The sequence below is a fragment of the Oncorhynchus gorbuscha genome, linkage group LG07 (genome assembly GCF_021184085.1).
Source record: "Oncorhynchus gorbuscha isolate QuinsamMale2020 ecotype Even-year linkage group LG07, OgorEven_v1.0, whole genome shotgun sequence".
NCBI classification, from domain to species: Eukaryota; Metazoa; Chordata; class Actinopteri; order Salmoniformes; family Salmonidae; genus Oncorhynchus; species Oncorhynchus gorbuscha.
The window spans coordinates 76,565,056-76,692,315 of NC_060179.1; the positions used below are offsets into that span (position 1 = coordinate 76,565,056).

The 127,260-nt window shown below is 42.0% G+C and overlaps 4 protein-coding genes across 11 annotated transcripts; 3 read left to right on the top strand and 1 right to left on the bottom strand.

Moving 5' to 3' along the window:
* Nucleotides 1-604: 604 nt before the first annotated feature.
* On the top strand, nucleotides 605-9,102 carry LOC124040373 (ATP-dependent RNA helicase SUPV3L1, mitochondrial-like). 5 transcript variants are annotated; one of them, XM_046357513.1, is made up of 15 exons: nucleotides 605-1,044; nucleotides 2,367-2,444; nucleotides 2,575-2,682; nucleotides 3,733-3,847; nucleotides 4,178-4,346; nucleotides 4,510-4,621; nucleotides 4,799-4,876; nucleotides 5,007-5,098; nucleotides 5,277-5,457; nucleotides 5,675-5,768; nucleotides 6,200-6,419; nucleotides 6,543-6,623; nucleotides 6,749-6,925; nucleotides 8,162-8,310; nucleotides 8,501-9,102. In XM_046357513.1, the coding sequence occupies exons 1-15, from the start codon at nucleotides 759-761 to the stop codon at nucleotides 8,907-8,909; spliced, it is 2,349 nt and encodes a 782-aa protein (XP_046213469.1). In that variant the 5' UTR covers nucleotides 605-758; the 3' UTR covers nucleotides 8,910-9,102. The 5 variants fall into 5 exon arrangements, with proteins under 5 accessions (XP_046213469.1, XP_046213470.1, XP_046213471.1 ...); XM_046357514.1 differs by having other exon boundaries at nucleotides 605-921; XM_046357515.1 differs by lacking the exon at nucleotides 605-1,044 and adding an exon at nucleotides 1,061-2,162.
* Nucleotides 9,103-20,699: 11,597 nt separating this feature from the next.
* On the top strand, nucleotides 20,700-56,325 carry LOC124040370 (hexokinase-1-like). 4 transcript variants are annotated; one of them, XM_046357507.1, is made up of 19 exons: nucleotides 26,781-26,956; nucleotides 28,573-28,668; nucleotides 34,579-34,741; nucleotides 43,952-44,100; nucleotides 45,049-45,168; nucleotides 45,398-45,493; nucleotides 45,620-45,719; nucleotides 46,598-46,781; nucleotides 46,936-47,091; nucleotides 47,231-47,464; nucleotides 48,291-48,595; nucleotides 50,099-50,247; nucleotides 50,480-50,599; nucleotides 52,127-52,222; nucleotides 52,548-52,647; nucleotides 53,904-54,087; nucleotides 54,182-54,337; nucleotides 54,442-54,675; nucleotides 54,963-56,325. In XM_046357507.1, the coding sequence occupies exons 1-19, from the start codon at nucleotides 26,897-26,899 to the stop codon at nucleotides 55,108-55,110; spliced, it is 2,850 nt and encodes a 949-aa protein (XP_046213463.1). In that variant the 5' UTR covers nucleotides 26,781-26,896; the 3' UTR covers nucleotides 55,111-56,325. The 4 variants fall into 4 exon arrangements, with proteins under 4 accessions (XP_046213466.1, XP_046213463.1, XP_046213465.1 ...); XM_046357510.1 differs by lacking the exons at nucleotides 26,781-26,956; nucleotides 28,573-28,668 and adding an exon at nucleotides 20,700-20,957; XM_046357509.1 differs by lacking the exon at nucleotides 28,573-28,668 and having other exon boundaries at nucleotides 26,783-26,956.
* A 1,640-nt stretch (nucleotides 56,326-57,965) lies between these two features.
* On the bottom strand, nucleotides 57,966-64,888 carry LOC124039365 (neuromedin-K receptor-like). Its single transcript, XM_046355328.1, has 5 exons — nucleotides 64,408-64,888; nucleotides 61,782-61,976; nucleotides 60,457-60,607; nucleotides 59,468-59,664; nucleotides 57,966-58,757 (listed from the first exon to the last, which is right to left on the bottom strand). The coding sequence occupies exons 1-5, from the start codon at nucleotides 64,806-64,808 to the stop codon at nucleotides 58,598-58,600; spliced, it is 1,104 nt and encodes a 367-aa protein (XP_046211284.1). The 5' UTR covers nucleotides 64,809-64,888; the 3' UTR covers nucleotides 57,966-58,597.
* Nucleotides 64,889-68,200: 3,312 nt separating this feature from the next.
* LOC124040379 (tetraspanin-15-like) lies at nucleotides 68,201-102,579 on the top strand. Its single transcript, XM_046357522.1, has 8 exons — nucleotides 68,201-68,386; nucleotides 75,394-75,579; nucleotides 77,243-77,317; nucleotides 80,216-80,311; nucleotides 82,983-83,099; nucleotides 92,834-92,884; nucleotides 95,749-95,865; nucleotides 102,163-102,579. The coding sequence occupies exons 1-8, from the start codon at nucleotides 68,303-68,305 to the stop codon at nucleotides 102,334-102,336; spliced, it is 900 nt and encodes a 299-aa protein (XP_046213478.1). The 5' UTR covers nucleotides 68,201-68,302; the 3' UTR covers nucleotides 102,337-102,579.
* The last annotated feature ends 24,681 nt before the right edge of the window (nucleotides 102,580-127,260 follow it).

A 127,260-nucleotide genomic window follows, 5' to 3' on the forward strand; every position in this document is an offset into this window, starting at 1 on the left:
TATGCATTAAAAGGTTACCTATCACAATAATATTGTGGTCCATTGATCTCACTCAAATGCTGAGTTATAGTAGACATTTTAATTTCGTGCATGAAGTTAACGTTTGCATTTGTGTATAACTAGAGCTGCTAACTCTCACGCATTCACCATGAGACACATGCAATTGACATCGATCACGCAAACTCACGCTACACCTCTTATATCACGCTGAATCCCAGAAATGTTTTTTTTTTGTGCTTTATTTCCATGAATTGTGTTCAGGTATGAATATGAAGGCAGCACCTCCCCAAACGCGATCATAATTTATAACTAACATTTGTTTTTAGCGATGCGCACTTTAACCTTTGATCCAGCTTTGACCTTTTCAAGGACCTTTTGATTTGTGAAATGTAGGCACCACAGACATGCCAGAGTATTATCAGTATATGTGTGCTCATATAGTACATATATCATTTGAACGTATAATCACGGTATTTTTATAGAAACAATTATATGTTTTCTAATTAAATCAACGCATTTCCTGAATTACTATGATATATATTTTTTTACATATTGCTACAGGCATATTTTTGGACTCCAATGCAAACAAGGGTCCTCCTGCACGTTGTATCACAGAATGAAGCCCATGTAGACAGTCCTCTGCAAAAACGTACCAACAAAAGATTATGACACATTGCATAAAATGGGACATTGAAAAGTGTTAATTGACACACACCAGACAAGGCAACATAATCGCGGACTGTATCTAGCAACCAAGGATGTCAGTAAACCGTTGTATGTTGTTGTTCTCAAGAGTACAGCCCAGAATATGCGCCATATCTGTACGAAACAAAAACGCTCTGGTGGACAGTCGTTGTGGAAACTTTGGATCGACAACGTTATTGAAAGACCCCTGGTCTGGTCCTCTGACCTCCAGACGAGGTGTTTATTCGAACAGTTCGTCACGATCACCAGACACCTCACTATTTGTGCCTCTCAACATCAAGAGTGATGTCGACGATGGTTGTGCTGTGGGAGCGGAGCTCACGCAACCTTTGGACAGGAGTACTGTATTTTTAACATCTATATCGTTGCGCTATGTTAATGTTGAATGCCAATTAGACAGAAGAGTTAGTATAGCTGAAATTGACATATTTGTAATTTAGTGCCAAGATGGCTGCGAGGTGGCTTCAATACAGCACCCCCTGTCTGTCTTCCAGGGTTATACACAATATTGGAAGATCATGTTCCATTATGCTTGTTTACAATAAGCTGCACTGAAGTCACAACGCAATCACGTTTACATGAAGACACCATGGAGCTGGCAGGAGATATGGGTGGGAAAACGTACCTCAATGAAGTGATGTAATAGGCCATTGTACCTTTATCCACACTGATCAAGAAGATTGAAATACTGCTAGTTTCCCAGAAACAACCCTTTTTGCCCTCATGCTAGCTAGCAGTAGCCACCGGGGCATTTTGGAATGGCCGTGTCAGCCAACCAACCCCTTTGTTCAATGCAACGTGCCATTCCATAATGGCTGCTGCTAACTAGTATGAGGATGAAATTGGCAGTTGTCCAGGAAAACTAGCAGTACTTCAATCTTCTTGATGGAGCAGTGTGGATAAAGGTACAATTTGGAATTATGTGGCACATGCCTGCATTGAGGTAGGTTTCCCAACCTATATCTAGCACTGGCTCCACACTCTTACTGAAGATCTGATAAAGGATATTCTTTAAAAAATCTAATAGGGAGGGCCAACTAAAGGTGTTAACCCTCCAAATCGCTCAAGCTAACTGGAGCACTGAACCAGGGGCTCTTAAATATCCTCAGTGACAGCAAAAGTGAAACGCCTTCTGACTAAGGAGGATGACAAGTCAGCACAGGTGTAACACATACTGACTAACGAGGTGCCACCAATTGGTACACCTAACGTGGTAACGTCCAACCTCGAAATCTAAATGGGAAAACCAAAACCTGTAACAATGTAATATGAAAGTAGAGGGATTTATGTTTCTAGAACCGTGCTGCAATTGAGAATGGTTTTATGTTTGGATGCCAAATTTTTTTTAGCTTCCAGAGCCAATTTGCTTTTAAGCAGACCATGTAAAGGCCTTTGGCTAAGAGTAATGGTATACTGGGGCAGCCATGGCCCTGAGACATGGGGGCTGTATTCTAACGGTATACTATGGAGTCTTATAGCCATGTCTCAGTAACAGCTCGCTATGAGTCTGAGACTTGTGAACATTTGCTCACATTCCCTGTCAATATATATTTTGTAAAAGCTGTTTGCTGGGACTCTCTTCCTATAATGTTTATAGCTTCAAGAGTAGGCCTGCTACATGGCTGTTTTATCAGTCATTACTATGTGGTTTCTCCTAACAGGTGAACTTCTAAAAATACTGAATAAGTTCTACAAGAGGAAAGAGATGCAGAAAATCGCTGCGGATCAAGGTCTCGATGGTGAGAACAACAACCATTTTCAACTAGTTGGCCTACTGGTATGGTACCCTCATCAAATATATGTGTAGTGATCATACTCTTCCAACCAAGCCTCATGGGCATACCAAAACATGAATCTCTGTGTTGTTAGCTCGTCTCTTTCACCAAGCCTTCATCAGTTTTCGGAAGTATGTGCTGGAAATCTCTACACTCAGTGCAGACCTTCATATCATCCTCAATGATATATGCTGTGGAGCAGGTGAGTACAAATCAAATCAAATCAAATCAAATTTATTTATATAGCCCTTCGTACATCAGCTGATATCTCAAAGTGCTGTACAGAAACCCAGCCTAAAACCCCAAACAGCAAACAATGCAGGTGTAAAAGCACGGTGGCTAGGAAAAACTCCCTAGAAAGGCCAAAACCTAGGAAGAAACCTAGAGAGGAACCGGGCTATGTGGGGTGGCCAGTCCTCTTCTGGCTGTGCCGGGTAGAGATTATAACAGAAAATGACCAAGATGTTCAAATGTTCATAAATGACCAGCATGGTCAAATAATAATAAGGCAGAACAGTTGAAACTGGAGCAGCAGCACAGTCAGGTGGACTGGGGACAGCAAGGAGCCATCATGTCAGGTAGTCCTGGGGCACGGTCCTAGGGCTCAGGTCCTCCGAGAGAGAGAAAGAAAGAGAGAATTAGAGAGAGCATATGTGGGGTGGCCAGTCCTCTTCTGGCTGTGCCGGGTGGAGATTATAACAGAACGTGGCAAGATGTTCAAATGTTCATAAATGACCAGCATGGTTGAATAATAGTAAGGCAGAACAGTTGAAACTGGAGCAGGAGCATGGCCAGGTGGACTGGGGACAGCAAGGAGTCCTCATGTCAGGTAGTCCTGGGACATGGTCCTAGGGCCCAGGCCAGTTGAAACTGGAGCAGCAGCATGGCCAGGTGGACTGGGGACAGCAAGGAGTCATCATGTCAGGTAGTCCTGGGGCATGGTTCTAGGGCTCAGGTCCTCCGAGAGAGAGAAAGAAGGAGAGAAGGAGAGAATTAGAGAACGCACACTTAGATTTACACAGGACACCGAATAGGACAGGAGAAGTACTCCAGATAAACAAACTGACCCTAGCCCCCCGACACATAAACTACTGCAGCATAAATACTGGAGGCTGAGACAGGAGGGGTCAGGAGACAACACTCTTGTTATGACGTAATGAATCAGGTGATTGAAAGCAACTGTGAGTTGGAACTGAATTCCAACCCCATCACACCCTCTCAACTGATGAGTGTGTTTGATTGTGTTCACCAGGCCACATAGATGACCTCTATCCTTACTTCATGAGACATGCAAAGCAGATTTTCCCCATGCTGGACTGCATGGAGGATCTACGAAAAATCAGTGATCTGCGTGTACCAGCTAATTGGTAAGTATCACCTCATTCATGATCTCAACATTAAACACATTATACAATAGTTTTTGTGGTTTTATTGTCACATACATGGGGATAGGTGCAGTGAAATGTGTTGTTTTTAAAAGGGTCAGCCATAGTAATGTGGTGCTCCAAGGGCAAATTAGGATTTAAGTGCCTTGTTCAAGTGCACATCGACAGATTTTTCACCTTGTCAGCTCATGTATTCGAACCAGCGACCTTTCGGTTACTCGCCCAACGCTCAAGATATCTATACATACAGCGCTGTGTTCACACAATATTCCACACAAGTGTCTTTCAGCCATGCACCTGAATGTTTCCCAGGTACCCTGAGGCTAGAGCCATCCAGAGGAAGGTGATATTCCATGCTGGTCCGACCAACAGTGGAAAGACCCATCATGCAATTCAGAGATACCTGGCTGCCAAGTCTGGTGTCTACTGTGGACCGCTGAAGCTGTTGGCCCATGAGATCTTTGAAAAGAGCAACACTGCTGTTAGTATGACCCCTCTTTCACCAGTAAACCTCCATAGAGAAGACATTAAGAAAGCTTTTTGTGTAGCTAATACCTTGAAACAATTGAAGCAAAAATGTTTAATTTAATTCTCAGAGCACTATGTCAAAGGAGGACGTTAAATCAAAGTTTCTTTCTCCCCAGGGCGTGCCATGTGATTTGGTGACAGGAGAAGAGAGAACATTTGTGGATGCGGAGGGGGGACAAGCTGAGCATGTGGCCTGTACTATCGAGATGTGCAGTGTCACAACTCCATGTCAGTGTCTTATCTTACCTCTCAACTTAACCTCATGTACATGAAATATGTTTATTTTATCACTTCCATGTAAGAATTGGGTTCATGTTCTGCTAGAGCTAGATATTTGTTGACTTTGGTTATCAATGGCTGTGTTCACTAACATGTGAAACGTGTCGTCCTCTGTGTTCTGTCCAGATGAAGTAGCGGTTATTGATGAGATCCAGATGATTAGGGACATATCGAGGGGATGGGCTTGGACCAGGGCTCTTCTCGGTCAGTAACTTCACTGTATTGTTATTGTATAGAAATTACCAGCTATTTACTAGGTCAATAACACTAAGGTAAAATGATAATTTCACAGTAGTAACTAATGGATTATTTGTTTTTCTCTGTCTGGGAATAGGTTTGTGTGCTGAGGAGATCCATGTGTGTGGAGAGCCTGCTGTGATTAACTTTGTCACAGAGCTCATGTACACAACTGGTGAAGAGGTGGAGGTGAGTCTTGCCAGTCTGCTGAACATTAGTGTGTTCGGCTTCTAATGAGACTGTCAGTCATTCGGGGTAGAGGCCTGCTTGTCATTTACATGATTCTGCTGAATATCAATTAAAAACTCTGACTTCTAGTGTTTAAAAAAAAGCCAAGTGTCTTACAGTTGACATATTCTACTGGCAGGTTCGTAACTACAAGAGGCTCAGTCCGTGCTCAATTCTGGACCGTGCTGTGGAGTCTCTGGATAACCTGAGACCAGGCGACTGTGTTGTCTGCTTCAGCAAAAACGATATTTACTCCATCAGTAGGCAGATCGAGAGCCGAGGCCTGGAGTGTGCCGTCATCTACGGAAGCCTTCCACCCGGTAAGGCTTTCCTCTGTTCTTATATGTCCACAGAGCACAGTGATTTGAGGTGATGGAGATTTAGAATGGAGTGAAAAATGTCAAATATGGACATTCAACTTGTTCGGGTGCTGGACAGAAAAACAAAATGGCTGATGTACTCCCGCCGTGACATCACACAATCCTTGAGGTGTAATAGTGTGTATCATTAAAGCACTGTCAATCGTCCGCTAAACAGGGACCAAGCTATCTCAAGCAAAGAAGTTCAATGACCCAGAGGACCCATGTAAGATCCTGGTTGCAACGGATGCCATCGGGATGGGACTAAACCTGTGAGTTGAGCGTTGAAGCTGATCTTGTTAGCTTAATGTTTTAATTGACCTCTGACAATCCATATTATGTTTGAAGTACATTGTTCTACACATTGTCATAAAACTACTAAAACAGAAGAAAAGAAACACATTTCTTGCATGATTAATTAGTTGATTTCAGTTTGCTGCAGCGTTGTAGTTGTTGCAATGCACAAAATGTACAACTTGTAATTGAAATGTACGACATTTGTAATTTTTACTTTGAATTTTCATTTATTTCTCCTTTACCAAAAAAATCTATCAACCCCTACAAAAATGTCCATTAATTATAGTCCACGTAATAATTCACATTTCCTCTTGCTGCAGGATTATTTTGCTGCTGTAGCACACTGGCTCAAATTTAAGATCCTACAGCTGTATAAGCTCTGTCTACCATGCCCCTCCCACATTAGGAGTATCAAGAGAATCATCTTCAACTCCTTGGTGAAACCCAACATCAATGAGAAGGGTGAGAAGGAGCTAAACACCATCTCCACGTCTCAGGCTCTCCAGATCGCCGGGCGGGCCGGACGCTTCAGCTCCATCTTTAAAGAGGGCGAGGTCACCACCATGCACCGCGACGACCTGCCTATCCTCAAGGAGATACTCAGCAGGACCGTCCACGCCATCGAGGTGAGGAATATGGACCGTTTCTGACCTTTGATCTCCTGTGTGTGGTATATCTGACTATTTAATATCCTTTATTTAATTTAATGACAATGAAGTACGACATTATGTTAATTTTCCGAATGCTAGATAGCTGGGCTGCACCCTACAGCAGAGCAGATTGAAATGTTTGCCTACCACTTACCCGATGCCACCTTGTCCAATCTGATAGTAAGTAACTTTACTTCACTACAAATGACTCTGTAATGAAAATGAAGATTTACTGTTGAATTCATAGACTAGTATAGAATTATTTGTGTTAATTTAAAAGTAACCCTTTTTCTTTCTATCCCCAGGATATATTTGTGAGCCTCTCACAAGTTGATGGTATGTACTTTGTGTGCAACATTGATGACTTCAAGTTTCTGGCTGACATGATCCAGCACATTCCCCTCAACCTGCGCTCTCGATATGTGTTCTGCACTGCGCCCATCAACAAGAAGCAACCCTTCGTGTGCACCTCCTTCCTGAAGGTAGGAGCAGAGACATCTTTACAGCAGAATCATCTCCATTCCATTAGCAACACTGGTTAAAACATCTGGGCCCACATTCACAATGTAGGAGTGGTCATATACGGTATCACCTTTTTAGGCCATTATCAACCCTTTACACTCGTACCCGTATACAGGTTGAACATGGCAAATTTGGACACTGATAAGTGCCCTAAATTGGAATGCATTGGCTGTACAGTAACATGCTATGTATAATGGAATATTTCTGGATTGCCTAAATAACAACAGTAATTGTGTAAAGGTGGGGATGCAGGGCTGTGTTCCAAACAAACAACTACAAATGGGTTTTCTTCAGTTCCTCAATTGGCAAAGCTAGGAGAGATCAAAAAAGCACCTTATAGTTGAAGGCTCTTTCCTTGAGCCATAAAAGTACATTTAAATTCCGTATGAACTGTGCCCAGTCTGGAGAGGTGTGTCCACTTGGAGACACCAGTTAAACATCACACTCAAACTCTTGTAATTATTTTGTCTTATGTTGCACCTACCCCAAAATTGTCATGGATATTGTTATTATGTAACTCCATGTCCAGCATATTTTCAGATTTAATTATAAAATGTGGCAAAATCAACATTATAATGTTTGGATTCAATCTTGTCAGGTGAACTGTTGTCCTCAACTTTTAAAATAATTTTCCCATGATCTCTGAACTGTTAATGTTTTACTTCTGCCGTGTATATGCATATTCTTTTCCATATTTATTCTGTAAGAAACATTTCAAATGTAGCCCTACAGGCCAATTCCCAAGAGTGTAAAGAGTTAACAAGATTGTATGGACAGGGGGAACCTGACTCTAGATCAGCACTCCTCCTCTGAGACGCTTTGTGAATAAGGGCTCTAACCTCTGAATGTTCCTGTCATTCAGTGATGGGTCTACCGTTTGGAATATAGAATTTGTCATGGGAGGCACACGTCCTTGCATGAGTCACTCCATATTCTGGCATGATCAGTATGTTGCCAGTTTGCCTCTGATGTGAGCTGTCTTCTGGTCGTACAGTAACTATTGCACCATTGATAAGCTTTTGTTAGTTGTGCTTTAAGGAACATGACATCAGTGTTGTTACGGCAGCAGTATTGATAAGATCTATTGTGGGTTGGGTGAAACATTACGGTGACTACGGTCTAAAGGTAATCCTATGGTAATTGGGTCTGGATGATGAGGCACTGAGTGTCTGAGGTGACGCTCTCTCCGTCTCCAGTTTGCCAGACAGTTCAGCAGAGATGAGCCTCTGACCTTTGACTGGGTGTGTCGGCTCGTCAGCTGGCCCTTGGTCCCACCCAAGAACATCAAGGACCTGGTGCACCTGGAGGCTGTCCATGATGTGCTAGACCTCTACCTCTGGCTCAGGTGATCCCATCTCTCACCACTCTACCTGACCATAACCATTCAACAATCAAAATGACCACTTGCTCTTGTTGTGCTAAAGGTCATCACCGAATTTAGTAACACAATGTGCCTAATGAGGTCATTGATTGTCTTTATTGCAATTATTCTCAATCAGATATTAATAACACTCTCTTTATGACTTTGTTTCCAGCTACCGCTTCATGGACATGTTTCCGGATGCCAATCATGTCCGGGAGATCCAGCAGGAGCTGGACGGCATCATTCAGTTGGGCGTGCGCAACATCACACGACTTATCCGAGCAACGGAGACCAGCGCCACTCCTGGGATAGACCCCCTCTCCAGCCAGAGGAGGCCGGGGCCCAGCCCAGTAACCCCAAGGAGGGTTCGAGGAGCTCCCAAGGCCCAGGACAGTGGAGTAGAGGCTGGGCAGCTGGACAAGTCCCTAGGCTCCCGCCTAGTGCAGGAGGGCTTACTGACTCCCGACCTCCTAAGGCAATTGCAGAAGGAGTGGTCCAAGGAGCACCGTCAAGAGGAAGTAGGAGTCAAACTGGTTGCGGAAACTTTGAATAATAAAATGAAAGGGAGGAAGAAAAAGTGACCGCTCCAGTCTCTGACTTAGTTGTTGTGAAAAACAGGATCTGTTTCCTGTTATGTTGACGGGACTTCATTCCAGGCTGCATTATGCAGCTGTTGACCAATTGGACTGTGTGTGTCCCAGCTCCTGTCTATAACTGCTCAAAAACCGTCATTTTGTGAGCCAAAGGGTAAATAAATATGTTATTACAAAGCCATTTTTGTAGTCTTATTTTATTTTTAGCACTTGAAAAGTAAAATGGTTGACTGCATCACGTAGATAGTCCGTCTCATGCAGCAAGCAATGACTCATTTTTACACTGAGGCAACATTCCTTGAGCAATTTGTGCCCATCCTATGCTTGGGCTAGACCACTGGAACATTGAATTGGACACAGTAAAATGTCCCATGGTTCCAAAGGAAATTGATAAAATAAAAGCTTTTTTTTTGAACCTTTGTATGTATTTTGTGTGAGACGTGAGGTGACAAATCTCTAATTCTTTATTTTACTCATAACGACAATGCATTGCTAGGAGTAGTGAGATTTTATAAAGAGAAAGACTAGAGCTAGGCTACTCATTACTGAGCCAAAACGGAGGGGCCATGGATTAGGAAAACAACTAGTTGAGGAAGAAAAACACTCTGAATTGTTAGAAATTAAAACAGTGATCACTCTTATACTGTGATGGAGATGATCCTGGATCCTCCAACCAAGGTCCTCCTAGGAAAACACACAGTAAAATGTCCCATGGTTCCAAAGGAAAGTGCTCTTTGGAACCCGAGCCAAGGCATTGCTAGGAGTAGTGAGAGAGAAAGACTAGAGCTAGGCTACTCATTACTGAGCCAACGGAGGGGCCATGGATTAGGAAAACAACTAGTTGAGGAAGAAAAACACTCATACAACACTCACATTGTAGTGGAGGGGACACAGAGCCACAAGCTCAAGGACTGAAACAGTTTCCTCTCAAAGTTTGAGATTGTTCTGATTAAGGTTGTATTGTTTTGAGTAGACACATTTGTAGTTGCAGGATAGAATTTACAGGTACCAGAAGTGAACATGTTTGCTGTGCACTTGCTCTCTTTCCATTCTTCCAAGCCTCAGGAGGACCAAATAAAGAATGTGACACATTTCTGATGTGTGAAGGATTGTATTTGATAAGAAACTTTTTTTGTTGGTTATGTGTACATACTGTAAGTAGCCTAGTTGCTATAGAAATACAGATGTTGGCTAATTGATCATTAGAAAATCCTTATGCTATTGTTAGCACAGCTGAAAACTGTTGTTCTAATTAAAGAAACAAAACTAGCCTTCTTTAGACGAGTTGAGTATCTGGAGCATCAGCATTTGTATGTTCAATTACAGGCTCAAAATGGTCAGAAACAAAGAACGTTCTTCTGAAACTGTCAGTCTATTCTTGTTCTGAGAAATGAAGGCTATTCCATGTGAGAAACTGAAGATCTCGGACAACGTTCTGTACTACTCCCTTCACAGAACAACGCAAACTGGCTCTAACCAGAATAGAAAGAGAGGGAGGCCCGGTGCACAACTGAGCAAGGGGTCAAGTACATTAGTGTCTAGCATGAGAAACAGATCCCTTTCAAGTCCTCAACTGGCAGATTCATTAAATAGTACCCGCAAAACACCAGTCTCAATGTCAACAGTGAAGGGGCGACTCCGGGATGCTGGCCTCCTTCTGGCCATTTTGAGCCTGTAATCGAACCCACAAATGCAGATGCTCCAGATACTCAACTAATCTAAAGAAGAACAGTTTTATTGCTTCTTTAATCATCAACAGTTTTCAGCTGTGTAAACATAATTGCAAAAGGGGTTTCTAATGATCAATTAGCCTTTTAAAATTATAAACTTGGATTAGCTAACACAACGTGCCATTGGAACACAAGAGTGATGGTTGCTGATAATAGGCCTCTGTACGTCTATGTAGATATTCCATTTTAAAAAATCATCCATTTCCAGCTACAATAGTAATTTAAACATTAACAATGTCTACACTATTTCGGATCAATTTGATGTTAATTTAATGGACAAAAATGTGCTTTTCTTTCAAAAACAAGGACATTTCTAAGTGACCCCAAACTTTTGAACGGTGGTGTACATTAACGACAGTATGTTGTAATTTCAAATATTCAGCTGTGTGGTTGTCATCAGGGGTTGAATTATTATTTGGTTCTGAAACTATCCCCATAATTGATTACTTTTACATAATTTTCAACATAAATACTGTAGTCAAGAGGACAGTTTTGGGCTTCACCTTCTCTTTCACTTGTGGACAGTCCAAAGTAGCTGAGGTATTTAGTCTGAAGTATTTAGCAATGCAGCCTAGGTTCATGATTCAATCTATGTTTACTCTAGACACCTTAAATGGGAGTCTTTTCTTAATGAGTTTTATCATTCCAAAAACATCAGACAGTCTCCAATGAATTATCAATAGAACTAGCTACCTGCAAAGCCACTTACATGTGACTTAACAGTAGGTGTGAACTGCACTGACAAACATGGTCATCATGTGACTATATATTCAGAGTGTAAGGTTTCTGCTCAGAGTGGCAGTTTTCCTCTTTGCCTGTGAACAATGATAGTTAAATCTCCCTAGTTCTTTCTCTCTTTCTCCCCCCCTCTCTCTCACTCACTCACTCTCTCCGCCATCCTCCCAGGTACACTTAGAAAGAGGCCTTAGGATTCCCACAGCATGGCCTACGTTAAAATGCTGCTCTCCTTCATGTACAGGACAACTGATGGGACAGGTGAGAGGACTGGCTACAGATTGAAGGTTTACCTTGTTATTCATAATGCGGAACATGATCATGTTATTACCATGCTAATATCCTTTATCACACTTTATTCTGAACAGTCACTGAAACAGTTTATGAGACGTTGCGGTTTAAAATCATATAATTAGATTCAAGTTGTTTCATTCAAATTCGAGTGATTACACGTTTATTATTGCAGAGCAAGGAAAGTACTTGGTTTTGGACCTGGGAGGAACTAACTTCCGGGTCCTGGTGGTGAAGATCCGGAGTGGAATAAGCAAGTCTGTCCGCATGTACAACAAGATCTACGCCATCCCTCTGGAGACCATGCAGGGCACAGGAGAGGAGGTGAGGCTGCCACCGCCCCACTGAGGGGTGTACTGGAGGATCAATGAGTTATCCAGCTAACTTTGATAAACAACCCAAAATAACTATTGATTTTCTGCTTCATTAAGAAATCAAAACGTAGACATGTGTTTTGATTGTTGAGTCGATCAGCTCATGCCCATTTCGAGCTTATCTTTCTAAAAAAGTGTTATTTCAGAATATTTAGGCAAGTTAGCTGGCTAACTCATTTATCCTGCTTTGCAGGATACCCCTGTGGTGCCTAACCTTAACCTGACCTGATTCTCTGTTTCCAGGTGTTCGCCCACGATTTCCAGTGCATCTCAGATTTTCTGGACAACATGGAGGTGAAGAATACTCGCCTCCCGCTTGGTTTCACTTTCTCCTTCCCCTGCAGACAGACAGGAATCGATAAGGTAAAAGTAGAATCATCATGATAAAGATCAGCAACCTTAATGCCAAAGAATGGCAGTTATTTCAATGTCCTGTCTCCTTAATCAGGGTAAGACATTCCATTATTTTTTGAGTACGTAACCGCTCTCCATTGTAATACTTCCTTCCTTAGGGAAGTTTGGTTAGCTGGACCAAAAGGATTCAAAGCCACAGACTGTGAAGGAAGTGATGTGGTGGAAATGCTGCGAGAAGCTTATAAGAACAAGGAATGTGAGTGAAATGGAACAAGCCCTACTGTGCTCTGTAATAGCTAGTCTGGGTGGAAATAACTATACTATCGCCAATTATAAAAGTAGCCATAGGCCAAATGTAATATTTTGTTTCCTGCAGCAATTTGATCTCAATATTCTTGCTGTGGTGAATGACACAGCGTACACAATGATGTGTTCATATGAAGACCCCAAGTGTGAGATAGGACTCATTGCTGGTATGTAGGTTCCAGCTATTCTCAGCCCTGGTGATTTTATACTGCACTACACTAACAAAACAGTGAGATGTGTATGAGCTCAGAGTGAAATGCTGCCCCCTAGGGACGAGGAGTAACGTGTGTTACATGGAGGAATTGAGAAACATGGAGATGGTGGAGTGGGACAAGGGATGGACGTGTGTAAACACAGAGTGGGTCGGTTTAGGGGGAGAATGACTCCCTAGAGGACATCTGGACCAAGTTTGACAGAGAAGTAGATGAGGGGTCATTGAACAACGGCAAACAAAGGCAAGTTGTTAATATCCAGATCAGACTGACCAGGGTTTCTAAAACTATGTGGGCATGTGAGAGGTGGGTCGCGAGTTACTCTTCAGTTGGGTTGTTGGAGGACGATTTAGGTCACGGGACGAAGGTGAATTTCTCATTTGGGTCTCGCGCTGAAAAGGTTTAATAACCTCTGATGTAGAGGACACCCTGGTACCAGATCTGACTGAACACTTCATGCACAAAAATTATTTTAGAATAATAATTTTATAACAACAACAATAATAATAATATATAATAACTTACTGTGCTATTAGAGGACACCCTGCTGCCAGGGATTGTCATTCAATTAGTTTCTTATCCATAGTTCAGTCTAAATCTAATACAAATGAATTATTCAACCATGTTAAAGAGAGATACATTATGCTTCATTATGCTTATGGGAATTTTCCCTGACCCATAATCATTTAAAAAGGCTTGATTCAAATTATGCATGACAATGTCCCCATATTAGTAAATAAAAAGGGCTAGACTATTGCCCTGGCAATACAGTGAAATATTGAACAATTTAAGCTTTTTTTGCATGTTGTCTAATTCATGTCATATCCTGTTCCCCGAGGCTTGAGAAGTTGACCAGCGGTAATGTACTTCAGGGAGATAGTGAGACAGATTCTCATCGACCAACCAGGAGAGGTCTTCTGTTCCGGTGCCACATCACAGAGCCTCTGAAGAGAGACCAAGTAGTACAGCTACTAAGGTCTGTAGTAATAGTAGACAGATCCAACGTAAATCCACATGGGAAATATAAGATTACTAAAATGAATATGTGCTTTTAATGCTGGTTAGGGTTACTTACAGTAAGTGTTTACACTTGCATAAGTGAAGTAGGCTTTGATACCAGGGTTCTCTCCATTGTGATATCATCACTTCCAACTAGAGTTTCTATTGGACAAATTCAGGTATGCCCCTCCCGGCAGTGTTGCCAACTTAGCGACTTTGTCGCTATATTTAGCGAGTATTCAGACCCCTCTAGCGACTTTTTCTGGTATTATTGGAGACTTTTGGAGACTCTGACGTGAAAGCACATAACTTTCTTACATGCTGACCAGACCGGACACGTCACATGCGCGAGCGTCGCAAAATACATTTAGAAATCCATGTTATTCAATTATTGCACCCACACTTCTCACAAGCATCTGTGATGCCAAGGGCCAAAATAGAAATCATTTCTATTTCTGATGCAGATCGTGCTGCAAGTCCTGCCTCTCCAATCTCCTCATTGGTTTATAGAAGCAGGTGCCAACGTGCCATCTCCTCATTGGTTATACCCATGTGGGTGATTGAAAGATGAAATGTTTTGCCGGTTGTCGTGGTAATACTATGAAAGTGTAGATACCGATCACCATATAAGTTCAAAGATGAAAAAGCCTGGGAGGAGAGATGACTAGAAACGATTCGGTTGGCCTTTTTATGTGTGGATTAATTGTCGGAGTAGAGGACCTTGTGCATTTCAGATAAAATAACAACTCAATGTTTATATCCCATGACAAATTAGCTAGCAACAGCAAGCTAGCTAAATAGGACAAATTAGCTAGCAAGTGCAAGCTAACTAGCTAAATTGCCATACATGTTTAATGCTTTTCAACCTGTCCCCAAATGAATGTCATTGGTTCAGAGTTTGTTTTGATATTTTAACCTGCGTGTCGTGATCGCGTTTGGTGAGGGGGGAAGCCGCCGCTGCTGATCCCACCCTGGCTTACATTCAGGATGGGATGTAAATGTAAAAAACTAAACTAAAAAACTAAAAAATTTGATAAAATAAAAAACAAAGTAACTCCGCCAGAGTGTCTCTTTTGGGTCACTTTTGCCGGTCCCAAGCCCGGGTAAAGGAGAAGGGTTGGAATTGTGACATAAAGAAACAAACAAGAATCGACAGATGAAAGTTCATTTGTAGTTCTAAACATATTTAGGGTGTTTTTTACTCACTTTTTGTCTCTGCCACGACATTATTCCTCTCTCCTACAGCATCTATTACAACTACAATTACATGGTCAATTATGCAAATTGGGTGGTGACGTCATTTCGCTACTTCTAGTGACTTTTAGGACAGCCAATAGCTACTTTCCTTACTGAGGAGTTGGCAACACTGCCTCCCCATTTTGTTCTGTTTGTTGCTTCTGTATGCTTCTGTTTGGTTACTTTGGTTGAGTCTTCCAAAAATTTCTAAAAAACCTACCTATTCACAAAGTGTCTTGATGAATCCCACAACACACCCTCACCCCTACCCCCTGCGTTTCTTCATTAACATATTTACTAACGACCTGCCACGGGCTCTGAATAAAGCCTGTGGATGACTCAACACTATGCATGTCTGCTACTACAGCAAGTGAAATTAATGCAACACTTAACAAAGAGCTGCAGTCAGTTTCAGAATAGGTTGCAATAAATAAGTTAGTCCTAAATATATCCAAAACTAAAAGCATTGTATTTGAGACAAATCATTCACTTAACAATAAACTTGTAATTAATAATGTGGAAATTTAGCAAGTTGAGGTGACTAAACTGTATTTTCTTACTGGTATAGACTTTGCTGCTTTGTTGAGGAAAGATGGCTCACTATGACTGTGATTTGTGGTTGTCCCACAGAGCTACCTTAAAATGAATGCATTAACTGTAAGTCGCTTTGGATACAGTTAACAATTCATGACATTTAATCCTCGTAAACATTCCCTCTCTTAGGTCAGTTAGGATCACCGTTTATTTAAAGGATGTGAAATGTCAGAATAATAGTAGAGAGGGTGATTTATTTCAGCTTTTATTTCTTTCATCACATTCCCAGTGGGTCAGAAGTTTACATACACTCAATTAGTATTTGGTAGCATTGCTTTTAAATTGTTTAACTTGGGTCAAAACTTTCAGGTTGCCTTCCACTAGCTTCTCACAATAAGTTGGGTGAATTTTGGTCCATTTCTCCTGACAGAGCTGGTGTAACTGAGTCAGGTTTGTAGGCCTCCTTGCTCGAACACACTTTTTCAGTTCTGCCCAAACATTTTCTATAAGATTGAGGTCAGTGCTTTGTGATGGCCACTCCAATACCTTGACTTTGTTGTCCTTAAGCCATTTTGCCACAACTTTGGAAGTATGCTTGGAGTCATTGTCCATTTTGAAGACCCATTTGCGACCAAGCTTTAACTTCCTGACTGATGTCTTGAGATTTTGCTTCAATATATCCACAAAATTTTCCCCTCCTCATGATGCCATCTATTTTTTGAAGGGCACCAGTCCCTCCAGCATCTTCACAAGGTCATTTGCTGTTGTTCTGGGATTGATTTGCACTTTTTGCACCAAAGTACGTTCATCTCGAGGAGATAAAATGTGTCGCCTTCCTGAGCGGTATGACGCTGCGTGGTCCCATGGTGTTTGTACAGATGAACGTGGTACCTTCAGGCGTTTGGAAATTGCTCCCAAGGATGAACCAGACTTGTGGAGGTCTACCATTTTTTTTCTGAGGTCTTGGCTGATTTCTTTTGATTTCCTGTCAGGACCCGGTTACGAACCCGGGTCTCCGGAGTGAGAAACAGTCACTAAACCAACTGAGCCACGAATAGTCAGGAGAAGCCAGAAGATGAGGCAGACACAGCAGTACTTGAGACGGTGTATTTAATGAAGTAAAAAGTGAAGTTCTTCAGGAAAACATGTAACTCCACAACCTCAAAAGGAATTCCACAAGAACAAAGTTAATCCTCCAAGACAAAAAGGCAAATCCACAAGGTGGAAGGTATAGCACAAAAAGCCTCAAAAGATACTCAAAAACAAACAAACAAGAACAAAAAAACAGAATTCCACAAGAGAGTCCACCGGGATCTACAAGAGTTCACAGAGTACTAGGGCTGGGTGCTAACATACAAACACAGAGCAAAGAACTGAGTAAAACAAAGGGTTTAAATACATTCAGGGGAAACGAGGCACAGGTGCAAATAATAATGGGGATCAAGGGAAAACAAAAGGTCAAGAGGCACAATGGGGGCATCTAGTGACCAAAAACCGGAACAACCCTGGCCAAATCCTGACAATTTTCCATTGTCGTCAAGCAAAGAGACACTGAGTTTGAAGGTAGGCCTTGAAATGCATCCACGGGTACACCTCCAAATGACTCAAATTATGTCAATTAGCCTATCAGAAGCTTCTAAAGCCATGACATCATTTACTGGAATTTCCCAAGCTGTTTAAAGGCACAGTCAACTTAGTGTATGTAAACTTCTGACCCACTGGAATTGTGATACAGTGAATTATAAGTTAAATAATCTGTCTGTAAACAATTGTTGGTAAAATTACTTGTGTCATGCACATAGTAGATGTTCTAACCGACTTGCCAAAACTATAGTTTGTTAACAAGAAATTTGTGGAGTGGTTGAAAAACGAGTTTTAATGACTCCAACCTAAGTTTTTGTAAACTTCCGACTTCAACTGTAAGTTCTTCTTTCACTGGAATACCATAATATGAAGGTTTCACACAATATTTGACAGCTACGAGTTCACATTTATTAATGTTAAGATATAGACCAGACGCTTTGGAAAAGGATTGAGTCACATTGGTCAATATGGGAATTTGGTTAGTATCTTTCAGAAAAAATGTAGTTTTCCTCAGCCAGCTGGCTTATAACTTCTTTACCAGCTATGGAAATACCTTGTACAGGACTATTATTTAAATAATTTGTGAGAAGTTGGGTGATTAATAAAAACAGATACAGAGATAGGACAACCAAGCCCAATTCCTCTCTTTAACTCAAATCTAGATGAGGTGCCATATTTCAAGTTGATGGAGCTGTTACCATTTTGTATAGAGTCTTAATAGCCGTACAGAAAAAAATCCCCAAAGCTAAATTTCTTAATTAAGGGAGTGGAAGAGGAACTGATGCTCTACTGTGTCAAATGCTTTATAAAAAAAACTACAAATAATATGAAGCTATCCTCAGTTATTAGGTCTGAGTAGTCAAGTAGGTCTAATACTAATCTGATGTTGTTATAAATATGTATGTTCCTCATAAAGCCAGACTGTATTTCATCAATGATTGCATCCAGGACTTCTTTAATTATTTTTGCATGTAGTAAGGTTAATATCTTATAGTCATTATTAAGAAGACAAATTGGACGCCAGTTATCGATTCTTTTTTAGGTTTAGGTATCAGTGTTATTAACCCCTGACTCATTGTAGGAGGGAGAACATTGTTTTTAATACTCTCTAAAAAAGACTTCAAATAGGAAGGGAGCTACTTGTTCAGAAAATCATTTGTAATTCCATCAACATCTGGTGATTTATTGTTCTTTAGATGTTTGATAGACTCTATAAATCTCTTCAACATTGATGGGTTCATCACACTGTTTAGATTCTTTATCACTGATAGAGAGAACATTATTTAGTGAGTCAAAAAAACATATCTGTGGATTCCTGATAGTAAGTAGATCTATACAATTTCCTGTAAAAATTGCTACAATATTTAGCGATTCATTTTTGGTCATGTGTAATAACACCATCAATGTTTTTTTAGGCTGGGTTTCTGTACAGCACTTTGAGATATCAGCTGATGTACGAAGGGCTATATAAATAAATTTGATTTGATTTGATTTGTTTAACTTGTGGATAGTGTTACTTGTAGAGTGAAATTGCTCAAGTCTAAAGAAATAGGATGAATTCTGTTCTCCCTCCTCAATCCATTTTTTCCTAGATGTAATAATGTCTCCTGCTTTTAATCTCTATATATTATCCAGTTTATCTATATATTATCAATTTTATTTCATCTCTATATATTATCCAGTTTATTTAATCTATATATATTATCCAGTTTATTTTGCAACTCAAATCAGTTTCATCTTCTCCTCCCAGAGAGGTCGGCTGGGGACCTCTGAGAAAGGGAAGTGTGTGTGGTACATTGTCTCCGCCTGGTGGCCACCGTTGTCGACACAATCCGATAGAACCGTGGGCCGAACCAAATGGACATCACTGTGGGGGTGAACGGAACGCGCTACAAGTTGCATCCACAGTGTGTAATCTCCAGGGGCAAGGGAATGTTCGATTTCACAGGATTATAAATTATACTTGTGTCGTTTAATTGGTATAAAGAAAGAAGAGGATATATTTCTGGTCAGATGAGACACAGCAAGGAAAGACTAATCAAACCTCCAGGGGCAGCATGTGGTCAGGAGTCAAACTAACACAAAGGTTGCAGTAAAACACTTAAAAAAGACACACCCGATCCCCTCAGCCCTCAAATTAAGTGGAGACTTCTGATGACGTATCATGACGTCTGCAAGGCAAGGGGCGAGGAAGAATTGATTCGGTCATTATTTTACATTCACCATTGTTGCATTGCTAACGTGGCTAGTAGAGCTTAGTGAGATAACCAACAACTCACATAAAAAAAATTGGTTTGCAATTCCCGAACAATCATCAACATGCCTAAAAGAAAGAGTGCTACCAAGGGAGATGAGCCTGCAAGACGTTCAGCACGTTTGTCATCTAGTCCTGCGCCCAAACCCCAAAAAAGTGCCGCACCCAAAAAGCCAGTCAAAGGAAAGAAGGCAGCTGAGGACGGTGATGCCAAGGCTTAAGCGAAGGTTGAAGCCGCGGGAGACGCCAAATGAAGAACTGTTTGAAGTTGTGATCATTCTGTGTACTTGGTGACTGTACAGTTGAAAAATAAGTATTTTTTACCAAGTTGTTTTTGTAATATTAAAAGATATAATTTATAGTTCATTGTGGGCTTACATTTGACGTAAATGAAGCTATTCCAAGGGGTTGCCACGTTCATATCCATTTTATGCCTTGGTTAAATGAATACCGTCCATATCCAGTCAGTTTTAAAAACCAACAACAAAAAACTTCTAAAAAAAACGTCTTTAAAAAAAAAATACTGCTGAATGTTATTTTCCTACATAAATCCAAACATTAAAGGCAGCTAAAGTGTGTTTCTAAAATGTTTAAGAGGAATAGGGTTTTTGCCACTCCTTTTAGTTTTTTATTGTACAAGTAATATTAATTAATTACATACCAAATGTTTTGAATCAACATCAGATCTTCTCATTCAGGAGACAAAAGACACCGTTTGAAAGTAATCACTAACTTGTATTAGGTCAACACACAAAATTAAAAATGTGAACTTAATCATTTGTTCTATTGTTTATTTTCTTAAATTGTTCTGTAAAAAGTGTGGAAAGAGCTATTGTGACGCCTATGAAATGTGAAGGAAATAATTATTTTTAAAAGGTCCACCATTGGCCGGAAATTCGTCACTCGTTCATCCCGCGATGATTGTTTTCAGTGTGGATGCTTTATATGCACTACTGTCAATTATGAGTGCATGTCTACTTATGTCTACTTATACTACATATATAATTATTAATATACGGCTACTGTATGATAGCTAGCAAATTAATTAACTATCTGACGTTAGCCTGCCTAGCTGGAACTTCTGAAGAAGGAATATGTTTTATTTCTACAATTTCCGAAAGAAACGAGACGTGTTTGTGCCGTTATGTGCACTATTAGCACAATTTCTAATGTATTTGCATTCGTTTTTACTTACACTTGTATGTCGACTTCTCCATTGATGTTGTTTTTAAGTATTCGCAGACTTTTTTCTTAGCGTATGTACAATCGTCGCGAATTGAATTATGGGGAGTTTCAGACCCCGGAGTGAAGATGATTGTAAACTCGACTGTAAACGAGGGCTGAGGGCTTACGTTTCAAACTTCCCTTGCATGGCTAATCATTTGGACCGCCCTCCAAGATGACGTGGATCCCACCTAGGGCATAAGGTGAGGGTGTGTATTTTATGAGTTTGAACTGCAGGCCTAGTCCAGATTTTGACAACTTGTAGTCATGAGTCAAACCAAGACCTAGTCCATAATATATATTTATTATGGATCCACCTTAAGTTGCCAAGGCAGCAACTGCTCTTCCTGGGGTCCAGCAACATCAGAGCAGTTACAGTGCCTTGCGAAAGTATTCGGCCCCCTTGAACTTTGCGACCTTTTGCCACATTTCAGGCTTCAAACATAAAGATATAAAACTGTATTTTTTTGTGAAGAATCAACAACAAGTGGGACACAATTATGAAGTGGAACGACATTTATTGGATATTTCAAACTTTTTGAACATATCAAAAACTGAAAAACTGGGCGTGCAAAATTATTCAGCCCCCTTAAGTTAATACTTTGTAGCGCCACCTTTTGCTGCGATTACAGCTGTAAGTCGCTTGGGGTATGTCTCTATCAGTTTTGCACATTGAGAGACTGAATTTTTTCCCCATTCCTCCTTGCAAAACAGCTCGAGCTCAGTGAGGTTGGATGGAGAGCATTTGTGAACAGCAGTTTTCAGTTCTTTCCACAGATTCTCGATTGGATTCAGGTCTGGACTTTGACTTGGCCATTCTAACACCTGGATATGTTTATTTTTTAACCATTCCATTGTAGATTTTGCTTTATGTTTTGGATCATTGTCTTGTTGGAAGACAAATCTCTGTCCCAGTCTCAGGTCTTTTGCAGACTCCATCAGGTTTTCTTCCAGAATGGTCCTGTATTTGGCTCCATCCATCTTCCCATCAATTTTAACCATCTTCCCTGTCCCTGCTGAAGAAAAGCAGGCCCAAACCATGATGCTGCCACCACCATGTTTGACAGTGGGGATGATATGTTCAGGGTGATGAGCTGTGTTGCTTTTACGCCAAACATAACGTTTTGCATTGTTGCCAAAAAGTTCAGTTTTGGTTTCTTCTGACCAGAGCACCTTCTTCCACATGTTTGGTGTGTCTCCCAGGTGGCTTGTGGCAAACATCATCTCCAGGGGTGAGATCAAGATGGACCAAGAGAAGGTTCGGGATTGGGCCCGGCCCGGTACGAGATTGCAGCTCCAGAGATTCCTGGGATTTGCGAACTTCTATCGGAGGTTTATCCGTGATTACAGCCGGGTGGCCGCCCCTTTAACTGCTCTGACGTCTTGCACCAGAATTTTCTGTTGGACTCCTGAGGCAGACCGAGCATTTCTGAACTTGAAGAGCCGATTCACCAACGAGCCGATTCTCTCTCAACCAGACACTTCCCGTCAGTTTGTTGTTGAGGTGGACGCGTCTGATGTGGGGGTGGGCGCCATCCTGTCCCAGCGTAGCTCCACTGACGGTAAACTCCATCCCTGCGCCTTCTACTCTGGTTGTCTTTCACCAGTTGAGAGAAACTACGATGTGGGTAACCAGGAGCTTCTCGCTGTGAAGCTTGCCTTGGAGGAGTGGCGTCACTGGTTGGAGGGAGCGGAGCAACCGTTTGTGGTCTGGACTGACCACAAGAATCTGGCTTACATGCAATCGGCTAAACGTATCAACTCCCGTCAGGCCAGGTGGGCTTTGTTTTCTGGACGCTTCAATTTTTCCCTGACGTTCCGACCTGGGTCGAAGAACGACAAAGCGGACACCTTGTCCCGGATGTTCTCCAAGACGGATGAGAGTGGGGCCAAGACTGAGACGATTCTTCCCCAGAACATTGTCGTGGGAGCCGTTCCATGGAAGATTGAGGAGGATGTGATGGCGGCCCTTCGGACGCAGCCTGGCCCCGGTAACGGTCCACCCGGTCGGTTGTTCGTGCCTGAGTCGGTCCGTTCTGCTGTTCTTCAGTGGTCCCATGCCAGCAAGATAGCTTGTCACCCTGGCGTTTCTCGGACTATGGCGCTACTGCGCAGACGATTTTGGTGGCCTGCCATGGGAGAAGATACCCGGAGGTTTGTTGCCGCATGTCCTGTTTGTGCTCAGAACAAAAGTACCAATCGGCCCAGCTCTGGGCTTCTTCACCCCCTACCTATTCTTCGGCGACCTTGGTCGCATCTGGCCCTGGATTTTGTCACGGGATTGCCCCCTTCTGTTGGGAACACGGTCATTCTGACCATTGTGGACAGATTCAGCAAGCTTGCTAATTTTGTCCCTCTCTCCAAGCTTCCATCTGCCACGGAGACGTCCGAGATCCTGGTTAGGGAAGTTTTCAGGGTCCACGGATTGCCCAGTGACATTGTTTCTGACCGTGGTCCTCAGTTTACTTCTGCTGTCTGGAGATCCTTCTGTTTGGCCATTGGAGCTACAGTCAGTCTCACTTCTGGATTTCACCCACAATCTAATGGTCAGGCGGAGAGAGCCAACCAGAAGATGGAGTCCACGTTTCGTTGTCTTGTCTCCTCTGATCCCACCTCTTGGTCATCTCAATTACCCTGGGTCGAGTATGCCCATAATACCCTTCCTTCATCTGCCACTGGGATGTCCCCCTTTCAATGCCTGTACGGATACCTTGTCCTGGTCTGCTTTTGCGTTCGATTTTGAAAGAACGTGACACTATATGGAACCTTTTTTTGAGGTTCTGTAAAGAACCATGCTCATAAGGTTCTAAATGGAACCTGTATTGCGCTATAAATAACCCTTACCTAAGGTTCTATAAAGAACCATAAAGGTTCTAATCTATATAGCACCAAAAAAGTCTTTATGGAAAATGGTTCTATAAATAACCTTTCTCAATCTAAAAAGTTTTTAAGAACAATACAAGCTTTTTTATTCTGGATTAATAGCCTTATTACATTGTTAAAATTCCATAGGTTTTATTATTGTGTTTATTATCAAGTTTAGTCAGTTGTGCTAGCTCCGGAACAGAGATACTTGTGAACTATTGAATTAGATTTACAGTAGTTAACCATTTTCAAGTGACACAAGGCCATTTGTGAGTCTTTCACAAGACACCATTACTGGCCATTGTCTTTTATCTAACATGTAATAATTGCATAACACAACAGAATTGATAAACTGGAATGACACGCTCACTCTTGGTTGCACAAAACGAGCAGTGCTCAAACCATACCCCAAAACATTCCAATGAGCCGCCACCCCTACATTTGAAATACCACTAAAAGAGCAAAGAACATTTTTTTTGAACTGCAAGGAACCATTCAAGTACTCAAAGGGTTCTTTGTGGAACCACACTGACCCATCACCCTTCCCAAAGAACCTCTGAGGAAACCTAATTTCTTAGTATTTAGCATGTGTTGAGTAAGACATATTGACACTTACCAATGGTTTACAAATCTATATTCAATTTTCACCTCCTGTAGGATTAAATTACACAGGTAAAGTGATTCATTTGTATTCATATCCTGTGTTACAACATTGGAATGTCCCCTATTACAGTTGAAGTCGGAAGTTTACATACACTTAGGTTGGAGTCATTAAAACTAGTTTTTCAACCACTCATTTCTTGTTAACAAACTATAGTTTTGGCAAGTCAGTTAGGACATCTACTTTGTGCATGACACAAGTAATTTTACCAACAATTGTTTACAGTCAGATTATTTCACTTATAATTCACTGTATCACAATTCCAGTGGGTCGGAAGTTTACATACACTAAGTAGACTGTGCCTTTAAACAGCTTGGAAAATTCCAGAAAATTATGTCATGACTTTAGAAGCTTCTGATAGGCTAATTGACATCATTTGAGTCAATTAGAGGTGTACCTGTGGATGTATTTCAAGGCGTACCTACAAACCCAGTGCCTCTTTGCTTGACATCATGGGAAAATCAAAAGAAATTAACCAAGACCTCAGGAAAAAAATGGTAGACCTCCACAAGTCTGGTTCATCCTTGGGAGCAATTTCCAAACGCCTGAAGGTACCACGTTCATCTGTACAAACAACAGTACGCAAGTATAAACACCATGGCACCACACAGCCGTCATAACGCTCTAGTCTTCTAGAGATGAACGTATTTTGGTGTGAAAAGTGCAATTCAATCCCAGAACAACAGCAAAGAGCCTTGTGCAGATACTGGAGGAAACAGGTACAAAAATATCTATATCCACAGTAAAATGAGTTCTATATTGACAACCTGAAAGTCCGCTCAGCAAGGAAGAAGCAACTGCTCCAAAACCGCCATAAGCCAGACTACGGTTTGCAACTGCACATGGGGACAATGATTGTACTTTTTGGAGAAATGTCCTCTGGTCTGATGAAACAAAAATAGAACTGTTTGGCCATAATGACCATTGTTATGTTTGGAGGAAAAAGGGGGAGGCTTCCAAGCCGAAGAACACCATCCCAACAGTGAAGCATGGGGGTGGCAGAATCATGTTGTGGGAATTCTTTGCTGCAGGAGGGCCTGGTGCACTTCACAAAATAGATGGCATCATGAGGTAGGAAAATGATGTGCATACAGTGCCTTGCGAATTTCTGGAGAGAGTTTGCTACACTGAAAGTAAAGGGGCTGAATAATTTTGCACGCCCAATTTTTCAGTTTTTGATTTGTTAAAAAAGTTTGAAATATCCAATAAATGTCATTCCACTTCATGATTGTGTCCCACTTGTTGTTGATTCGTCACAAAAAAATACAGTTTTATATCTTCATGTTTGAAGCCTGAAATGTGGCAAAAGGTAGCAAAGTTCAAGGGGGCCGAATACTTTCGCAAGGCACTGTATATTGAAGCAACATCTCAAGACATCCATCAGGAAGTTAAAGCTTGGTCGCAAATGGGTCTTCCAAATGGACAATGACCCCAAGTATACTTCCAACTTTGTGGCAAAATGACAACAAAAAATCAAGGTATTGGAGTGGCCGTCACAAAGCCCTGACCTCAATCCTATAGAAAATGCACAACTGAAAAAGTGTGTGTGAACAAGGAGGCCTACAAACCTAGCTCAGTTACATCAGCTCTCTCAGGAGGAATGGTCCAAAATTCAGCCAACTTATTATGGGAAGCTTGTGGAAGGCTCACCGCATGTTAAACAATTTAAAGGCAATGCTACCAAATACTAATTGTGTGTATGTAAACTTCTAACCCACTGGGAATGTGATGAAATAAATATAATTATGTATTTCAGCTTTTATGTACTATTATTCTTACATTTCATATTCTTAAAATAAAGTGGTGATCCTAACTGACCTAAAACAGGTCATCTGTACTCTGATTAAATGTCAGGAATTGTGAAAAACTGAGTTTAAATCTATTTGTTAAGGTGTATGTAAACTTCTGACTTCAACTGTATGCTGGCTAAATTAGACCCCTAGTGGGATTAAATAGAAGAGTTAAACCAGGGCTGCTGCATGCCACGTCATAAGACCAGTAGTAGAGGGAAAACCTTGCTCACGGTAATCCCTCTCTGTCCTAGTAACGACCTAGCCTCCTGGGTTAATGATTCAGCCCATTCAGGTTTAGGGGCTGCTGCATGCTGTAGGTCACACTCGCAAAACCAGTATATAAACAGCACTATGTACTGACATACTGTACATGCCCCCTCAATGTATAGGATGATTATGGCTATTTTAAGAATTGTGATGGTCCCCTAGATGGCATTGGGCCAACCTGTGATTTCTTTCTGCATTTCTAAAGAGAGGCAAGGTGTCTGGCAGATTTAATGAAGCCTTTGTTGCTCCTTTGGCTGAAGATATTTGGGTGCATTCATTCAGTAGTCTTGTTTTTTTCATGTTGTAACAATAAGAGCTTTCAGTTAGAAATACAGTATCACAAGGGGAATCAGCATAGTTATGTGATTCTGAAGGACTGCAGACACACTGGCCCCGGCGAAGTAGCATAGTCACCATTTGATTATATAATGAATCACCCTCTCTCAAATCCCGGCCAATCCTATCTGGAGGAACAAGTTGGTAGCACTGATTTACTTTGAGATTACCTAATCTTATTGAGGAGAAGACTTTCCCTTTTCCTTCAACCACGGAGAACATGAAGAGATTGAAGATAGACGAAGTGAGAGATGATGCAGATATTTTACCACATCCTACTGTACGTATCACTCAACTATCTCATTAAGTGGAGGGATATGCTAGGCTTATCATGAATGTGCGTTATAGTTAGCTGAATAAAGCAAATTCAACTGAAGCCATTGCTTAATATCGTAGTGAGTGTTTGTTAATTGGATTCTTGGACAGGAACATAAGGCATTAGCTGTGTGATAGATAGAAAAGTTGGGAGCTGGATAATTTGTATGAAAACTGATGTACATGGCTTGTTCACAACATTGCCTGAAGATGTTTTGTTGATGAACACCACTGACCTTCTGTGGACCACTCGAACTGAATCACTTATGTGACAATAGACAAGTATATACAAGTATAATGCAAATTATTTGTGTTACAGTATTACTTCTAGTATTTCAATGTTTCTGTAAAAAAATATATATATACATAATATTAATATATATATGTATATGTATATATACATTATGTATATATATATACAAAATAAAATAAATCTAAAATGAATACCCCAGCATAGGGGGAGACATATTATTGTGATTTTCTCCCCACCAGGTTCAAACTGTTCACTCTATGTGTGGCTGTAAAATAAAGTGAATATTTGAATGGTCACCTCATAAAATGTGACTCATTGCACATGATCAAAATCACATTCTATTGCTCAGTGTGAATTCCTACTCATCCCAGCTCTTTGGAGTAACATTTCCTCTCCGTTATCTACTGTGTAAACATCATTTAGGTTGTCGCCATGGTGATTCTAACTGAAACTGCCACTGACAGGAAATCACTTTATGTTTGTAAAGTCTGTTGATTGGTTGTGTGTCTGTGCATGCATATCCAATATGTAACAATCACACCTCAGCCTCTATAGTATACTATAACCGAGTAATACGTTTTTAACATTTTGAATGAATTCCCTGTTTTATTTATCCACCTAGTGGATTTAGGTTTCTGTGAATACTGAAGTGTTAACTACATGGTAACAGATCTGCTTTCATTGTCTTTAAAATTGTAAACCGATGATTGAGTTCAGCAGGTGTGCTGGAGCCCTCTCTCTACCCTGCTTTCAGTCTCTGTCTCTCTCTAACGTTCCCCACACACACACACACACATTTTCCCCCGTCAACCTGTTCTTCTTCCACTATTTCTAAATTCTGAAATATATTTTAATTCTATTTTTATTTCACTTTTATTTAGCCAGGTAGGCCAGTTGACACAAGTTCTCATTTACAACTGCAACCTGGCCAAGATAAAACAAAGCAGTGCGACCAAGAACAACAACCCAGTTACACATGGGATAAACAAATGTACAGTCAATAACACAATAGAAAAATCTATGTACAGTGTCTGCAAATGTAGTAAGATTAGGGAGGTAAGGCAATAAATAGGCCATAGTGGTGAAATAATTACAATTTAGCATTAACACTGGAGTGCTAGATGTGTAGATGATGATGTGCAAGTAGAGATACTGGGGTGCAAAAGAGCAACAACAAAAACAACATGGGGATGAGGTAGTTGGGTGTTCTTTTTACAGATGAGCTGTGTACAGGTACAGTGATTGACAAACTGCTCTGACAGCAAATGCTTAATGTTAGAGAGGGAGATATTAAGTCTCCAGCTTCTGATTTTTGCAATTTGTTCTAGTCATTGGCAGCAGAGCACTGGAAGGAAAGGCGGAGAAAGGAGCTGTTGGCCTTGGGGATGACCAGTGAAATATACCTGCTGGAGCGCGTGCCACGGGTGGGTGTTGCTATGGTGACCAGTGCGCTGAGATAAGGTCGGGCTTTACCTAGCAAAGACTTATAGATGACCTGGAGCCAGTGGGTTTGGCGACGAATATGTAGCGAGGGCCAGCCAACAAGAGCATACAGGTCGCAGAGGTAGGTAGAATATTGGGCTTTAGTGACAAAACGGATGACGCTGTGATAGACTACATCCAATTTGCTGAGTAGAGTGTTGGAGGCTATTTTGTAAATGACATCGCCGAAGTCAAGGATCTGTAGGATAGTCAGTTTTATGGGAGTATGTTTGGCAGCATGAATGAAGGAGGCTTTGTTGCGAAATAGGAAGACAATTCTAGTCATTTTGGATTGTAGATGCTTAATGTGAGTCTGGAAGGAGAGTTTACAGTCTAACCAGACACCTAGGTATTTGTAGTTGTCCACATATTCTAAGTCAGAACCGTCCAGAGTAGTGGTGTTAGTCGGGTGGGCGGATGCGGGCTCTTGATTGGTTGAAGAGCATGCATTTACTTTTACTTGCATTTAAGAGTAGTTGGAGGCCAAAGAAGGAGTGTTGTAGGGCATTGAAGCTCTTTTTAAGGTTTGTTAGCACAGTGTCCAAAGAAAGTGTGTGAGCAAACTCTGAACCTTGTTCAAAAACCCTGAACCTTGTTCAATAGAAGTGAGTAAGAGAGAACTTAACTTCCCCTGATGACTTAACTTCCCCTGGTAGCTCTGCAATTACCAGACAAATGCAGTGACAATCCCTCCTGCTCAATTACAGCAGTTGGGAGGGGAGCAGGGAGGTGTGGGGGAGAGGTTGGATAGAGGACTCGTGTTTCAGAGAATAGCTCACGTCAGGGGTGTGTCATCTGACCCTCGTGAGCTAAAGCACATCCATTTATACACACCACTCACAGTGTGTGAGACAGAGAACAAAACGTAACCTGGATTCAGCCTGAATTCCTTATTTAACAGGGGGACGTTCTAAATTGTTAACAACAGACTTACCAAAATACACAAAACTCGTTTTTTTTCCTGTTTTGTGTATATTTGAAAATCAAACGTATTATTAATTTGTAGTGGTCATACAGTCAGTTGCTTTGCCATTGCAACACAACTGGACCTCTAAGCCACATCTTAAACCTTTACAACACCCTACAAGTGTCCTTCAGGCAGCTTGTACCACTGCCCATTGTAGGCAGCAGTGCAGTAACAGACAGCAGCAGCCTCCAGTGGGGGCAGTCCAGAGAAATATATTAGTCAGCTTACAGAGCTCCCTGACAACATGCAGAGAAAAGAGAAAAAGAGAAAAAGCGCTTCGGGGGTCAGAGGAGGACATTCGAGTGATACAGGCTCAACCCAAGAGCAAGGACAATTCAACGTAACCTAACCCCTCCCTGCCTACTGTTTAACCCCTATGAGCCATCACCACAGCAACGTGCTGAACATGCCTGTTGGTTTTTAAAAAAGGATTGAGACCGGTTCTCTTTTTCCCCTCCTCCTCTCTCCTCTACTTCCTCGTTTCCTCCCCCACCCGATGTTCTTGTGAAAGAGAGGGTGTACTGCAGGCAGCCAGCCAGCCACCCTTTCAGCTGGGTTCTGCCCGGGAGGCCCTGGCTTCAGCAGTTCAGCCAATCAGAGCACAGGCAGAAGGAAGGGCTTAAACCAGTCCCCATCCCAGCCCCCCTACTGCGTGCATCTCATGCAAGCTAAACTTACTCCACATAGTCTGACTTCCTGGACCCAGGGAGAGAGTGTTGCGATAGTACTGATCTGTGTAGGAGCCCCATACATGACTGCTTTGTTTGAAACTGTGAGCTTGTTTTAACCTCCTCACCAGTGAGAAGAGACTATAGGGATTTCCCTTTTTTTTTAGCTCTCCATTTCTCCTTCACCACATCGGTGGACAGGATGATAGCAGCACAGCTTCTGGCCTACTTCTTCACTGAGTTGAAGGATGATAAAGTCAAAAAGGTGAGTGCCCTGTAGGGACCTTGCTACAGCAGGCAGAGCCGTTGCTACCTTCCTCCTAAAAATAGGACAGCTTTGAGGCACAGAGCTCAGGGCCATGTGACAAAATGTGACATAATCTGAAGCCCTGGGCTTATCGAGTGCCCCGAAGTTGGTAAATTCTCTCTGACTAGTCATGGTTACGTTTCCCTGTGTTGTGATAGCGTGCAGCAGCGTTTACAGGGTTGGTCAGGGCATCTTGTCTGTACCAATGCAATGTCCTTGAAACCAGGATGTGGGCTGCCCTGAGCAGTGGGCCACGGGTTTTTCCACATCTGTTGTGAATGAATGTGTAGGGTGTGGTAACTCTAACCCTGTGAGAGGTCAGGAGCATCTAAAGCTACCCACCTCTTATGAGCAGAGGGTCAGGTTTCAGTCGCCGAATGACATTGCCTCCACCAGCTTCCTGGAGGCCCTTGCTGTAATGATTTCACTCTTGTCATTGTTGAGAGAGAAAGGAATGCAAACGTTGAGAATGTGCATGTTGGAACTGCCCCATACCTCCTCTCTTGGCTGTTGTAGGACTACTGGCTAGGGTGTGTTAGTGGCAAATGTGCCTAAAGAAAAGCTAGCAAGTACATACTCTAGCTGGCAAGCCTATATCCTTGTGGTAAATGTAATGTCACTAGATTAAAACCAGCAATTATTCAGAAGTATCAAACATCTTTAGATTTCTCTGGCACATCCGTGTAAACAAATTACAGCGAGGTACAGGTTATATATTCTCTGAAGGTTATTTGTGTGGATGTCTGAGGTGTGCTGCTGCATGACTTGTAGTGCTAATGAATGAAACATTCCGTTGCAAGTTGTTGGGCTCAACTTGTGTTTTGTAACAGGCCAAAACAGCGATCAAAAGATGTATGTGCTTTTACGTGTTTGGTCAGCTGCAAGTACATTTTTTCTAGAGTTATTTCCCCCTCTAAGTCTGCTGTTTTGCTCATCAACTCAGTTCAAGTAGGAAACTACTAGAAAGAGAACCCATGTGTTCTCAATTGACGCAACTCTAAAAAGGAATCTAAAACATGTAGGTGTTGTATAATCCAATCTTCCTTAATTGTGTAATATCCTCTCGCTTTTTTTTAACAGTATGTGCAATATGATCAAGGATAAGGAATGTGGCATAGGTATCACATAGATTGTGTGTATTTGTACTGACTCATTTACGTGATTAATATGTCCTACGTGCTAACAGGCCACACTCCAATTACACATCTTTAGGAAACAGGAAACAATGTGATGACTGTAAAAAGTCACCAGTGAAAGCTAAGTTTACATATCCTCACTCCTTTATTGCGATGTGTGCTGTGGTAGTTAAAAAAACATTGACATATCGAAATATTTGTTTGGCATACTCGAAGGCTTTTAGCTTGTGGCTACAGAAACACACCCATATTACATTTGGTTATCAGGTTAAACTCTCAAACGGTGTTCTGAACACAATGCAATGAAGGTTCAACGGGCAGCCATTTTCAGTCAATACCAAGCATTCCTTACAGGGTTAATTGTGTCTACAAAACTACTATAAATAATACTACATGTTTGTAAAAAAAAAAACGTATTACCAAATGTCATCAGCCTAATCTCATGGCTGATGAAATGGTTAGAACAGGAAATATGTGTAATATTTAACCCCTGGAACAGGAACTCCACGCATTCTTTATAAATGACTTATATATTCAGTGCCTTCAGAAAGTATACATACCTCTTGACTTATTCCACAATGTTGATTTTGTTTCAGCCTGATTTGAAAATGTATTAAATACAATATCCAATAATGACAAAGTGAAAACATGTTTTTATACATTTCAGCAAATTTATTGAAAATTTACTTAAGTATTCACATCTCTGAGACAATAAATTCTAGAATCTCATTTGGCAGCGATGACCGTTTTGAGTCTTTCTGGGTAAGTCTCTGAGAGCTTTGCACACCTGGATTGTACAATATTTGCATATATGTGTTTTAATTTTTGTTCCTCAATCTGAACCAGGCTGTTACACAACAAAATGTGGAAAAAGTTAAGGGGTGTGAAGGCACTGTATGGTGTGTGTTACTAATGTTTTATAGCAATGCTGACTGTATGTACTGTATGACAATCATCATGACTTGCTTTTTATATTTCCTGCATTGGAATAGTAAAGTTTATACAGTTAGTGTTAACCCAATCATTTTATATCTCACATAAATTCCTTTCAGTTTTATTCCTCTTGTTACAGACCGGTACTGTCTAGCTCTTTACTGGAATGTCTCGAGGTAGCTCAATAGAGCTCTGTCCTCAAATAAACTCCTGTTTTATTTCACTAGTGCTGCCTTCATTCACATGGACAGATGTGGAAAGGCTTTAGAGAGAACGGCTCACTCTCCCAAGATTAAGGGTCAGAGGTGTGGCCTTCATGTCACTAGGCCCAGTATGTAAAAGGACAGCTGAATTACGAGTATTACTTGAATGTTTTGTAACTTTTGGTGTCGTTTGTGAGACCATTTGTGTTCCATTTCAAGGACAAAGCAGATAAAATAATCTTAATGTTTTGAATGTTGATGATGAGTGGATTAAACTGAATGAAACATTTCCCTCAAGAAGAAGGTGGTTGTCAAATCAAACCTTATTTGTCACATGCGCTGAATACAACAGGTGTAGGTAGACCTTACAGTGAAATGCTTACTTACAAGCCCTTAACCAACAGTGAAGTTTTAATATCAAATCAAATCAAATCAAATTTATTTATATAGCCCTTCGTACATCAGCTGATATCTCAAAGTGCTGTACAGAAACCCAGCCTAAAACCCCAAACAGCAAGCAATGCAGGTGTAGAAGCATAGAAATATGTGTTAAGTAAAAAATGTAAAATAGAAAGTAACAAATAATTCAACAACAGTAGTAAAATAACAATAGCGGGGCTATATACACAGGGTACCGATACAAAGTCGATGTGCGGGGGCACCGGTTAGTTGAGGTAATTGAGGTAATATGTACATGTAGTTAAAGTGACTATGCATAGATAATAAACAGAGAGTAGCAGCAGCGTAAAGAGGTATCAGGGTAGCACTTTGATTAGCTATTCAGGAGTCTTATGGCTTGGCGGTAGAAGCTGTTAAGAAGCCTTTTGGACCTAGATTCTAGCGCTCCGGTACCGCTTGCCGTGCAGTCTATGACTAGGGTAGCTGGAGTCTTTGACAATTTTTAGGGCCTTCCTCTGACACCGCCTGGTATAGAGGTCCAGGATGGCAGGAAGCTTAGCCCCAGTGATGTACTGGGCCGTACGCACTACCCTCTGTAGTGCCTTGCAGTCGGAGACCGAGCAGTTGCCATACCAGGCAGTGATGCAACCAGTCAGGATGCTCTCGATGGTAGGCTTTGTCGTGCCCTCTTCACAACTGTCTTAGTGTGTTTGGACCATGACAGTCTGTTGGTGATGTGGACACCAAGGGAACTTGAAGCTCTCAACCTGTTCCACTACAGCCCCGTCGATGAGAATGGGGCGTGCTCGGTCCTCCTTTTCCTGTAGTCCACAATCATCTCAGGAGGGGACTGAGCACGCACCCCTGAGGGCCCCTGTGTTGAGGATCAACGTGGCGGATGTGTTGTTACCTACCCTTACCACCTGGGGGCGGCCCGTCAGGAAGTCCAGGATCCAGTTGCAGAGGGAGGTGTTTAGTCCCAGGGTCCTTAGCTTAAGTGTTGAGCTTTGAGAGCACTATGGTGTTGAACGCTGAGCTTTAGTCAATGAATAGCATTCTCACATAGGTGTTTATTTTGTCCTGGTGGGAAAGGGCCGTGTTGAGTGCAATAGAGATTGCATCACCTGTGGATCTGTTGGAGCGGTATACAAATTAAGTGGGTCTAGGGTTTCTGGGATAATGGTGTTGATGTGAGCCATGAGTGATCAATGATGATGATGATGTGTTGATGTCTTTCAGATCGATAAGTACCTGTACGCCATGCGTTTCTCCGACGAGACGCTGTTGGACATCATGAAGCGCTTCAGGATGGAGCTGGGAAATGGGCTGGGCCAGGACACCAACCCCACAGCAACCGTCAAGATGCTGCCCACCTTCGTCAGGTCCATTCCTGACGGTTCAGGTGAGCATGGATATTCAGATGAAGAAGAATTGTGGGAAATGTATGCCTTTCTTTAAAAGGGACAAGATGTAACATGTTAAAGATTTGTTCAGTTAGTGGTGTAGGATCTTAATTAGTTTCAGGACATGTACTGCACACCAGGAAATACAAACTTGTAGTATATTCAAACTTTAAAAAAGGCTTCTAAAGTTCGTAATTTCCACTTTAGAATGTCAGACTTGATTTGACCTCTGCTGAGTCCCCCAACAAGCTGCATTCTAAACACTTAAGACACACCTTCTCCCCTCAGCCCTCAAATGAAGTGGACACCTCTGATAACGTATTATGACGTCTGACGAGCTGACACGTGCAGGGAAAAGAGCGAGGGAAGAATAAAACAATTTTAAATGGACCACTCTTGCCTGGAAATGTGTCACTCGTTCATCCCACTGTTGTGTTTTCAGTCATTATGGAACTGTTGTGTGTGTGCCTTATATGCGCGACATTCAATTATGATTGCACTGCATATCTTGGCTAGAAGACAACGCATCCACAGACATCGAATGTTCGTCATCCTACTATATCGGGGTAAATCGATGTATGAGTGTGATGTCAGGGAAAGTTATGTTCGCAAGTTAACGTTTCCAAAAGCTAAACCAAACAAAAACATCTACTGTTATCATACTTGTTTGAGTCATCGTGCATTAGTAACACAATTTCTAACTTATTTACACTTGTATGTTGACTTCTCCATATTAATGTTGGTTTTAGATTTTGGCTGAGTTTTCTTAGTGGATGTACAGTCATCACGAATTGAATTATGGGGTGTTTCAGGCCCGTAGTGAACATAACACATTGTACACTCGCAAACTCGATCAAACTCGATCAAAAACGAGGGCTGAGGGGCTTATGTTGCCAACTTCCCTTGCTTGGCTAATCATTTGGACCAACGACAAAGATGGCCGCGGGGATTCCCCAAAGGGCATAAGGCGAGGGTGAGTGGAGGAAGGTAAGTCTTTTATGAGTTTGAAACGCAGACCTTACAGTGAAATGCTTACTTACAAGCCCTTAACCAACAGTGACGTTTTAATAGAAATATGTGTTAAGTAAAAAATGTAAAATAGAAAGTAACAAATAATTCAACAACAGTAGTAAAATATGTGATGCTACTTCAGCTTTTGGATGTTAACAAGGCAACACTCCATCTTAACTCCTCCTCCACATTTACTGGATTGGTTGAACAGTGCAGAAGAGAACCTCCCCCAACAGTTTTTTTCTTCTTCTTGTCAAGTCCATAAGGCATTTCTTTTACGCCTTATATGTTAGGTTAGCTCAACCAAAACATTTATAAACCCCTACAAAAATGTCCATTAATAATTCACATTTCCTCTGCTGCAGAATTACTTTCCTGCTGTGAGAAACTGCTGAAATGAAGATCGTACATCTCTACACATCTAGGTGTGAGAAAGAATCCTGGGGTGTAATCATTAGCCTGAGATGTTAAAATTAGAGTTTTTATTGGACAAATTCAGATAAGTCCCTCCCCATTTCATTCCATTTGCTTTCGTTTAAGACAGGCTTTGCAACAGAATCGGCGGAATGATTTACACCCCAGATGGTCAAGTGGCATTGTTTCAGTTTTTTTCTTCCAATGGCTAGAGTTACAGTCACAATAAACATTTGAAAATCTGATTTCCTGAGTACAACCTACATTTAATTTGACCAATATTAAAGGACACAATCTCATACATCTTCACCTCATCGATTCTCCTATGATCTTTCAGGGCGGGTCAATATGAGCTGGCAGCACATTCGATCTGCCAACATTCAAATCAAACCATTTTAATGAAAAGGGTTATCTGATGTTCCTGATACAGCAAGTTGAAATAATGTTTGATTCATGAAGAATTGCATCTTATTGTGTCCAACACTTGTAAACTTTGCTAGAATTTGGTGACAACTGGTGTGTCTTAATCTATAGTAGCAGAAGGTTGATACATTTTTTTGATCAACTGTTTCAAATTGACAAATGAAGCATCCAGTGGGTTCATCAATGCATTCATTCAATGATGAATGAACTGTTGTCGTCTGAATTTCTGTAGGCCTACTGCAGCGACAAGCTTGCCATGTAATCATGGTAGAATCTGCCTTTGCTCCAGCGTGTAAGCATTCTATATTCAAGCCCTCCAGCACCCTATCAAAAGCTTGTGATTACATCATAGATTACACATAATCCCACCTCCAGATTTTTACAGGCAGTCAGTGTCTGATTCTACCGTCTGTACTCGGTGGAAGGCTGTGTTATGTGTGTGTCCGGCGGGGTTGGAACCCGGGTCTCCTGTGTGCCACAAGATTGTGGTAAGCCATTGAGCTGAAGCAAATCAAATCAAATGTATTTATATAGCCCTTCGTACATCAGCTGATATCTCAAAGTGCTGTACAGAAACCCAGCATAAAACCCCAAACAGCAAGCAATGCAGGTGTAGAAGCACGGTGGCTAGGAAAAACTCCCTAGAAAGGCCAAAACCTAGGAAGAAACCTAGAGAGGAACTAGGCTATGTGGGGTGGCCCGTCCTCTTCTGGCTGTGCCGGGTGGAGATTATAACAGAACATGGCCAAGATGTTCAAATGTTCATAAATGACCAGCATGGTTGAATAATAATAAGGCAGAACAGTTGAAACTGGAGCAGCAGCATGGCCAGGTGGACTGGGGACAGCAAGGAGTCATCATGTCAGGTAGTCCTGGGGCACGGTCCTAGGGCTCAGGTCCTCCGAGAGAGAGAAAGAAAGAGAGAATTAGAGAGAGCATATGTGGGGTGGCCAGTCCTCTTCTGGCTGTGCCGGGTGGAAATTATAACAGAACATGGCCAAGATGTTCAAATGTTCATAAATGACCAGCATGGTCGAATAATAGTAAGGCAGAACAGTTGAAACTGGAGCAGCAGCATGGCCAGGTAGACTGGGGACAGCAAGGAGTCATCATGTCAGGTAGTCCTAGGGCATGGTCCTCGGGCTCAGGTCAGTTGAAACTGGAGCAGCAGCATGGCCAGGTGAACTGGGGACAGCAAGGAGTCATCATGTCAGGTAGTCCTGGGGCACAGTCCTAGGGCTCAGGTCCTCCGAGAGAGAGAAAGAAAGAGAGAATTAGAGAGAGCATATGTGGGGTGGCCAGTCCTCTTCTGGCTGTGCCGGGTGGAAATTATAACAGAACATGGCCAAGATGTTCAAATGTTCATAAATGACCAGCATGGTCGAATAATAGTAAGGCAGAACAGTTGAAACTGGAGCAGCAGCATGGCCAGGTAGACTGGGGACAGCAAGGAGTCATCATGTCAGGTAGTCCTGGGGCATGGTCCTCGGGCTCAGGTCAGTTGAAACTGGAGCAGCAGCATGGCCAGGTGGACTGGGGACAGCAAGGAGTCATGTCAGGTAGTCCTGGGGCATGGTCCTAGGGCTCAGGTCCTCCGAGAGAGAGAATGAAAGAAGGAGAGAATTAGAGAACGCACACTTAGATTCACACAGGACACCGAATAGGACAGGAGAAGTACTCCAGATATAACAAACTGACCCTAGCCCCCTGACACAAACTACTGTAGCATAAATACTGGAGGCTGAGACAGGAGGGGTCAGGAGACACTGTGGCCCTATCCGAGGACACCCCCGGACAGGGACAAACAGGAAGGATATAACCCCACCCACTTTGCCAAAGCACAGCCCCCACACCACTAGAGGGATATCTTCAACCACCAACTTACCATCCTGAGACAAGGCTGAGTATAGCCCACAAAGATCTCCGCCACGGCACAACCCAAGGGGAGGGGGGCAACCCAGACAGGATGACCACACCAGTGAATCAACCCACTCAGGTGACGCACCCCCTCCAGGGACGGCATGAGAGAGCCCCAGTAAGCCAGTGACTCAGCCCCTGTGATAGGGTTAGAGGCAGGGAATCCCAGTGGAAAGAGGGGAACCGGCCAGGCAGAGACAGCAAGGGCGGTTCGTTGCTCCAGAGCCTTTCCGTTCACCTTCCCACTCCTGGGCCAGACTACACTCAATCATATGACCCACTAAAGACTTAAAGGTTGAGACCGAGTTTGCATCTCTGACATGGGTAGGCAGACGGTTCCATAAAAATAGGAGCTCTATAGGAGAAAGCCCTGCCTCCAGCTGTTTGCTTAGAAATTCTAGGGACAATTAGGAGGCCTGCGTCTTGTGACTGTAGCGTACGTGTAGGTATGTTCGGCAGGACCAAATCAGAGAGATAGGTAGGAGCAAGCCCATGTAATGCTTTGTAGGTTAGCAGTAAAACCTTGAAATCAGCCCTTGCTTTGACAGGAAGCCAGTGTAGAGAGGCTAGCACTGGAGTAATAGGATCAAATTGTTTGGTTCTAGTCAGGATTCTAGCAGCCGTATTTAGCACTAACTGAAGTTTATTTAGTGCTTTATCCGGGTAGCCGGAAAGTAGAGCATTGCAGTATTCTAACCTAGAAGTGACAAAAGCATGGATTAATTTTTCTGTATCATTTTTGGACAGAAAGTTTCTGATTTTTGCAATATTACGTAGATGGAAAAAAGCTGTCCTCGAAATGGTCTTGATATGTTATTCAAAAGAGAGATCAGGGTCCAGAGTAACGCCGAGGTCCTTCACAGTTTTATTTGAGACGACTGTACAACCATTAAGATTAATTGTCAGATTCAACAGAAAGATCTCTTTGTTTCTTGGGACCTAGAACAAGCATCCCTGTTTTGTCCGAGTTTAAAAGTAGAAAGTTCACAGCCATCCACTTCCTTATGTCTGAAACACATGCTTCTAGCGAGGGCAATTTTGTGGCTTCACCATGTTTCATTGAAATGTAAAGCTGTGTGTCATCCGCATAGCAGTGAAAGTTAACATTATGTTTTCGAATAACATCCCCAAGAGTTAAAATATATAGTGAAAACAATAGTGGTCCTAAAACGGAACCTTGAGGAACACCGCAATTTACAGTTGATTTGTCAGAGGACAAACCATTCACAGAACAAACTGATATCACCAGGCCAGAACATGTCAATTTGGGTTTCCAATCTCTCCAAAAGAATTGGTGATCGATTGATTTGTCAGAGGACATTAAAATGTCATTTACCACCTTCACAAGTGCCGTCTCAGTGCTATGATGGGGTCTAAAACCAGACTGAAGCATTTCGTATACATTGTTTCTCTTCAGGAAGGCAGTGAGTTGCTGCGCAACAGCCTTTTCTAAAATTTTTGAGAGGAATGGAAGATTCAATATAGGCCGATAGTTTTTTATATTTTCTGGGTCAAGGTTTGGCTTTTTCAAGAGAGGCTTTATTACTGCCACTTTTAGTGAGTTTGGTACACATCCAGTGGATAGAGAGCCGTTTATTATGTTCAACATAGGAGGGCCAAGCACAGGAAGCAGCTCTTTCAGTAGTTTAGTTGGAATAGGGTCCAGTATGCAGCTTGAAGGTTTAGAGGCCATGATTATTTTCATCATTGTGTCAAGAGATATAGTACTAAAACACTTGAGCGTCTCTCTTGATCCTAGGTCCTGGCAGAGTTGTGCAGACTCAGGACAACTGAGGTTTGGAGGAATACGCAGGTTTAAAGAGGAGTCCGTAATTTGCTTTCTAATAATCATAATCTTTTCCTCAAAGAAGTTCATGAATTTATCACTGCTAAAGTGAAAGTCATCCTCTCTTGGAGAATGCTGCTTTTTAGTTAGCTTTGCGACAGTATCAAAAAGGAATTTCGGATTTTGTTCTTATTTTCCTCAATTAAGTTAGAAAAATAGGATGATCGAGCAGCAGTAAGGGCTCTTCGGTACTGCACGGTACCGTCTTTCCAAGCTCGTCGGAAGACTTCCAGTTTGGTGTGGTGCCATTTCCGTTCCAATTTTCTGGAAGCTTGCTTCAGAGCTCGGGTATTTTCTGTGTACCAGGGAGCTAGTTTCTTATGAGAATTGTTTTTAGTTTTTAGGGGTGCAACTGCATCTAGGGTATTGCGCAAGGTTAAATTGAGATCCTCAGTTAGGTGGTTAACTGATTTTTGTCTTCTGGCGTCCTTGGGTAGGCAGAGGGAGTCTGGAAGGGCATCAAGGAATCTTTGTGTTGTCTGTGAATTTATAGCACGACTTTTGATGCTCCTTGGTTGGGGTCTGAGCAGATTATTTGTTGCAATTGCAAACGTAATAAAATGGTGTTCCGATAGTCCAGGATTATGAGGAAAAACATTAAGATCCACAACATTTATTCCATGAGACAAAACTAGGTCCAGCGTATGACTGTGACAGTGAGTGGGTCCAGAGACATGTTGGACAAAACCCGCTGAGTCGATGATGGCTCCAAAAGCCTTTTGGAGTGGGTCTGTGGACTTTTCCATGTGAATATTGAAGTCACCAAAGATTAGAATATTATCTGCTATGACTACAAGGTCCGATAGGAATTCAGGGATCTCAGTGAGAAACACTGTATATGGCCCAGGAGGCCTGTAAACAGTATCTATAAAAAGTGATTGAGTAGGCTGCATAGATTTCATGACTAGAAGCTCAAAAGACGAAAACGTCATTTTTTTTTTGTAAATTGAAATTTGCTATCGTAAATGTTAGCAACACCTCCGCCTTTGCGGGATGCACAGGGGGATATGGTCACTAGTGTAGCCAGGAGGTGAGGCCTCATTTAAAACAGTAAATTCATCAGGCTTAAGCCATGTTTCAGACAGGCCAATCACATCAAGATTATGATCAGTGATTAGTTCATTGACTATAATTGCCTTTGAAGTAAGGGATCTAACATTAAGTAGCCCTATTTTGAGATGTGAGGTATCATGATCTCTTTCAGTAATGACAGGAATGGAGGTGGTCTTTATCCTAGTGAGATTGCTAAGGCGAACACCGCCATGTTTAGTTTTGCCCAACCTAGGTCGAGGCACAGACACGGTCTCAATGGTGATAGCTGAGCTGACTACACTGACTGTGCTAGTGGCAGACTCCACTATGCTGACAGGCTGGCTAACAGCCTGCTGGCTGGCCTGCACCCTATTTCATTGTGGAGCTAGAGGAGTTGAAGCCATTAGGCATTAGCTTGGGGAGCTATGTGTGAACATGGTCAACATTATCAACTATATGTGTTGTGTTAGCTACGGCAACACAAATGTTTCCTACGGTCAGTGACATGGTACTTCCTTCAATCATTTATTCCATAGGGAATTGTGGAGGGGTCGAGAATTAGATTTCAAACAATGGTTTTCACGAGGCTATCTATACTTTCATGTGATTTTCAGCATCTTCATTTGTAAGTAATACGATACTAATAAAGATGGATATTGTAAATACAGTATAGTTGCTCCTTTAAGACTCCTACTGTTTCTGTGTTAATAAGTAACATCCAGGCTGCTGAATTCTGCTGTCATTCACACTTTAAATATTTGTCAATTTATTAACAAGGAAGCAAGCAGTTAAGGAAGTCGAATGGGTTTGACTACCTCTTGACATAGCCTAATGTTGCAACGCTACACTGACTGGCAACTGTTTAGTGCAATCATTACCTAATGAATCAACTACTGGTAGGCTAAAAAGTATCTATTAACATGCTATCGGGAAAGCGCAATTCAGAGACGAGTGGTTGGTGAAGCTTTCTCACTTTCCCTTATCAGCAGACCAATTGGTCAGACTGTGAAAACTAGCGGATAGCCAACCTAGCAATGATTTATTGTTGTCAGGCGACATCAGTAGGGTGAATTAGGTTGATAATCTGTCTGCACTCAGTGTTTTAGGATTGGATGTAAAAAAATAAATAAAAAACATTTAAAAAAAGCATTTCCTGTCAAACAATCACTTTGAAGTAAATCACAGCAAATGTGGCATACATCACACTGTCAGGGTATTAGCTTGTGAATAGAGTAAGAGATCATATATGCAGTAGGCCTTTAGGGTTCAAATGTTGCATACATCACACTGTCAGGATATTAGCTTGGGAATGGAGTAAGAGATCATATATGCAGTAGGCCTTTAGGGTTCAAATGTTGCATTTCCTCTTGTTTTGTTTTTTTACTTTTCAGTTCTGTTGGTTTTCAAAGGAGAAGTTGTCATGCCCATAAAGTACTACTGCTTTAATTGTAACATGTTCTCAAGACAGTTTGACAATGTCTTTCATTCCCAGGAGAGTGGAGTTTTGGCAAGAGTTGCCAGGAGCTTTAGCCAAACTGATATACTCTTGCATGGCAATACCAAGGATAGTCAACCCAGGCATGGGCAACACAAGGATAGTCAACCCAGGCATGGGCAACACAAGGATAGTCAACCCAGGCATGGGCAACACAAGGATAGTCAACCCAGGCATGGGCAACACAAGGATAGTCAACCCAGGCATGGGCAACACAAGGATAGTCAACCCAGGCATGGGCAACACAAGGATAGTCAACCCAGGCATGGGCAACACAAGGATAGTCAACCAATGTCAGGCATGGGCAACACAAGGATAGTCAACCCAGGCATGGGCAACACAAGGATAGTCAACCCAGGCATGGGCAACAGGGCATGGGCAACACAAGGATAGTCAACCCAGGCATGGGCAACACAAGGATAGTCAACCCAGGCATGGGCAACACAAGGATAGTCAACCCAGGCATGGGCAACACAAGGATAGTCAACCCAGGCATGGGCAACACAATGATAGTCAACCCAGGCATGGGCAACACAAGGATAGTCAACCCAGGCATGGGCAACACAAGGATAGTCAACCCAGGCATGGGCAACACAAGGATAGTCTACCCAGGCATGGGCAACACAAGGAGTTCAGTCTCTGTGGAATGTGACTGTAGAACTACATTTATAGCCTACATACCTCTATCAGTACTATGTGCCAGTGGCTCATCTGTTCTTGCTGTGTCCACATTAGATTAGATGATATTAACTTTATTATCCCACCAGGGTAACATTTATGTGGTTGTGTTCTTAGAAAGACAAAGTACAGATGTAGGATCTTAATTTAAACACCCTGTTGCAGGAGAACTTTCCTGCAATGCATCAACCCCTACAAAACAATGATGATTCTTTATAATCCACACAATAATTCACATTTCCTGTTGCTGCAGGATTATTTTCCAGCTGTAGCAAACTGGCTCAAATTAAGATACTCCGTCTGTACATAAAACAGAGGAACACAGAATAATAATAAAATGCATTTGAAGGTGCGACGAACGTTACACATCCATATTGTTTTTGCTTGTTACAGAGAAGGGGGACTTCATTGCTCTGGATCTGGGAGGCTCTGCTTTCCGCATCCTGCGAGTAAAGGTGTCCCATGAGAAGAAGCAGACGGTTCAGATGGAGAGCCAGGTCTATGACACTCCTGAGGACATCATCCATGGCAGCGGCACTCAGGTACGGAGTACCATTCAAACTCAAACCATATATAAATGTCTAAGGCCCCGATTCAGACTTGAGATAAGTAGACGTAAAACTGCAATATGCAACTTTTTGGGTAACCCAATCAAATTCACACAGAAATATGTTATAGATATGTAATTTGCATTGAAAGCAAGTCGAAGCGGCTGTAGATAGGTTCTTTGTGTGCTATTTCTATGCTTAGTTCTTAAGTTTTGTTTTTGCGTCCTTTTACTTTCGGTTTTGTACACCAGCTTCAAACAGCTGGGGAAAAATGTTGTTATTGAAAATATATTTCACAGCGGTGAATTCGGGGTGTTGGTTGATGTTGGTGTCTCTTGTGTGTGTTCGCAAGTGGGAAGAGTTAGCCCAATTATGTTGCCAATTAGCTTCAGCTGGCCGGGGTGCGAAAATTAGTTTGACTGTGGATAGCCTATCCCTGGAGATAGTTTGGGACCGTCAATAAATTGCACAATGTAAATGAGACAATCATTTCAGGTTGCACACCTTCTAGTTGTCTCATTAAATGCTTTCAATATTTGAATTTCTACAATTTATAGTTGGTTTGAGGTTTTTAAGTCATTGACATTTGAAGCTATTGACATTTTAAAATATTGTCCCATGTACAATATGTAATTTACTGATTGTCCCTCCATAGTGATATTGAATGTCAAACCAAGTTGACCATGGGCATTACAAAATGATTACTTGGGTGCTGTGGGCAGGATTAAAATTAACAATAAGGTGTAACAGGTTCGCACAACAACAAAAAATGCTGTTTAAAGCTTACTTCGTTATTCAATGATTTTAATCATTTTCAGTGTGTATAGGCCCTAAAAGCCTAGTGGCAAGGGAAACACAACCAAAGTGTGTATTGCAGTCACTCCTTGTCTATACATTGATTTTGAGATAAATATCACTCACTGAATTGTTTTCCTTTTGCAGCTGTTTGACCATGTTGCAGAGTGCCTGGGTGACTTCATGGAGAAGCAGAATATCAAGGACAAGAAGCTTCCAGTTGGCTTCACCTTTTCATTTCCCTGTGCACAAACCAAACTGAATGAGGTGAGAGAATTATTTATTTATTTTTTATTTAACCTTTATTTAACTTGGCAAGTCAGTTAAGAACAATGACGGCCTACCAAAAGGCAAAAGGCCTCCTGCAGGGACAGGGGCCTGGGATTAAAAATGAACACACCAATAGGACAGTACACGTAAGAGTATCAGTTTCAAAGACTGTTCATATATTATAGCTCATTCATCTTTAGCCTAACTTCCTGTTTGTCTGTTGCAGAGTTTTTTGCTCAATTGGACTAAACGCTTTAAAGCCAGTGGAGTTGAGGGAATGGACGTTGTGGCACTTCTGAACAAGGCCATCAAAAAGCGTGGGGTAGGTTTGATGTTTTCAAGCATCCTTGTCTGATGCAATGACAATGAAGTTCAGTCATAAGTAATGATTAGAAAGAAATCTGTTGCACCACGGTTGTATAATTGTAACCCTGTGCTTTTTTTTCAGGATTATGACGCAGACATCATGGCAGTGGTCAATGACACAGTTGGAACCATGATGACCTGTGGCTTTGATGACCAGCGGTGTGAAGTTGGTATCATCATAGGTAGGACATCCACTTACCTCCCAACAGACAGATACAGTCTGTTGGATTTCAGTGTTTCCCTTCTTGTCATCCTTTTACCCCAGTTATGTTCAAGCCGGGATGAAGCTCATTGGTTACACTCTTAAATCAAATGTTATTTGTCACAAGCGCCGAATACAACGGGTGTTAAATGCTTAAAATACAAATATTCCGCTTAAAATAGGTTTTTAAAGGTTTAAATTATTATTTTTTTTAACAAAAAAAAATAGAGTAACTCAAGTAATAAAATAAAACGCACAAGAATGGAGCATGAATATACAAAGCTACACTGTATATACAGGAAGTAGTACTCTCGCTACTAATATGTTGTCTCTTGGTGTTTCCTCATTCTCCTTCATTTCTGGATATACAACAGAATTTTAAAACATGCAGTTGTAAATTAAAACTGCAGCCAACACTGTTTATAGGGAATTGAAGTGGATGTCCTGGCCGTTGTTAATTAATGACACAGTGGGAACCATGATGTCCTGTGGCTATGACGACCAGCTTTGTGAAGTGGGGGTTGTCATAGGTCAGCCTGGCATTCATTTGCCGCCTTCATTCAGAATGGCTGTTTCATTGTCAGTATTATGAGTCTTTACCTCTAGCTACCCAACAGTCTTTCAATTGAAAGGCTTTATTGGCATGGGAAACATGTGTTTACATTGCCAAAGCAAATGGAATAGACAACAAACACAAGGGAAATAAACAATCAGTAAACATTACAAAAGTTTTAAAATAATAGAGATATTTCAAATGTTATATTATTGGTTGTGTACAGTGTTGTAACATTGTGTATCAGTGTTGCAAATAGTTGAAAGCAGATTCTTCCTCACCATTGCTTCGGTGTGTCATCTCAGGCACAGGTACTAATGCTTGTTACATGGAGGAGCTGAGGCACATTGACCTGGTGGAGGGAGACGAGGGGAGGATGTGCATCAACACAGAGTGGGGAGCCTTCGGGGACAATGGGATGCTGGAGGACATTCGCACAGAGTTTGACAGAGAGATTGACCGGGGATCTCTGAATCCAGGAAAACAGCTGTATGTCTGCTGTTATTATTCAACTATAAAGTAGATCTTACCGAGTGACTTGAAGACTTGAAAAGATCAGTCTAGTGTTTTGGTAGTAGTTGTTGTCTTACGTGTTACCTTTTCTCTCAGTGTTTAGTAATGTATTGTATATTTTTCTCTCCAGGTTTGAGAAGATGGTCAGTGGGATGTACATGGGCGAACTTGTGCGACTCATCCTGGTCAAGATGGCCAAAGAAGAATTTTTGTTTGAGGGTCGGATAACCCCTGAACTTCTTACCAAAGGGACATTTGAAACAAAACATGTTTCTGCCATTGAAAAGTAGGTGTCAATCAGTTTTATTTTCCTTCGGGTCCAGACGAATTGTATCATGTTTTAAGACTGCACACTACTACTGTACACCTTTAATGTTATTTACCACCACTGAGCTCATCCCTTCTCGGTACCTGTCATTGTCCAGGAGTAAAGAAGGCCTTACCAAAGCCAAGGAGATCCTAGGTCGCCTAGGTGTAGAACCATCTGCAGATGACTGCATCGCCGTGCAGCACGTATGCACCATAGTCTCCCACAGATCAGCCAACCTCATTGCTGCCACTCTGGGTGGCATCCTCTCCAGGCTAAAGGACAACAAAGGGAATCCTCGTCTTCGCACTACTGTGGGAATCGACGGCTCTCTCTACAAGATGCACCCGCAGTGAGTAGTCTATACCCGAAGAGGGCCCCGTAGATACAGTGATTAGCCTATACCGCTTGAGGGCCCCCTGGATGCAGTGTTTAGCCTATACCACTAGAGGGCCCCCTTGATGCAGTGTTTAGCCTATACCGCTTGAGGACCCCCTGGATGCAGTGTTTAGCCTATACCGCTAGAGGGCCCCCTGGATGCAGTGTTTAGCCTATACCACTAGAGGGCCCCTTGGATGCAGTGTTTAGCCTATACCGCTAGAGGGCCCCCTGGATGCAGTGTTTAGCCTATACCGCTAGAGGACCCCCTGAATACAGTGATTAGCATGTGCCACTAGAGGGCCCTGTGGATACAGTGATTAGCCTATACCACTAGAGGGCCCCCTGGATGCAGTGTTTAGCCTATACCGCTAGAGGACCCCCTGAATACAGTGATTAGCATGTGCCACTAGAGGGCCCTGTGGATACAGTGTTTAGCCTATACCGCTAGAGGGTCCCCTGAATACAGTGATTAGCATGTGCCACTAGAGGGCCCTGTGGATACAGTGATTAGCCTATACCACTAGAGGGCCCCCTGGATACAAGGCATAATGTACCTAGCTCTTATTGTGAATCTTAATTGTGTATCTTGATTTGAAGATATGTGATTCTGTCATGGTTTAGGGGTATACTATAATAAACTTTGAAAAAAGAGACACTGATACAGATATCAACGTTATATTTTAAGTACTAGGTGCAAAAAGTCCGAGTTGTTCAGTTGCAGGAAAGGTTGAGTTACACGTGAGAGTCTAAGGTCAGGATTTTGGTCTGGCTAAGAATCTCCCTGCCCATCTCCTCAGATATGCCCGGCGTCTCCACAAAACCGTCCGCCGCCTAGTTCCCGAGTCAGATGTCCGCTTCCTGCTCTCAGAGAGTGGCAGCTCCAAGGGCGCTGCCATGGTGACCGCCGTGGCTTACCGGTTGGCTGACCAGCGTCGTCAGATCACAGAGACCCTGGATGAGTTCAGACTGACCAATGACCAGCTGCTGGAGGTAAAGAAGAGGATGAGAACGGAGATCCAGAACGGCCTGGGGAAAAAGACCCATGACAGCGCCACCGTCAAGATGTGGCCCACATATGTACGCAGCACACCGGATGGATCAGGTAAGAAAAGTTCAACTGGGATTGAAACTAGTTAGCCGGGCTGTGATTCTACCTGTTGAACACAGTGGTTTAGCTCTGTGACAAAACATTTAGAGATGAATTACATTTGGCATGCGTTATAACTCAATGGGAATTTTACACTTCCTCTGGTCTGCCTGCTGTGTATAAAACCACATCAACAGGTTGACAGATCCCCCTGCTGTATAAAACCACATCAACAGGTTGACAGATTCCCCTGCTGTATAAAGCCACATCAACAGGTTGACAGATCCCCATGCAGTATAAAACCACATCAACAGGTTGACAGATCTCCATGCAGTATAAAACCACATCAACAGGTTGACAGATCCCCATGCAGTATAAAGCCACATCAACAGGTTGACAGATCCCCATGCAGTATAAAACCACATCAACAGGTTGACAGATTCCCCTGCTGTATAAAGCCACATCAACAGGTTGACAGATCCCCATGCAGTATAAAACCACATCAACAGGTTGACAGATCCCCATGCAGTATAAAACCACATCAACAGGTTGACAGATCCCCATGCAGTATAAAACCACATCAACAGGTTGACAGATCCCCATGCAGTATAAAACCACATCAACAGGTTGACAGATCCCCATGCAGTATAAAACCACATCAACAGGTTGACAGATCCCCATGCAGTATAAAACCACATCAACAGGTTGACAGATCCCCATGCAGTATAAAACCACATCAACAGGTTGACAGATCCCCATGCAGTATAAAACCACATCAACAGGTTGACAGATCCCCATGCAGTATAAAACCACATCAACAGGTTGACAGATCCCCATGCAGTATAAAACCACATCAACAGGTTGACAGATCCCCATGCAGTATAAAACCACATCAACAGGTTGACAGATCCCCATGCAGTATAAAACCACATCAACAGGTTGACAGATCCCCATGCAGTATAAAACCACATCAACAGGTTGACAGATCCCCATGCAGTATAAAACCACATCAACAGGTTGACAGATCCCCATGCAGTATAAAACCACATCAACAGGTTGACAGATCCCCATGCAGTATAAAACCACATCAACAGGTTGACAGATCCTTAACGCTTTGCCACACTGCTGTATAATGATGGCCTCTTTCCATGTAAGGACATTACATTGTGCATTTTATTGGCTCAGCCCCTCTTGCAGTGCCCTGATTAAGGTCAATGTGTTTCTGAGACTAGCACAATTACTGCACAGCACTCCCACACCTTGATGTAAATCAATCCAATTCTAATGAGAGATTAAACTCTGATAACACACTGCTTGTCTGAGCCCTAATTTCAATTGGCTATGACAGTGGTAACACTTTACATAAAGTGAACAAGTACAATGCATTGTAAGACTTGTCATAAGCTTTTATGAACCATTTATAATCACTTATGTTTTCCAATCGCCTCATAAATTAAATGGAAAATCCAATAATATTTTGTTTAATTAAAGATAGTATTCTTATGTTGTGTTTTCCAGAAAAGGGTGATTTCTTGGCTTTGGATTTAGGAGGGACAAACTTCAGAGTGCTGTTAGTAAAGATCCGCAGTGGCAAGCGGCGGACAGTAGAGATGCATAACAAGATATATGCCATTCCTATGGAGGTGATGCAGGGGACCGGAGAGGAGGTGAGTTCGTTATGGAGTTTCAATAGAGTATGGACTTATCTCATTCTGTACCAAAACAATAAACATTTTCTCACATATTAGAAAAGGGTAACGCAACAGCTTCTATTATATTTCCATAGAAACAATAGAACACGCATTAAGCACATTCTAACAGCCAACCTTTGTTACCTATGTAACTTAAGTAAATGTTACATGTGCTTGTTGAAACATACCCTCCATTTCCCCCCTCTAGCTCTTTGACCACATTGTCCAGTGTATATCTGACTTCCTGGACTACATGGGCATGAAGAACACCCGCCTGCCTCTGGGCTTCACCTTCTCGTTCCCGTGTAGACAAACCAGCCTGGATGCGGTGAGCTGACTGCATCCTTTACAGCAAGGTTTCTTAAACTAGGGGTCAAACTAGGGGTCAGATGAGGTGTAAAGTAATCAGCCATTCATCAGCTTTTTACATCTCAGACATATTGTTCACAACTTGCTCATTTGTGTGTGTGTGTGTGTATATATTAGTGTACATGCATACATAAAGTTGAAGTCAGAAGTTTTTCAACTACTCCACAAATTTCTTGTTAACAAACTATAGTTTTGGCAAGTCGGTTAGGACATTGTGGACGACACAAGTAATTTCCCCAACAATTGTTTACAGACATATTAAAGTTGACTGTGCCTTTAAACAGCTTGGAAAATTCCAGAAAATAATAGGCTAATTGACATCATTTGAGTCAATTGGAGGTGTACCTGTGGATGTATTTCAAGGCCTACCTATATTGACATGACCTGAAAGGCCACTCAGCAAGGAAGAAGCCACTGCTCCAAAACTGGCATAAAAAAGCCAGACTACGGTTTGGGGGCGAAGATCGTACTTTTTGGAGAAATGTCCACTGGTCGGATGAAACAAAAATAGAACTGTTTGGCCATAATGACCATCGTTATGTTTGGAGGAAAAAGGGGGAGGCTTGCAAGCTGAAGAACACCATCCCAACCGTGAAGCATGGGGGTGGCAGCATCATGTTGTGGGGGTGCTTTGCTGTCGGACGGACTGGTGCACTTCACAAAATAGATGGCATCATGAGGGAAAAATGTTGGATATATTGAAGCGACATCTCAAGACATCAGTCAGGAAGTTAAAGCTTGGTCGCAAATGGGTCTTCCAAATGGACAATTACCCCAAGCATACTTCCAACGTTGTGGCAAAATGGCTTAAGGACAACAAAGTCAAGGTATTGGAGTGGCCATCACAAAGCCCTGACCGCAATCCCATAGAAAATTTGTGGGCAGAATTGAAAAAGCGTGTGCGAGCAAGGAGGCTTACAAACTTGACTCAGTTACACCAGCTCTGTCAGGAGGAATGGGCCAAAATTCACCCAACCTATTGTAGGAAGCTTGTGGAAGGCTACTTGAAACGTTTGACCCAAGTTAAGCAATTTACCGGCAATGCTACCAAATACTAATTGAGTGTATGTAAACGTCTGACCCCCTGGGAATGTGATGAAAGAAATAAAAGCTGAAAGAAATATTAACTATTATTCTGACATTTCAAAATCTTAAAATAAAGTGGTGATCCTAACTGACCTAAGACTGGGGATTTTTACTAAGATTAAATGTCAGGAATTGTGAAAAACTGAGTTTAAATGTATTTGGCTGAGGTCTATATAGACTTCCGACTTCAGCTACTGTGTGTGTGTGTGTGTGTGTGTGTGTGTGTGTGTGTGTGTGTGTGTGTGTGTGTGTGTGTGTGTGTGTGTGTGTGTGTGTGTGTGTGTGTGTGTGTGTGTGTGTGTGTGTGTGTGTGTGTGTGTGTGTGTGTGTGTGTGTGTGTGTGTGTGTGTGTGTGTGTGTGTGTGAATCACTAATAGAACATCCCTGTGTCTTTGTTCAGGGCATCCTGGTCACCTGGACCAAAGGATTCAAGGCCACTGACTGTGAAGGAGAGAATGTCGTGGGGCTTCTCAGAGAGGGGATTAAACGGAGAGAGGTAAGTGGAGAGGTGGCATGATTCTTTAACCTCAGCCCGGACCTGAGCAGGAAAATCTCTTGGTCCTAGATATAACGAAGGCCCCTGCTGTAAGTGGCTGTTCTTTGGGTATATAATATATACAAGCTGAGATCTTATGGGCATATATTGACAATCAAAAGTTGCTGGAGGCAGCTCTTTTTGTTTGTTTTTACCATGATTTATAAAGTTGTGATACAATATTTGTCAGTGGTATTTCTATAAATTCAGTTCTGCTCATCTCCCCTTTGCATATGTTTCCCAAAGACGTCCTGTACATGTGATTTTACATCTGTGTTTACTTCAGGAGTTTGACTTGGACGTAGTGGCAGTAGTGAACGACACAGTTGGGACCATGATGACATGTGCATATGAAGAAGCCACCTGTGAGGTTGGCCTAATTGCAGGTTGGTCATCTGTTTTCAGACACCTCCATAATGCTGATTCAAAATGGTTTCTGCCTAATGATAGAGCATGGGCAGGAAATGGACACGCACACACTGTTGACTGTTCCTGTGTCTTCGCAAAGTATTGTGTCAGTCTATATAGACCTCAGCCAAATACAGTGTCCAGGTGTATCGATTTATTTTCTACAATGTACATTTTGTTTCCTCCACCTGGCAAAGTGCAGTACTTTCAAAACTAATTCTAGACCATGGCAATATAGATTTGAGCGACGGAGAGGACAAGTGAAAGTAGGAATTATCAGAATAACAGCTGATTGCGAGAGTAACAATGTCCCTATATCTAGACAACTACAGAACATTATTATTATTGTGTTTGGTCGGAACCAGCCCTCCTCTGAAAGGCTGAGATATTTGACTCAGGACAGCTAATCAGATGTAACAGTGATTGTCTGAGACGGGAGTTTATTTTACCCTTGTGTTGGTACTCCGGATTTGGACCACAATGGACAAGAGTTGCAGCTCGTGAGATTATTTCTTCACCTCGTGTTAAGGTCCAAAATTCCAACCATTTCAAAAATGTAGCTCCTGGCTCACATTTCCTGGTCTCTGAGATTCAACATTTAAACCACTTTAGACGTGGGCTGCAACTCCCTGTCTTTCTTGGCCTAATGTTACTTTCTGTTGCCAATCCTTTTATGCACTCCCGTCAAAAGGGGACGGTTCTGTCAGTCTGACACGCTCTCTGACCTCATTCGGGGCGTGGCTACATACTATGAACAGTTTATAGGAGATAGATTCTCTTATCCCCTCTAAAATCACATTCTAATCTTAACAAATGTTTAATATTATATGCACAACGTATTGGATGGAAACTTGACAGATAAAGGGGATACACTTTCCAAGTTACAGTATTTTGTCCATACAATTTTTTTATGGAATCACTGACCATTCCCCACATTGTTATGTTAGAAATATTGTTCCAGTATCCACTTTTGACCGTGTTCGAATTTTGGCATGAAAACTGTCTGTGAAACAAAGACATTCCTTTGGTTGATACTAAAGGGGGAGACAGAGCCCCCCCTTCTTCCTGCAATTTACAACCGGGTGTGTGTGACCTGTCAAACCGGCCCAGTTCCCTCTTACCCTAATCTGTGGGTGAGAGAAGGTCTGGTTATTGTCAATCATTGCCAAGCTGATCTGACCCATTGTGATCATCACAGGACAGTCATAACAACATGTATGGTTTGTGGTTTCAGGAACTGGCAGCAACGCCTGTTACATGGAGGAGATGAGGAACATTGAGACGGTGGAGGGAGATGTGGGGAGGATGTGTGTCAACATGGAGTGGGGCGCCTTCGGGGACAACGGCTGTCTGGATGACATCAGGACAGAATATGACAGAGCTGTGGATGACTTATCACTCAACCCTGGCAAGCAGAGGTGACTGTGCTGCTCTCTCTTTATTTGATATTGAAATTGTCTTGTTATTAGAGATCTAGATTTACTAATTGATTTTTTTTTTTTTTCATCTCAGGTATGAGAAGATGTGCAGCGGTATGTATCTAGGGGAGATTGTGCGAAACATCCTGATCGACTTGACGAAGCGTGGCTTCCTCTTCAGAGGGCAGATATCAGAGACCCTAAAGACCAGAGGCATTTTCGAAACTAAATTCCTCTCCCAGATTGAAAGGTTGGCAGCCATATTGAATCTGCGATTGAAATGGTAACTGATTGTGTCATAACTACCTTTTGTTGTGTAATGGTCTCAACAAAATGTCTTCATTTTCCCTTCAGTGACCGCTTGGCGCTACTGCAGGTGAGGTCCATTCTGCAGCAGCTAGGTCTGGACAGCACATGTGATGACAGTATCATTGTCAAGGAGGTGTGTGGTACAGTGTCTCACCGGGCGGCCCAGCTCTGTGGAGCTGGAATGGCCGCCGTCGTTGACAAAATACGAGAGAACCGCGGGCTGGACCAAATGGACATCACCGTGGGGGTGGACGGAACGCTCTACAAGCTTCATCCACAGTGAGTAATAATGATGAGATTGCAATTGGCTTGTAATAACATGTATCACAGTCATTGACTGAGTTATTCGAGTTGACAATGATATTATGGTGAATGTTGAGAATGGGCCAGCAATGGTTGTGTAGTTTTATTGCAGTTATAAAATAAAAATTGTATAGCTCATCTTCGTTCTATTCTCGTTTATCAAGTTCTACATCTTCATTGATTTACTTTCAGTGTAACAATAGCATGAACAAAGTTAAGTGTGTTATGCGAGACCAACCATGTCTTTTTCTATCCATTCACAGCTTCTCGGGGATCATGAACCAGACAGTGAAAGAGTTGGCCCCTAAGTGCAATGTCAACTTCTTTCTCTCTGAGGACGGGAGTGGCAAGGGTGCAGCCCTCATCACCGCTGTGGGATGTCGCATGCGTGAGCAGGAGGAGAAGAGCTGAGTCTGTTTGGCCTGCCCCCCTCCTTGTCCTCTTCCACCTCCTCGTCTTCCTCTCCTTACACATGGTTAGAGAGGTATGCTACAGTACGTGTCCAATAAAATGAGATTTTATGATTTGATTTAACGATGACGCTGCTCAAGTGTCTGCCACTCTGCTTCAGACACAACTTGTTGTGGGCACCAATGACGGAACATTACACATTACATGCTTCTAAACCATTTAAATCTCACACCTGCTATTACCAGCCTTTCTCCTGTTTGTGTTGGTCTGCTGTACCGGATGGAAGGAACTGGGCTCTGTTTGATTCAGTCTTATTTGTGATGTTAGAACACTGCTGTAGGTATTTGGGGCTAATGTAAGAGAAGAAAGGGAATATTTCTGCTTTGAAAGTCTTGTACCTTGCCTAGATATGTTAACTGTTATTTATTTTATAGTGTGGATGTTTTGACATAATGCGTGATAGGGGATAATCATTGTAAGGTTAAAGATCTCTATTGCAAAATTGAGTTTTATTTTTAACATTGCATTCTTCTGTAAGTATTTCCAAAATGTCAAATGTCAACTTTTCTTTTGTTTGATAGAATTTCTAGGGTTGTCATGAATGCACCATTGTTCCTTGACCTTTGAGTATATTTTCATTGCACAAGCTTGTTCAAAAGTCTATACAGCCACCCTGTAGGATTTGTTCCTTAATACATTGCTTTGGCAGTCTTTGTGAAACCTCTCAGGTTTAGTCATATTAAGTAAATGTAAAAAAAATCATGCTTTTTACCTAACAACTCCTCCTGAAAACCAGCTCTCTAAAGCAACTGGATCAATAAAAGTGTCTTTTGTGAACAAGATAATGACTTGACTTCCAACAGTGTACAATGTAAAATTTAAAAAAAGATGCTTATAACAGAATAAAGGGAACAAAATAGGAGTATACGTTTGCATACTGCAGTTGAATGTTTGAGTCTTACTGTACAAAAATGACAGAACATGATAAATGATAGAACATGATAAATGCTTGCCTTATTTGGTGTCAGATGTCAAGAATACATTTATTTTGTACAATTATAGAGATGCACTAAAGCTGGTCCAAATGATGCAATGGGATTAAATGAAACTTTATTTTGATGTGCAAGCAAATATGAAGCTTTTACTTATCTTTGAATATCTATGTTAATTATCATGGCAATACTTTTTTCCAATAAAGGTCGACTTCCTTTCTGAGCTTTTGTTCATGAAATGTTCCAGTGATGTTATAGTTAGGACATTTATAATATAATACAGACAGTTAAGATCATGGACAAGGATGCTATGTTAGCAACAGCCATATTTTTGTTATTTTGTGAAATAATTTCACTTACAATATGTCTAAAGCTATATATATTTTTCAGTTATGGTTACATTAAAATAGCATTCTGTATATGAGCAAGATGTTATGAAGAAATAACTTAACACTCAAAAATCATTTATGAAATACACTGGCATTATGCTACTATCTTAAGGTGGAAAGTTATCTCACTTTAATCGTCTATTATCAACAGCCAGTAATTAATTTCTAAAGTCACCAGCATATTATAATAATGCACAGTGTAACATTTTACAATACTTTAAAATGAACAATTCCTCAGTGGGGTGACTTTTCTATGCTACATTACACGATATCAATATGAACTACACAAAACAAAACCTACATCATTTGACATAAGCAGCAAAACATGTAGTGGGATATAAATGTAAATGACCTTTTTTGAGCACATCGCAAGGACACATTGAAAGTACTCTTTATGGTACAAAACTAAAACTAAATACACACTGTGACATCCAACAAAGGCAATACTTACCAAATATCACATGATCCTTTTTAAATTCACATGCTTTGTGATTGGCTGTTGTCATGTTGTACACAATTATTGATGTTTTTTCTCTGACTTCATTGCGCCATTGAATACTCCCCAAGACTATTTCAATTGTACTTCCTTGCACTGACAAACACTTGTTGAAAAGCTTATTTCAACATTTTACACCATAGCTGCAAACATGGGCTCTATGGGACATGACATCTGTCCCTGAGAACTCTTTCAATCTGCTTGCCACAAAATCTGTCTGCTCAACGGTTTCCAATTCGAGTTATCTGAAAACTACTTAAAAGTTGTTGCCTCAAAACAAGTCAAGTTCTGTGCTATATTGATTTTGGTGACAGTTATATGGCTGTAGAAGAGGTTGCAGACATGGCTATAGGACAACCCGACTTGTGAACATAATCCCGAGCTGTGTATTTCTGCTTTCCATATCTGTTGTCTGTAGCTTTCCATGATATCTGTTGTCTATAGCTTGTGAGGTGTGGAAACACTCTGCTGCTTTTATCAATTTGTTTTGTTTCTTTTTAGGCTGTTGCTCTGCCTGTCTGTCTGCTATGTGTTGCTTGTCCTATATTGCTCTGTCTGTCTGTCTGCTATGTGTTGCTTGTCCTATATTGCTCTGTCTGTCTGTCTGCTATGTGTTGCTTGTCCTATATTGCTCTGTCTGTCTGTCTGCTACGTGTTGCTTGTCCTATGTTGCTCTGTCTCTCTGCTACGTGTTGCTTGTCCTATGTTGCTCTGTCTGTCTGCTACGTGTTGCTTGTCCTATGTTGCTCTGTCTGTCTGCTACGTGTTGCTTGTCCTATGTTGCTCTGTCTGTCTGCTACGTGATGCTTGTCCTATGTTGCTCTGTCTGTCTGCTACGTGATGCTTGTCCTATGTTGCTCTGTCTGTCTGCTACGTGATGCTTGTCCTATGTTGCTCTGTCTGTCTGCTATGTGTTGCTTGTCCTATGTTGCTCTGTCTGTCTGTCTGTCTGCTACGTGATGCTTGTCCTATGTTGCTCTGTCTGTCTGCTACGTGATGCTTGTCCTATGTTGCTCTGTCTGTCTGCTACGTGTTTCTTGTCCTATGTTGCTCTGTCTGTCTGCTACGTGTTTCTTGTCCTATGTTGCTCTGCAAGTGCTCATTGTCTGCCTGTGCTGTTATTGGAATAATAACCTGGGTTCACTTGCACATTTCACAATATGGTCTACAAAGTCAGGTGACACACAACAAAACCCAATATTACACTAAAACAACACAAATAATAACACTACCTTAATACTGCAACAGATAAGGCTTGGTGCTTATACCATGGGAGTTCCCTTTCCTATTCTTCCTTCCCATTAGGGCAGCAGGTAGCCTAGTGGTTAGAGTGTTGGGCCAGTAAATGAAACCTGCCCTTGAGCAAAGGCACTTATCCTCAATTTGCTCCAGGGGGCCGTACTTCTTTGTCTGACCCTGTAAAATAACACATTTCACAGCACCTATCTGGTGTGTGTGTGACGATAAAGGTGTTTGGTGCGACTGACTGATGGACTGTGCACAATAATAACATGATTTGTTTCACTTCTCCTAGCAGCTGAGCTCATGAGCTTTAGCATGTCCTCATGTCCTCAGCTTTTCATGAGCTTGACTGGGGTGTGGTCATCTTGTTAGGTGGAGTTGTGGTGGACCACAGTGCTGTTGGTGTTGTCAGTGCGATAGCTACGGGTCATCCTGAAGGTCCGTGTGTGCTGTAGCTCCATCTTGTCCTCCTCTGACACCTTGATGAAAGGGACCCAGCTGAAAGCGTGACGGAACCCCGAGCGAAACCTAGAAAAGAGAGATTCCAATGTGAATATCACAAAGCAAGATCAGCAAGTTAGCCAGCTAACTTTGATAAACATTTAGAATGAACTCTTGTATTTCTGCTTCATTAATAAAAGTTCAGCTTGAATGTAGGTTTTAGGTTGTTGAATCTATGATACAGTATCATACCACTTCCACAAGATGAGTGTAGTGATGTGGCCTAGCTTTACCTTTGGTTGTGATGTGGCCTAGCTTTACCTTTAGCTGTGATGTGGCCTAGCTGTACCTTTAGCTGTGATGTGGCCTAGCTTTACCTTTGGTTGTGATGTGGCCTAGCTGTACCTTTGGTTGTGATGTGGCTTAGCTTTACCTTTGGTTGTGATGTGGCGTAGCTTTACCTTTGGTTGTGATGTGGCGTAGCTTTACCTTTGGTTGTGATGTGGCCTAGCTTTACCTTTGGTTGTGATGTGGCCTAGCTTTACCTTTGGTTGTGATGTGGCCTAGCTTTACCTTTGGTTGTGATGTGGCGTAGCTTTACCTTTGGTTGTGATGTGGCCTAGCTTTACCTTTAGCTGTGATGTGGCCTAGCTTTACCTTTAGCTGTGATGTGGCCTAGCTTTACCTTTGGTTGTGATGTGGCCTAGCTTTACCTTTGGTTGTGATGTGGCCTAGCTTTACCTTTAGCTGTGATGTGGCCTAGCTTTACCTTTGGTTGTGATGTGGCCTAGCTTTACCTTTGGTTGAGGCAGCAGTAGATGATGGGGTTGTACATGGTGGAACTCATGGCCAGCCAGAATATGGCCAGGTAGATCTGCTGGATGTACGTCTGCATGTAGATCTCAATGTTGAAGCTGCCCAGGATGAAGTAGATGTGGTAGGGCAGCCAGCACAGGGCAAAGGTCGTCACCACCACTATCATCATCTTCACCACCTACAGGGAGCACAACACAACACACTGACAGCCCAGCACACTGAGACAACACAACACACTGAGACAGCCCAACGCACTGACAGCCCAGCACACTGAGACAACACAACACACTGAGACAGCCCAACACACTGAGACAGCCCAACACACTGACCGCCCAGCACACTGAGACACCACAACACACTGAGGCAGCCCAACACACTGAGACAACACACTGAGACAGCCCAACACACTGAGACAGCCCAACACACTGAGACAGCCCAACACACTGAGACAGCAAAGAACACTGAGACAGCCCAGCACACTGAGACAGCCCAACACACTGAGACAGCACAGCACACTGAGACAGCCCAGCACACTGAGACAGCCCAACACACTGAGACAACACAGCACACTGAGAAAGCCCAACACACTGAGACAGCCCAACACACTGAGACAACACAGCACACTGAGACAGCCCAACACACTGAGACAACACACTGAGACAGCCCAACACACTGAGACAACACATTGAGACAGCACAACACACTGAGACAACACAGCACACTGAGACAACACACTGAGACAGCAGAGCATCTCTGATACCATGGCATTACATGCACCAGACCTGGGTCTAAACTCTTGATTTAGTGCAGCTCAAGCATTTGAAGTGTTTGTCTTTGTTTGGTATGCATATGCAATGACCATACTGGTAGAATACTGGACGCAGTGCTTTCAGTAAATAGAGATACATAGAGAACACAGGTTATTATAAACTATTCAGTCAAGGCTTTGCATCAATATGACATAGCTGACCTTGTGTTTGGCCTGGATCTGGTTCTGGAAGTGGTCTGAGGCCTCCCCCGGTATCTCACTGCCCCACAGTGTCTGGCCAATAACGCTGTAGGTGACCAACATCACCAGCAGGGGGAGCAGGTAGATCAGTATGATCAAAGATATCTGGTATCTGTGAGACAAATGTTGAAGGTCAAGTATTACAGACACAAATATGTGATAACGTGGGCTTGGGCTTGAAACATCCTTTTCTATTAGAGACTTTGAAGTATTGAACATAAAAAACTAAACATGTATTTCTGCACACAATGTATATTTACTCCATGTGTAAATCTGTGTTGTTGTCTGTTCACACTGCTTTGCTTTATCTTGGCCAGGTCGCAGTTGTAAATGAGAACTTGTTCTCAACTAGCCTACCTGGTTAAATAAAGGTGTTCTCAACTAGCCTACCTGGTTAAATAAAGGTGTTCTCAACTAGCCTACCTGGTTAAATAAAGGTGTTCTCAACTAGCCTACCTGGTTAAATAAAGGTGTTCTCAACTAGCCTACCTGGTTAAATAAAGGTGTTCTCAACTAGCCTACCTGGTTAAATAAAGGTGTTCTCAACTAGCCTACCTGGTTAAATAAAGGTTTTCTCAACTAGCCTAACTGGTTAAATAAAGGTGAAATAAAAATAAAAACAATAAAAAGGTGCTATCTAGAACCAAACATGGTTATTTGGCTGTCCCCATAGGAGAACATTTCGAAGGACCCATTTCGGTTCCAGGCAGAACCCTTGAAACCCCACCTCTTTAAGGAATACCTAGGATAGGATAAGTAATCCCTCTCACCCCCCCCCCTTAAGTTTTAGATGCACTATTGTAAAGTGACTGTTCCACTGGATGTCATAAGGTGAATGCACCAATTTGTAAGTCGCTCTGGATAAGAGCGTCTGCTAAATGACTTAAATGTAAATGTAAATATAGAACCCTTTCCACATAAGGTTCTAATCTACATGGACCCAAAAAAGAGTACTACCTGGCAACAAAAAGGGTTCTCCTATGAGGACATCCGCAGAACCCTTTTGGAACCCTTTTTTCTAAGAGTGTACATTTAGACCAGAGTTGGGCAACACCAGTCCTTGGGGTCCGGAGTGGTGTCACACTTTCCCCCCATCCCTAGCAAACACAGCTAATTAAACTAATTATATTCTAAACTCAAGATCATGATTAGTTGATTATTGGAGTCTGCTGTGTTTGCTGGGTCTGGGGCAAAAGTGTGACACCAATTAGGCCCCCGAGGACTGGAGTTGCCCATCCCTGATCTAGACAGACACATTACTGAGAACGGTACTGTGGGTGTCTCACGTGAGATGGTGTTTCCCACCATAGTCATCAGGCCAGTTGACGAAACAGAGAGTCCGTGGTGGATAGTACTCGGTGACAGAGTAGTAACACTGGGGGAATGCCAGGGAGAATGCCACCGCCCAGATGACACCAATCACAATCTTGGTAGACGTGGAGGATAGCCTTAGTTTCAAAGGGTAGATTATGGCCATGTATCTGTGGAAGAGAACCAAGCAAAGGTCAGGTACAGTCCGAGACCTATAACAGTGCATGTCATTGGCTGCTTAGACCGCTGAAGACTGAAATGTTCTGAAAACCCTGAATGAATGGGAGGGTCCTCATTCTGTAATAAACTCAGCAAAAAAAGAAACGTCCTCTCACTGTCAACTGCGTTTAGTTTCAGCCAACTTAACATGTGTAAATACTTCTATGAACATAAGATTCAACAACTGAGACATAACCTGAACAGGTTCCACAGACATGTGACTAACAGAAATGGAATAATGTGTCCCTGAACAAAGGTAATCAAAATCAAAAGTAACAGTCAGTATCTGGTGTGGCCACCAGCTGCATTAAGTACTACAGTGCAGCTCCTCCTCATGGACTGCACCAGATGTGCCAGTTCTTGCTGTGAGATGTTACCCCACTCTTCCACCAAGGCACCTGCATGTTCCCGGACATTTCTGGGGGGGAATGGCCCTAGCTCTCACCCTCTGATACAACAGGTCCCAGACGTGCTCAATGGGATTGAGATCCGGGCTCTTCGCTGGCCATAGCAGAACACTGACATTCCTGTCTTGCAGGAAATCACACACAGAATGAGCAGTATGGCTGGTGGCATTGTCATGCTGGAGGGTCACGTCAGGATGAGCCTGCAGGAAGGGTACCACATGAGGAAGGAGGATGTCTTCCCTGTAACACACAGCATTGAGATTGCCTGCAAAGACAACAAACTCAGTCCAATGATGCTGTGACACACCGCCCAAGACCATGATGGACCCTCCACCTCCAAATCGATCCCACTCCAGAGTACAGGGCTCAGTGTCAAGCTCATCCCTTCGGCGATAAACGCAAATCCGACCATCACCCCTGCCTGGTAGGACAAAACCGCGACACGTCAGTGAAGAGCACTTTTTGCCAGTCCTGTTTGGTCCAGCGACGGTGGGTTTGTACCCATAGGTGACGTTGTTGCCGGTGATGTCTGGTGAGGACCTGCCTTACAACAGGCCTACAAGCCCTCAGTCCAGTCTCTCTCAGCCTATTGCGGCCAGTCTGAGCACTGATGGAGGGATTGTACAGTCCTGGTGTAACTCGGGCAGTTGTTGTTGCCATCCTGTACCTGTCCTGCAGGTGTGATGTTCAGATGTACCGATCATGTGTAGGTGTTGTTACGCGTGGTCTGCCACTGCGAGGACGATCAGCTGTCTGTCCTGTCTCCGTGTAGCTCTGTCTTAGGCGTCTCACAGTACGGACATTGCAATTTATTGCTCTGGCAATTTATAACCCTGGTCACACCTGCAGTCCTCATGCCTCCTTGCAGCATGCCTAAGGCACATTCACGCAGATGAGCAGGGATCAGGGGCATCTTTCTTTTGGTGTTTTTCAGAGTCAGTAGAAAGACCTCTTTAGTGGCCTAAGTTTTCATAACTGTGACCTTAATTGCCTACCTTCTGTAAGCTGTTAGTGTCTTAATGACCGTTCCACAGCTGCATGTTCATTAATTGTTTATGGTTCATTGAACAAGCATGAGAACAGTGTTTAAACACTACAATGAAGAACTGTGAAGTTATTTGGATTTTTACAAATTATCTTTGAAAGACCAGGGTCTTGAAAACGGGATGTTAGTTTATATGACATGACATATCTTCTGTTCATGAGAGCTTTGAAAACAGCAATGTCTACAATACAACTGTTGTTTGAACTCATTAACATATTTATAATTCAATACAAAAAGGATGTGGTGCTGATTTCAGGGTGATGTTACAACCAGAATTAACCGGCTGTCAACGAAATATCTGATTGAATGTCATTAATATCGTGAAAACACACACACACACACATTGAGTGGGAGAGAAACAGAGAGAGAGATGTTAAGCCAATGTATAACACAAAAGTTAAACAGCGTATATCCATTGTTATATGCAGAATAATATACGAATTGTCCCGATATCAACAGAATATGTGTATTTAGGTAGGCTAGCGCGCTCTTTTATGCGCGCACAGACATGCACTGTGGTGAACACACAAGACGATAAAACCCGGTGAAGCGATAAATTGAATATATATAAAAAATCTCGTGTTGTTAAGCAAATTAAAACAGTATCAGAATTATAATGTATTGCACTCTTATCATCTCCAGTACTCTGTAGGCTATATTGGAAAAAAATATTAATATAAATCAGAAATATAATTTAAAAATCTGCATGTGAAGATTATTGGATTATTGTCCACTTCAATGACAAGTAGCTTCATTTGGCATGAGTGATACAGACATTGATGATAAGATTGATTATATGTCTTCTTGGGAACGTGCGTAATTTGAAGACATTCACCATGGTTTGAGTGGAAATTTCCCTTGACAATTATGTGGTCTCTACCGACTAGATCAGTCTGTTTCACGTAAATAGCAAGTCTCGTATGTTCTTACCGGTCAACCGCAATAGCTGCCATAGAATAAACGCTTGAGCACATTGCTGTGATGGGATAGAAGTTCTGAAACCTACAGTATCCCAACCCGAAGTACCAGTTGCTGTGTGTAGCATAAACAAAATTGAAGACAGTGTTGAAAGTAGCCATTGACAAGTCCGAGAATGCAAGATTTACTATAAAATAGTTAGTCACTGTCCTCATTCTTTTGTGGGCCAAAATTATCCAAATTACAGTGACATTTCCTGTGACGGACACAATCACTATCAGTGAATAAGCAATTGCCCACAATGCCACTTGCCAACCCGGCTGTTCAAAACGATTGTTTGTCGTCTTGTTTCCATAACCCTGAAAATGTATGGTTGTTGAAAGGTTGACCGGTTCCGACGTCGTTGTAGCCATCTCTATATCACACTAGACAAAATCCCTTTAGCGTTTTGGGCAATGAATGATTAGTTCTGATGTCCGCTTCATGAACAAAAATCGCAATTCAAAACCATTCAGGTGTTGTGAAGTCCAAGGACCCTCTCCGGCTCTCCTGCTATTTTTGAAATGCGCTTCATGGCCACAGCACTTTGTCAGACTTGCCAGTGGCTGCGTGCGTAAAACTGAGCTGCCGGCGGTGATTGGAGAGCTAGCGGTTTGGAATGTGCGCACGAGCCTACAATGTAATCAAAGTGTAGGGTTTGACGTTTCAGTATAATACAACAGCTGTGATAGCACAGATGCACACTTTCAACAATAGCATCTGATTTTAGAAGTGCTGTCAATAACATACAGAACATAATGAACAGGCACACAGATAGGAGTGACATTAGTCTGCAATGGGCTCCTTCGGCCAAATGGCTCCATTCATTCTAAGTGATAGGGGTGAAGAGATTTAACCACAATGACATCATGTGGCCAAATATCCTTAAACCCATGGGTTAATATCGCACTATTGATTCCATGTAGTCTGACATTTGGCAATTTATTCAGGTATCAACTACTCCATTTCAAATGGGTTAAAGCCATTAGCGATTTACTGCATTAGTGTAGCATAGCATTAGAATATTTTGGGTTAGCCCTCAATTTGGTTGTTTTATTCTTTTATGAGATTTGATTAAAATAATGGAATTAATTCTGGAGGTAGCCACAGAGCAGACCGGGGTCATCATGCATGTAGTAACATAACTGTCTGTCTATCTGTAGTATGTCATATGGATTGATATTAGATTATACACGTCTGGGGATTAGTGCTATGTCCGGGTTGTTTTGAAAGTCCAAACATGATATCAGAATGCAGAGGAGGCTACAGAGTCCAACTACTCCCCAATGACTCAGGCTCAGCATACCAGATAAGTGCCATTCTATTTCAAATAGCTTGCCAGAACTGAAACAACTCATAAAATCAATACAGCATGTGGCTAGAAAAGGTTTAATGATAGTGTCTTGCAACTCACTGTCTAAAATCAACAATATTTAATCCACTGTCTGGGTACCATCCATATATGAGACAAACACCAGCAAGCCAAAATGAATCAAAATAGATCTGTGATGAATCCTCCCATCCAGGCAAAACAGAAGGATAGAATTGTTGACATGGTCTAGTGGTTCAGCAGACTTCATTCAGAATACCTGGGTTAAAATAGATAAAAATTCCTTAGATATTGTTCTGCCACATGCCAAATGTAAATGTTGTGAAATTCCCAATTTTCTCTGAAAAGTAACTCTGTTGACATGGTATTGAAAAATACGCCAGAACTTTCTGCATGAAGTTCATGTTTTGGTTTGTCTAAATTCAAAATAGGATCTAATTTTGAATTTTGCCACATTTGACAGTAGGCCTACCATATCACATTTGACAGTAGACCTACCATATCACATTTGACAGTAGACCTACCATATCACATTTGACAGTAGACCTACCATATCACATTTGACAGTAGACCTACCATATCACATTTGACAGTAGACCTACCATATCACATTTGACAGTAGGCCTACCATATGACATTTGACAGTAGACCTACCATATCACATTTGACAGTAGACCTACCATATCACATTTGACAGTAGGCCTACCATATCACATTTGACAGTAGACCTACCATATCACATTTGACAGTAGGTCTACCATATCACATTTGACAGTAGACCTACCATATGACATTTGACAGTAGACCTACCATATGACATTTGACAGTAGGCCTACCATATCACAGTTGACAGTAGCTCTACCATATCACATTTGACAGTAGGTCTACCCTATCACATTTGATAGTAGGCCTACCATATGACATTTGACAGTAGGCCTACCATATGACATTTGACAGTAGGCCTACCATATCACATTTGACAGTAGGCCTACCCTATCACATTTGCATTTGACAGTACCTTATAGACCAGACATAGGCAACTTTGATTGGGATGGAGGCCACAAATAATTCTGAACTCATCATAATGTGCCGCATTTGAGCCACTAAACGCGGCAGATCTCAAATGAAAAACAATGAGACAGAATAGCCAGAGAGAAGGAGAGATGGACAGAGAAGTTGACAGATAACTGTGCTGATGCAATGTTAGGTGGTTTGGTTGGCGTTTCTTCCTCTTGACGGCTGGGTGGGTTGGCAACAAGCCCCCAGTGTCCGGTCTGGGGCGTGTCAACTATATTTAGTCTCCAATGTTTATTGAAAACATAAACACATTTGCACATTGAGCACTTGTTGTCTTGCAAATATATTGTTACAGTTGGTTATCTAGCTAGCAAATTTTTTGCTATATTAGTATTGACATGAAATCTGTCAAAACACCAAAAAAAATGACATGGTATCAAGAACAAGATGAAACTAGCTGAAATGAGCTACTTACAATTCCCCACATGGCAGTTTCATGTCATTGTTGGTAGCTATCTAGCCATCCAGAATCACAATTTACAGACTTCTGCCCAATTGAAGTGTGTGCATCGTTTTCGTGACATTGTCCGCTTTCCCATCTATATACAAATAACCACATATAAAAATATAAACACAACATGTGAAGTGTTGGTCCCATGTTTCATGAGCTGAAATAAGAGCTCAGAAATGTTCCATATGCACAAAAAGCTTATTTCTCTCAAATTCTGTCCTAACTGCAGGAATGTCCACCAGAGCTGTTTCCTGAAAATGTAATGTTAATTTCTCTACCATAAGCCACCTCTAACGTTGTTTTAGAGAATTTGGCATGTTGAGGAGTAGGACAACATTCCACAGGCCACAATCACCAGCCTGATCAACTCTCTGCGAAGGAGATGTGTTGTGCAGTATGAGGCAAATGGTGGCCGAACCAGATACTGACTGGATTTCTGATCCACACCCCTACCTTTTTTTAAAGGTTTTTGTGACCAACAGATGCTTATCTGTATTCCCAGTCATGTGAAATCTATAGATATAATTTCAGATGACTGATTTCCTTATATGAACTATAACTCAGGGGAAGCAACAATAGTATTGGTATAGGCCTATATTAAAACCAGGCGTTATATGGATTTAGCCTACATTGTGTATATAAAAAAAGTACTAAAAGGTTCATTACGAGTAAACATGTTTGGTCTGTAATGTAGAAACATTAGGCTACATCTTTGAATTTATACCAACAGTGCAACATAAAACGTAATATGTTGCCTTAACTGGAATACAGGCACTTTCAGGGAAACGCAAAAATGGAAACTTGTGAATGAAACCGACTAAATGACCCTACTGAAACAGAAGCCACAGTGGCAGAAGTGCTCCCATTCATTCCTCGCAGTGTCCTAATTGGGGCGTCTGACTATCAGTCAAAAAATATTTACTGCTGGCAGGTGGTGCTTTAACAGAGTTCCAGGTGTGTGGGACGAGAAACAGGAAGTTCGTCTTTCGGAATCGAAAGAGGGATCAAACATGTCCAATGATGTCAGATATTGTGAGAAGTTCTCCTACGTCTTCCTAAAGTTCGCCCTCATTGTATATTCCACTATCTTCTGGGTGAGTAGTCTATGCTTAATATCCCCCGTGTCGCCAAATACAGGCAGACTCGATGCAAATAACAGAGGGCGTATAAACGGACTCGCGCATTCCGCAAAAAAAATACATTAATATTCGCCCTTGCTGGTGTTTGAAACACAAAATATGATCCAATTGCCTATTAGGATTGTCAATAACTTAAAAGTTAGTTTGGATCGACAGGTGTCCGATATTGTAGTCTACACACGGTTAATTTTGGGGCTAGTGGTTTGATAGGCATCTGAACGTCGTATCGTAACCACACCCTCTGGAAGTGACATTTTGCACACTGGCTACTGTTGTCGTGATACACACGATTCATTTGAAGGAATATCACAGGTTTCGCTACCATAACAAACAAAACACGTAGGCCTATAGATGGTCTCATGGAATGGCATTTTCTAGAGCATTTGCTGTTTGCCAATACACAATACTATATGCTAAACAAATGCCATTGGTATTAATTTGCTACAATGTTTGTTTTTGCTGGTGCCTCACTCCTGAGTCTAGTGGAATGCACATTTTACAGTGTGTGCCGTTGAAGGGCATGTGACCGACAGTATAAGTGCTAATAAATGCCATGTCATGTTTGGATAAATAGAGGATTATGAATAGAGTTAGTGCATAGGATATCTTTAAAGTCCATCCTATTTTATCTGTCAGTAGAATGAGATTTACAATGGCTTGTGAATAAATTGTTAGAGCACAAAGTGCATTGTGCCTGCTATACTCTCAGAAGGTTGCCATTTAAATTCGTTCAACAAGCAATACATGTCTTTCATGGTTATTTTCTTCAACAGTTCAATGGAACCAATGTTTTGTGATCTTGATGATCTGAATCCAAATGTACTTAAATGTTTATTGGTGATCCTTAAATTGATGCTTGGCATAGTAAAGAAAATCATTGCTCAGGGGTTTTCAGTTATTCAAATAGACTGTACAGGGTGAAACAGTCCATGTTTCACCCTGTACAGCCCATATTTGGTTTCAATAAAGCAAATACAGTTGAAGTTGGAAGTTTACATACACCTTAGCCAAATACATTGATTTAGCCAAAACAGTTTTTCACAATTCCTGACATTTAATCCTAGTAAACACTATCTTGGGTCAGTTTGGATCACCACTTCATTTTAAGTATGTGAAATGTCAGAATAATAGTAGAGAACTATTTCAGCTTTTATTTCTTTCATCACATTCCAAGTGGGTCAGAAGTTTACATACTCAATTAGTAGCATTGCCTTTTAAATTGTTTAACTTGAGTCGAACGTTTCAGGTAGCCTACCATAAGCTTCCCACAATAAGTTGGGTGAATTTGGGCCCATTCCTCCTGACAGAGCTGGTGTAATTGAGAGCTGGTGTAATTCAGTTCTGTCCACAGATTTTCCAATGGATTGAGGTCAGGACTTTGTGATGGACACTCTAATACCTTGACCTTCTTGTCCTTAAGCCATTTTGCCACAACGTTGGAAGTATGCTTGGGGTCATTGTCTATTTGGAAGACCCATTTGTAACCAAGCTTTAACTTCCTGACTGATGTCTTGAGATGTTGCTTCAATATATACAAAATTTTCCCTCATGATGCCATTTATTTTGTGAAGTACACCAGTCTCTCCTGCAGTAAAGCAACCCCACAACATGATGCTGCCACCCCCACAACATGATGCTGCCACCCAGGTGCTTCACGGTTGGGATGTTGTTTGCCAGCTTGCAAGTCTCCCCTTTTTTCCTCCAAATGTAACGATGGTCATTATGGCCAAGCAGTTCTATTTTTGTTTCATCAGACCAGAGGACATTTCTCCAAAAAGTATGATCTTTGTCCATGTGCAGTTGCAAACTGTAGTCTGGCTTTTTTATGGCAGTTTTGGAGCAGTGGCTTCTTCCTTGCTGAGCGGCCTTTCAGGTTATGCTGATATAGGACTGGTTTTACTGTGGATATAGATACTTTAGTATCTGTTTCCTCCAGCATCTTCACAAGGTCCTTTGCTTTTGTTCTGGGATTGATTTGCACTTTTCACACCAAAGTATGTTCATCTCTAGGAGACAGAACGTGTCTACTTCCTGAGCGGTATGACAGCTGCGTGTTCCCATGGTGTTTGTATTTGCGTACTATTGTTTGTACAGATGAACGTGGTACTTTCAGGCGTTTGGAAATTGCTCCCAAGGATGAACCAGACTTGTGGAGGTCTACAATATTTATTCTGAGGTCTTGACTGATTTCTTTTGATTTTCGCATGATGTCAAGCAAAGAGGCACAGAGTTTGAAGGTAGGCCTTGAAATACATCCACAGGTACACCTCCAATTGACTCAAATGATGTCAATTAGCCGATCAGAAGCTTCTAAAGCCATGACACAATTTTCTGTAATTTTCCAAGCTGTTTAAAGGCACAGTCAACTTAGTGTATGTAAACTTCTGGAATTGTGATACAGTGAATTCTAAGTGAAATAATCTGTCTAAACAATTGTTGGAAAAATGACTTGTCCTAACCGACTTGTCAAAACTACAGTTTGTTAACAAGAAACTTGTGGAGTGGTTAAAAAGATGAGTTTTAATGACTCCAACCTAAGTGTATGTAAACTTCCGACTTCAACTGTAGATTTGAGCCTGAACAGATCAAGGTTTCTACATTGTTAGGGTTAAAAATATTTCTACACAGTATTTTTTTTGATAATGGCTGTGTGGGCCACTACTGGGCATAATGGATTCAAATGTGGGTATCTTTAGTGCTTTCTCTACCACACACTCTCTCTCTCTCACACACACATATCTATATAAATATATATTTTATTTATTTATTATTGGGTCGGAACAACCTGCCAAGTCTGGCAACATAACAAACTTTAAAAGTTCAAGTTGGTTGGAAATATATTTTGATTTTATTGTACACACAGTAGATTATCTGTTGAACAATCAAACAGTTATTCAAAGAAGGGACTGCATTCAGTGACCAATTCACCCATTGTTGTGATTTTGAGTGTTTGGAAAATTGACAGGAAATCCTGCAGGTCATCCATCAGGAATCCTGCACGAAAATCCTATAGTCCAATAATTATTTATAATTTCATGTTTCGTACTGTGGGCTTGTTAATACCAGGAATGGTATTGATTGCCCTCGCTGCTCCTTAACGGCAGAGCCATCAGGGAGCAGGCATACACATGTTATAGGGGCCTTCAACAGGAGGCTGCTGAGGAGAGTACGGCTCATAATAATGTTCGGCACAGCATCAAATATATGGAAACCAGGTGTTTTCTGTATTCGATTCCATTCCACTGACTCCGCTCCAGCCTTTACCACGAGCCTGTCCTCCCCAAAGAAGTAGCCACCAACCTCCTGTGAACATAAACAAAAGGCTGCATGGACCTCCCACATTATTTTCTCACTAATCTGTTGGATTTCTCCTCGCAGGCATTTCTGTCAGGGTGTTCCAGTCCGTTGACTCTATGGCAATAGGTATACTCACAAGGCTTCAGTGTGTGCATGGATAGTAGTAGTTCTGCTGATGTCATTTTTTAAAAATAGGAACATGCTATATTAGTTTTATTTGTATTATTTTTGCTCACTGTTGATACCGTTAATGAGTACTTTGCCATAGGGAAGAATGGGGAAGTAGAGAGTCAGACCACAAAATCATGCTGATGAATGTGTGCCCCTGGAGATAGTTGAGAATCCACAGCGCCATGCCAACGTGCTAGCCAACGTGCTAGTCAACGTGCTAGCCCCTCTAATACCAGATAGGTATTGGATTATGGATTTGTCAGTATTGTTTTAAACAACAGTGTGTGTATTTGCTCAACAACTAGATATGCATATTATATATTTTTTTACAGTTTGACCTGTGGAAAGAAATCTAGTATTTGCAGCAAAACATATTATTTTACGACTCAGATATCAAAGAAGAGAAGCTAAATGCCTTTTACGGAGGTGTTTCATTTAAGGATTTGACGTGATTATCTGATGCACATGCGAGTCAATAGGTTCTTATATTCCTCAGCAATTAAAATAACACAAATGATTCTATGTGCCTTGAGTGTCCTGTTTAAATATATCTAGTAGTGATGCTTAATGCACTCACACAGTCACTGAAACGTTCGGACTCTGACGTCAATGCTTACATCTTGGATGCTTTTAGTAGCCTGCCTTCATGCCATATAAAGTCACATAAGTCATTGAAAAGCAAGTCGCTATTATCAAGAGGTTCATGAATAGAACCGAGGATGGTATTTTGTTCCACTAAAATTGGTTCTGTTAAGCGGACAGTGAGAGGACCAGGCAGGGTAGATTTCACTTTTTGTCCTGGATGAACACTCATGTGTACCAGCACTGTCTTTGAGTACTGCCTTTTAGATTCCGCTAATTTACAACTTCTACAACTCACAACAACTTGATGTCATGGTCCCTTGTCCCTACTGATATTCCAGTCTAGACCAGCAGACAGACAAGCTGCCTTACCCTTTGGTGCACAATTCCACATGGTCTGTTTGACATTAGGACTGCATTTTAATGTGTTGTGAGCACAGAAACGAATACAAACCCTTACAGAAAATTCCAGTCAGAGTGCAGTATACAAATACTGCATCCAAAATAACTTTTTTTTACTGCAGTACTTTTTTTCAGTGTAAATGCAGCTACAGTGCAGTATAACTGCAGTTAAACTGCTTCACACTGCAGTTTTCTGAAATTACTGCGTCCAAAATACCACAGTCGACTGCAGGTACTGCAGTTTCAAAACTGTAAGGGAAAGGCACTGTGAGTGACAGCCATCGTGTTTTGTATGGATTGTATAGTGACTGTATTATACAGTACTTTATAGGCCTATGGTCTGTTTACTGCCAAACTGTTCCTCCCTTGGGTGTTTGCATGTAGATGAGGAGTTTTACCTAGCAACCACATATAGCACCCTCCATTTGGACTGGTATCAAGGCATCGAAAAGCCTTTCCTGTGTAGGCCAACATTGTGGTATCAATGTCAGTTCAGAATGCAGTGCCGCCTCATAGCTGTTTGGTGTGTCTCTTTCAATTCCCGACCACCTGTAGCATCAGAACAGTCACAACAGCAGAGCTCAGTGTTCTACCTGCAATTAAAACATCTGGCATTCTGTGCACAGACAGTTTCTTTGAATTACTAACAAAGCCAGAAATGCTGCATTGATGTTTGAAGAGAAAATCTAATTGGCCCTGAAGTGGGGAAAGCTGTCCAATCAGCTGCCTGTGGCCCACCTGCCACCTGGGGAAACAGACATTCATAGACCCAGAGACACTGATTAGTTGTCACAGGTATAAGATGTAATGAACACCGGAGAACGTCACCTTTAACACTACATCAGGATTACATACTGGTTTATTAGTGCTGCAGGAGTTACTATTCCCAATGGAAAATGAATACTATCGCTACGTCGCAGTTGCTTTCCAACCAACAGTGAAGCTGGAAGAAAATTTGATCTTTCACTTACTGTTAAACCAATGTGTTTCTGTGGTTGCATTAACGTGCTGTGAATAAGTGATTTGAAATAGATTGTTTCCTATTAACTCTCATTACTTTTAAAGAGTGAGCCTTTCTCCTTGCTGGAATTATTTTGACACTTTCAGTAAAAGATCAGATTGCTTTTCTGCTAATGCTTAGCAAACTAATCAGCTAATTGAAATGGCAATGGACAGCCAATAAACTTAGTTAGTTATATTCTCGCCATGTAGCTAACTACTGGAACTACACACTTTTTTTTCTGCAAAAAATAAATAAATAAAATAAAATATGGGTAAAGTAGGCCAGAATCTCCAATGCGACATCTGTAGTCATGAAATGTTTTGAAAGGCTGGTCATGGCCCACATAAACACCACCATCCCAGACACCCTGGACACACTCCAACTCGCATATCGCCCCAACAGGTGCACAGATAATGCAATCTCTATTGCACTCCACACAGCCCTTTCCCACCTGGACAAAAGGAACACCTACATGAAAATGCTGTTTATTGACTACAGCTCAGCATTAAACACCATAGTGCCCTCCAAGCTCAACACTAAGCTAAGAACCCTGAGACAAAACACTTCCCTCTGCAACTATGTGGTGCCAGGACAACAACCTCTCCCTCATTGTCAGCAAGACAAAGTAGCCGAGCACACCCCCATTCACATCACAGAGGCTGTAGTGGAGCGGTTTGAGAGCTTCAAGTCCCCCGGTGTCCACTTCACTAAAATGCAAATGAATTACTTAAAAATCATACAATGTGATTTTCTGGATTTTTATTTTAGATTCCGTCTCTCACAGTTGAAGTGTACCTATGATAAACATTACAGACCTCTACATGCTTTGTAAGTAGGAAAACCTGCAAAAATCAGCAGTGTATCAAATACTTGTTCTCCCCACTGTATATATTGTGACGCCTTTGTGCCTTTTAAAAAATCTCATTAAACAAAACGTGTAAAATAGTTAAATAAATACATTTACCCATGTCCAGCGAACCATAGCGGAGTTAGTGCCTACGAAACGTATACTACGATTCCCAGAGTGCATTTCACTTCCCAGGGTGCAATGCTGCGCCCAGGGCTTCTGGCTGCGACAGGCTACTGCTAGCAAGCACAGACAAAAGTAGTCTAAATATGTTGCTGTCAAGTTCTGATTGCATTTCATGTTACTTTTCATGTTATTTCATGTTACTTTTGGATTGTGTTATTATATTATAATACTCACATGAATGTCATGCTGAATATATTGTCATTCAAAAATAATTCAAATTGGCATCCAGAGTGGCGCTGCGGTCTAAACTTAATAAAAAAATCTGTTTTTTTTTATTAAGTTGAATATGTGCTCTTTATGACAGTATTATTTCACCTAATTTTAAACATTCTAAGTTACACTATTCAAAAAGGGCATGGAACATGGATACCGGTGGGGTGGATCAACCCATTTTATAAGTAACCTTTCAGTACAGGTAACCACTCTTGTCCCCTATACTAAATTCTCTGATCTCCATGTTTCTATTTCCGGTAGCTGGTTGGGGGGTTCGTCCTAGCCATCGGTATCTATGCGGAGGTGGAGCGACAGCGTTATAAAACCCTGCAGGGGGTGTTCCTGGCCCCCGCCATCATCCTCATCGTCCTGGGGGTGGTGATGTTCATTGTCTCCTTCATCGGTGTGTTAGCCTCCCTCAGGGACAACCTGCTGCTCCTCAAAGTGGTGAGTAGTAGACTCACACAATTGCATGCAGGACTGGGATATAAAGCTTGAGGTTTATCAGGTTCACTACACATCAGATCTGGTTCAAATACATACTTCAAAGTATTCACACCCCCTTGACTTTTTACACATTTGGTTTGTTACAGCCTGAATTTAAAATGTGTTAATACCCCATCATGTCAAAGTGGAATTATGTTTTTAAATGTATTCAACCCCTTTGTTATGGCAAACCTAAATAAGTCCAAATGTGCTTACTAAGTCACATAATAAATTATATGAACTCACTAGGTGTGCAATAATGGTGTTTAACATGATTTTTCAATGACTACCTCATCTCTGTACCCCACACATACAATTTTCTGTAAGGTCCCTCAGTTGAGCAGTGAATTGCAAGCAGATTCAATAACCAAGACCAGTAAGGTTTTCCAATGCCTCACAAAGAATGGTACTATTGGTAGATGGGTAAAAAAAGCAGACATTGAATATCTCTTTGAGCATGGTAAAGTTATTAATTACACTTTGGATTGTATATCAATACACCCCGTCACTACAAAGATAAAGGTGTCTTTCTAACTCAGTTGCTGAAGAGGAAGGAAACCTTTTAGGGATTTCACCATGAGGCCAATGGTGACTTTAAACAGTTACAGGGTTTAATGGCTGTGATAAGACAACTGAGGATGGATGAACAACATTGTAGTTACTCCACAATACTAACCTAAATTACAGAGTGAAAGGAAGGAAGCCTGTACAGAATAAATATATTCCAAAACATGCATCCTGTTTGCAATAAGGCACTAAGTAAAAATGGTGGCAAAGAAATGAACTTTGATCTGAATACAATGCATGTTTTGGGGCAAATCCAACACAACACATCACTGAGTACCACCCTTCATATTTTCAAGCATGGTGGTGGCTGCATCATGTTATGGGTATGCTTGTCATTGGCTAGGGAGATTTTAGTTGTTGTTGCTAAAAATACATGTAATAGAGCTAAGCACAGGCAAAACCTGGTTGTCTGCTTTCCAACAGACACTGGGACACATTCACTTTAAAGCAGGATAATAACCTAAAACACAAGGCCAAATATACACTATAGTATCTTATCAAGATGACCTTTATTCTTTATTTAAAAAATTTAAAAATACAATTTTTGTTTTTTCTCCCCAAATTCGTGGTATCCAATTGTTTAGTAGCTACTATCTTGTCTCATCGCTACAACTCCCGTACGGGCTCGGGAGAGACTAATGTTGAAAGCCATGCGTCCTCCTATACACAACCCAACCTAGCCGCACTGCTTCTTAACACAGCACGCATCCAACCCGGAAGCCAGCCGCACCAATGTGTCGGAGGAAACACCGTGCACCTGGCAACCTTGGTTAGCGCGCACTGCTCCCGGCCCGCCACAGGAGTTGCTGGTGCGCGATGAGACAAGGACATCCCCACCGACCAAGCCCTCCCTAACCCAGACGATGCTAGGCCAATTGTGCGTCGCCCCATGGACCTCCAGGTCGCAGCCGGTTACGACAGAGCCTGGGCGCGAACCCAGAGTCTCTGATGGCACGCTGGTGCTCTGTCAGATCAAAAGGACTCTAACCAAATGTCCATTAAACCATTTAAACTTGACTGTTCTGTGGATTAACCTTTTTAAATGTGTTTTTTTTAGTTTCTCTACACCTTGACAGTCTGTCTTATTCTGGAGCTCCTCGGTGGCATCCTGGCTCTGGTTTTCAGGAATCAGGTACTGTAAATCCCAATTATATCACGTTATTGAGAGAGAACCTATGATTACGAGTTTAATCTCTAAACTCAGCAAAAAAAGAAATGTCCTCTCACTGTCAACTGCGTTTTATTTTCAGCCAACTTAAACATGTGTATTTAATATTTGTATGAACATAACAAGATTCAACAACTGTGACATAAACTGAAGAAGTTCCACAGACATGTGACTAACAGAAATGGAATAATGTGTCCCTGAACAAAGGAGGGGGGGGATCAAAATCAAAAGTAAAAGTCAGTATCTGTTGTGGCCACCAGCTGCAATAAGTACTGCAGTGCATCTCCTCCTCATGGACTGCACCAGATTTGCCAGTTCTTGCTGTGTGATGTTACCCCACTCTTCCACCAAGCACTTGCAAGTTCCCTGACATTTCTGGGTGGAATGGCCCTAGCCCTCACCCTCTGATCCAACAGGTCCCAGACGTGCTCAATGGGATTGAGATCCGGACTTTTCGCTGGCCATGGCAGAACACTGACATTCTTGTCTTGCAGGGAATCATGCACAGAACAAGCAGTATGGCTGGTGGCATTGTCATGCTGGAGGGTCATGTCAGGAGGAGCCTGCAGGAAGGGTACCACACGAGGGAGGAGGATGTCTTCCCTGTAATGCATAGCGTTGAGATTGCCTGCAATGACAACAAGCTCAGTCCGATGATGCTGTGACACACCGCCCAAGACCATGACGAACCCTCCACCTCCAAATCGATCCCGCTCCAGAGAACAAGTACATTCCTTCCACGATAAATGCGAATCCGACCATCACCCCTGGTGAGACAAAACCGCGACTTGTCAGTGAAGAGCACATTTTGCCAGTCCTGTCTGGTCCAGCGACGGTGGGTTTGTACCCATAGGTGACGTTGTTGCCGGTGATGTCTGGTGAGGACCTGCCTTACAACAGGCCTACAAGCCCTCAGTCCAGTCTCTCTCAGCCTATTGCGGCCAGTCTGAGCACTGATGGAGGGATTGTACAGTCCTGGTGTAACTCGGGCAGTTGTTGTTGCCATCCTGTACCTGTCCTGCAGGTGTGATGTTCAGATGTACCGATCATGTGTAGGTGTTGTTACGCGTGGTCTGCCACTGCGAGGACAATCAGCTGTCCGTCCTGTCTCCCTATAGCGCTGTCTTAGGCGTCTCACAGTACGGACACTGCAGTTTATTGCCCTGGCCACATCTGCAGTCCTCATGCCTCCTTGCAGCATGCCTAAGGCACGTTCACGCAGATGAGCAGGGACCCTGGGCATCTTTCTTTTGGTGTTTTTCAGAGTCATTAGAAAGGCTTCTTAGTGTCCTAAGTTTTCATAACTGTGACCTAAGTTGCCTACCGTCTGTAAGCTGTTAGTGTCTTAACAGGGTCATGTTCATTAATTGTTTATGGTTCATTGAACAGGCATGGGAAACAGTGTTTCAACCCTTTTACAATGAAGATCTGTGACGCTATTTGAATTTTTTATATTATCTTTGAAAATCAGGGTCCTAAAAAAGGGACGTTTTCTTTTTTTGCTGAGTTTATATACATGCTGTCTCTTATTTGAAACATTTACCTGGGCTTGTGAAAAGTTCTGATTTAAAGGGGCAATTACCAGCTGCTACATCCATTTTTGGACATATACATTAATGATATACATTAATGATATGTACACATTTCTTCTTGAAGAATATAACTTATAAATGCCTCATGAGAGCCCAAAATATAAGCAGTAAACAAAGTGAATGTAAACAAACACTATATAGCCTCAAGATGGTGAAAACTATAATGTTCATATCATGGATCCTTGCATGGCTCTGTCTATTTTTTTTATATATATATATTTTTTTAACCTTTATTTAACCAGGCAAGTCAGTTAAGAGGGTTAACTGCCTGTTCAGGGGCAGAACGACAGATTTGTACCTTGTCAGCTCGGGGGTTTGAACTCGCAACCTTCCGGTTACTAGTCCAACACTCTAACCACTAGGCTACGCTGCCGCCCCAATGGAGTGTTATTGAGTGTTATTACATTTTTCCAGCCCCATCCTTCAGCTTTTTACCGAAACGGTGGCTGGGAGACGCTTTGTTATTGTTTCTACTGCTGATTGCCGCTTTACATTGGAGAGCCAACAAGTTTATGAAACGTGTACATTACAATATGTCAACGTAGTGGGACAAAATCAGTTGTTGATATCAGGCATGGATACTGACCGCAAATTTAATATCAGATTGCCACTTGTGGTTTCCATGTAGGCATTTTCAAATGTATTGTCTATGATATTCCAATTACCATTGCGTTTTGAAATTCTGGCCTTTACATTGTTGAGCCACAAACTTCTGAGAAGGTGAGATCTGTAATTTGATATGCTGATATCAATAATACAAAATCAACGAGTTCATATGTTTTTCTTGTATTATGCCCCTTTCCTGATGTGTCAATGACAAGAACAAGATCAGTGTGATAAGCACACTTCCATTTGATCTGTATTGAAGATTAGATGTAGAATACCTAGTAGTCTTTTTGGGAGAAGATGAGAAAGTTCTAGAACAAATATGAAAAAAATTATATCACAGCATTTCACTATTTCATAAATATTTAAGGTAAACGTTTAAACAGCAATGACTAGTCTAATCTGTAGAGAGAATTGCCATTTTAAAAACTCAACAGTAACTAATCCTCCAATGGTCAAATGCATAAATCAGGATAATTTTCAATCAAAAATTCATGACTGAATTTAGGTCATTTTTATTGAGAGGAGGAATAAAGGAAGAGTGACTGTCAGTAAAGAGTTCCCCATTTTTTAAATTACTCAATTGTTCTAATGCTGCCTACACACTAATATCTCAATCCTACAGTCTTAATACATTTCACCCTCTTTTACTTTTTCACCATAGACAGTGGATCTCTTAAACAAAAACATTCGCAAAGGAATGGTGAATTACTACGATGATCTGGATTTCAAAAACATCATGGACTTTGTTCAGAGAAAGGTAAGATTTCTGTTTGAAAAATAAGTGGATTTTCTTTGAAACTGTTTTGCCAACTTTTCCCTCCATTTCTGTTGATCAAATGCAATTTGGGATTATTCACTTTGTGACATGATGGTTGGCCAACTCAAGGGCGAAGAGCAGTTTGTAATTAGAAGATTCCTACTGGGTTGGAGGGTGATGGATGCTGTCCATGCAGCGTTTGGAGTTCTCATTCTAACACCTAACCTTGACCTCTAACACCTAACACCTATAACCTTGACCAGATGTGTTAAACTCTTTTTCACCAGCGACTCGGCTTTGAGTTGTTGCACAGGAGGACTACTGATGATCGAAAAGTCACCTGTGTTTAAATCAAACACAAGCAATGGGATTTATTTTGAGCATTATACTCCAAATATATTTTATTCCATGAGCAACACCAAGCCGTTTTGTAGGATGTAAAACGTTGAAGGAAATAACTACTTATTTCTGTGAATGTTGGAGGACAGATCTGTCTCCCATAATAGAATATTAATGTGTCATTCTGTCTCAATTCTCTCCAACTGTGACGTGTTTGACATATCCTGAACCACGTCAAACACAGGAGCTTTGACAATCCCCACTGAGGAAGGTAGTGGTGTTAGTTTGGACTTGTTGATGGGAGGTAAATCAATACAACCGCATTGAGTGAATGCCGCTGTCCCCTTTTTATAGCCTTGAAAACCCTTTCCAGGTCAATAGAAAGGAAAACTATTTCTAAACTGACTATTGAATAAGAGTTTCTAGTAGCCCCCCCCCCTAGGTACTTTGACAGGGTTTTCACAGATATTTTTTTCTTAAGTGCAGGTTTATGGTGAGATGTTGAACTGCTTCAGATTAGACCGTGTTTGAGTCTACGTTGAACTTATATTTAGAGTGCGAGGGAGTAAGTGTAGTTCAATTTGCTTTTAATTCGGAGGCGTTTCGCCAGCCAAGTTGGAGACGGCCTCTGGAAGTGGTCACTCGGATGGAAGCAGGTTCTATGGGGGGAAATGATTGTGTTGTGTACCATAGGACGTCTTTCATGATGGGTTTAGTGGCGTCCGAGGCAACAGCTTTTTAGGGAGACGTGACTTTCTGCCACTGGATTGAGACATCTGCAAATGTATTTGCATAAAAAATGTTCACTTCACAGGACTGTGAAAAGGTACACTATTACGATGAGTTTGCAACCACATGCAAAACATTTGTGAATGTTCAATGACAGTCTTTACGCTTTTAAGCAAAGGTCTCTGCTATTCCAAGTCGTTGCTTATGTATCTAATGGCTGTAATTATAGCAGGGTATTTTAATAGCACTCAAATGGATGCATGTATCTCAAGCCTCTTTGCTAGAACCCTAGATGGCTGAATTAGATTTCTAGCTCGCGGTGTGATATTTCGCTTCAAGGATTTGCTTGTGTCCAAAACAAACATTTAACTTTTAGCACAGGCCGGTTTTTGTTTCTTGATCTCTAGAATAGGCCTAGTATTGCTTTAGCTTGGGTTAGTTCCTACACTCTGATGTTAGTCTGTACTGCCTACATGGTCTCTGTGGTGAACCATGGAGTTGGTGCATAGTGCTTGTAGAATATGCTGGAGAAAAGGTTACTTGCTAAACTCCCTAAGCACCAACAAGCTTTCTCTACCTCATGTGCTTGTAACTCAATCATGTCAGAGCCACTCCACCTCATTAGTTCTCCATCATTACAACCATGTTTTTTTTTTTTTTTGGGGGGGGGGGGGGGGGGGGTTCTTCAGGAATAAATATGTTCATAGGTAAAGATGCCCTGATTTCTAAATGATTCTCTTACAATCTCGATTTAAAAAGCCACTCTACTAAGAGTGTCTAGTTTACTGGAACTAGCTAAATGCTGAGGTAATTACCCTAGCTGCATTTGAGATGCAGAGAGACATTCAAATGAGTTGGGGGACTGGCATAGGAATCCTGCTGCTCGTAACAATAAATGCAAAAGCGGACTGATATTTATTCATACATTCCGCCATGAGAGCAGTTGTTGGCTCAATGAATGAATGCAGAATAGTGAATATTCGTATTATTCAAATATGGAATTTACCTCTGGACATTCTCAATAAGTGTTCATTTTGATCCCTACACTGAAACTTTACAGGGTTCTAAATGACCAAATGATGTTTCACACCCATCATGCTATAGCTTCTGGCATAGTACACTGAACATTTTCAGAGCATCCAATCCAGCTAATTGAAATGGGTACTAGCAAATTGCTCCACGTGTTTTAAGAGCCTTTTTAAGGTATTTAAGAGATTTGAAGACAAAACAGACCCACAGTGTGTATCTCAGCTCTTGTTATAGTAATTGCAAAAGCTCAACGTGTAACCAACCGTGCTGCTCTAGGATTTTGCCTGTGCTTCATTCTGTTTGTTTTTTATCCTGGAAAACCCCCCAGTCCTTAATCAGTACAAGAATACCCATAGCATGATGCAGCCACCCCTATTCTTGAATATATGGAGAGTGGAGCTCAGTCTTGTATTGGAATTCCCCCAAACATAACACAAAGGTTTTTTGCAGTATTACTTTAGTGTGTTGTTGCAAACAGGATGTTTTGGAATAATGCTATAGGCCTACCATTCTATAACTGTTTTGATAGTTGTATTAACAATGTTTGTTTCTGTCTGTTGTTCTGTCTTTACAGTTCAAATGTTGTGGAGGGCAGGAGTACAAAGACTGGGAAGTGAACATGTACCATAACTGTACAGCTCCTGGACCGCTGGCTTGTGGAGTGCCTTACACCTGCTGCCTCGAAAACAAGGTCTCTGCTGCTCTTCCATTGAGAGCTCATAATGCAAATTACAATATAATAGATCATTATTTAAATCCATTGTAATGCAAATTTGGAGGAAAAAAATATATAATAAATCTGTCAAAGTACCCAACCAAACACATATGACAGGCTGGGAGCAACATAGGGTCAACTCAGCAGAGCAGTGACCGTGGAGCAGTTTTGGGGGGTTGAGTTTCTTGCTTAAGTACAAAACGGCAGTAGGTAGCAAAGGGGATAATGATGCCAGCAACCCTCCGACTGCAGTTCACTCTGGCCTGCTTTTATCCATCAGGCCTGTGTTTCAAACCAATAACCTTCCAGTTACTGGCCCGCCTCTCTAACCTCGAGGCTCCTGTTTTCTCCAAGTGACATAAAATTTCACTAGTTCACATTTTCTTCTGACAAGTGTCTGGTGGAAAGAAAACTGAATCACGATTTGGTTATTTACACTCATAACTGAACTGTTTATCCTTGTATTGTTTCAGCAGAGAATGTTTTATTGTCACATACACCGGTGCAGTGAAATGTGTTTTACGGGGTCAGCCATAGTCATATGGCACCTCTGGAGCAGATTAGGGTTAAGTGCTCAAGGGGCATATCGACATATTTTTCACCTTGTCAGCTCGGGTATTCGAATCAGCAACCTTTTGGTTACTGGCCCAACACGCCAACCGCTCAGCTACCTGCCGCCTTATTGGAGACCACATCCATAGCAGCACTGTGTGTCCCCTAATACATTTGCATACTTGTCGAAACCTATTCATCAGTAGCTTAGATTTGATCTCTGTATCTCTCGATGCCTCCTATGACATTTGTACCCCTCTGTGTTGTTCTGAGCCCTACATTCAACAGCAGGGTCGTTCTTGAATTGCGGTGGCATTTTGGCATTTGCATTCTTTTCATTGTTATTTATTTGGGTACCTCTTCCCATTCTAAATCGACTATGACTGCTTAACGACTTTTAAATCATTGTCATCATGATGATAACGTTGTGTCACCAGTAGGAGTAGTAACACCAATAACAAATGTGTAATTGAGGATTTTCTTAAATGGAGGCCACAGATGCTCAAATCTAAGGTCAGTAACCATTTCAAAATAATTTACTAAAGTGATATGATTTAATCATTTTGCTCACAATATAATTTCTCTTCATTTAAATTGAGTAACACCAAAAACACTTATTTAGGCACACCAAATTATCAATGGAATCCTCAAATGGATGACCTACTAGAAGGCTGGGATTAACTCATGCATTTCTTTAGTATAGACCCCTCGTCTGATAAGTTTGCTACCGGAGGGAATGCTCAAGGTCTTTGTATACCTTTGTAATAAGTGATTTTTCAAGGCAGTATTTTATTTAACATTTTACTTAACTAGGCAAGTCAGTTAAGAACACATTCTTATTTTCAATGACTGCCTACACCAGCCAAACCCAAACCCGGACAACGCTGGGCCAAACCCAAACCCGGACAACGCTGGGCCAATTGTGCGCCGCCCTATAGGACTCCCAATCACGGCCGGTTGTGATACACCCAGGAATTGAACCAGGGTCTGTAGTGATGCCTCTAGCAATGAGATGCAGTGCCATAGACCGCTGTGCCACTCGGGAGCCCCTGGTAACACCAATGACAACTTGGACATATATTTGTTTTAAAGTATTTTAATAGCTTTATTTGCTTTTATTGAGCTATACAATATATTGTTTATTTTCTAGCATTTAAAATAAATATCTCTAAATCTGAAAAATGTCACTAGAACTCATCACTACTGGGACAAGCCAATTTGCTTGTCCTTAGTACTTTAAACAATGCATCAAAATATAGGTTTTGAAGTATAAAGGACTTGCATTATGTTTTATTATTGATTTAACAGTTCCATATAAACACAACCCAGTCATTTTAAAGTGTTTTTCATTGTTTCTGAGGCAGAGGGGCTCAAATGCCATCACAATTCACTATCACAGCTTGCAATACTTGCAATTGTATTGCTTTTAATTTATCTGGTGAGAGGCAGCAGTCAACATTTGACTTGTTTTAATGTCAACCATTGCCAGAAGCATTCCACATGGGGAAAGAGGGTCATCGAGATCTTTGTTAATCAATATCATGGGGCTGTGATTTGGTTCTCAGTCATGGCTAAATAGAAACATTTATTGAAAATATTAATGTTGTGAACTCTGACAAAAAAATCTGACTGAAAAAACGTTTTATTCATTTGCTGAGAAAGCAATTGAATTTTTAAGTAAGGTACGCACAATCCATCAATCAGCAGTGGTCCGGGACAAGGTAGCGCGCCAGGTGAAGTTAGATCAGGGGTGCACAGCTGCAGTCAGAAAAGCAACACTGCATCGTCAGCTGGAACAGGTGGACTGGCAACAGGAACTGCCAGGAATCATCAGGTCAGGCTGTCCTCAGGCACGGTGCGCCGGCCCTCTGGGAGGGGAGACGTAGCACTCACAAAACATGGTGTCTGTGGATGTGAGCCTTTACCATCTCCTCTCTCTCTGAGAGTAGGGTGTCACTCACTTAGGGGGGCTTATGCTGACATGCCACTGTACGAGGATCTGGCTCTCAATCCTAATATGTTGTGTTGATGGCTCTCAATCCTAATATGTTGTGTTGATGGCTCTCAATCCTAATATGTTGTGTTGATGGCTCTCAATCCTAATATGTTGTGTTGATGGCTCTCAATCCTAATATGTTGTGTTGATGGCTCTCAATCCTAATATGTTGTGTTGATGGCTCTCAATCCTAATATGTTGTGTTGATGGCTCTCAATCCTAATATGTTGTGTTGATGGCTCTCAATCCTAATATGTTGTGTTGATGGCTCTCACTCCTAATATGTTGTGTTGATGGCTCTCACTCCTAATATGTTGTGTTGATGGCTCTCAATCCTAATATGTTGTGTTGATGGCTCTCAATCCTAATATGTTGTGTTGATGGCTCTCAATCCTAATATGTTGTGTTGATGGCTCTCAAATATGTTGTGTTGATGGCCTAAATATGTTGTGTTGATGGCTCTCAATCCTAATATGTTGTGTTGATGGCTCTCAATCCTAATATGTTGTGTTGATGGCTCTCAATCCTAATATGTTGTGTTGATGGCTCTCAATCCTAATATGTTGTGTTGATGGCTCTCAATCCTAATATGTTGTGTTGATGGCTCTCAATCCTAATATGTTGTGTTGATTTTAAATGGCAAGGTAAAAAAAAGACTTGGTCAATTTTATTAAATTGCTTATGGACATGCAAACCTTTTTGTCTAATGTTTTCTCAAAGATTTCAAGTTTTAACCTGTGGCCGAAATAGCAAGTCAAAATGTGCTTTCTAATTCAAGCTCATGATTTTCTCCAGCTGTACACCTCTGACCTTTCTCCATATATTTTATATATATTTTTATTTTTTATTTCACCTTTATTTAACCAGGTAGGCTAGTTGAGAACACCTTTATTTAACCAGGTAGACTAGTTGAGAACAAGTTCTCATTTGCAACTGCAACCTGGCCAAGATAAAGCATAGCAGTGTGAACAGACAACACAGTTACACATGGAGTAAACAATTAACAAGTCAATAACACAGTAGAAAAAAAGGAGTCTATATACATTGTGTGCAAAAGGCATGAGGAGGAATAATCACAATTTTTCAGATTAACACTGGAGTGATAAATGATCAGATGGTCATGTACAGGTAGAGATATTGGTGTGCAAAACAGCAGAAAAGTAAATAAATAAAAACTGTATGGGGATGAGGTAGGTAAAAATGGATGGGCTATTTACCGATAGACTATGTACAACTGCAGCGATCAGTTAGCTGCTCAGATAGCTGATGTTTGAAGTTGGTGAGGGAGATAAAAAAAAAAAAATCGCTGAAGTTGGAGACTTTTTTTATTTTAATTTTATTTATTTATTTATTTATTTTTTGTATTTTTTTTTGCAATTTGTTTCAGTCACAGGCAGCAGAGAACTGGAACGAAAGGTGGCCAAATGAGGTGTTTGCTTTAGGGATGATCAGTGAGATACACCTGCTGGAGCGCGTGCTACGGATGGGTGATGCCATCGTGACCAGTGAACTGAGATAAGGCGGAGCTTTACCTTGCATGGACTTGTAGATGACCTGGAGCCAGTGGGTCTGGCGACGAATATGTAGCGAGGGCCAGTCGACTAGAGCATACAGGTCGCAGTGGTGGGTGGTATAAGGTGCTTTAATGATAAAACGGATGGCACTGTGATAAACTGCATCCAGTTTGCTGAGTAGAGTGTTGGAAACAATTTTGTAGGTTACATCGCCGAAGTCGAGGATCGGTAGGATAGTCAGTTTTACTAGGGTAAGTTTGGCGGCGTGAGTGAAGGAGGCTTTGTTTGCGGAATAGAAAGCCGACACTAGATTTGATTTTCGTTTTGGAGATGTTTGATATGAGTCTGGAAGGAGAGTTTGCAGTCTAGCCAGACACCTAGGTACTTATAGATGTCCACATATTCAAGGTCGGAACCATCCAGGGTGGTGATGCTGGTCAGGCGTGCGGTTGCAGGCAGCGAACGGTTGAAAAGCATGAATTTGGTTTTACTAGCGTTTAAGAGCAGTTGGAGGCCACGGAAGGAGTGTTGTATGGCATTGAAGCTCATTTGGAGGTTAGATAGCACAGTGTCCAAGGACGGGCCGGAAGTATATAGAATGGTGTCGTCTGCGTAGAGGTGGATCAGGGAATCGCCCGCAGCAAGAGCAACATCATTGATATATACAGAGAAAAGAGTCGGCCCAAGGATTGAACCCTGTGGCACCCCCATAGAGACCCTCAGAGGACCGGACAGCAGGTCCTCCAATTTGACACGATGAACTCTGTCTGCAAAGTAGTTGGTGAACCAGGCAAGGCAGTCATCCGAAAAACCGAGGCTACTGAGTCTGCCGATAAGAATATGGTGATTGACAGAGTCTAAATCCTTGGCAAGGTCGATGAAGACTGCTGCACAGTACTGTCTTTTATCGATGGCGGTTATGATATGATATTTAGTACCTTGAGCGTGGCTGATGTGCACCCGTGACTGGCTCGGAAACAAGATTGCACAGCGGAGAAGGTACGTTGGGATTTGAGATGGTCAGTGACCTGTTTGTTGACTTGGCTTTCGAAGACCTTAGATAGGCAGGGCAGGATGGATATAGGTCTGTAACAGTTTGGGTCCAGGGTGTCTCCCCCTTTGAAGATGGGTTGACTGAGGCAGCTTTCCAATCCTTGGGGATCTCAGACGATATGAAGGAGATTGAACAGGCTGGTAAATGGGGGTTGCGACAATGGCGGCGGATAGTTTCAGAAATAGAGGGTCCAGATTGTCAAGCCCAGCTGATTTGTACGGGTCCAGGTTTTGCAGCTCTTTCAGAACATCTGCTATCTGGATTTGGGTAAAGGAGAACCTGGAGAGGCTTGGGCGAGTACCTGCAGGGGGGGGGAGCTGTTGGCCGAGGTTGGAGTAGCCAGGCGGAAGGCATGGCCAGCCGTTGAGAAATGCTTGTTGAAGTTTTCGATAATCATGGATTTATCAGTGGTGACCGTGTTACCTAGCCTCTGTGCAGTGGGCAGCTGGGAGGAGGTGCTCTTGTTCTCCATGGACTTCAGTGTCCCATAACTTTTTGGAGTTGGAGCTACAGGATGCAAATTTCTGCCTGAAGAAGCTGGCCTTAGCTTTCCTGACTGACTGCGTGTATTGGTTCCTGACTTCCCTGAACAGTTGCATATCGCGGGGACTATTCGATGCTATTGCAGTCCGCCACAGGATGTTTTTGTGCTGGTCTAGGGCAGTCAGGTCTGGAGTGAAGCAAGGGCTATTATATACAGTATGTCACAAAAGTGAGTACACCCCTCACATTTTTTGTAAATATTTGAGTATATCTTTTCATGTGACAACACTGAAGAAATTACACTTTGCTACAATGTAAAGTAGTGAGTGTACAACTTGTATAAAAGTGTAAATTGGCTGTCCCCTCAAAATAACTCACACACCTAAAAATGTCTAAACCACTGGCAACAAAATTGAGTACACCCCTAAGTGAAAATGTCCAAATTGGGCCCAATTAGCCATTTCCCTCCCCGGTGTCATGTGACTTGTTAGTGTTACAAGGTCTCAGGTGTGAATGGGGAGCAGGTGTGTTTAAATTTGGTGTCATCGCTCTTACACTCCCTCATCCTGGTCACTGGAAGTTCAACATGGCACCTCATGGCAAAGACCTCTTGAGGATCTGAGAAAAAGAATTGTTGCTCTATATAAAGATGGCCTGGGCTATAAGAAGATTGCCAAGACCCTGAAACTGAGCTGCAGCACGGTGGCCAAGGCGATACAGAGGTTTAACTGAACAGGTTCCACTCGGAACAGGCCTCGCCATGGTCGACCAAAGAAGTTGAGTACACATGCTCCTCGTCATATCCAGAGGTTGTCTTTGGGAAATAGACGTATGAGTGCTGCCAGCATTGCTGCAGAGGTTGGAGGGGTGGGGGGTCAGCCTGTCAGTGCTCAGACCATACACCATACACTGCATCAAATTGGTCTGCATGGCTGTCGTCCCAGAAGGAAGCCTCTTCTAAAGATGATGCACAAGAAAGGCCGCAAACAGTTTGCTGAAGACAAGCAGACTAAGGACATGGATTACTGGAACCATGTCCTGTGGTCTGATGAGACCAAGCTAAACTTATTTGCTTCAGATGGTGTGTGGCGGCAACCAGGTGAGGAGTACAAAGACAAGTGTGTCTTACCTACAGTCAAGCATGGTGGTGGGAGTGTCATGGTCTGGGGCTGCATGAGTGCTGCCGGCACTGGGGAGCTACAGTTCATTGAGGGAGTCGTGAATACCAACATGTACTGTGACATACTGAAGCAGAGCATGATCCCTCCCTTTGGAGACTGGGCCGCAGGGCAGTATTCCAACATGATAACGTCCCCAAACACACCTCCAAAACGACCACTGCCTTGCTAAAGAAGCTGAGATAGAGGTGATGGACTGGCCAAGCATGTCTCCAGACCTAAACCCTATTGAGCATCTGTGGAGCATCCTCAAACGGAAGGTGGAGGAGTGCAAGGTCTCTAACATCCACCAGCTCCGTGAAGTCGTCATGGAGGAGTGGAAGAGGAATCCAGTGGCAACCTGTGAAGCTCTGGTGAACTCACTCTATGCCTAAGAGGGTTAAGGCAGTGCTGGAAAATGATGGTGGCCACACAAAATATTGATACTTTGGGCCCAATTTGGACATTTTCACTTAGGGGTGTACTCATTTTTGTTGCCAGCGATTTAGACATTAATGGCTGTGTGAGTTATTTTGAGGGGACAACAAATTTACACTGTTATACAAGCTGGTACACTCACTACTTTACATTGTAGCAAAGTGTCATTTCAGTGTTGTCACATGAAAAGATATACTCAAATATTTACAAAAATGTGAGGGGTGTACTCACTTTTGTGAGTAAATAAAGGTTGCATTTAAAAAAAAAATATATATATATATATATCAGTCAGTCAGTCGCTGGGATCTGAGATATAGTAGCAGAGAACCTTCAGGGAAAATCCCCTACCAATCTGGCTTCATGTATTCTCTTATCTCTAAACTCCAGATATTGACACCTCACAAGGCTTCACAGAAAAGGGTGAGACAAAAAATCTTTCATTGTTTGTCCACAATTCAAATCCGGTCTCTGAAAGGAATAAAAAACAGTCTGGACCATGTCGATCTTAGTTCTTGTCGTTTTATACCAAGCATAAATTTGGTCTATTGACATTTCAAATGCTTGTACTTGGCAACTCTCAAATCAAAATCAAAATCAAAATCAAATTTTATTTGTCACATACACATGGTTAGCAGATGTTAATGCGAGTGTAGCGAAATGCTTGTGCTTCTAGTTCCGACAATGCAGTGATAACCAACAAGTAATCTAACTAACAATTCCAAAACTACTGTCTTATACACAGTGTAAGGGGATAAGGAACATGTACATAAGGATATATGAATGAGTGATGGTACAGAGCAGCATACAGTAGATGGTATCGAGTACAGTATATACATATGAGATGAGTATGTAGACAAAGTAAACAAAGTGGCATAGTTAAAGTGGCTAGTGATACATGTGTTACATAAGGATGCAGTCGATGTTGTAGAGTACAGTATATACATATGTATATGAGATGAATAATGTAGGGTAAGTAACATTATATAAGGTAGCATTGTTTAAAGTGGCTAGTGATATATTTACATCATTTCCCATCAATTCCCATTATTAAATGGCTGGAGTTGGGTCAGTGTCAATGACAGTGTGTTGGCAGCAGCCACTCAATGTTAGTGGTGGCTATTTAACAGTCTGATGGCCTTGAGATAGAAGCTGTTTTTCAGTCTCTCGGTCCCAGCTTTGATGCACCTGTACTGACCTCGCCTTCTGGATGATAGCGGGGTGAACAGGCAGTGGTTCGGGTGGTTGATGTCCTTGATGATCTTTATGGCCTTCCTGTAACAACGGGTGGTGTAGGTGTCCTGGAGGGCAGGTAGTTTGCCCCCCGGTGATGCGTTGTGCAGTCCTCACTACCCTCTGGAGAGCCTTACGGTTGAGGGCGGAGCAGTTCCCAAAAAATAAAATAAAATAAAATAATGCCTGTCAAAATGCCCATGGGCTGGCTGTCATATCACATTTTCTCCTCCATGGTAGCTGTCATTCATGAGCAAAAGATTGAAAGACCACAGTTGCTCAGGGATATTTCTGTCAAAATACCCTCAATAATGTATACCTTTTATCATTCAAGTGGAATTCATTCAAGTAAAATATAATGGGCAAGTTCTAACGGCATCATTTTGTCCAAAAAGAGGTAGGTGTCTGTTTTTGAGAGACAAAAGCTGAAGACAGTAGATTTCTCTGGTGTAGGTCATTCAGGGCTGCATTGATGGGTTGTGTGGCTTCCCTCACTTATTATCATCTACTGTTTGTACCTTTTCATGGATTGTGGGCCCCAGCAGTGGTTTTGGAAATGTTTAACAACTTGTTTCAACTTGCCTTTTATTTCAAAAATGTTCATTCTGTCGCATTGCTTACTAATATTTAAATCAAGGTCTTAGCTAATATTTTAAATTAGGTTTATTGATTGCTGTTTTGAGCTTGTCCTCTGGCTGGATATTGGCCTACATGTCCATTGTGTAAATAATTTGGACATGCCGAGTTTTGCGTTCCCTAATGCAATGACTGATTTTTGTGAGCTCTCTCTCTGAGGGATAATGGGTATGTAGCTATTAGTTGGACTCCCACGAGCCAAGTAGCCTGAAATCCAGAACCTGTTTTGCTGACATTCCACTCCTTGTACTCTGTGTAATTAGCATGACAAAGAGTGGAATGTTTGCCCAGGCTACTACCCAAAGGGCCAAACTTCTAAATTAGTTCAACTACACCAGGGCTTCTGAGCCTGTTTTGACATGAGATCTAATATTTCTAACATCTGTTTAGAAGATCGACAAGTCAAAAGGGTTCCCACGTTTAGACATTTTATTCACTTTCCCACAACTTTGTACACACATGCATCAGGCTTCTTTGATTCTCTGTTTGAGAAAAGCAAGTGGAGATTGTTGATTCTTAAATGGCGAATTATTTGGTTAATCGTCATCAAAAGATTTATCCTAACTTCAAATATGTTTTGTGTAACCTGCCAATAATGTTCAGAAATATGTTACATCCCTTTGACATAGTATTATCTTGCTCCTTTTCAGCCTAATGAAGTTGCCAACACACTATGTGGATTTAAGGTCCTTGAAAATGAGGTAAGACTCTCTGATCTAAATGTTGTCTCAATGTCTCTCACCGGCTCAATTTCTAAATGTGAAAGTCTAAATGTATAACGTATGTGTACCGCTGTCATACAAAGGAACAGTGCTGACCAATAACACAAGTGTCAAATTAATCTTTGCTTTTTAAACATGTCTGAAAGACCATATCACATGTATTCATAGCCGCGGAAAGTTTATTTTTTTAAATTTCATTTTATTTGGCTCTCTTTTAGTCCCCATTTGGACTAATCTTCCAAGAGTCCTTAAACATTCAAATACAATTTATAATACAAACACATTTTCACATATAACACACTATTACAAACATACATAATGACCCAATAAATACTCAATCTAAAAAATATTGATTCTTCATCTACAGTCCCACAACATTTCTATGTATTATATTTTTAAAAAAAAAATGTTTACATTTATATATTGAAAGGTTTCTAGTTTGCTCAGTTAATTTATTCCATTTCTTGATTGCTCTAAATCAAAATGTTCTTTGCCTATTTCTTTTTTCTGTCTGGACAACGCATAGATGGTGGACAATGTATTCCTAGTATTTACGGAATGTCTGTCTCTTACCAACTGAATACCATTGTGAATAGAACTTAGCCGTTTTAAATTATGTATATTATGAAATAAAATAAGCATATTTTTTTCAATTATCTTGTTGATTGATGACCAACCAAGAACACTGCGCATGACTGCAACAGAAGAACCATATCTCCACCATAAAACAATCCAAACCCACTCCCTAATATTCTCCAAATCTCCTTGTAAAGCTTGCTGTAGCTGTTGAACTGATTGTCTTGCTGCATAAATTGTAGTATCATCTGCAAATATAGTAGCTTGAGTTTCGGCTAAGGCATAGGGAAGGTCATTGGTATATATGAAATAGAGAAGTGGCCCAAGGCAGCTGCCCTATGGTATTCCACAGTTTAACACACGAGGGAAGAAAATGAACCATTGATATAGGTGGGCTGTTTCCTGTCAGTTAGATATGACTGTACCCAATTCAATGCTACCTCCTTAAAATCATAATGCATTAATTTGGTCAAAATTATTTCATGATCCACTAAATCAAATGCTGCACTGAAATCTGAAAATAGTACACCCACAAACCTGCCATTATCCATAGCATTGAGCCACTGGTCAGTCATGTCAACCAATGCAGTGGTAGTGGAATGGTTTTTGCGATAAACATACTGATTGGCTGTACTCCCATATTTGTCTACTCACAATACCTTCCAATATCTTACTGAGTGTAGGGATTAGACTAATTGGTCAACTATTTGCAGGAGTAATGGGTTCTTTGCAGTCATTTGGAATAGGACAGTTTAGCATGCTTCCATACATTTGCAAACATCCCCTTTTCCAGTGACCAATTAAATATGTATCTCCGTGGAACTGCAATCTGTGGAGCAGCACAGCGAAGCAAAAAATTGTAGAACTGTAGATTTACCATCAGGTAATGACTTCAATAGGTTTAACACCTCCACTGACACTGTTTGCAGACTAAAAGAGCAGATCTTGTTGCTCATAATATGATCATAATAATCCATTGGACAATAGCTTGTTTGGAAGAATGTATGTTTACATTGTTGCTCAGTAAATTAATTTTCTTTGTAAAAAAATCTGCGAAATGATTGGCAATATCAACTGGTTTTGTTATTATTCTCCCGTCAACCTCCACACTAGATGGGCATGATGAGATAGATGTACCAAGTAAGCCCTTAACTGTGTTCCATACCTTTTTACAATCAATTAAAGCATTGCTGTAACAACTTTTTTCCCCTTTCGTTTCAATTTAACTGCATAATTACGCAGTGTTCTATAATTCTGTTCATCAATTTCTCATTTTGACTTGGCTGCTAAGACTTTTGCCATATTTCTTTGAGAAAAAGCCTCACCCAGTTCATCATCAATCCATGGAGATGGACGAGCACCAACTGTACTCTTTCAGAGCAAATCAATAAAACATTCTATAGCGTGATTTAAATAATGATTTAAATAGTGATTTAAATAATCCTCTGGATAAATCAGATCCCAGGGTACAGCAGCCAAATAATTAAGAAATAGCTCATGATTAAATGTTTTAACATTTCTCTTAACCACAATCCTAGGGGGTTTCTTTGGAACCTTGGTGTTCAAGGTTATGGTCACAATATTATGGTCTGTCCAGCCTACTGGCATTGATCTGGATTTTAAGCATTGCAATGGTATATTACAGAAAATCAGATCAATGCATGTATCTGAACGATGACCCAACTTAATTGATGATCTAGTCGTATCATTAACCATTTGTTTCAAACCACAGTTCTTAGCATATCTCATCAATTTTGTTCTATTTGAATTATTGTGATCCTTCCAATTTATATTAAAATCACTCAAGATAAATACATCCCTGTTGCCATCTGTGGCCTGGTCAAACCCAGTACATAAGTCATCCAGATAGGACACCTTAGAGCTAGGAGGTCTATACACACATCCTACCAATATGGGTGCCTGATGAGGCAGATTACCTGAGCCCATAGTGCCTCTACTTGACATACATTAAGGTCATCCCTTCTCTTAAAGGGTATATGATTCTGAATGTACAGTGCTCCACCATTCCTATCTCTTCTCAGTAAACTATATCCATTAATGTTGATTTGCCCATCATTTACAGATGCATCTAAATGTGTTTCGGTCAAAGCCAAAATGATAAATATTATTTATGTTGACCAAGTTAAAAACCTCATGTATTTTGTTAGGAAGGCTACAAGTAGTGGTGCTGAGGATGCTGCAGAACCCCTATCCCCATAAAGGCCTGCCATTCACATGTTTACACTACATTCTGTCCCTCCTGTCAGAGGCTGGCCTTGCAGGACGTCATCTACATCAGAGGTTGTACTGATGCTGTCTTCATCTGGCTCATGGATAACTATAAGATAATGGCTGGCTTGCTGCTTGGCATCTTATTCCCCCAGGTAAGAGTTAACCACCATGTCAGACTGACATCTGATGTTCACCAATATTACACAATTAATGATTAACACAGCGATGTCATGGGCTCAGAACCTTGGTTAATGGCTCTAGCAGAAGGCAGGTACAGGTTTCCACATAACGGTATGAAAAAATGCCAGTGATTATTGACAGATGGACGGTATTCAGTTATGTTGTGAGCTCTTTCATGTTTGATTTAGGAAATCACTTTTAGAAATTGATTTTAGTTCATAAATGTATCCTATTACACAGATTTGTTTGTGGTGGAGTTTATCGGTTTCTATAATGGACTCATATTTATAATTTTCAGTTGAAGTCGGAAGTTTACATACACTTAGGTTGTCATTAAAATTTGTTTTTCAACCACTCCACACATTTCTTGTTAACAAACTATAGTTTTGGCAAGTCTGTTTGGACATCTACTTTGTGCTTGACACAAGTCATTTTTCCAACAACTGGGGGAAGGAAAAAGAGGAAGGCTTGCAAGCTGAAGAACACCATCCCAATCGTGAAGCACGGCGTTGGCAGCATCATGTTGTGGGGGTCCTTTGCTGCAGGAGGGACTGGTGCACTTCACAAAATAGATGGCATCATGAGGAAAGAAAATTGTGCATATATCGAAGCAACATCTCAAGACATCAGTCAGGAAGTTAAAGCTTGGTCGCAAATGGGTCTTCCAAATGTACACTGACCCCAAGCATACTTCCAAAGTTGTGGCAAAATGGCTTAAGAATAACAAAGTCAAGGTGTTAGAGTGGCCATCATAATGCCCTGACCTCAATCCTATAGAAAATTTGTGGGCAGAACTGAAAAGGTGTGTGCGAGCAAGGAGGCCTACAAACCTGACTCAGATTTACCAGCTCTGTCAGGAGGAATGGGCCAGAATTCACCCAACTTATTATGGGAAGCTTGTGGAAGGCTACCTGAATTTTTTTTGACCCAAGTTAAACAATTTTAAAGGCAATGCTACCAAATACTAATTGAGTGTATGTAAACTTCTGACCCACTGGGAATGTGATGAAAGAAATAAAAGCTAAAATTAAGCATTCTCTCTACTATTATTCTGACATTTCACATTCTTAAAATAAAGTGGTGATCCTAACTGGCATAAGACAGATCATTTTTACTAGTATTAAATGTCAGGAATTGTGAAACTGAGTTTTAAATCTATTTGGCTAAGGTGTATGTAATCTTCCGACTTCAACTATATTTATAATGGTATCATCTATAGTGGTCTCATATCTCGACTAGAGAGGAGGATGCATCCTCCTTATCCGTTTCTAAACTCAGCCTCTCAGAACAAGTCATGGATTGGCACATTAGACACTTTCTATTGGTTTCCAATTCCATGTCCATATTATCAAGGACAGAGGGAAAATGGGACAAATGTGCAACATTGAATTTACACCTTCAAATTCTGTGAGTGTAGTTTCTCAGATCGTATTAAGAGCTTTTTGAGTTATTCTAGCTGTTGGCACAGATGTAACTAATAGGAGGTGACCGGGTGAAAAATGCCCTGAAATAAGGCCTGTTTTTTTTCTCGCAATTACTTCAGAACTACGGCAAGCAGCTCGGACAAAAGGTAATAATAATAATAATATGAAACAGGGCTCCATGAGAGTCCTTTGGGTGCCTTTTGGCTAACTCCTAGTGGGCTGTCTTGTGCCTTCTGTCTGACAACTCTACCATAAAGGCCTGATTGGTGGAGGGCTTCAGAGATGGTTGTCCTTATGGAAGGTTCTCTCATCTCAACAGAGGAACTCTGGATCTCTGTCAGTGACCATTGGGTTCTTGGTCACCTCTCTGACCAAGGCCCTTCTACCCCGATTTCTCAGTTTGCCTGGGCGGCCAGCTCTAGGAAGAGTCTTGGTGGTTCCAAACGATATCTTTATTTTAAGAATGATGGAGGCCACTGTGTCCTTGGGGACCTTCAATGCTGCAGACATATTTTGATACCCTTCCCCAGATCTGTGCCTCGACACAATCCTGTCTTTGATCTCTACGGACAATTCCTTCGACCTCATGGTTTGGTTTTTGCTCTGACGTACACTGTCAACTGTGGGACATTATATATACAGTGGTGTGTTTTTCCAAATCATATCCAATCAATTGAATATACCACAGGTGGAGTCCAATCAAGTTGTAGAAACATCTCAAGGATAATCAATAGAAACAGGATGCACCTGAGCTCAATTTCGAGTCTCACAGCAAAGGGTCTGAATACTTGTGTAAATTAGGTATTGTTTTTTTAAATACATTTGCAAACATGTCTAAAAACCTGTTTTCACCTTGTCAGTATGGGGTATTGTGTCTAGATTGATGAGCTGTTTTAAAATGTAATCCATTTCAGAATAAGGCTGTAATGTAACAAACTGTGCAAAAGGCAAGTGGTCTGAATACTTTCCAAATGCGCTGTATATACATTCTGAATATGAGCGTGTTTGGCATGCTGGATGGGCCTCCCAGTTAGGAATGCTTCTCCACTGCATAGAATACATATTTGGTTGATCTCCCCATACACATGAATTCCCTATGGAGACAGCTTTAATTTGTTGTTATATGTGTCTTATAGACGGGCCGAGACGGAGCAGTATTTCCACAGCAGTTAGTCTCGATGAGTGTATAACTTGTTCCACCCTTACAGCTTAGAACTAATCATGAGGCCATTTTGGGTGAAGGGAGTTTGGGGGACATAACTAGAATCTTCTCAATAACTGACTTGAGCAGAATGCATTGAAGAAATCTATTGTTGTCCATGTAGGTTCGACGTTGAAGCCTCTCTGTTGAAGTGTGACCTTGATGAGTAAGGGAACCTGAAGGGCTTCCTTGTTTGTAACTTACATGCTCATCTACCATAGCTGTGATTAGTTAGGCACTTAAGTCCGGAAGGAACATTTTCTCCGGATGAGAAGGTATTTCATAATGGTCCCACGAGCCTTGCTTCACCACATGCTCCATAAAATGTCCTGATAATTAGCTATGTTTTATTAGCAATATTACCATTTGCGTTTTGTAGAAAAAGGGATGGAGAGCGCTACAGGGGTACACCTTTGTAGATATTTAAAGATGGAGATTGTTCTTTGGTTACCAATAAGTTTGAAAGTTGTATGCGTCAGTGTCTTTGAGACTTTGTTGTGAAGGACAGAATACGGCACATGTTAATTATGTGTCCAACTGCAATCTGTTCCTCTGAAAACAAGGAATACAAATACAATGTTAAGTTTATCTCGAGAGACTTTAGTTGTTTTAAATATTAAATAATTAGAATTCTTTATTGGCCGCTACATTTTCACCTCCCCCATAACAAAATACTACAGATCTCCTTTCAAAATACAACCCCCTGGGCACAGATGTCATTTGTCTATCAGATGTCTATTTTTGATTTACATTCGGTTGAGTTGTCAAGTAACATGAATTCAAGTCAAAACAACAAAAAATGTCACCATGACATTGGATTTAGGTTAAAAGTTGGGTGAAAAAAACATTATATTCCCTTACTTTTAGTATATCAAAACAGTTTTCTACGTTGATTCAACGTCATCATATTTAATAACTATATACAGGACCAGTCAAAAGTTTGGACACTTACTCCTTACAGGGTTTCTTTATTTTTACCACACAAAGGGGTTGAATACTTATTGACTACAGACATTTCAGGGTTGTTTCATTTTGAATTAACTGGTAAAAAAAAAAAAAAAATGTTTTTAAACATAATTCCACTTTGACATTATGGTAAGCCCCAGTGACCAATAATCTAAATTGAATTACTTTTAAATGCAGGCTGTAACACAACAAAATGTGGCAAAAGTAAAGTGGTGTGAATACTTTCTGAAGGCCCTGTAGATGGTTCCCCATATTTACAATCACATGTAGCATTGGAGGGAACACAACATGGAGGGTATTGACCAAAGACTGTATTGACCAAAGACTGTATTGACCAAAGACTGTATTGACCAAAGACTGTATTGACCAAAGACTGTATTGACCAAAGACTGTATTGACCAAAGACTGTATTGACCAAAGACTGTATTGACCAAAGACAGCTATTTTTCACAGTAAGTGGCTGTAAAAAAGGGTTTTAAGTCTTCTGACTGGCACTTTTAATCAATAAGTCCATTGCCTACTCACTTTCTATTGATTGGAAGGAGCTGTGGCTGCCTGTCTCTGGGAATAAGTGATGATCTCTATCACCTGAAGCTATAGTACTTGTAGGCAAAAGTGAGTCGTCGAATGAAGTCTTTCCCTGAGATCCCATATGTTATTGATTTGAGGGTATTTCGATTGAGCTACTAATGCTTTATTGATGTTGCCACATAGGATTAATCATTCAATGTAATCTAGTCATTTGAGCAATCCTCCCACTTACTGTACATTATATACTTTGAGACTGTCTGATAAAATGAGGTTGGTTTTCATAGACTGGTTGGTTGTTGAGCAGCAAACCCGTTTTATGTGCGACTATGGGGCTAAACAGACAGGGTTGGTTTAGATTGTTGACAATGAAAATGTAATTACATTTGCACAAATCAGCACTTGTCTCTCAAATACATTGTTACAATTGGTGGCTAGTTAGCGAATTTGTGTTAAAACACCTCAAAACAAGACATCAATAACAAGATAAAACTAGCTGAAACGAGGCACCTACGATTCCTCACATGGCAGCTTCTTGTCATTGCTGCTCTCTATCTGGTCATCCAGAATCACAACAACACATGGACTTCTGCACATCGTTTTCTAGAAGTTGTCAGATACCTGTTTATTTGAAACAGGCCAAGGTTGAACAAGTGGACAGACAGCTTTAGATTTGATTAGCCATCTGTTCAAGACTTTTCTTATGTCTGAGTTTCAGACCCCTCAGTCAATGACTTATGAAACTAAAATGATATAGCTGACTTGACTTGCTGGCTACAGCACTTCTACTGATGTTGAATACTTTCAACAGACACCCACAAGGATACCGTCTAAGAGGCTGCTGGCAGTAAGAGAACATGATGTAGCTTAAGATCTAGAATCAGCACAAGCTGTGGCTGTCTGTTCATAGATCACTGTAGCTCTCGTCTGGCTCAGGTCTGTGCTTTTGGTTAAATGCATGCTTCAGACAATTTTTTAAAACGTTTTTGAAATGTGTTTTGTATCAAGGACAAAATGTCATGATGTGAAACAGAACAAATTGCTTATTGACAACCACCTCCCCCAAAGAAAAAAAGGCAGTGGTTGGTAATGCCCTGTAGATCCAAAGTACCCCAATCTTTCTCACTCAACATCAACAAAACAATGGAGATGATTGTGGACTTCAGGAAACAGCAGAGGGAGCACCCCCCCTATCCACATTGAAGGGACAGCAGTGGAGAAAGTGGAAAGTTTTAAGTTCCTCAGTGTACACATCAACGACAAACTCAAATAGTCCACCCACACAGACATTGTGATGAAGAAGGCGCAACAGCGCCTCTTCAACCTCAGGAGGATGAAATGTGGCTAGTCACCAAAAACCCTGACTAACAGATCCACAATCGAGAGAGAGCATCCTGTCAGGCTGTACGGCAACTGCTTCACCCTCAACCGCAAGTCTCTCCAGAGGGTGGTGCGGTCTGCACAACACATCACTGGGGGCAAACTACCTGCCCTCCATGACACCTATAGCACCCCGATGTCACAGGAAGGCAAGAAAGATACTCAAGGACAACAACAACCCAATCCACTGCCTGTTCACACCGCTACCATCCAGAAGGCGAGGTCGGTACAGGAGCATCGAAGCAGGGGCCGAGAGACTGAAGAACAACTTCTATCTCAAGGCCATCTGACTGTTAAACAGCAGTCACTAACTCAGAGAGGCTGCTGCCTACACTGAGACCCAGTCACTGGCCACTTTAACAAATGGATCACTAGTCACTTTAAACCATGCCACTTTAAATAATGCCACTTTAATCATGTTTACATATCTAACATTACTCATATATGCATATACTGTATTTTATACCATCTATTGCACCTTGCCTATGCCTCTCGGCCATCGCTCATCCATATATTTATATGTACATTCACCCATTTTTGGATTTGTGTGTATTAGATCGTAGTTGGGGAACTGTTAGATATTACTGCACAGTCCAGAACCAGAAGCACAAGCATTTCACTACACTTGTTTTAACATCTGCTAACCATGTGTATGTGACAAATACAATTTGATTTGACATTGAACTAGTGCTTGCTAAAGCAAGGTCATCTTCCACAAGGGTGTAGTTCAAGACTCTATTTCCCATCTCTGAATCTCCTTGTGTTTGCAGTTCTTGGGCGTGATCATTAGCTGGCTCTACATCACACGAGTGGAGGATGCCATTGCTGAGTATGGTAACTACCAGGATGGACTGCTGGACGCAGGGGACAGTGATGGCTTCAGGGAACCCAAGAAGCAGAGCAGAATGGCCAAATGTTGCAGGTGCATGCCAGAGATCGACTGAGCGTGCCTCATGTTATCTAACTAGCCTAAAACACTGCTGTGCCTGCCTCAGCCTTACAACACACTGGAGCTATCAGCTCGAGTTTTACAACCACTGTTCAGAGACCTTTTAGTGTGTGTTTTTGGTTCTATTCAGGGATTTTGTTTTTCAGGGGCTCATTTATTAAGGTTTTATTAGGATGGAAGGGTCTACATACTGGTATGTGCCTGTGCTGTGTGAAAAATAAATGGCTTTTTATTATTATTATTTTTCCTCATTGGTGAAGTATTGATTTTATATATAGATTTACAGCAAAAACTTAACATTTTCTGTAATACTAAATACAAATATGTAGCTCACTAGCCAGCCCCTCATAGGAATACCAATATTTCAATCATTATTACCTCAGACTCCTGTATTGATGCCAATTAATTAAATGGGACATTTGTAGCTGTTCAAAGAGATATATTTTCTATGGTGAATTTTATGAAGGGTACCTACCTTGATTTTTAATAATCATTGGAGATGTCATGGGTTCAACACATTTAAAGGAGTAGTTCAGGATTTTGGTAATGAGGTCCTCCATCTACTTCCCCAGAGTCCAATTAACTGGTGGATACCATTTGTATGTACCTGCGTGCAGTTTTAAGGAAGTTATTAACTAGCATTAGCACAATTGTTATCCAGCGTTAGCGCAATGACTGGATGCTAGCTGTTCGCGTAAACTTCCAGTCATTGTGCTAATGCTAGTTAGCCTTGGCTCGCGAAACTACCTATTAAAGTCCTTTTATACTGGACTTCCATGAGTTCATCTGACTCTGGCGAAGTAAATAAAGGGCCTCTGCTAAAATCACGAACTATCCCTTTAATGGTTTAGGTGAGTAAAAATCGAATGAACTTACAGTAAGTTTATGATCAGTCACACAATGTGGCTTCATTTGAGTTAAGAATACCAACGTTGTTAATGATGTACAGCATACACATGGTCTATTGCCCACATTTTATTAGGATTTTGTACTGTTAAATGGTTTGGAAGCGTTTTATGGCTTTGCTCAGTCAGTGACATTTACCTGTTGTGGGATCTGCTAGTGAGCCTCTTAAGCTCTTTGCAGATCAGCATCATGTACTTGGTATTCCTGCCGATGATTGTATACAGTATCAGTCAAACGTTTGGACACCTACTCATTCCAGGGTTTTTCTTTATTTTTTTACTATTTTCTACATCGTAGAATAATAGTGAAGACATCAACTATGAAATAACACATGGAATCATGTAGTAACCAAAAAAGTGTTAAACAAATCAAAATACATTTTATATTTGAGATTCTTCAAGGTACCTTTGCCTTGACGACAGATCTGCACACTCTTGGCATTCTCCCAACCAGCCTCATGAGGTAGTCACATGGAATGCATTTTAATTAACAGGTGTTTCTTGTTAATTTGTGGAATTTCTTCCTTAATGTGTTTGAGCCAATCAGTTATGTTGTGACAAGGTACGGGAGGTATACAGAAGGTATCCCTATTTGGTAGAAGACCAAGTCCATATTATGGCAAAAACAGCTCAAATAAGCAAAGAGAAATGACAGTCCATCATTAATTTAAGACACGAAGGTCAGTCAATGTGGAAAATGTCAGGAACTTTGAACGTTTCTTCAAGTGCAGACGCAAAAACCAAGCGCTGTGATGAAACTGGCTCTCATGAGGACTGCCACAGGAAAAGAAGACCCAGAGTTACCTCTGCTGCAGAGCATAATTTATTAGAGTTACCAACATCAAAAATTGCAGCCCAAATAAATGCTTCACAGAGTTCAAGTAACAGATACATGTCAACATCAACTGTTCAGAGGAGACTGTGTGAATCAAGCCTTCATGGTCGAATTGCTGCAAAGAAACTACTACTAAAGGACACCAATAATAATAAGAAGAGACTTGCTTGGGACAAGAAACACGAGCAATGGACATTAGACCGGTGGAAATCTGTCCTTTAGTCTGATGACTCCAAATTTGAGATTTTTTTGGTTTCAACCGCCAAGTCTTTGTGAGACGCAGAGTAAGTGAACAGATCATTTCTGTATGTGTGGTTCCCACCGTGAAGCATGAAGGTGGAGGTGTGATGGTGTGGGGGTGCTTTGCTGGTGACAATGTCAGTGATTTATGTTGAATTCAAGGCACACTTAACCAGCATGGCTACCACCGCATTCCGCAGCGATTCACCATCCCATCTGGTTTGGGCTTATTGGGACTATCATTTGTTTTTCAACAGGACAATGACCCAACACACCTCCAGGTTATGTAAGGGCTATTCGACCAAGAAGGAGAGTGATGGAGTGCTGCATCAGATGACCTGGCCTCCACAATCACCCGACCTCAACCCAATTGAGATGGTTTAGAATGATTTGCACAGCAGAGTGAAGGAAAAGCAGCTAACAAGTGCTCATCATATGTGTGAACTCCACTGTTGGAAAGGCATTTCTCATGAAACTGGTTGAGAGAATGCCAAGTGTGTGCAAAGCTGTCATCAAGGCAAAGGGTGGCTACTTTGAAGAATCTAAAATCCCAAATATATTTTGATTTTGTATAGCACCTTTTGGTTACTACATGATTCCTTATGTGTTATTTCATAGTTGTTTTATGTCTTCACAAAACCCTCAATGAGTAGGTGTTTCCAAACTTTTGACTGGTACTGTATGTCTTTTAAAAGCATGGTCGTATGGGACCAACTTATTCATACTTATTCAGACCACAAGTGCAATCCGCAGCCTGTTTCTATGGAAAAGGACTAAATGAGATAGAACGATTAATGACTTCATATTTGAATCCATCCACACCAAATGGGAAGTTAAACAAATGGTCAACTTGTTTTCAAACTCATTTTTGACTCTAATTACATCAAATGAATGTCAATCAAAACTATTGATTATGTATTTGTGACAAACTTTTAAGGTGCCATCAGATTTATTTTTTATTTTTTAGATCTTGCTTTGAAATCTTCTTACTGTTCAGTTGTGGTGGAGGTTATAAAGTTGTCTTTTTTTATGCTGTTTATTTTTTGTGTGTGAGCTCACTGTAATACTTTTGAGCATTTATATAGCGATCTGGTGAATAAATAAATCATATTTACAGTCCTGTTGAGCAGCCTCGGTAGTGGTGTTTTTCGTTGCTCTTCCTGTCCTGCTGGTTTGTCTGCCTATGCAGAGGGCGTCCGGCTGTGACACTAAGTATTTGACTCTTTCATGGAGCCCAGCCCACCCAGAATAACCCCTGGTGTAATTGTTATTCTCTGTCCCACTACAAACCCATTAGTTATCATCAGTGTACTTTACCCTCTTCAACATTTTCAAACACCTTTCTAACACAAAACCCATGTTAGTTTTTTCCATGATGCCTTCAGTTTTTCTTAAGACAAACACTGACATTTCTCCTAGAAATGTATGCCCTGTGTACTGAGCCTTTTTTTTATAGGTGTAGACATTCTTACATGGTCTTTGTCATGACATCAAAGCACGTCCAGTACCCTCCCTCTCTCTCCCTGGTCTTTCACTGTTCTTTATCTCTTTACCCTTCACTCACAATTAACATTGGAGGTAAAAATGCTCTGTACTGTTAGTGCTCACATGGGTAAATGGCCATAGGTACAGATGAAACATCTAAATGACCATGAAGGACACCTAGAAAGTACTTTATAGCTTGTGATGACACTATTCAGCACTTGACCCCTTAACAAAAGGATCATTTCACTTGATATTTATGTTACGTAATGTATGAATCGGGATTTGGTACACTTATTCAAATGTTTGTACAAATGTGTGATAGCCTGTCATCAACACTGCAATTTTAACAGCAAAATATTAAAAATAAAATCAAAGTTTGTCATGTACGCCAAATACAATAGGTGTAGACATTCTTACATGGTCTTTGTCATGACATCAAAGCACGTCCAGTACCCTCCCTCTCTCTCCCTGGTATTCCACTGTTTCACACCTTACAGTGAAATTCTTACTTACAAGCCCTAACCAACCGTGCAATTTTTAATAAGTAAAAAAATAGGTATTAGGTAAATAATATGTAGGGAAAGAAATACAAAATAAAAAGAAAACAGTAAAATGACAGTGAACATTTATCATGTTCAACATTTTCTTTGTCAGCTTTTGGATTTTGTACAACGGAGCATCTGGGGAAGTTCTATTTTAATCAGGTAAGTTCGGAAAATGGCCTGCAGCTAAAATCTGTACCCTTCTTTTCAGAGGAAGAATTGGGCCCTCAAGCTATCCTTCTGCTGTCACATTTGAGAGATACTCATTGGGAATCGATTTCTTTATTTCAGAAATGGTGCCCTGTACCCACAGGATTTCTGTGGCACAACAAACAATTGTTATTTTGTTTACACCACAAATCATGGAGATGAGCTCTAAGGATGGCACACACTCAATCATATACAGCCTTGGTGTCTTCCAGATTACCAACAGAGTTTGTGGGAACAAATGGCTTGTTTTGTCTGCAGTTAAATGGTTCTTAAAGTGGAGATTTGGCACCTCTTTCGGGGTTGTTATAGATCTCAGACAACACTCATCCGCTCTGCTTCCCGGGGACTCCTATTCATCATTACTGTCTGTAGGACACCCATCCTCATCCCAACCACCACTGATATACTGATGGGCTTTTAGAGGACATCAAATGCATTGAGGACAAAAAGCATGTAGAATGACATCTAACATATTTATATAAGTATCCAATGTGTGTCATACTACTGTAAGTACCCAGTCATGTCTTGAAAAATAACATGTAAATTATTGGCTATAAATGAATGTGATATTTCTTATCGGGAGTTTTTTTTTATACCATTATTTAACTAGGCAAGTCAGTTAAGAACAAATGATTATTTACAATGACGGCCAACACCGGCCAAACCGAGACACTGGGCCAATTGTGCGCCTCCCTATGGGACTCCAAATCACAACCAGTTGCATACAGCTTGATAACCCCATGGTACTGCTGGAGTTTTTCACTCAGTGGGGTGGAGTCAGTCATCGTATTTGTCATGTTTGTCTGATGATGTTGTACCTGACCTAGAAGAGACATCTTCATCTGTGGCGATGTTGCTATGGCTACTGTAAAACAAATAGTGGGAGCCTAATACGTCAAAGGATGCATAGATGGACTAATACCCATCACTTCACCCTCTACACATAGATGGACTAATACCCATCACTTCACCCTCTACACATAGATGGACTAATACCCATCACTTCACCCTCTACACATAGATGGACTAATACCCATCACTTCACCCTCTACACATAGATGGACTAATACCCATCACTTCACCCTCTACACATAGATGGACTAATACCCATCACTTCACCCTCTACACATAGATGGACTAATACCCATCACTTCACCCTCTACACATAGATGGACTAATACCCATCACTTCACCCTCTACACATAGATGGACTAATACCCATCACTTCACCCTCTACACATAGATGGACTAATACCCATCACTTCACCCTCTACACATAGATGGACTAATACCCATCACTTCACCCTCTACACATAGATGGACTAATACCCATCACTTCACCCTCTCACATAGATGGACTAATACCCATCACTTCACCCTCTACATAGATGGACTAATACCCATCACTTCACCCTCTACACATAGATGGACTAATACCCATCACTTCACCCTCTACACATAGATGGACTAATACCCATCACTTCACCCTCTACACATAGATGGACTAATACCCATCACTTCACCCTCTACACATAGATGGACTAATACCCATCACTTCACCCTCTACACATAGATGGACTAATACCCATCACTTCACCCTCTACACATAGATGGACTAATACCCATCACTTCACCCTCTACACATAGATGGACTAATACCCATCACTTCACCCTCTACACATAGATGGACTAATACCCATCACTTCACCCTCTACACATAGATGGACTAATACCCATCACTTCACCCTCTACACATAGATGGACTAATACCCATCACTTCACCCTCTACACATAGATGGCAGAATACCCATCACTTCACCCTCTACACATAGATGGAGTAATACCCATCACTTCACCCTCTACACATAGATGGACTACCCATCACTTCATCACACATAGATGGACTAATACCCATCACTTCACCCTCTACTCATAGATGGACTAATACCCATCACTTCACCCTCTACACATAGATGGACTAATACCCATCACTTCACCCTCTACATATAGTTGGACTAATGCCCATCACTTCCCATCTATGTACAGATGCACAAAACTGATTGTTTAACCTTTCTAGCGCAGGCGTTCCGCTAGCGGAAACACCACGACATCATTCTGCTAATTTCAAAAATATATTTTAGAAATATGTAACTTTCACACATTAACAAGTCCAATACGGCAAATGAAAGATAAACATCTTGTTAATCTACTCATCGTGTGTAACGTCGGGATAGTGATGGCTGTGGAGTCAGACGCAGAGAGCAGATGGTAGATGGGAAAAAACGCTTTAATGTCCTCAAGCACAGTAACAGGTACAAACATGGGTGAAGCCCAAAACACAGGCGCAACAAACGCAAAACCGCTGTTACCAAAATCAGAAATATAGATAAAATGCATCACTAACCTTTGATGATCTTCATCAGATGACACTCATATGACACTGAAAATATTACCAACCTGTGTCCTATTGTGGCATTCTACTTACCTGGGATAATACAATGCCCTTATCCCAGAGTCCACCTACTGTGTCTGTGTCTCTGTCCATAACGAACCTCCCTCACCAGGGACCAGGATCTCTCTCCATAACAACCCTCACTCGTCAGGGACCAGGATCTCTCTCCATAACAACCCTCCCTCATCAGGGACCAGGATCTCTCCCCATAACAACCCTCCCTCACCAGACACCAGGATCTCTCTCCATAACAACCCTCCCTCATCAGGGACGAGGATCTCTCTCCATAACAACCCTCCCTCACCAGGGACCAGGATCTCTCTCCATAACAACCCTCCCTCACCAGGGACCAGCATCTCTCTCCATAACAACCCTCCCTCACCAGGCACCAGGATCTCTCTCCATAACAACCCTCCATCACCAGGTACCAGGATCTCTCTCCATAACAACCCTCCCTCACCAGGGACCAGCATCTCTCTCCATAACAACCCTCCCTCATCAGGCACCAGGATCTCTCTCCATAACAACCCTCCCTCACCAGGCACCAGGGTCTCTCTCCATAACAACCCTCCCTCACCAGGGACCATGATCTCTCTCCATAACAACCCTCCCTCACCAGGGAACAGGATCTCTCTCCATAACAACCCTCCCTCACCAGGGACCATGATCTCTCTCCATAACAACCCTCCCTCACCAGGGACCAGGATCTCTCTCCATAACAACCCTCCCTCACCAGGGAACAGGATCTCTCTCCATAACAACCCTCCCTCACCAGGGACCAGGATCTCTCTCCATAACAACCCTCCCTCACCAGGGACCAGGATCTCTCTCCATAACAACCCTCACTCACCAGGGACCAGGATCTCTCTCCATAACAACCCTCCCTCATCAGGGACCAGGATCTCTCCCCATAACAACCCTCCCTCACCAGGGACCAGGATCTCTCTCCACAACAACCCTCCCTCACCAGGGACCAGGATCTCTCTCCATAACAACCCTCCCTCACCAGGGAACAGGATCTCTCTCCATAACAACCCTCCCTCACCAGGGACCATGATCTCTCTCCATAACAACCCTCCCTCACCAGGGACCAGGATCTCTCTCCATAACAACCCTCCCTCACCAGGGACCAGGATCTCTCTCCATAACAACCCTCCCTCACCAGGGACCAGGATCTCTCTCCATAACAACCCTCCCTCACCAGACACCAGGATCTCTCTCCATAACAACCCTCCCTCACCAGGGACCAGGATCTCTCTCCATAACAACCCTCCCTCACCAGGGACCAGGATCTCTCTCCATAACAACCCCCCCCCCCACCAGGCACCAGGATCTCTCTCCATAACAACCCTCCCTCATCAGGGACCAGCATCTCTCTCCATAACAACCCTCACTCACCAGGGACCAGGATCTCTCTCCATAACAACCCTCCCTCACCAGGGACCAGGATCGCTCTCCATAACAACCCTCCCTCACCAGGGAACAGGATCTCTCTCCACAACAACCCTCCCTCACCAGGGACCAGGATCTCTCTCCATAACAACCCTCCCTCACCAGGGACCAGGATCTCTCTGCATAACAACCCTCCCTCACCAGACACCAGGATCTCTCTCCATAACAACCCTCCCTCACCAGGGACCAGGATCTCTCTCCATAACAACCCTCCCTCACCAGACACCAGGATCTCTCTCCATAACAACCCTCCCTCACCAGGGACCAGGATCTCTCTCCATAACAACCCTCCCTCACCAGGGAACAGGATCTCTCTCCATAACAACCCTCCCTCACCAGGGACCAGGATCTCTCTCCATAACAACCCTCCCTCATCAGGGACCAGGATCTCTCCCCATAACAAACCTCCCCCACCAGACATCAGGATCTCTCCATAACAACCCTCCCTCATCAGGGACCAGGATCTCTCTCCATAACAACCCTCCCTCACCAGACACCAGGATCTCTCTCCATAACAACCCTCCCTCACCAGGGACCAGGATCTCTCTCCATAACAACCCTCCCTCACCAGGGACCAGGATCTCTCTCCATAACAACCCTCCCTCACCAGGGACCAGGATCTCTCTCCATAACAACCCCCCCCCACCAGGCACCAGGATCTCTCTCCATAACAACCCTCCCTCATCAGGGACCAGCATCTCTCTCCATAACAACCCTCACTCACCAGGGACCAGGATCTCTCTCCATAACAACCCTCCCTCACCAAGCACAAGAATCTCTTTCCAAAGCATAGCATGTGGGATGAATTGTGTAATTAATAACACCTGCACTTGTCTTTTCTTACTAGCACTGACTCTATTGAGGAAAAATTTGAAATACTATGACTGAGATGGTGAGATCACACTGCAGTGGATAGCAGTCATTTTACAGGCTCCTGCCCGATTCTGCTCTCTGCATTGTTGGGAGGGGCCCGTAAATACGCATTTCACTGTTAGTCTACACTTGTTGTTTACAAAGCAAATGAAAAATAACATTTGATTTGATAGGTGGTTGTCTCACCCAGCTACCTTAAAATGCATGCACTAACTGTAAATGACTCAAATGTAATGTAATGTGGATTCACTCGCTGTCCTCGCTCTAGCTTGCTATTTTGATTAAGCAGGACTCAAGTCACACTATTCGCTGTCCCAATGTCACCCTGGGATTCTAAGGACCGAGAGGCACACCTTCTGTTTGCTTTACCATTGCTTGTCATGGCCCATACTGTTTGAACTGGGAGATTAAGAGGCATAACTAGTGTGGTTAAATTAGAATCGTGGTTCTGCATTTTACTGTTTGATAAAACAGCGACAGACAACAGTGGAGACTAAAATTACCTTGAAAACCTAACAGGAATTAGATAACCACCTTTGGTTGATGATTGTGTTGGGTAATGCATCTCTTATCCACCCACAACCAGAACAACAACTGTTACCCATCAAGAAATGGTGTTAGTTGTTCTAACTTATAGGAACCGATTGGATTTTCCTTTGAAACTCTGCAACTCTCTGTTGGCTGGGCACCCCGCTTGTGCCATCAAACCCCTGCAAGTAATCCAGAATGCCGCAGCCCGCTTGGTGTTCAACCTTCCCAAATTCTCCCATGACACCCTGGTCCTTCTCACACTGCTGGCTTCCAGTCAAATCTTCCATCCACTACAAGACCATGGTGCTTGCCTACGGAGCAGACCCTCCGTACCTTTAGGCTATGCTCAAAACCTACACTCCAACCTGAGCAGTCCGTTTTGTCACCTCTGGTCTTTTGTCCGTCCTGTGATTTGTGATTGTCTCAGCAAGCTACAGTACTGAAGATGAATGCATTGTATATCGTTATGAATAACACTGTCTGCTAAATTACTGAAATGTTAATGTATCTCTGTAAATACAGTACCAGTCAAAAGTTTGGACACACCTACTCATTCAAGGGTTTTTCTACATTGTAGAATATCAGCGAAGACTTCAAAACTATGAAATAATGCATATGGAGTAACCATGTAGTAACCATATATTTTATATTTGAGATTCTTCAAAGTAGCCACCCTTTGCCTTGGTGACAGCTGTACACACTCTTGGCATTCTCTCAACCAGCTTCACCTGGAATGCTTTTCCAACAGTCTTGAAGGAGTTCCCACATATGCTGAACACTTGTGGGCTGCTTTTCCTTTACTCTGCGGTCCAACTCATCCCAAACCATCTCAATTGGGGTTGGGTGATTGTGGAGTACTGTATATGTGAATGAAAGGCATGCAAATGTTATCTGACAATAGAGTATTTGTTAATATACTTAGAAATTGTTTATTTGATAATGTTGTTTAATACGGTGATATGGTACCACTTATAGATTTTGGACTACGTCAGGTATAAACCACGCAGGTACCTAGAGTGCATTCGGAGAGTATACAGACCCCTTCACTTTTTCCACATTTTGTTACATTACAGCCTTATTCTAAAATGGATGAAATATTTTTTCCCCCTCATCAATCTACACACTACACACCCCATAATGACAAAGCAAAAACTGGTTTTTAGAAATGTTTGCAAATGTATTACCATAACAAAAAATTGAAATATCACATTTACATAAGTATACAGACCCTTTACTCAGTACTTTGTTGAAGAACCTTAGGCAGCGATTACAGCTTCGAGTCTTCTTGGGTATGACACTACAAGTGTCATGTTTGTCATTTATTATCATGTCTTGTCCCTGTGCTCCCCATGCTATTCGTTTCCCTCTGCTGGTCTTATTTGGTTCTTTCCCTCCTTCTATCCCTCTCTCTCCCCCTCCCTCTCTCACTCTCTCGCTCTCTCTTCTCTCTATCGTTCCGTTCCTGCTCCCAGCTGTTCCTATTCCCCTAATCATCATTTAGTCTTCCCACACCTGTTCCCGATCCTTTCCCCTGATTAGAGTCCCTATTTATTCCTTTGTGATCCGTTCCTGTCCCGTCGGTTCCTTGTATTGTATTCACCATGCTGTGATTGCGTTTCGCCCTGTCCTGTCGTGTTTTTGCTATGATTGTGTATCGCCCTGTCCTGTCGTGTTTTTTGCCTTCATCAGATGCTGCGTGTGAGCAGGTGTCTCTGTCGACTACGGCCTGCGCCTGGAGCGACCTGCAGTCTGTGGCCGCTTCTCCAGTTGTTTCCCCTCTACAAGTCTAGAGGATTTCTGTTATTCCGTTTTGGACTTAAATAAACTCTGTTTCTGTTAAGTCGCTTTTGGGTCCTCTTTCACCTGCATGACAGAAGGAACCGACCAAGGAATGGACCCAGCGACTACAGACGCTCGTTACACTGCCGTCAGGATCCAAGGAGCCATGCTCGGCAGACACGAGCAGGAATTGTCTGCTGCTCGCCATGCCGTGGAGAACCTGGCCGCTCAGGTTTCCGACCTCTCTGGACAGTTCCAGAGTCTTCTCGTGCCACCTGTTACTTCCTGGCCTGCCGAGCCTCCAGAACCTAGGGTTAATAACCCACCTTGCTACTCCGGGCAGCCCACTGAGTGTCGCTCCTTTCTCACGCAGTGTGAGATTGTGTTCTCTCTCCAACCCAACACATACTCTAGAGAGAGAGCTCGGGTTGCTTACGTCATTTCACTCCTTACTGGCCGGGCTCGAGAATGGGGCACAGCTATCTGGGAGGCAAGGGCTGATTGCTCTAACAAATTCCAGAACTTTAAAGAGGAGATGATTCGGGTTTTTGACCGTTCAGTTTTTGGTAGGGAGGCTTCTAGGGCCCTGGCTTCCTTATGCCAAGGTGAACGGTCCATAACGGATTATTCTATTGAGTTTCGCACTCTTGCTGCCTCTAATGAGTGGAACAGCCAAAGAGCTGCTCGCTCGTTTTCTGGAGGGACTCCACGCAGTGGTTAAGGATGAATTCTCTCCCGGGAGGTTCCATCAGATGTGGATTCTTTGATTGCTCTCGCCATCCGCATAGAACGACGGGTAGATCTTCGTCACCGGGCTCGTGGAAGAGAGCTCGCATCAACGGTGTTTCCCTGCTCCGCATCGCAACCATCTCCCTCCTCTGGCTTTGAGACTGAGCCCATGCAGCTGGGAGGGATTCGCATCTCGAATAAGGAGAGGGAATGGAGGATCACCAACCGCCTGTGCCTCTATTGCGGAGTTGCTGGACATTTTGTTAATTCATGTCCAGTAAGAGGCCAGAGCCCATCAGTAAGCGGAGGGCTACTGGTGAGCGCTACTACTCAGGTCCCTTCATCTAGATCTTGTACTACATGTCGGTCCATCTACGCTGGACCGGTTCTAGTGCTACATGCAGTGCTTTGATTGACTCTGGGGCTGAGGTTGTTTCATGGACGAAGCATGGGCTCGGAAACATAACATTCCTTTCAGACCGTTAGACAGGCCTACGCCCATGTTTGCCTTAGATGGTAGTCATCTTCCCAGTATCAAATTTGAGACACTACCTTTAACTCTCACAGTATCTGGTAACCACAGTGAGACTATTTCTTTTTTGATTTTCCGTTCACCGTTTACACCTGTTGTTTTGGGTCATCCCTGGCTAGTATGTCATAATCCTTCTATTAATTGGTCTAGTAATTCTATCCTATCCTGGAACGTTTCTTGTCATGTGAAGTGTTTAATGTCTGCCATCCCTCCCGTTTCTTCTGTTCCTACTTCTCAGGAGGAACCTGGCGATTTGACAGGAGTGCCGGAGGAATATCATGATCTGCGCACGGTCTTCAGTCGGTCCCGAGCCAACTCCCTTCCTCCTCACCGGTCGTATGATTGTAGTATTGATCTCCTTCCGGGGACCACTCCTCCTCGAGGTAGACTATACTCTCTGTCGGCTCCCGAACGTAAGGCTCTCGAGGATTATTTGTCTGTGTCTCTTGACGCCGGTACCATAGTGCCTTCTTCTTCTCCGGCCGGGTTCTGCCGTTCGGTCTCGCCAATGCGCCAGCTGTTTTTCAGGCATTAGTTAATGATGTTCTGAGAGACATGCTGAACATTTTTGTTTTTGTCTATCTTGACGATATCCTGATTTTTTCTCCGTCACTCGAGATTCATGTTCAGCACGTTCGACGTGTTCTACAGCGCCTTTTAGAGAATTGTCTCTACGTAAAGGCTGAGAAGTGCTCTTTTCATGTCTCCTCCGTTACTTTTCTCGGTTCCGTTATTTCCGCTGAAGGCATTCAGATGGATTCCGCTAAGGTCCAAGCTGTCAGTGATTGGCCCGTTCCAAGGTCACGTGTCGATTGCAGCGCTTTTTAGGTTTCGCTAATTTCTATCGGCGTTTCATTCGAATTTGGAGTCAAGTTGCTGCCCCTCTCACAGCTCTTACTTCTGTCAAGACGTGTTTTAAGTGGTCCGGTTCCGCCCAGGAGCTTTTGATCTTCTAAAAGAACGTTTTACGTCCGCTCCTATCCTCGTTACTCCTGACGTCACTAGACAATTCATTGTCGAGGTTGACGTCTTCAGAGGTAGGCGTGGGAGCCATTCTATCCCAGCGCTTCCAGTCTGACGATAAGGTTCATCCTTGCGCTTATTTTTCTCATCGCCTGTCGCCATCTGAGCGCAACTATGATGTGGGTAAAATTAGAACTTCGCCATCCGCTTAGCCCTAGGCGAATGGCGACTGGTTGGAAGGGGCGACCGTTCCTTTTGTCGTTTGGACAGACCATAAGAACCTTGAGTACATCCGTTCTGCCAAACGACTTAATGCCCGTCAAGCTCGTTGGGCGTTGTTTTTCGCTCGTTTCGAGTTTGTGATTTCTTACCGTCCGGGTAGCAAGAACACCAAGCCTGATGCCTTATCCCGTCTGTTTAGTTCTTCTGTGGCTTCTACTGATCCCGAGGGATTCTTCCTTATTGGCGTGTTGTCGGGTTAACAGTCTGGGGAATTGAAAGACAGGTTAAGCAAGCACTCACGCACACTGCGAATTGGAGCTTGTCCTAGTAACCTCCTTTTCGTTCCTGTTTCCACTCGTCTGGCTGTTCTTCAGTGGGCTCACTCTGCCAAGTTAGCTGGTCATCCCGGTGTTCGAGGCACTCTTGCGTCTATTCGCCAGCGCTTTTGGTGGCCGACTCAGGAGCGTGACACGCGCCGTTTCGTGGCTGCTTGTTCGGACTGCGCGCAGACTAAGTGGGTAACTCTCCTCCTGCCGGTCGTCTCAGACCGCTCCCATTCCTTCTCGACCATGGTCTCACATTGCCTTAGACTTCATTACCGGTCTGCCTTTGTCTGCGGGGAAGACTGTGATTCTGACGGTTGTCGATAGGTTCTCTAAGGCGGCACATTTCATTCCCCTCGCTAAACTTCCTTCCGCTAAGGAGACGGCACAAATCATTATTGAGAATGTATTCAGAATTCATGGCCTCCCGTTAGACGCCGTTTCAGACAGAGGCCCGCAATTCACGTCACAGTTTTGGAGGGAGTTCTGTCGTTTGATTGGTGCGTCCGTCAGTCTCTCTTCCGGGTTTCATCCCCAGTCTAACGGTCAAGCAGAGAGGGCCAATCAGACGATTGGTCGCATACTACGCAGCCTTTCTTTCAGAAACCCTGCGTCTTGGGCAGAACAGCTCCCCTGGGCAGAATACGCTCACAATGTCGCTTCCTTCGTCTGCTACCGGGTTATCTCCGTTTCAGAGTAGTCTGGGTTACCAGCCTCCTCTGTTCTCATCCCAGCTTGCCGAGTCCAGCGTTCCCTCCGCTCAAGCGTTTGTCCAACGTTGTGAGCGCACCTGGAGGAGGGTGAGGTCTGCACTTTGCCGTTACAGGGCACAGACGGTGAGAGCCGCCACCAAACGCAGGATTAAGAGTCCAAGGTATTGTTGCGGCCAGAGAGTGTGGCTTTCCACTCGCAACCTTCCTCTTACGACAGCTTCTCGTAAGTTGACTCCGCGGTTCATTGGTCCGTTCCGTGTCTCCCAGGTCGTCAATCCTGTCGCTGTGCGACACTTCTTCCGCGACATCTTCGTCGCGTCCATCCTGTCTTCCATGTCTCCTGTGTTAAGCCCTTTCTTCGCACCCCGTTCGTCTTCCCTCCCCCCCGTCCTTGTCGAGAGCGCACCTATTTACAAGGTACATAAGATCATGGACATGCGTTCTCGGGACGGGGTCACCAATACCTAGTGGATTGGGAGGGTTACGGTCCTGAGGAGAGGAGTTGGGTTCCGTCTCGGGACGTGCTGGACCGTTCACTCATCGATGATTTCCTCCGTTGCCGCCAGGATTCCTCCTCGAGTGCGCCAGGAGGCGCTCGGTGAGTGGGGGGTACTGTCATGTTTGTCATTTATTATCATGTCTTGTCCCTGTGCTCCCCATGCTATTCGTTTCCCTCTGCTGGTCTTATTTGGTTCTTTCCCTCCTTCTATCCCTCTCTCTCCCCTCCCTCTCTCACTCTCTCGCTCTCTCTTCTCTCTATCGTTCCGTTCCTGCTCCCAGCTGTTCCTATTCCCCTAATCATCATTTAGTCTTCCCACACCTGTTCCCGATCCTTTCCCCTGATTAGAGTCCCTATTTATTCCTTTGTGATCCGTTCCTGTCCCGTCGGTTCCTTGTATTGTATTCACCATGCTGTGATTGCGTTTCGCCCTGTCCTGTCGTGTTTTTGCTATGATTGTGTATCGCCCTGTCCTGTCGTGTTTTTTGCCTTCATCAGATGCTGCGTGTGAGCAGGTGTCTCTGTACTACGGCCTGCGCCTGGTAGGGAGCGACCTGCAGTCTGTGGCCGCTTCTCCAGTTGTTTCCCCTCTACAAGTCTAGAGGATTTCTGTTATTCCGTTTTGGACTTAAATAAACTCTGTTTCTGTTAAGTCGCTTTTGGGTCCTCTTTCACCTGCATGACAACAAGCTTGACACACCTGTATTTGGGGAGTTTCTCATATTCTTCTCTGCAGATCTGCAGATCCTCTCAAGCTCTGTCAGGTTAAATGATATTGCCAACTACTTTAATTACTTTTTCATTGGCAAGATAAGCAAACATAGGGATGACATGCCAGCAACAAACACTAACACTACACATCCAAATATATAGGACCAAATTATGAAAGACAAGAATTGTACTTTTTAATTCCGTAAAGTCAGTGTGGAAAAGGTGAAAAGATTATTGTTGTCTATCAACAATGACAAGCCACCGGGTCTGACAATCTGAGTGGAAAATTACTGAGTATCATAGCAGACAATATTGCCACTCCTATTTGTCACATTTTCAATTTAAGCCTACCAGAGAGCGTGTGCCCTCAGCCCTGGAGGGAAGCTAAGTCATTCCACTACCCAAGAATAGTAAAGCCCCCTTTACTGGCTCAAATAGCCAACCAATCAGCCAGTTACCAACTCTTAGTAAACTTCTGGAAAAAATGGTGTTTGACCAGATACAATGATATTTCACAGTAAACAAATTGACAACAGAATTTCAGCACACTTATAGGAAAGGACACTCAACAAGCACAGCACTTACACAAATGACTGATGATTGGCTGAGAGAAATTGATGATCAAATGATTGTGGGGGCTGTCTTGTTTGACTTCAGTGCAGCTTTTGACATTATCGATCACAGTCTGCTGCTGGGAAAACGTATGTGTTATCGCTTTACACCCCCTGCTATAATGTGGATAAAGAGTTCCTTATCTAACAGAACACAGAGGGTGTTCTTTAATGGACGCCTCTCAAATATAATCCAGTTAGAATCAGGAATTCCCAGGGTAGCTGTTTAGGCACGTTGCTTTTTTCCATTTTTAATAACGACATGCCACTGACTTTGAGCAGAGCCAGAGTGTCTATGTATGCGGATGACTCAACACTACACACGTCAGCTACTACAGCGACTGGAATGACTGGAACACTCAACAAAGAGCTGCTGTTAGTTTCAGAGTGGGTGGCAAGGAATAAGTTAGCCCTAAATATTTCTAAAACTAAAAGCATTGTCTTTGGAACAAAATACTCACTAAACCCTAAACCGCAACTAAATCTTGTAATAAATCATGTGGAAATTGAGCAAGTTGAGATGACTAAACTGCTTAGAGTAACCCTAGATTGTAAACTGTCATGGTCAAAACATATTGATGCAGTAGTAGCTAAGATGGGGAGAAGTCTGTCTCTAATAAAGCGATGCTTTGCCTTAACAACACTATCAATAAGGCAGGTCCTACAGGCCCTAGTTTCTACCTTCTTTAACAACACTATCAATAAGGCAGGTCCTACAGGCCCTAGTTTCTACCTTCTTTAACAACACTATCAATAAGGCAGGTCCTACAGGCCCTAGTTTCTACCTTCTTTAACAACACTATCAATAAGGCAGGTCCTACATGCCCTAGTTTCTACCTTCTTTAACAACACTATCAATAAGGCAGGTCCTACAGGCCCTAGTTTCTACCTTCTTTAACAACACTATCAATAAGGCAGGTCCTACAGGCCCTAGTTTCTACCTTCTTTAACAACACTATCAATAAGGCAGGGTCCTACAGGCCCTAGTTTCTACCTTCTTTAACAACACTATCAATAAGGCAGGTCCTACATGCCCTAGTTTCTACCTTCTTTAACAACACTATCAATAAGGCAGGTCCTACAGGCCCTAGTTTCTACCTTCTTTAACAACGCTATCAATAAGGCAGGTCCTACAGGCCCTAGTTTCTACCTTCTTTAACAACACTATCAATAAGGCAGGTCCTACAGGCCCTAGTTTCTACCTTCTTTAACAACACTATCAATAAGGCAGGTCCTACATGCCCTAGTTTCTACCTTCTTTAACAACACTATCAATAAGGCAGGTCCTACAGGCCCTAGTTTCTACCTTCTTTAACAACACTATCAATAAGGCAGGTCCTACAGGCCCTAGTTTCTACCTTCTTTAACAACACTATCAATAAGGCAGGTCCTACAGGCCCTAGTTTCTACCTTCTTTAACAACACTATCAATAAGGCAGGTCCTACAGGCCCTAGTTTCTACCTTCTTAACAACACTATCAATAAGGCAGGTCCTACAGGCCCTAGTTTTGTTGCACCTTGGCTACTGTTCAGTCGTGTGGTCAGGTGCCACAAAAAAGGACTTAGTAAAATTGCAATTGGCTCACAGCTGGCCCTTGGATGTACACAAAGAGCTAATATTAATAATATGCACGTCAATCTCTCCTGGCTGAAAGTGGAGGAGAGATTGACTTCATCACTACTTGTATTTATGAGAGGTATTGACATGTTGAATGCACTGAGCTGTCTGTCTAAACTACTGGCACATAGCTTGTACACCCATGCATACCCCACAAGACATGCCAAAAGAGATCTCTTCACAATCTCCAAGTCCAGAACAGTCTATGGGAGGCACACAGTACTACATAGAGCCATGACTACATGGAACTCTGTTCCACATCAAGTAACAGATGCAAGCAATAAAATTAGATTTAAAAACAGATTTTAAAAACCTAATGGAACAACAGGGACTATGCACAGTGCAAGGATTTAGTACAATATGTGGTAGTGGTGGAGTAGGGGCACAAACATCTGGCAATGTTTTTAAAATTGTATAAACTGCCTTAACTTTGCTGGACCCCAGGAAGAGTAGCTGCTGCTTTGGCAGCAGCTAATGGGGATCCATAATAAATACAAATACAAATGGGGAGCATCGCTGCACAGCTATTTTCAGGTCTCTCCAGAGATGTTCGGTTTCAAGCCCAGGCTCTGGCTGGGCCACTCAAGGATATTCAGAGACTTGCCAACCCCTATTATTTCACATAATTTAATGTCTAAGGCTGTGTGCTTAGGGTCATTGCCTTGTTGGAAGGTGAACCTTCACCCTAGTCTGAGGTCCTGAGCAGGTTTTCATCAAGGATCTTTCTCTACTTTGATCCGTTCATCTTTCCCTCGATCCTGACTAGTCTCCCAGTCCCTGCCGCTGAAAAGCATCCCCACATTTTTATTTAACCTTTATTTATCTAGGCAAGCCAGTTAAGAACAAATTCTTATTTAGAATGACAGCCTACGAACAGTGGGTTAAATGCTGCCTTGTTCAGGGGCAGAACGAAAGATTTTTACACCTATTTTCGAGATGTGTTTCAAGCTCCAGGCTCTGGCTGGGCCACTCAAGGATATTCAGAGACTTGCCAACCCCTATTATTTCACATAATTTAATGTCACCTTCACCCTAGTCTGAGGTCCTGAGCAGGTTTTCATCAAGGACTTTCTCTACTTTGCTCCGTTCATCTTTCCCTCGATCCTGACTAGTCTCCCACCCTGCCGCTGAAAAGCATCCCCACATTTTTATTTAACATTTATCTAGGCAAGCCAGTTAAGAACAAATTCTTATTTAGAATGACAGCCTACACACACTCGGAGATTCGATCTAGCAACCTTTCGGCTACTGGCTCTAACCACTAGGCTACCTCCCGCCCATCATGATGCTGCCACCACCATGCTTCACCATAGGGATGGTGCCAGATTTCCTCCAGACGTGATGCTTGGCATTCAGGACAAAGAGTTCAATCTTGGTTTCATCAGACCAGAGAATCTTGTTTCTCATGGTCTGAATCTTTTAGGTGCCTTTTGGCAAACTCCACGCGGGCTGTAATGTGCCTTTTACTGAGGAGTGGCTTCTGTTGGGCAACTACACCACAAAGGCCTGATTGGTGGAGGGCTGCAGAGATGGTTGTCATTCTGGTTCTCCCATCTCCACAGAGGAATTGGAGCTCTGTCAGAGTGACCACCGGGTTCTTGGTCACCTCCCTTCCGATTGCTCAGTTTGACCGGACGGCCAGCTCTAGGAAGAGTCTTGGTGGTTCCAAACTTCTTCCATTTAAGAATGATGGAGGCCACTGTGTTCTTGAGGACCTTCAATGCTGCAGACCTTTTTTGGTACCCTTCTCCAGATCTGTGCCTCGACACAGTCCTGTCTCGGAGCTCAACGGATAATTCCTTTCACCTCATGACTTGGTTTTTGCTCTGACATGCACTGTCAACTGTGGGACCTTATATAGACAGGTGGGTGTATTTCCAAATCATATCCAATCAATTGAATTTACCACAGATGGACTCTAGTCAAGTTGTAGAAACATCTTAAGGATGATCAATGGAAACAGGATGCACCTGAGCTCAATTTCGAGTCTAATAGCAAAGTCTACATTTGCTAAACTTTCAACAACAAAAAAATGACTTTGTCATGATGGGGTTTTGTAGAATAATTAGAATAAGGCTGTAACGTAACAAAATGTTGAAAAAGTCTATGGGTCTGAATACTTTCCGACTGCACTGTATATTTGGCCTTGTGTTGTGTCCTGCTGAAAGATGAATTCCTCCCAGTGTCTGGAGTTTTTTTTTTCATTGAACCTTTAACTAGGCAAGTCAGTTAAGAACACATTTTTGTTTACAATGACGGCCTACCAAAAGGCAAAAGGCCTCCTGTGGGGATGGGGGCTGGGATTTCAAATCAAAATGGACAAAACACACATCACGACTAGAGAGACAACACTACATAGAGACCTTAGACAACAACATAGCAAGGCAGCAACACATGACAATACACATGACAACACAACATGACAACAACATGGAAGCAACACAACATGGCAGCAGCACAAAACATGGTACAAACATTATTGGTCACAGACAACAACACAAAGGGCAAGAAGGTAGAGACAACAATACATCACGCGAAGCAGCCACAACTGTCAGTAGGAGTGTCCATGATTGAGTCTGAATGAAGAGATTGAGATAAAGCAGACTAAAACAGGTTTTCCTCTAGGATTTTGCATGTGCTTGGCTCCATCCTGTTTATTTTTTATCCTGGAAAAACTCCTCAGTCTTTGCTGATGTCAACCATACCCATACCATGTTGCAGCCAACACCATGCTTGAAAATAAGGAGGCTGTTACTCAATGATGTGGTGTGTTAGATTTGCCCCAAACATAAGGCTTTGCATTTAGGCCAAAAAGTGTATTCCTTTGCCATATTTTTTTGTAGTATCACTTTAGTGCCTTGTTGCATACAGGATGCATGTTTTGGAATATTTAGATTCTATATATGTTGATGATTTTCACTCTGTCATTTAGGTCACTAACATGTTGTTGATCCATCCTCAGTTTTCTCCCATCACGGCCATTGAACTCTGTAGCTGTTTCAAAATGACCAATGGCCTCAATGTTTCCATCCCTGAACAGTTTCCTTCCTGTCCTGCAGCTCAGTTCAGAAGGACAACTTTGTGTCTGGGTGGTTTAATACATCATCCACGGCATCATTATTAACTTGACCATGCTTAAATAGGTATTCAATATTTGATTTGTTGTTGTTACCCATCTACCAATCACTGCCTTTCTTTATGAGGCTTTCGCAAAGCTCCCTGGTCTTTGTAGTTGTATCTGTTTGAAATTCAATAGTTGACTGAGGGACCCTACAGATGTTGTGTGTATGGGGGACAGAGGAAGGAGTAGTCATTTTTAAAAATCATGTCAACCCCTATTATTTCACACAGAATGTGCCTATGTAACTTATTATGTAATTTGTAAAGCCAAAATGTTCCTCCTGAACTAATTTAGGTTTCCTAAATAAAAATACTATATTTGAGATATTACATTTTTATGAATAAAAAATACAAATAAAAAAAAGAACAAAGTTGAATTTCTTTTACACTTTGACATTATGGACTATTTTGTGTAGATGAACAAAAAAAATCACAATAACGCAATTTGGAAAAAAATACAAGGTGGTTGAATACTTATGATACTCAAGTTGGCATCTGTTTGGTGCCTTCTTAGCTGAAATAATGTTAAACAGCAGAATCAAGAGTATTTGTTTAAATAATCATCTTATAAAGGGCTCTATGGATATTGTTATACTAGAATTGTCAAACTCTCCGTAAAGCACAACTTGTGGTCCTTCTGTAGCTCAGTTGGTAGAGCATGGCGCTTGTAACGCCAGGGTAGTGGGTTCGATCCCCGGGACCACCCATACGTAGAATGTATGCACACATGACTGTAAGTCGCTTTGGATAAAAGCGTCTGCTAAATGGCATATTTTTTTATATTTTTTACTTTAAAACAAACCCCAGAGAGAGGGAGGATTACCAGTTTAATGTCTAAAAATGTGAATATAATGCATCACCACAATCACAAATATGAGCCTATTTTTCTACTGTATTGATGTCTTACACAGATAATCATGTCTGACAGAAGGGACATTTTGTTTTCCTTTCACACTGTATTGCCACTTGAATATGCACACCAAATCTGTCTATCTAAAGACCAATTACTGCACTCAGTGACATTTCCATATTTAGAGAGAATGGAGCGTGCCCAGCAATACAATGACTAAACCAATTGGGACCTAATGCTTAATACCAGCCACCAGTCTTCTTTTGTGTCCCTGTCTGAGCAATGCCATACATGCACATAGTTATTGACCTTGGTGTAAAGTACTTCAGTAAAAATACTTTAAAGTACTACTTAAGTAGTTTTTGGGGGTATCTGTACTTACTATTTATATTTTTGACAACTTTTACTTCTACATTCATAAAGAACATAATGTACTTTTTACCCCATACATTTTCCCTGACACCCAAAAGTACTCATTCTATTTTGATGCGTAGAAGGACAGGAAATTGGTCCAATTCACACACTTATCAAGAGAACATCCCTGGTCATCCTTACTGCCGCTGATCTGGCAGACTCACTAAACACACATGCTTAGTTTGTAAATTATGAGTTTTTGGAATGTGCCCTTGGCTTAAGGACAAGGAAAGGGTGCCATTGTTATGCAGGTGAGTGAGGACCCAAAAGCGGTTTAACAGAAACAGAGTCTTTTAATGTCCAAACACAGGGAAGACATATATCCTCTTCAGATGTATCGATTGACAAAATAGACAACCCGCAGAGAGGGCGACAAATAAATCATAAAGTCCTCTGATCTTTACAGGAGAGTCCCCTTCTAGCAGCAGAGGAGAATAGCAGGGTTAGCGGCAACAGACTGCTGGTCTCTCCGGGTAGGCGCGGGTTGTAGAGGACAGAGGTACCTGATCACACGTAGCATCTGATGAAGAGGCAGATTACGACAGGACGGGACAAGGGTGAAGCAAACGAGAATCTGACAAAGACAGAAGCAGACACAGAGAGAGAAATAGAGACCTAATCAGAGGGAAAAAAGGGAACAGGTGGGAGAGAGTAAACGAGGTCGTTAGAGGAGATGAGGAACAGCTGGGGGAAGGAAAGGAAGAGAAGGTAACCTAATACGACCAGCAGGGGGAAACGAAGTGAAGAGAAAGAACAGGAACACGACATAACATGACAATACATGACAGCCATCTGGTTTGCTTAATATAAGGAATTTGAAATTATTTATACTTTTACTTTTGATACTTAAGTATATTTGAGCAATTACATTACATTTTTTTACTTACATATATTTATAACCAAATGCTCTTAGACTTTTACTCCAGTAGTGTTTAACTGGGTGAGATTCACTTTTACTTGAGTCATTTTCAATTAAGGTATCTTTACTTTTACAAAGGTATAGCAATCGTGTACTTTTTCCACAACTGGTTATTGACATGCACAAGTTAGCATCTCCAAGACGTACACATATCTGTGATGCCTCTTCACTTAACAACAAGATAGAAAAGTGTCTTATTAACAGCCTTCCTCTCAGGGGAAGACAAATATAGAGACACTAATACAGTGCTGAGTTGTTACACTGATGGAAAGCCTTTTGTGTCAGATCAATGCTATTTTTATCTTGCCAAAAGCCAGTTGTTGGAAAGCTGTTAACGATTGTGAGGTAGTCAAACAGAGACCACTTCAAACTCAATCAAATATGATTTTATGCAACAAAAAGGGCTACAAAAAGGCATTTACCCTGACTTGAGCTTTTAAAAACTCTTTGTTCACACCCTAAGCGTTACACACAGTTGACTGTTTCTATAGGGAGACATCCCATGCTTATATAGTACAGTATATTGATTGGTCAATATACACTGTTCAGTACACTGACTGGCCGGCAGAACAGATGTTTGCTAGAAGATTCCTTGATTTCCCAATTTTCCAATAGAATACCACTCAGAGGCCTTTTGGTGCTAATAGATTACTGGACTTGCCCTCTCCATGCATTTTCTGCGACAGTGCATTTGTGGCCAAGGTAAAGACAGAGCCTGTAGGTATAACGAGCCTGTAGGTATGTAGATATAAAATAAGAGACCGTAGGTTACGTTGAAATACTGAAACAGGTAGTTAAAGATGATCTTTCTCCTCATATGTCTTGGTGTGTGGTGTAATACTTCTAAATATCCTCCCACTGGGGCTCAACAAGGGCATACTTTTGTGTGAGTTGACCTCAAACCTATAAAAACAATACCATATATGACCATCAATGGTATGTCTGCAGAAAGGCTTTGAGCAATTTGTTTCTTTTGCATCAAAAATGTGAATACTTTGTTCATGAATTATGTATTAGTACTATTAGCAGTGGCTTATATACAATACCTCATCCCAATGACCAGGCTTCTGGGCTCTTCCATGGCAACGATTGAAATGTCTCTGAATTGCTCTCATTTTTCTTATTATACAATTCAGAGACATTTCAACCAATAAAGAGCCTTGTGTGTTGTGACAGTTACCTGATTTCCTGCCCTGATCATGGGGAGATTCTCAATCGGTTTTGCTAACTCCTCCGTCCTGATCATGGGGAGATTCTCAATCCGTTTTGCTAACTCCTCCGTCCTGATCATGGGGAGATTCTCAATCGGTTTTGCTAACTCCTCCGTCCTGATCATGGGGAGATTCTCAATCGGTTTTGCTAACTCCTCCGTCCTGATCATGGGGAGATTC

Bases quoted from the DNA above. Each gene is read 5' to 3' on its own strand.
- LOC124040373 (XM_046357513.1), top strand. From the start codon at position 759: ATGTCAGTAAACCGTTGTATGTTGTTGTTCTCAAGAGTACAGCCCAGA. The intron at 5,769-6,199 runs GTGAGTTGAGCG...CTCCCACATTAG, and splicing joins ATCGGGATGGGACTAAACCT to GAGTATCAAGAGAATCATCT. The intron at 6,624-6,748 runs GTAAGTAACTTT...TTCTATCCCCAG, and splicing joins CCACCTTGTCCAATCTGATA to GATATATTTGTGAGCCTCTC.
- LOC124040370 (XM_046357507.1), top strand. From the start codon at position 26,897: ATGAAGAGATTGAAGATAGACGAAGTGAGAGATGATGCAGATATTTTA. The intron at 44,101-45,048 runs GTACGGAGTACC...TTCCTTTTGCAG, and splicing joins TCCATGGCAGCGGCACTCAG to CTGTTTGACCATGTTGCAGA. The intron at 47,092-47,230 runs GTAGGTGTCAAT...GTCATTGTCCAG, and splicing joins CATGTTTCTGCCATTGAAAA to GAGTAAAGAAGGCCTTACCA.
- LOC124039365 (XM_046355328.1), bottom strand. From the start codon at position 64,808: ATGGCTACAACGACGTCGGAACCGGTCAACCTTTCAACAACCATACAT. The intron at 60,608-61,781 runs GTGAGACACCCA...TTTGTCTCACAG, and splicing joins GGTGGGAAACACCATCTCAC to ATACCAGATATCTTTGATCA. The intron at 58,758-59,467 runs GTAAAGCTAGGC...TCTCTTTTCTAG, and splicing joins TACTGCTGCCTCAACCAAAG to GTTTCGCTCGGGGTTCCGTC.
- LOC124040379 (XM_046357522.1), top strand. From the start codon at position 68,303: ATGTCCAATGATGTCAGATATTGTGAGAAGTTCTCCTACGTCTTCCTA. The intron at 68,387-75,393 runs GTGAGTAGTCTA...TATTTCCGGTAG, and splicing joins TATATTCCACTATCTTCTGG to CTGGTTGGGGGGTTCGTCCT. The intron at 80,312-82,982 runs GTAAGATTTCTG...CTGTCTTTACAG, and splicing joins TGGACTTTGTTCAGAGAAAG to TTCAAATGTTGTGGAGGGCA.